Below are 134,460 nucleotides of genomic sequence, written 5' to 3'. Positions count from 1 at the left end.
GATATCCCTAAAGGATTGGGTACTATTGTTGTGACTTTCAAACCTTCTGGTGAAGCTTGTAAAACAGGTAGTGAATGCATCAATCATCTTCATCACATCCCTCACTCCAGGATCACCTTCTTTACTTTTTGATTGCTCAGCAATCCAGTTCCCTTTGCCATTTCTTGGTCCTCCTGATGTTTGAGCACTTGCATTCTTTAATGCTTGAAGCTTATGGCAATTAGGTCTGGTGTGTCCTTGAATTCCACAATAATAGCAGAAATGTTGAGTTCTCAGACCTCTTTATGACTTTGGAAGTGATTTTCCTTTCGCCTTAGATTTGACCACTGATTTGGTAGGAGACTTTGTCAAAAACCATTGATTAGTCACATTTTGCTTCTTCTCAGCCTCCACTTTCTCAGCAGCAATGATTGCTAACATTGGTTCCTTAGCTTTCACAAACTTCATTTCCTTGGACATATTTGCACTCAAACTGCTCTCTCCGGTGTATCCCAATCCGCTTTTGTTGGAGAAAGGTTTTTGATGAGCAAGCACTTCATCAAGCTCCTTGGAGGAAACCCGCTCTACTTTAGCATTAGCTTGAATCACCTCAAGCTCAAGAAATTTGATCTTTGAATAAGCTTCGATTAGCTCTCCATTCAGCATCTTAACTTCACACTTAGTCTCCTTGTACCGCACTAGAAGACTTTTGTAGTCTTGCTCTGCTCTCTTCATTTTCTTAATGCCTGCTTTAGCCACTTTTGTATATTCACCGGTCTTCTCAAGGAGGGAATTGTAGGTTTCTTACAGTCCCACTGTTCTTTCATCTTCCTCATCATTGGATTCCTCTACTATCCCAATCGACTCCACTTTAGTGTGCTCACCAAGCACTTCCATTAACGCACTTAAATCATCCGAAGATTGTACGGGAGCAATGGTCATAAATGCGGAGTAGTTTCCTTCTCTGTCACAGCTTTCTTCCGAGTCTGAATTAGAGGAGTCTGTGTCACTAAGAGAAGTGGCATACACTTTACCCTTCCCTTTCAAATAGTTGGGACACTCCTTCTTGAGATGTCCATGACCGTTGCATTCATAGCATATGATTCCTTGAGAGGATTAAGAATCCTTCCCATCTTTCTTTTTGAAATCCTTTTTCTCCTTCCAGGAATTTGGGAATTTTCCCCTCTCAACAAACTTTCCATTCTTTTTGAACTTCAAGAACTTCTGGAAGTTCTTAACAAGATACGCCACATCTTTTTCGACCTCATCCTCATCTGATGAGTTTTGAGCTTCCACTCTCTCATTGATTATCTTTAGAGCAAGAAATTTGCTCTTCCTTTGTGATGGTAGAGATAGCTCATAGATTTGAAGTGAGCCAATAAGTTCTTGAACTTTGATCTCATCAAGGTCCTTGCTCTCTTCAATGGCAGTAACCTTTGCACAAAAGCTCTCTGGTAATGATCGTAGAATTTTTCTCACAATCTTGGAGTCCTCTGTCTTTTCTCCCAAGTTAAATTTCCCAATTACCACCTCATTCAGCTTCCCATAAAATGAGTCAAATGACTCGTCTTCACTCATCTTCAGCTCTTCAAAGTGTGTGGTAAGCATTTGTAGCTTAGTGTCATTCACCTTTTTGGTCCCCTCATAAGTTGTTTCCAAAATTTGCCACGCCTCCTTGGCAATTGTAACATGAGAAATCCTGTGAAATTCATCATGAGAAACACAATAGAAAATAGCATTTAAAGCCTTTCTATTAGCATTAACTGTCACAAGGGCAGCCTTATCCCATTCGGATTTGGCGGCCTCCGGCCTAGTCCATCCAATATCTACAGCATCCCAAACACTCTCCTCAATAGAACATAGAAATTTCCTCATACAAACTTTCCAAAATGCATAGTTACTTCCATCAAAATATGGAGGAGCATTAAGAGATTAGGATCAATCCACCTCAAAAGGGGTCAAGGATCGCACTCAGGTAATGAAACCACAACAAGTGCACTCACTCTGATACCAATTGAAAGTTCAATTAGTGTGTAAAACACCAATGAACATTTAGACCCCCAAATTAAAATTACCAACACAAGCTTATAAACAAACAATATATGTGCGGAATATGAATATAAGCTAAACCCAAATAGATAAAACTCTCTAATCCATAATTAATCACAAACACAGCAGTGATTAAATGGTAAAGAGTAAGAGAAGAAGGATGCAAACACAAAGATAACACGGCAATGTGTTATCAAAGAGAAAACCGAGGTACTCGGTGAAAAACCTCTTTGCCGCCCTCCAAGCGATCAATAATCCACTAGAGAATAAAGTTGGGATACATGAATAGCAAAAGACCCTCCAAGCCTAATCTACCCAGTGCACCTAAGCCCTCCAAGCTTCTTGCTCCAACAAGGTTACGCCGAACCTTGTCTTCTTTAGCTTACCGGATCCAGCAATCGTCCACTGCATCAACCAAAATGAATTGGTCCCTTCTGAACTGCTTCCTAAGCACCAAAATACTTCCTCACTGATATGGGTAGGGTGAGATAAGGATTTGGCTAAATGTACCTCTGAAGGATATGTCAATGGAGAGTGTGAGAGTAGAGGAATTTGGAGAATCAAAGGATGAAGATTGTGGATGAGTCAATCCTATTTTTCACTAGGGTTTCTCTCTCAAAATTCTCTCTGGAAGCTCACTACATTTCGTGGATATAAGGGTATCTATAGTAGGGTGTATAAGGAATGCAAAAAGTCATGTTTCAACCAAACAGGGCATTCTGGTGACTCTACCTCGCGAATGGAATGAGTCGTGAATTTGAGTCGCGATCTAACTGCCTGGCCAGACTAGAATTTTTGTCCTGTAGTACTCCAGCTGTCGTGACCCTTCAGCTCCCCCGCATGCTTTACACGTGTGCCACCTTTAGTGACTTGCCAGTCGCGAGACTCTTCTTGAGTGCACACATCTTAAGTTTTCTTCACACTTTCTCGTACACTACCCTTACGTGATTCCCACCTAAATACAGGGTATCTAATTGCTAAATTACAAGCAAATTTGGCATGGAATAAAGCCAACACATGATTGAATAAATTCAACCTTACATCTTCAATAGCAAAAGCTCCAAAGCAATAGATATCACATTTCTCAATTATCTTTATTTGTATAAGCAAGCTTTGCAAACAAATAGAATATCATGCCAATATGTTCATATGCTCTATGTTGAACATTAGTTAAAAAATGGAGTATATTACCTGGTGCAACATATCCATATGTGCCAACAAGTGAAGTCCAATTGGACTTTAAAATTGGAATTTCTTCACTACTACTATGTTTCTTGATATTAGACTTGCTTTATAAATGGTTCCATGCCATCCCTTCCCAATGCAAAACATAGAATCAAAACCCTTGGTTGTTTCAAGGATTTCCTTGTACATTGCTCTTCCATCAAAAGTTGATATCAAAAAGACCTTTTAATTATGCATGTTATTTGTTCAGTTTGCATGTTGATTTTTCCTTTTTATTTGTAAAAAGAAGAAGAATATTCCAATGAATGCCAATGCAAGTAGAAGTGTTCCTAAAAGAGGGAAAATGATTAACAAAATGACTTTATGTCCCTCTTTCGGAATATGTTTTTCTTCCACACAAGTTTGCAATCCTTTATTTCCTTCTTAGGCTTCTGTTGTAGTATCTTGAAATGATTTGCTATTGAGAAGAGGACCTTTCAATTCATTGTAGGATATGTTCTTGTTGGGGAGATAAACACCTTGGGGAGACTCCTTGAATAGTTAATATAATATGAGCTCAACTGTGGACATCACTTAACCCAACAGGCCTAAGCCCTATAGGTATGAGCTCAACTATGTTATATTAACCACTTATTTTTCTCATCATTATTCAATGTGAATCTCCACTCACATTTGTACATTCAATATGATATACAACAAGCCATGCATTTCTTCAAAAGCAGTGGGAATTAAACCATAGAGATATTGTGGGAGAAGTTCAGTAAGGTGGTTAGTTGTGGGCACTGACTCCAATTGTGTGAGATTTTACCATAAAATCTATTGTAACTTAGGTCCATGTATCGCAGCTTTCGATAGACACCGAAATCTTCAGATACATTTCCAAAGAGTTGGTTTCTTTCAAGGCGGACTCTAAATAAGCTTGTACAATTTCTCAAGGTTTTGGATATTGGACCTATAAGTTGGTTGTTGAAGGTAGTAATGTTTTGAAGGTTTGTATCTAGTTGTAGCACTACTAATTGAGAAGTCTATGTTAATTGGTTTTATTCAGTGACAAATTTGTATGTATTTATTTTCAATTTTAATGTATCTTTCTAGGACTTAATTATATTTGGGGTAGAAGTACTTGAGCCTCATCTGCTGTTTGGAAAGCTGCATTCGAGGTCATCTCGCGACCTCAGGCAACCTTCTTTGCCAGCGAGTGACATGGGGCAAAGTTTCAAAATTAGAGTGATGACTAAGCAAGTTATGATCATCTCGCAAATAGCCAAGCCGCGTCAAGCGCGCGAGTTGCAAGCAGTCACTGTACTCTGCTCTCTGTACATTTCTGGCCACTGTGATTATGCTAGCACACACCCTTACAACTTCTATGCATGGCTAGGCCTTTCAGATAAGGGTCTTAACAAACCCTAGAACATAAGTTCAATATCCAAGAGGGCAACCCTTGTAAGAAAAGAGAGATCTTTTAGTTTTAAGCAAAAATAACTCTATCATCTTTTTCCTATCTCTTTTAATCATTGATTAAGATTTTGTATTCCTTCATCTCATCCACACACAAACCCTATCAGTTGAGTGAAGGTTCTTAGAAACTTGAGAAGTCACTTTTAAAATCCAATACATATTGGTGGGCTTTCCATTGATGCTTCAATCAAGGTTCTCTGGTAAGGTAGAAAGAGAAAGGACTCGGTGAAGTCTATTGCTAGCTGGAGCTTAGAGGGCTCAAGTATGTTTAGGCTTATAGGCTTGGATAGTTCATAATGATCTATTGTACAACAACTATCTTGTGTAGTGGAGATTTCCGACGAGTGGTCGGGGGGGGGGGGGGGGTTTTCCTCCTCCTAAACAATTTTTGGTGTTTAGTTGTGGTTTGTTTGTAGTTGTTGATGCCCATTTTTGCAAATCCATATCCAAAAGCCCATGAGTAAGAAAGCCCAATGACAAGCAAGGCCCAAAGGCTCACCAAGAAGACCAAAGAGCAAGAGAGGTCCAAAGAAAGAAATGCAAGGGAAAGCGATCTACAGCAGAATGCAAATCTGCCGCAGAATACAGATCTACTACAAAATATAGATCTACCTCAGAATACAGTTCTTTGGCAGAATGGTTTCGGCAGATAAAGACAAATTGGGCCCAAGACCCATTTGATCCAGTCAACATTATTTGGCCCACAAAGGCCCAAATCCTTTTGTATAAAAGATAGGCGTGAAAACTAATATGAAAGAAACTAAAGGAACAACAGGAAGTGTTAGCTGTAGGAAATGCATGAAGGAAGAGTCAAACTAAAGGAAATGACAAAACACAGTAGGAAACGTGTGACGAAATAATACAACCACGCAGCAGAACAAAACAAAGCTAATCTACTATGGCAGAAACGGCATGGGAGACAAACACAGAAGGGTCGGGACACCACTAACCTGTACCAAGCCAATACAAGGGAGGTAGGCCCACGGTCAAGGGGATTCAGAGGGTGTGGTTTGGTGGTGGGGGTAAAAGGGGGTCTATATTTGGTTTCCTGCCGTGACTTCTTTTGGGAATATATCTTGCTGGGATGGTATCTTACACAAAAGAAACAATGAATGGTTGGGACCATCTAATGCATGCCATAGAGCTAGGTAGTGAGGTAGCCCAATCCTTATTGGTTAGTCACCTAGAGGTAGAGGTATACAGCAGGAACAAACAAAATGAAATTTGTCGTGAAATGAGTAGTGATGCAGCAAACATGTACTGAGCAATAGCAGGGGTAACCAATGGGTGGGTGGGTAATCTTGAAGGGATGCCCACAACAAACCAAAAATAGTTGGTGAAGCCCTAGAGGTAAAAGGGAGAAATCTCACTGAATCAGTTTGCTATAAAAGGAAGAGGTAACCATGGCAGAAAAAAAAAAAAAAAAAAAAAAAAAAAAAAGAAAAAACAGGGAAGAGAGAAAACATCGAAAGAGAGAGACCCAACGGGGGGGAAGCACTTAAGAGAGAAACCCATGGTAAAAGAGTAGTAAACACCTAGAGAGAAGGACCCAGGAAAAGGAAAGACCAAAAAGGGGGAACAACCCATGGCAAGAGAGTAGTAAAAAACCAAAAGTAAAAAAAGAAAGGAGAGAAAGAGAAAAAGTGGTAAAACAAAGAGAGAAAATACGGTAGGAATAAGGGCATGCATCAATACACCATCTTTTCCCTCCCTCTTAGCAAACCCACTCTTTGATGTCCCCAAAAGAATAGATAGTAGCCATTTAGGCCTATTCTCCAAAATGCACAACTTGGACGGCAGAAGCCTATGATAAGGTTGTTCAAGTTGGGATTTGGGTTCTTTCTTGGTTTACTTATTCTATGGGAAGATTCAATACTTGATTTTGATTGCAAATATATTTGATTTATCTCATTATAAATTATATCTGCTATATTTTATCATTTTGCAGAAGCACGTTTTTATCACGTTTGCTACATCAGTTGTCCTGCTATGGTATCTTTACTTTTTATAGTAGTTATTCTGCTGTAACACCTTTTCACTATATTTACCGTGTTAGCTATTATACTAGCTAAAACCTTTCTGCTGAAGCTTTCTTCTTTATTTGTTATTACGCGTTTTACTTTTGACACAAACTAATCATTATCCTGCCATAAGTAAATATACATATATCTTGTTTCTCATTTTCTGCAAAATATATTTTATATATGTATATGTGAATACATATAAGTATATATACTCATATATGTATGTATATATTTCAGAATATGCTAACCCATTTAAACTAACATTTGTTTGATGGGTATTTTCTTTGGGTTTTAGATTTGTTTATGTACAGGAAGTAGAAAAGTATTTATGCGGTAAAAACAAAGAGTAGTCATTCACATTGCAAAAGGCTTTACTGCACGGTAGAAGGCTTTAAAGCACAGCAGACAGCTTTAAAGCACATTAGACAGCTTTAATGTACAGCGGACAACTTCAAATGTACAACAGAAAGCTTTAGTACATAGTAGGAAGCTTTATTGCATAGCAAAAAAGTCAGTCCTGCAGCAAGAATTGGAGAAAAGTTCCTTTTACGACAGAAACTGGAGAAAAGTTCCTTCTGCGGCAGAAACAGAGGATAAGCCCACTTCACAGCATCTTTCCCTTGGACTTGGACTCAGCGTTTGTGCAACCCCTGGCAGTGGCAAAATCGTACTTTGAAGCCCAATCTGTGAAGCGCCAGGCCCAACTTCCTTCTTAAAAAAAGAAACATAAAAAAAGAGAACCCTCTACATTTTTGGCAACTTCACTGGGGAGTTGGGATCAAGATGGGGAGAATGAGATATTTCTCCCTTGCAAACATGTTTCCAAGTCCTTGCCAAAGCAAGACATGCAGATGTTCTTAAACCTTCCAAGCTATATTCTCAGGAAAGTATCCAAAACATCATAGCAGTCCTATAGCAGAATTCAATGGCGGAATATCACGGCAACATTACTGCAAAACAATGTTGTGGAATTCTATGGCAGAATATTGCAACAACGTTACAGCAGGACAGTGCCGTAGCAGAATTTTGTGGCAAAATACAGCAATGTTATAGCAGGACAGTACCGTAGCAAAATTCTATAGCAGCACACAGCAACGTTAAAATAGAGCAGTATCATAAGCAAAATATCACTACAACACCATAGAGTTCTAAAACAAAAAAATACCCTGAGAACTCTACAATAGATGGCCTTTACAATATTTGGTCCTATCCTTTAGATGCCACTTGTTCTCCTTATCATGAATGTGAGACATGTGACAAGCCACTTATTCAAACATGCACTCTCCTAAATGCTTTCTAAGCAACTTATCACTTTTTTGCTCTCATTTCTTTTAGGGAAATACTAGAAGCTTTCTAAACTCTCTCCATCTCCACCTTCGGGTTCAGTATTTAGAAGAGAAAAATCCCTTCATTCCCTCACAAGGTTTCAATCATTTTTTTTCATGCTAATGATTCTAGCTCTACTTCCCCTCAAGAACCAAAAGCTAGAAACAAAAAAAATGAAGCTATAGTAGCCAAAGGAAAATTTTTATCATTACTATACTATTGCAAATCACTATTCCCTCCGTGAAGTATCCTTTAGTAGACTTTTCCAAAAGTACAAAATGTCCCTCTGCAGAAATTTTGTAGCAGAAAGTACAATTCCTTTGGCAGACTGTTCACAGCAGAATCTACTAAATTTCAAAAGTGCAGAATGTTTATCCGGAGAATATTTTACAGCAGAAGATTTCAGAAGCCAAAATGTAGATCTCTCTGCAGATTATTTTACAGCAGAATCTGCTGAATTCCAAAATGTTCATTAGCAGAATATTTCATAGTAGAATCCCAGAAATGCAAAATGTTCATTGGCAGAATAGTTCGTAGCAGAATCCCAAGAATGCAAATTGTACATCAGCAGAATATCCAGTGGTTGCTACAATTGTCACAATATGACTTGAAAACGGGAACGCCCAAAGCAGTAAAGAGCCAAGCTATAACAGACTTGCTGGCACAATTCCCAGGAGAAGAAGAATTCCCACTGGATGATGAAGTCCGAGGAGAGGTGGCTATGGCAGAAGAAGTCAGAAAGCAAAAGGTGATGTTTGATGGGTCTTCTACTACCTAATCAGGAGGAGTGGGAGTAGTTTTGTATCATGAAGAAGACAAGGTTGTGGCACTATCATTCAAATTAGAATTCCATTGTTCAAACAATACGGCAGAATATGAGGCCTATCTAACTGGGTTAGCCACAACCCTTGAAATAGGGATCAAGCACTTAAAGGTGATGGTTGATTCAAACCTGGTGACCTACCAGACCAAAGAGAGCTTCTCCCTGAAGGAACGCAACCTAGCCCCGTATAGGACAATGGCCTAGAAGATTGGAGGATTCCTATAAAGGAAGCTTTGATGGAAGAAGAAGACATGATGGAATTAAAGGCGCTGAAGGACTATGCCTTGGTAAAAGGGGAATTGTACTGCAAAATGCCAGGTAAGGTCCTATCGGGATGTGTGGGGTGAGAAGAAGCCCAGAGAAAGTTGAAGGAAGTGCATAATAGGACTTGTGGATCCTGTAGAGAAGTCAATCTTTACCGCAGACTTCAAAAGGCAGGTTTCGATTGGCCAAGTATGGGTAAAGATGCAAATCAAGTCCAAACCCAATATGGAACCTGCTAGCTTGCAGTAAACAAAGAAGAAAGTTACGCTGTGTTCGTCAGTGAAGACTAGAGAAGTCCAATCATGTAGTACTTGACAGAAGGCATTCTGCCATAAAGGCACAGTGAAAGATACAAGCATAGGAGGCTGGCAACACGTTACTTTTTGCATAATGGAGTCCTTTTCAAAAAAAGGTATGATAGGGACCCATTACGATGTTTGGGTCCCGAAGAAGCAAGAGAGATGATAAGAAAAGTACACGCAGTAGAGTGTGGGGAACACCAAGGGGAGAAAAAGTTGTACAGATGCCTACTACAAATGGATTACTACTAACCCACCATTAGCGGGTCTAGCAAACCAATTCAACAACCTTGAAGAGTTGATAAGTTTTCTTTGAAGCAACTCAGAGGATTTATGCCTAGCGTGGCATTAATGATCATGATCTTTATGATATTTCTAAGAAAGAATGTATCAGATCACTTGTACTGTGCAACTCCACCATCACTTTTCAAGTCATGAAGCTCATTAATACCCATGTCTCATCCTAGAGGAACTTTGCAACAGTGACAAACTCAAAACTCCTTCTTTTAGCTTGTGTACAAGAGGGAAATAGCAAGAACAATTGCTAACACACATTCTGCCGTGAATAGAGTTGCTTATCTTATTGCTGCAGAAAACTATTACGTGGTTTTTATTGAAGGCGGTTTGCTGTAAGGGCATTCTGCCACAAGAATAAAGAAGCATGATGTCCCAAAAAGATGTGGGTACGTCATGGGAAAATTCTACATTAGAAGCCGCTGACTCTTGGCTATTACTAGCCAACCATAAAGCAAGAGACGTAGCAAGCTCCATCTAAATATGCCCATACTCAAAGAAAACGAAGAAGAAATCCAAGGAATATGGGTCATAGTAGCAAAAGCCAGCAAAAGGGTCGTGGTTATGAATTCTTGGCTAAAAGCCAACAAAGGAACCATGGTTGTGAGTTCTTGGCAAAAGCCCATAATGGGGGCTACACTTAATCCAACCCGCAAAGGAGCCATGATTGCAAGTCTTTGGAAAGAATTTGCAAAAAAGTTATAGCCACAATCATATATAGCAGAAGATACTTGGGAAGCAATTGTGCTTGTGGTGGAACGAAGCCAAAGCATGCGTGGGAAGTAACTCTTTCCCAAATTCTCTAGCAATGAAGAATTTCTTAATATGGCAACTTGTAGATCCATGGCATCTAATTTTTTTTACTGAAGAATGCATGAACCACATGATAGAGCATCAACACCAAGAGAAAGCGACATCAAACCCATCCAATTGTCTCACATGCTGGGGGCTAAGTCTCATTTTGCAGCAAATCTGGGAAGGCTTTTGCAGAAAGCTAAGGACTTAATGTTGGGGGCTGCATTATTCTGCAACAAATACAAAAAGCCTTCTGCAGAAAGCTAAGGACTCATTCTCACATACTGGGGGCTATCTCATTCTATAGAAAATACGAAAAGCCTTCTGCAAAAAGCTAATGACTCATCTAGTTATCTCATATGTTGGGGGGCTAAGGCCCATTCTGCAGCAGATTTAGAAAGCCTTCTATAAAGCGCTTAGAGTATCAATATGTAGCAGCAACATTACCCATTGTGAAATAAGTATTGATTGTGGCATTTCAGCAAGTATACATTTATCCACCACTTGATCTGCAGCAACTTCAAACTTCATGATATGGCCTAGTGCAACACCCATGCAATTTGTTGTAACCTACCATGGTTAATCTCTGGAGCAATGAATCCATGAGAAGAAATTCTACCACCCTTGCTGTGGCAAATATCAAAGAAGCAAAGAAAGGAAGCAAGAAGAGAAGGCCTACAAGCACTCCAGCAGAAACATATGTAAAGGTGAACCAACAAGCACTACAGCAGAAAATAAATGCTCTTCGTGAGACTTTAAGGCTTCAAGAGTGCTCCACAGAAAAGCTGAGCAACAAAGGAACTCACAGCAAAAACAAAAGGTGGAAATCAATGATGAAGTCCAAACATCTCTCTAGCAATGCATTTAGTGGCAAACCACCTTCCACAAGAATTGAAAAGACACTGCTAAGCTTAGCAACATGAGAAAGAAGAATTGGGAGAAATAAGATCTGCAGAAGACTACAACAAAGTTAAGAGATTTAGTTCATAACATCTATGCCTTTTCATCAAAGAGGCAGTGATATCCTCACCAACAGCGGCTATGGCAGAATGACAAGAAGAATATGTTAAAGAAGAAAAAAGTAAACATGAAGGAATCAATAGTTACTGTGGCAGAATGACAAAGAAAGTGTTTAGAAAGTGAAGATTTCTCATGAAAGCACCCTCATTTCCCCTTGGAAAAATATCTATAGTGGCACCACTTGTAGGCGCCTTAAAATGAGTGGCAGACTCAGTCACTTCTACGAGAAGATCAATTTTGTAGCAAAACCAGAATTTATGGCAGAATTAGAAATAGCCTGCAATGCAAATAGCAAAGGTACAACAGTATTGATGATCTTGGGGGCTAAAAGGTCCTCTACTATTGCAACAATACATTTTCCCATGTTAGTAGTAGCTCTGAATAAGGAGGCCTTCCATAAATACATCATCACTGAAAGAAACTTGCCTTTCTACAAGACCCAACATCCTTCTCTGCAGAAACTTCATCCTGGCAAAGAATACATGTGTTCTTCAACATGGTAGAAAGTATTATCAACAAATGAAAGAGTACTCTACTATGATGAGGGCTTGCAATGTTAGCTCTATGCTTTGTTTTGAGCAAAAGAAATGAAGATATGTGAATGCAAAGAGAAGAAGAAGGCACAAGAAAAGGGAGCGAAGCCACCCTTTGATCTACACACTTAGAGTAAGCTTTCCTCTTGTGAAAGAACTCTATTTGAAAAAAGTAATGTGGCAAAACTATTTTGATGAAACTCTTTTCAGTCATCGGTTTAGATGCGAAGATAGTAGAAGACAACACTTTCTCAATTTTTAGAGAATGAATGAAGCCCGAAGTGAAGCAACCTTAAATGGCTAAAAGAAAAGAAAAATGAAGACCGCAAGAAGGATCCTTGCTTCACAAAAGTGTTGTTCGTGAAGTTGGCAGAAAGAAGAATTAAAGAACTCAAAGCCAATTTTAAGCATTCTATAGAGATGAGAAAATGTAAAACATCATAATGAAGAAGAACCCAACAAGGAAGAAGAACCCAACAAGGAAGGATTCCACGGCATTTGTGTCTTCTGACCATTCTTAAAGAGCAACTACACTTATGGAAGAATGAAGAGATGATACTAAGGAATACGTGGAGAAAGTTAGTTAGCTCAACCAGTCAAGCCTAATTATTTTACCGTAATTATTTTACCGCAGAATCTGCCACAACCTTCACTTCCTACAGTATAGATGCCTAGCAAAAGCAGAGTAAGAGTTGCATTAACGCAGAGAAATAAGTGCATGTATTGCAGCAAAAAGTGTCTACATATTCTGCGGAAGCAGAAAAAATGAGTATTTGTCCCCCAAAAGTGAAGAAATAAGTACGTGCTACTGCAGAAACGTGAAGGAAATAAGTATACAAATTTCCACAGACATAAAGAAATGAGTACCATTGTAGAAGTCCAAGATCACAAGAAATTTCCAAGAAGCAAACCAAGAAACAAGTAAGGGAATGATGAAGAAGAGAAGGATGCACACATCATCATCTTTGACAATCCCTTTGAATGGTAGTATTGATGCCCACTTTGGCAAGTGGGCCCAATAGCAAGAAGAAGCCCAACAACATGGGCAGAAAAGAGTTAGTAAGTGGAAAGAAAAACCATTAAGCCCAAGTGGCGGGAATAATGGATCATAGGCCCATTAAATAAACAAATAGGCCTTGAAGAAGCAAATGGTCATAAAGGAGCTCAGAAAGAGAGAGGTGGTAAACCCATGGGTAGTGTATGATGCAGAAAAGTGAGAATGGGTCACGACAGGCCCGAAGTAATGCAAGCAAAGAAAGTAAGGGGTTGAAGGCAAGCCTATGAGCCCTCAGGATGAGGATAAGGTAATTGGGCCAGGGAAGCCCAATGAAGTTAGTAAAAGCCCATGAGAGTAAAGAATTGGAATGGGCCGAGGATGCCCAAAAGAATAAAATGGGACAAAGGAGCCCGAAAACGATGAAATGGGCCGAGGATGCCCAAAAGAATAAAATGGGACATAGGAGCCCAAAAGTAATGAAATGGGTTGAGGATGCCCAAAAGAATAAAATGGGAAATAATAATATGCAGGCAATCAGCAGAAACAATCGAGCTAAAGAGAGGCAAAGTTTTCAGCAAACTCGCTTTGGAGTGACAGTAACAAAACCACCACCTTCATGAACAGCAACTTTTTGGCTACCCTTGAAGGGTCATAAATTTGCAGAAAGAAAGAGAACGACTTGTCTAAGGAGAGTAAAGATTGAAATAGTAGGCTCGCGAAGAAAAGAAAAGAAGCATTCGCATGTGAGTTGAGAAACAACCCACGAAAGAAAACTGCATGAGTTTTCGCATACGAATTGCAGGAGCAATCCATATGCTCAGGGGGCTGAATGTTGATGCCCATTTTTGCAAATCCATATCCAAAAGCCCATGAGCAAGAAAGCCCAATGAAAAGCAAGGCCCAAAGGCCCACCAAGAAGACCTAAGAGCAAAAAAGGTCCAAAGAAAGAAATGCAAGGGAAAGCGATCTGCAGCAAAACGCAAATCTGTCGCAGAATACAGATCTGCCACAGAATATAGTTCTCTAGCAGAATGGTTTCGGCAGATAAAGACAAATTGGGCCCAAGACCCTTTTGATCCAGTCAACATTATTTGGCCCACAAAGGCCCAAATCCTTTTGTATAAAAGATAGGTGTGAAAACTAATATGAAAAAGCACGGTGAAAGAAACAAGGAACAGCAGGAAGTGTTAACTACAGGAAACGTGTGAAGGAAGAGTCAAACTAAAGGAAATGACAAAACACAGTAGGAAACGCGTGAAGAAATAATACAGCCATGTAGCAGAACAAAACAAAGCTAATCTGCTACGGTAGAAACGGCGTGGGAGACAAACACAAAAGGGTCGGGGCACCACTAACTTGTACCCAACCAATACAAAGGAGGTGGGCCCAAGGTCAAAGGGATTCAGAGGGTGTGGTTTGGTGGTGGGGAGAAAAGGGGGTCTATATTTGGTTTCCTACCGTGACTTCTTTTGGGAATATATCTTGCTGGGATGGTATCTTATCCAAAAGAAGTAATGAATGGTTGGGACCATCTAATGCATGCCATAGAGCTAGGTAGTGAGGTAGCCCAATCCTTATTGGTTAGTCACCTAGAGGTAGAGGTATACAGCAGGAACAAATAAAATGGAATTTTGTCATGAAATCAGTAGTGGTGCAGCAAACATGTATTGAGCAATGGCAGGGGCAACCAATGGTTGGGTGGGTAATCTTGAAGGGATGCCCACAACAAACCAAAAACAGTTGGTGAAACCTTAGGGGTAAAAGGGAGAAATCCCACTGAATCAGTTTGCTATAAAAGGAAGAGGTAACCATGGCAAGAAAAAAAAAAAAGGGAAAACAGGAAAGAGAGAAAAACACCGAAAGAGAGAGACCCAACGGGAGGGAAGCACTTAAGGGGGGAAACCCGTGGTAAGAGAGTAGTAAGTACCTAGAGAGAAGGACCCAGGAAAAGGAAAGACCAACAAGGGGAAACAACCCACGGCAGGAGAGTAGTAAGAAACCAAAAGTAAAAAAAGAACTGAGAGAAAGAAAGAAAGTGGTAAAACAAAGAGAGAAAATACAGCAGGAATAGGGGCATGCATCAATAGACCATCTTTTCCCTCCCTCTTAGCAAACCCACTCTTTGATGTCCCCAAAAGTAATAGTTAGTAGCCATTTAGGCATATTCTCCAAAATGCACAACTTTGACGGCAGAAGCCTATGACAAGGTTTTTCAAGTTAGGGTTTGGGTTCCTTCTTGGTTTACTTATCCTATGGGAAGATTCAATACTTGATTTTGATTCAAAAATATATCTTCTGTATTTAATCATTCTGCCGAAGCACGTTTTTATCGCATTTGCTGCATCAGTTGTCGTGCTGTGGTATCTTTACTTTTTGTACTAGTTATTCTTCTGCAGCACCTTTTCACTATATTTACCGTGTTAGCTATTATACTAGCTAAAACTTTTCTGCTGAAGCTTTCTTCTTTATTTGTTATTATGTGTTTTACTTTTGACACAAACTAATCATTATCCTGCCATAAGTATATATACATATATCTTGTTCCTCATTTTCTGCAAAATATATTTTATATATGTATATGTGAATATGTATAAGTATATATACTCATATATGTATGTATATATTTGAGAATATGCTAACCCATTTAAACTAAAATTTGTTTGATGGGTATTTTCTTTGGGTTTTAGATTTGTTTATGTGCAGGAAGTAGAAAAATATTTCTGTGGTAAAAACGAAGAGTAGTCATTCACATTGCAAAAGGCTTTACTGCACGGTAAAAGGCTTTAAAGCACAGCAGACAGCTTTAAAGCACAGCAGACAGCTTTAAAGCACAGCAGATAGCTTTAATGCACAACAGACAACTTCAAATGCACAGCAGAAAGCTTTACTACACAGCAGGAAGCTTTATTGCACAACAAAAAGTTTTGCTGCATAGCAGAAAAGTCAGTCCTACGGCAGAAATTGGAGAAAAGTTTCTTTTGCAACAGAAACTGGAGAAAAGTTCCTTCTGCGGCAGAAACAGAGGATAAGCCCACTTCGCAGCATTTTTCCCTTGAACTTGGACTCAGCGCTTGCGCACAACCTGGCAGCGGCAAAATGGTACTTTGAAGCCCATTTTGCAGAGCACCAGGCCTGACTTCCTTCTGTAAGGTTGAATTTATTCAACCATCTAATTGGCTTTATTCCGTGCCAAATTTGCTTGTAATTCAGCATTTAGTAACCCTGTATTTAGGTGGGATTGTTGTAAGGGTAGTGAGTGAGATAGTGTGAAGATTGCTCAAGAGTGTGCAAGAAAACAGAGTGTCGCGGCTGGGTCTCGCGGCTGGACTCGCGGCTTCAACCCGCCAGAAGATGCACACGTGCCAAGCATGCTGGAAGATGAACAGTCATGCTAGCTGGAGCACTACAGGACAAAACAGGACAACTGGCCATACGGTTAACTCGCGACTGGAACTCGCGACTTAGTCAAGCCGCGAGGTCAAGCCGCGAGCCACCCCTGTTTTGGAAAAACCTGACGTTTCGCATTCCACTCCACTTCAGTATAAATACCCTTTTAACCCACGATTGAAAGAAAGCTTCCAGAGAGAATTTTGAGAGAGAAACCCTAAAGAAAAACCAGATTGTTTCACCCACAATCTCTACCTTAGAGTCTCATCAAATTCCCTCACTCTCTTCCTCTCCATTGTCAAATCCTTGAGAGGCCATTATACCAAACCTGGTTCTCACCATTATCATCTCTGTGAGACAGACGTTTGGAGTTCTGGGAAGCAGTTAGGAAGGAGCCAATATTCATTGGTTGATGCTACGGTGTAGTAGCGGAATCCGGAAAGCTAGAAAAGAAAAAGGTTCGGCGCAACCTCGTTGGAGCAAGAAGCTTGGAGGGCTTAGGTGCATTGGGTAGATTAGGCTTGGAGGGTCTATTGCTGTCCTTGTATCCCAACTGTATTTTCTAGTGGATTGATTACCGCTTGGAGGGCGGCGGAGAGGTTTTTCGCCGAGGTCTTCGGTTTCCTCTTCGATAACATATCTGGTGTTATCGCTGTGTTTGCATCTTCCTTCCTCTCTATCTCTGCCTTTACATTAATCTGCTGTGGTTTATTTTGATGTGGCTTAGATAGTTGTTTTAATCAATTCCATGTTATAGCATATGTTAAGTTTCCGCACACTAGTTGTTTAACATATTGCATGTGTTGATTAAATTGGTTTTTGGGGGTCTAAACGTTCAAAAGTGTTTTTGTACACGTTTTTGAACTTTCAATTGGTATCAGAGCGGGTACACATCTGTTTGGTTTCATTACCATTGTGTGATCCTTGACTCCCTTTCTTTTGAGATGGATAGGTCTCAATCCCTTAATGCACCTCCATATTTTGATGGAAGTAATTATGCATTTTGGAAGGTTCGTATGAGAGCCTTTTTATGCTCTATTGATGAATCCGTGTGGGATGCTGTTGAGATTGGTTGGGCCAAACCTGAGGCAGCCAAATCCACATGGGATAAGGCAGCACTTGCTGCATCTAATGCTAACAGTAAAGCACTAAATGCTATTTTCTGTGGTGTGTCTCCAGATGAATTTCACAGGATTTCTCACATTACTATTGCCAAAGATGCATGGAAGATTCTGGAAACAACTTATGAAGGCACGAAGAAGGTGAAAGATACCAAGTTGCAAATGCTGACCACTCGGTTTGAGGAGCTCAAGATGAGTGAGGATGAGTCGTTCGACTCGTTCTATGGGAAGTTAAATGAAGTGGTTGTCAGTAAGTTTAACTTGGGGGAGAAGATAGAGGACTCTAAGATTGTCAGGAAGATCCTCCGATCATTGCCGGAAAGCTTCCGTGCCAAAGTGACAGCCATTGAAGAGAGCAAGGATCTTGACGACATCAAGGTACAGGAGCTGGTTGGATCTCTACAGACCTATGAGATGTCACTGCCAAATCAACGGAAGGGTAAATCCCTTGCTCTAAAGACTGTCAATGAGAAAGTGGAAGATCAAGGCTCTTCGGGAGAAGATATGGTGGACAAGGATGTAGCCTATCTTGTTAAAAATTTCAAGAAGTTTTTGAAATTCAAAAACAATGGAAAATTTGATGATAAGAGAAAATTCCAAAATTCTGGAAGGGAGAAGAGGGATTTCCAAAGGAAAGATGGAAAAGAATCCCAATCCACACAAGGTGTTACTTGTTTTGAATGCAACGGGCATGGACACTTCAAGAGGGAATGTCCTAATTATTTGAAATCAAAAGGCAAGGTGTATGCCACGACCTTGAGTGATTCAGACTCATCCGACTCAGAATCTGAAGAGAGCTGTGATGGAGAAGGGAACTATTCAGCTTTCATGACTATTGCTCATGTTGAGTCTTCGGATGAATTGAATTTGCTTGTTCAAGACCTTGGAGAACATAGTGAGGATGACTCACTAGGAATTGTTGAAGAATCGGAAGCTGAAGAAGAAGAAAGCACAGCTACTCTTCAAGAAAATTACAACTCACTTTTGGAGAAATCTGGTGAATACACAAGGGTGGCCAAGGCTGCTGTGAGAAAGATGAAGAAGGCTGAGGAGGACTACAAAAGTCTCCTAATCCGGTATAGGGAGGCCAAATGCGAGATTGAAACTTTGAATGGTGAGCTCTCCAAAGCTTACACTAAAGTTAGATTTCTTGAAAGTGAGGTTGTTCAAGCAAATGCAAAAATAGAGAGGGTCACCACCAAGAAGCTTGACGATGTTATATCTTCTCAAAAGAGCTTCTCAGACAAATCCGGACTGGGATATAGCGGAGGAAGTAGTTCAACTGGAAATGTCACCAAAGAAGTGAAGTTTGTCAAAGCCAAAGATCCAGTTGCAGCTGACCCTATTGATGTGAAGCTCGAGGTGGAGGAGAAGAAGAATGTGGTGGACCAACGGATGCTGAATCATCGTAATCAGTATGTGGGGAGGTCTGAGTCTCGTGCCAAGTCACGTCCTCGACCACAAAGAGGTCCTAGAGGAATGTATGTGTGCCATTATTGTGGACTTCAAGGGCACACTCGACCGAATTGCCAAAAGCTGAGAGCAAAGAACAGTGCTACTCCTCAAAGGTCAGGAGGACCAAGAATTGATAGGAGAACTTGGGCAGGGAATCAACCTAGAGAGCAAAATGGAGATTCCGGAATGATGGACGTGATAAAGATGATTGGTGCATTCACCAACTGCTTGGAAAGCTTCTCACGAAGGTTTGAAAGCCCTAACTCCCGTACCCAATCCTCTAAGGAAATCACCCCAAACGCAAGTGACGTGTGGGTGAAAAGGGGTACTCATGCATAAGCATTACAACATGTCCATGCATTAATATTTCCTATGCTTTGTGACTATGTTAGTTTGGTATGCTTGTTGGTTTTGATTTCGTTTGTTTGTTTGTCTTCTTGTGAATATCTCTTAATTGTGTTTTATCAATCTTTTTGTTTCTTGAGTCAAAAATCCAAAAATTACATAAAAATTTGAAAATCAAAAAGCTTGATTGACTTTGTTGAGTTTTGTCTTAAAACTCGTTTTGCCGTGTACCTTTGTGCTAATGGCTTTGTGCATTTTCGAACATTACTTGTTTTCATGCACTCATTTCACTATGGGAAAAATCTTGAAATCTATGTGATTGTTGTAAATAGATCTTCAAACTTGTCATGAATGATTAGTGAATGGTTATGTTGATCTTGAAACATGCATAGACTTGTGTCTATATCTCTTCCCACTTTTTATTTTGTTTGCTAAAAAGAGCTCACTAAATGTAAATCTCCAAATGAAAAGAGATATTGAGCTGCAAAAGCCTGTCGCACATTCTAGTATTTGACTAGGAAAAAGGGTAAGCGACTTTATATTAAAAGTGAAATTTCTTTCAAAAAGGCCAAAGGCCTTTTCTTCAAAGAAAAGTGTAGTCTATCCCTCTCACAATGAGAGATGATTGCCTCAAAAGATCAATTGTTATGGCTGAAAGTGGAGTCAAATGAAAGGCTCCAAGTTATGTTATCAAGTTGTGTGGGAAGTCATATATTCATATTTCTATAATTGAGATTGGTCACATGATCTAGTGCTAATTGTGTATGCCTTGGTTGAATTGATCATTGAAGCTTCACATTAGACAAAGGACTATTTCATTGTTGATATCCACACACAACACACAAGTTTATGTTCAATAAATGCCATATTCATTTGTGTGATTGTACTTGATAAAATGTGTTTTCACATGCTCAATCTTTGTTAATTCAAGCACAAAAAGATTTTTGAGTGTTTTAGGTGTTTTTGGAAAGTGTTTTGCTGGAAAAATCTGAAAATTTCAAAAATACAGTTTTGCCCTGTTTTGGCGGCTCAGTCGCGGGTATGTCAAGTCGCGAGCCTCAGTCGCATCTTCGCTGGTCAGTTTTGGTGACTTGTTCGCGAGTGGAAGGTCCAGTCGCGAGATTCACTCAGAGATTTTCGCGGCTCAGCTCGCGACTCACTCGCGGGTAGACCTCCCAGTCGCGAAAAACACTTAGAAAAATTTTTCAAAATTTTGTTCTTGAGTGCTTTGGCGGCTTGAGCTGGCGACTGTGTGGCGACTTGAACCAGTCGCGAAAATCGCGTGTTTTGCAGAAACAGGAGCAGTTTTTAAACCTCTTTCAGTTTTCCCTCGAACTTTTGTAACTGTTCATTTTCTCTTAAAACTGATGTTTTCTCCCAAAACTCTTCGTGAATCCATTTTTCAAACCCTTTTGGCGCTTCATTTCTTCTCCAAATCATCAAGAAAAGGTATGGGTTTTGCTTTCTCAATCTCAGTTTCTTTTTCCTGCATATTTCTGTTACTGTTTGGACTGGTATTGTGTTCGTTATTCTTATCTCTATGTGTAATGGGTATGGTGTATCCTGTTTTTGATATTGTTCTCACCCGTTTTCATGCTGAGCAGTCAATGTGTTTTTCATTGTTCTGATTTTTTGCTGACTATTGAATCTGAGAATCTTTTCTGAAATGGGTTTGGTGTTTATGTGACTTACTCATTACGCTTGCCTGAATATTGATGTGTGGATGTTTGGTTTCTTCATGATTGAAATATTTTCCCCATGCTCATGTCTCTGATGGAGTGTTTTATGTTATATGTTCAAAATGATTCAAATGCTGTTTCCTATTGCATATCATGGTCATGTTAACCTGTCTCAATGACAGTTGTAATGTATTTCTTCTTCTTGGTGCACTTTTACCAAATTTGTTGCACGGATTAGTTTGTGTTTCTGTGTATTGTTCGAAGGTTTGGTTGGGTCTGTATTTTTTTCAGTCTGGGTTTCTACATTGAAATATTGGTTTTACTGAATCTTGTTGACAATCTTTTGTGGGGTATTGTTGCTTGGTTCTTTTCTGTTGGTCTGTTCTCTTGCAGATGTCTCGTCGATCTTCCAGGGGTAAAGACATTGTTGCTGACGAATCAGCATCCCCAGTTGCTAAAAGGACTCGTCTATCATCTCAAGCATCTCAAGATCCCAATGAGGATAGATTCAGAGTTCCCCTGAACTCACACGCCTACTCAAATGTGTTTGACAAGTCAACAACTATAGTGGAGCGGGTAGTAGAGTTCAACACCTTAGGGACTACATTCATCCCTCGAATCTTTGAGAAACGAGACTGGGCAAACTTGTTCGGAAACTTTGATGATCCAATGGATGAGCTGGTCAAAGAATGCTTCTCCAATGCCTCTGATCTTGGACCTGTCCTCGTTTTCTGGGTCAGAGGAACAGAGTTTAGTGTTACCCCAGACTCCATCGCAGATCTTCTCAGCATCACCAGACCTCAGAATGTGAATTTAACTCCCTATGATGAACGAAATCCAGAGGTTGGGGAAATTCTACAAATCCTAGGACACGATCATGAGGTGTCTAGTGCAGGAACTTCAATCAGCACCGCAAAGTTTGCACCTGAATTGACCACACTGAAGTTGATCATGTTCACCAACCTCTACCCACTGTCCAACACTACATTCATCAATCTTGGGAGAGCTATATTTCTGTGTGATCTCATTACCGGAGCCCCCATTGATATATGTGCTCACATCTACTACAACTTGAGGAAGACCGCTTGTCGATCTACAGCTCGAGGAATCATTCCATTTTGCAGTCTCGTCATGAAACTCATCCTTAGTGCTGGCATTACTCCTCCTGCAGATGGTAAAATGTTGACTCGTCAACGTCCCATTTCTTTGTTCACTCTTCAAGCGAGCAGAAGTCACTCCTCCAAATCACCAAGAAGTGCTCACATCTCTGCGGTTCCTTCATTTGCTCCTGACTCAGAGACACCTGCACATACCACATCTGCATCTCGTGATGTTCCTGAAGCTTCACCGGCTGGTATTCCGCAAGCACAAACTGCTTCTCATACTGACAGAGTTGGCAGTGTTCTTGAGCATATTCAGAAACGCGTTGATGAGCTTGTGGCACTTCTCTACTCCACAAACAACCATGTCCAAATGCGCCTCGAGACTATGGAGAATCAGCTAGATGAGATTCAACGAAAGTTGGACGAGAGTCTTTAGCTATTCGTGACAAAAAGGGGGAGAGCATTCAGTAAGGGGGAGAAAAGCTCAAAGGGAAGTGTGCATAGTGATAGGGGGAGTACACACACACACATACTTTTGTTTTGTTTTTCGTCTTATCTTCTAAACTTATGGTTCTTTTGGTTTTGTTACACTGTGTTTTGGTGTATAACTGTTTCTAACTCTTTGTACCCATATGCTTATGTAAGCTTTCAGGGTTTATGTTTTATGCATAGTTTGTAGGCCTTGTGGTATGTACCATGCTTAAGTGCAGCCTTTATGCTATGTTGAAATCAGTACTTTAATCTAAATGTTCTGCATTGTGGTTTATGTACTGTCACTCTTGTGCCCTTGTAGGATTGTTCCTAGATGCATATGCCTTGTGTGGTATGCATTGGTTGAGTGTTGAACATACAAGTGTCTTGCCTTGTGCTTGTTAACTTGTATGTCCTTGTGTTCATTCCAAGTGTGAATGAACACTGTGATCACTACCTTGTGGTGTTCACTTGGTTGATCAAGCCATGGTTTGTTTATTAACTCCATCTTTGCTTGATCACATATTGCCTGTTTCATATGCATTTATAATTTTCTGCTTACAATGATCATGGTGTATTGTTGTGTTTCAGGAGTTTATGTTCATATGATTCAAGTGCTTCACAGCTTCTAGAATTAGGTGTGAGTGAGTTTTGATCAACTGTTCCCAACTCACATGTTAAGTCTAGAGTCTGTTTTAGGGTTTTGTCACGGAATAGCCAAAGGGGGAGATTGTAAGGTTGAATTTATTCAACCATCTAATTGGCTTTATTCCGTGCCAAATTTGCTTGTAATTCAGCATTTAGTAACCCTGTATTTAGGTGGGATTGTTGTAAGGGTAGTGAGTGAGATAGTGTGAAGATTGCTCAAGAGTGTGCAAGAAAACAGAGTGTCGCGGCTGGGTCTCGCGGCTGGACTCGCGGCTTCAACCCGCCAGAAGATGCACATGTGCCAAGCATGCTGGAAGATGAACAGTCATGCTAGCTGGAGCACTACAGGACAAAACAGGACAACTAGCCATACGGTTAACTCGCAACTGGAACTCGCGACTTAGTCAAGCCGCGAGGTCAAGCCGCGAGCCACCCCTGTTTTGGAAAAACCTGACGTTTCGCATTCCACTCCACTTCAGTATAAATACCCTTTTAACCCACGATTGAAAGAGAGCTTCCAGAGAGAATTTTGAGAGAGAAACCCTAAAGAAAAACCAGATTGTTTCACCCACAATCTCTACCTTAGAGTCTCATCAAATTCCCTCACTCTCTTCCTCTCCATTGTCAAATCCTTGAGAGGCCATTATACCAAACCTGGTTCTCACCATTATCATCTCTGTGAGACAGACGTTTGGAGTTCTGGGAAGCAGTTAGGAAGGAGCCAATATTCATTGGTTGATGCTACGGTGTAGTAGCGGAATCCGGAAAGCTAGAAAAGAAAAAGGTTCGGCGCAACCTCGTTGGAGCAAGAAGCTTGGAGGGCTTAGGTGCATTGGGTAGATTAGGCTTGGAGGGTCTATTGTTGTCCTTGTATCCCAACTGTATTTTCTAGTGGATTGATTACCGCTTGGAGGGCGGCGGAGAGGTTTTTCGCCGAGGTCTTCGGTTTCCTCTTCGATAACATATCTGGTGTTATCGCTGTGTTTGCATCTTCCTTCCTCTCTATCTCTGCCTTTACATTAATCTGCTGTGGTTTATTTTGATGTGGCTTAGATAGTTGTTTTAATCAATTCCATGTTATAGCATATGTTAAGTTTCCGCACACTAGTTGTTTAACATATTGCATGTGTTGATTAAATTGGTTTTTGGGGGTCTAAACGTTCAAAAGTGTTTTTGTACACGTTTTTGAACTTTCACCTTCTTAAAAAAAAGAAACGTAAAAAAAGAGAACCCTCTATAGTAGTTTACCCTATTTTCGTATTGCTCTATATGACATGCTTTGTGTAGCTTAGTTCTTGGTGTATGGAAATTGGTTATTCAATTATACTCGAACTAATTCATTAGTTTAACTTAAAAGTGATCTAGCCGTAATTGGCATGGTTAGGGTTCTAAATATTTTGCTAGGTTTGCTTTAGAATCTTTCACTAACTTCATCAAATTTCCTATCTCTTGAGGGATGGGACCAGAAAATTGGTTTTTACAGAGGAACAAAACTTCTATGTCCCTCAAAATGCCCAAAGATAATGGAATATTACCAATTAACTAATTGTTGTCTAGTTGAAGACTTATCATGGATTTCAATCTCCTAATGATATGAAAATTGAGCCAGAGAGGTTATTACATTGAAAGCTTAAAGAGAAAAGAGACTCCAGATTCCCTATTTCTAGGGGGATGGAGCTAGAGAGCTGATTTTCATACATATGCAACCATGTAAGCTTTTCTAAGCTTCTAATACTTGAAGGAATGAGACCTATTAGGCTATTGTTGTTCATGTCAAGTTCGACTAACTTGGAGAGGTTTCCTATTTCCCTAGGAGCAAAACCATATATTTGATTATCATATAAGTACAAATAAACTAAGTTACTTAGATTACCTAAAGAAGAAGGAATGGAACATGAAAGGAAATTATCATTGAAAAACAAGTAGACCAGGTTGCTCAAATTGCCTAAGATGCAGGAATGCAGCATGAAGATGGTTGGCATACAAAGAAAGGGCATTGAGAGAGCATTGAGAGACTTTTAACTGATCTATTTCTGGAGTAATTGAGTCATTTAACTGATTTTCAGCTAAATCTAACACCTCAAGATTGGTCAGTAGTCCAATCTATGGTGGGATTTCCCCCAAATAAGTCATTAGATGACAGATCAAGTTGTGTGAGTTTGGACAGCTTACTAATTTCAATAGGGATTGTACCAAAGAGTTCATTCATGCTGAGATCTAAGAATTGCAAGGTTGGCAAGAGATGAGAATGAAAATCCATGAAGCGTACCTTCCAAGCCTGAGTTAGTCATGTTTAAACCAATAACACTTCCTGCTTGGTTGCAAGAAATGCCTAACCAACTGCATGGGATTGAGCTCGTATTTTGATCGTTTGAAGAATTGGTTGCATAATTACGGAGATTCCATGAAGGCAGGGGTGGCTGCGTTTCATTTGGAAGACTAGCTTTCCAATTGAGTAGAGCATCTGCCTCTTCATTCACCTAAAGAGAAGCAACATTGAATGAGGAATGTAACATGGCCAACGTTACTAGAGAAAAGAGGGAAAACACTTTTTTCAAGCTAGTGAATACCATGGGGCTTTGTTTTTTTTCTTTTTTCTTTTTTGGGAAAAGAATTCTATTTAAAATGTCTAAGCCTCCCCACACTATTTATAAGTTTAAGATTTGGTTGTCTCATGCAATCAGTTCTCACTATGAATCGAGAAAGATAAAAAGGATTTGATACAATGGGATCATTGAATTTACAGTTCTTCTAATTTAATCTTGTATCCCATGATACAAGCGTTCCGTTAGGTTTTTTATTTTATTTTATTTGATCTTGTATTTTTGTGTTTTTAGAGGAAAGAGACATAAAAGTGGAACAAAATTACATATTTAATCTTGTTTTTAACAGAGGTGGATTACGAAAATCTAACTGAGCTAATCTCAAGTGGGTAAAGTATCAAATTTCAAACTACAGGTAGGCAACTTAAATTTTGGCCAAAGCACAAGTGGGTAAGTTGTAATTTGCCCTTAATAAAATAAAGGAAAATGTTTGGCTCCAACCACCAACAGGAAGATGACATGTGTCTTGATACGTGCATACGAATAAATGTTATCCTTCTATTAGTGGTTGGGACAAACTTTTATCCTAAAATAAATACTTTATGTAGCAATCTTGACTAACTAATTTCTAAAGAGGCTAAGTATAAGGAGGTTAAAGAAAATATGATATTTTTCACAATTTATAGCAGAGATTTTTTTTTTTTTTTTTTTTTTTGGAGATTTTATTGTAGAGATTAGGTAGATCTTTTCTAATTGAAAAATAATTGCCTTTTGACTTTTGACCCCAATTACGGCTAATTACCAATTTTAAACAATTTCCACAGTTAAGTCCGGTTAATTGATTAGCCAATAGATTAATAGCATGGATATGCACCACAAAATAGCAAATCCAACAAACTCTCACACCCAATTATGTATGTTGAGGTTCGTTTCAATTCCGGTCTAATTCGACACTATAAAGTTCTTTATCCACTGTACATTTGTTAGAAATCTAGCTAAACCAGCAACTAAACCAGTGGATTTAAAGAAGATATGCAGAAGAAGACTTGTGCGACGTGTAGCTTAGGCTCATTGATGTTTTCTACTTCAATTCGTATGAGTGTAATATTTTATACATGTGCAGATCACGTGATTCTTTAAGTCCTTGATACACATTACTACATTAGCGAAAAAACAAAACACACAAAAATAGTCCTGCTGTCAGTCTCTAATTGGAAGTTAGTGGGATTAGTTATTTCCGTTAATACTGTATTTAACGGTAAGAAAGGTTGTTTAATTCGTTTTTCTGTCTTTGCTTAGTCTCTTTTGCTCTGTTTCAAGTGTATATAGAGCACCTTGATGTATTTTATTCCGGCTAATCAATAAAATTACTCAGCAAGTTTCTTGCACAATAGCTCTTTAAACTACAATTTTTGGTCTATCTATCTCTAATGACAATGACATCTTGCAGACAAGAATTGTTACCATCAGTTATTGACAACTGGCTTGCAAACAAAGCGCAAACTATAACTAAAATTTTTCCATCTACCCTTTTATATGCCTCAGTTGGAATATAAATGACTAAAACAAAAAGATCACCATTAATCTCTTTTTTACTACATTTGAACTATTTATGCATATACCAAAATAGCCAATCAAAAATGTACAATCACAATGCCCTTAAATCTGTGTTTCCAGCAGCACATTATTAATACTTGTACGTAATTAAAGATCTGGTCAGCAGCATAAATTTGACAAAATATAGTGTCCCATAAAATTCATATTCTTTCATGTTCTTTCTTGTCCTAGTCAGAGTTGGACTGTGGATGGCTCTAAGAAAGTGCACTTCAGCTTGATAACACCCGAGAGACCATGTGCATAGTTGGTCTAGATTCTGGATTCGCTTGCAAGCATTCAATTGCCAGCTTTATGATGAGTATCAGTTGATTCTCAGCCTGCAGCATGGGAGGTGGAATGCGTAGGTCAAACAAATCTTTCAACAAAATATTCTCCTCCACGGATGAAGCTGATAGAATGGAGGTGATTTCACCAGGATGCCTTCCTTTGATCACTTCAATAGCCAAAACTCCAAAGCTAAACACATCGCATTTCTCAGTTATCTTCATGGTATAAGCAAGCTCTACAAAAAAAGCAGAATATTATGCCAATGTATTGATATAATCTATGTTCTATAATGATTGAAGAAATAAATATATTACCAGGTGCAACATATCCATATGTACTGGCAAATGAAGTCCAATTGGATGAGTCTCAATTAAGAAGCTTAGTTGTGCCAAAGTCTGAAACTTGAGCCTCGTAATTTGAATCCAGCAAAACATTTTTGCTTGATATGTCCTTGTGAACAATTGGTGGTGAGCAATCATGGTGCATGTAAGATAGAGCATGAGCCAAACCTTTGATGATATTCATCCTCTTTTTCCAGTCCCAACTCCTTTGCTCCTCCATCACTGCTCAAAATTGTGGCCAAGCTACCCCTTTCAAAGTACTCATAAATCAAAAACAAGTGTTGTGATTGTGAACAAAAGCCATGCAAGTTTACGATGTTTCGGTGGCTTATTTTTGTTAATGCCTTTATCTCATTGAAGAACTCTTTTTGTTGTACAATCTCACCATCACACAAGGATTGGAGTTTCTTTACTGCCACTGTGTTTCCTAATGTTAGAGTTGCTTTATACACGGTTCCATGTTTTCCCCTCCCAATACAAAACATATCATCAAAAACCCTGTGTTGCTTCAATGATTTCCTTGTACATTGCTTTTCCATCAAAAGTTGATATTGAAAACACTTTTTCATTGTCTGTGTTAGTCGTTTGATCCATATGAGGGTCCTTCCTATTTCTTTGCAAAATGAGGAAAACTCCAAGAAACATCAATACAAGTGATAGTGTTCCAAAAAGAGGGAAAATGATTAACAAAAAGATTTTGGGTACCGTCTTTGAAACTGGTCTTCCTACCACACAGGGTTGCAATCCTGTAACATTTCCACACAACCTTTTATTTCCTCGTAGTACTTCTATGCAAGCATCTTGAAATGCTTTGGTATTGGGAAGAGGGCCCTCCAACTTATTATAGGATATGTCCACATATGACAAACCATGCATCTCTTCGAAAGCAATTGGAATAAAACCAGAGAGGTTATTGTGGGAGAAATTCAACATCTCCAAGCTTTGAAGCCTGCCAATTTGTGAAGGTATCTTTCCTTCGAGCGAGTTATGACTCAAATCTAGCTGGGACAACCGAGCTAAATTACAAATTTCAACTGGAATATCATGGCAAAACTTGTTGCTCATATTCAAATAGTGTAGTTTCAAAAAGTTCCCTATAATTCTGGGGATCGAGTAGTCAAATCTATTACCAGATAGATCCAGATACTCAAGATTTGTCAATGATCCAAGCTCTGGAGATATATCACCAAAAAGTTGGTTTCCATTCAACTTCAATTTCAACAAAGAAGTCAACTTCCCAAATTCCATTGGTAGCTTCCCAACCAACCGATTATAAGAAAGATCAAGTACATGGAGTTGAGTGAAGTTTCCAATTTCAGGTGGTATGCCACCACCAATACCATTCCCAGCAATCAGCAGGGTGCCTAGTTGCGGGCACCTACTCCAACTGTGAGATATTTCACCATAAAATCTATTGTAACTTAGATCCATGTATTGCAGGTTTCTATAAATACCAAAATCTTCAGATAAATTCCCAAAGAGTTGGTTTTGTTCAAGGTGGACTCTAATTAAACTCATGCAAGTCTTCAAGGTTTTTGGTATTGGACCTATGAGAAGGTTGTCATATGCAGAAAAGTGTTGGAGAGATCCACTTTGGCAAAAGTTTTGAGGCAAAAAACCAGTAAAGTTGTTTGTATTCAACACCAGCATAGTCAACTTTGTGAGATTTCCTATCTCTTGAGGAATAGGACCAGAAAATTGGTTATCACGAAGGAATAGAACTTTTAAGGAACTTAAATTACCCAAGGAAATTGGAACAGTACCACTTAATTGATTGTTGCCGAGATCAAGAGTAGTTATGGACTTTAAGTTTCCTAATTCATTAGGAACGATGCCAGAAAGTTGATTGTTGTTCAATTGTAAGACAGTTAGGAAGCTGAGAACTCCTAAAGACATGGGAATTGAGCCAGAAAAATTATTTGTCTGAAGGCTTAAAAATTGGAGATACTTCAAATTTCCAATTTCTGGGGGGATGGAGCCGTTGAGATGATTTTCAAACACTTGCAACGATGTTAGTATTTCAAGGTTTCCAATGCTATAAGGAATGGGACCTGTTAAACTTGCAATGATTTTCAAGGTTTCCAATGATTTTCAAACACTTGCAACGATGAGACTAGCTTTCCAATTGAGTAGAGCATCCATCTCTGCCTCTTCATTCACAGAAAGAGATGCAACATCGAATGAGGAATGTAAGATGGCCAACGCGACCAGAGAAAAGAGGGAAAACACTTTTTTCAAGTTAGTCAATGCCATGGCTCTTTGTTTTGCAAGTTGCAAACTGGTTCAGAATTCTATTTAAAATGTCTAAGCTCCCCCGCACTATTTACAGGTCCAATCAGTTTTGACGATGGTGGGTAAGAGAGAAAGGATTTGATACAGATTTCACACGACAAGTACCATTACACGGAAATTATCTTTACCAATTCGTTTGAAGCTGGTCAAAAAGCTATTCAAAAAGATAAATAAATAAAAACTTATAAAAAAAAAAAGTCATAAAAAGTTAGTGTGAAAAGAAAAAAAAAAGTCATAAAGTTACCGAAAGAACGGAGAAAAACCGGTCTATGAATTTGGATTTGTTCCTCACACTGAAAGCATCATTATACGGAAATTATCTTTATTAATTTGTTTCAAAGCTGGTCAAAAAGTAAATTCATAAAAAATAAGCACTAATTAAAAAGTTATTCCTTTAATAAAAAAAGAAAAAAAGGAAAAAGAAAAACAGCTGGTCAAAAAGTTAGTGAGAAACCTGGTTTAAAAATAAACAGGGTGTTTAGTACATACACTTAAAAATATGTATTTTGTTATTTGAAAACATGTAATATATGTATGGATGAAAAAGTGTATGAAAATACGTATAATATTGTTTAAAAACTGAAAATGTGTGTTTTAGTAGATATTCCAAACATCCCTAAAAGAGGAGAAAAGAAAGATAGTGATATTGTTTGGTGTTGGCTTGTCTCTCACGACAAATTTCTATGTATTTTTGGGTTTGATTTGTATTGTAACAATTTTCTAGATTTGATATTTGTAGAAATCTAGCTTAATTGTATACTAGAGACGACTTTGGAGTATATAACAAGACTTTGGAGTCAAGCTTTGACATTCTACGTTTCTTACACCTTTCTTTTATTTATTTATTTATTTTAATAAAAAAATGTTTTTGATAACTTTTTTTTTTCCTTAAAGTTTCTAATACCTTTTAATCCTTCTGTCATCACCAACTTTTATAAGAGCATTCACAACAGTGGAGTTAAAAATTTAGCTATTTGGCATCACAAAAAATTACTTTATCTATTTTACCTACACACATCTTGCAGCAATGGATCTATTTTAGATTTCAACACAATAAAATAATATAAACATCACAATAAAATAATATATCTATTACGATAAAATAATATATCCTACTACCCAAAAAACATCCCCAGCACCAACTACAACCACCTCTACCATCAGCCACACCCACAACCACCACCACCACCACCAGTCCACAGCACGAAAAAAAAAAAAAAAAAAAAAAAAAAAAAAAAAAAAAAAAAAACCTATCTTTTTCCTCAACCCAGACCAAACAAAATCACCAATCACAAACAAAATAAAAAATTACCAATCACAAACAAAATAAAAAATCACCAATCACAGAGCTGGGCTTTGGTGAGGAGCACAGTGTCGGCATGGGTCTGATCGGCGGCTTGGGATGGTTGGTGGGTCGGTGACGTCAAGCTTCGATGGCAGTGACGTTGAGGATGAGTCAGGTCGGCGGCGGTGAAAGAGTGAGCTTGAGAGAGTGACGTTGAGAGAGTGAGCTTGAGGATAGGGTTTTGAGAGAGAGCTTCAGATAGATGAGAGTGATTGAAGAGAGAGGCATGGTGTGAGAACAAAAGAATTATTTTAATCCCAGGCTGAATAAGTTTTTTTTTTTTTTTTTTAACTCCAAGCTACAATGCACAGCCATAGATAGCTATGCACTGTAGCAATGAAGTTAAAAAATATAGATATAGCTCCACTACTGTGTGGGAGTTTTTTGTGTTTTGGTGGAGCTAAAATAGCTATTTAGCTCCACTGCTACAAGTGTTCTAAGCACTCACACCAATTATTACGCTTTCTATTTTAATATATTTTTTCTTAGTCATCTATCACTTTTGTCACACCAACTCTCGCCTTGACTCTTGTTTCTAGATTTTTCCAATCCAAAAAAGACAAGAGAGAGAGAGTGAATGGGGGTAGTTGAAATTATAATAAAAAATAATTCTTTAAAGAAAATAAATTGTTTAAGAGTTCATTGGTGGATTTTAAGAAAGAAGGAAAAAGGGGAAGGAAAGAAATTTATTATGATGTTTGATTGGGTAGATTGGTGGAAGGAAAATTGATGTGGCCCAAGTGCTTTCTCTTGAGGCCCTCCTAAGTATTTTCTCCCTAAATTGGGAAAGAAAACTAAAGAGGGAAACCAAGTAAAAGAAATAGAACGAAAAACCTATGTTTTGGATCAGGAGGATTTTTTTTCTCACCCACAGTGGTGTTTTGGTAGTTTTTTTTTTCAACAAAACTGTGAGTTTTGGTTTTTCTAACCCATTTATATAAATATTAGTGCATGTTCAAAGAATTCTTTTTTAATTAAAAAATTATTTGTATTTCTAATGTAGAAGATTATTTCAAAGTTTGAACACTAAAAAGGAGCCAAGGAAAATCTTTTTAGAGTTATTAACGGTCAAAAAAATAAAAATAAAAATTTGAAAACATGGGCTTATATTAGTGATTGATTAAGCCTTGAAATTAGACCAGCAGACTATCATCATGCATAATGACGAACTTTGATTCAATATCAAAGTGAACAATAAGTCAAATTTATTTGGATTTTAACAAGACTTTGGACTCATTTTGCACCAGTTTATATAAATATTGGCACGTGTTTAGAGAATTTCTTTCTTAATTAAAAAATTATTTGTATTTCTAATATAGAAGAGTATTTCAAGTTTGAACACTTAAAGGGAGTAAAGGAAAATCTTTTTAAAGTTGTTAAAGTAAAAAAAAAAAAATTGAAAACATGGGCTTGTATTAGTGATTGATTGCCTTGAAATTAGAATAGCAGACCATCATCATGCATAATGATGAACTTTCCTTCAATATCAGAGTGAACAATAAGTCTAATTTATTTGGATTTTAACAAGAGTTTGGACTCATTTTGCAATTTAAAAGTAGTCAAACATTGAGATTTCATGTTTCTGACACCTTTTTTATCAAAAAGTTATTCCTTTAATAAAAAAGAAAAAAAGAAAAACAACTAGTCAAAAATTCAGTGAGAAACATGGTTTAAAAATAAACTGCTAAGGGGGTGTTTGGTACATGCACTTAAAAACATTTGTTTCGTTATTTGAAAACATGTGTGGAAATATGTATGGGTGAAAAAGTGTGTGGAAATATGTATAATGTTGTTTAAAAACTAAAAATGTGTGTTTGAGTGGGTGTACCAAACACCCCCTAAAAGAGGAGAAAAGAAAGATAGTGGTATTCTTTGGTGTTGGTTTATCTCTCACGAAAAATTTCTATGTATCTTTGGGTTTCATTTGTATTGTAACAATTTTCTAGATTTGCTATTTGTAGAAATCTAGCTTAATCGTATACTAGAGACGACTTGCATGGGTCTTGTTGATGAGTTTTTTTAACACAACTCATCGGGGTGGGTTAAAAAAAAATCCAACCCATCACAGGGGTCTAATTCAACTCACGTGGATCGGTTGGGTCAGGTAGACCCATCAGTTGGACAGTTTTTTAATTATTATATGAAAATAACTTAGAGTAAATTTATAATCAAATAATCATGAGCATAATACCAAACAAACACAAACTATATGAGAAGAATTTAGAGTTTGGGTTTTATTTAGGAAGAGGGGAAAAAAAGTAAATAAAAAAATTATATAATTTTTTAATATGTTTTTTGAATTTTAAAAATATATTAATTATAGGTGGGTTGGGTTGAGTTAGGTGAATCTGTAAATCTCATGACCCAAAAACAACCCAACCCCCCACTGTTAAAAAAAAAAAAAAAAATCATGGCCCAACTAACCCACCAACCCTAAAAACCGACCCAATCCATTGGGTTAGGTTGGGTTGCGTCAAGTCAGTTTTGGCTGGTAGGCGGGTTCATTACACACCCCTACCCTTTAGCAATGGAAATTAATTAGACCCTCTAGATTAGGGAAAAGGAGCTCAAAAATACAAATAAATACGACTTTAAAAAAAAATATTTACACACTCTAGCTCCAAATAAACATGTAAGGATATGTTAGGAACCCAGTGGTTCCTAATGGGAATGGATAGGAATTATAGGGGAATCGGTGGGAATTGTAAGGAAATTGACTTAATTCGAGGTAGTTACCCTCCATAGAGAAATATTAAGAGAGAGAGGAAATGCACTAAGCACTCAGTTGGTTTATTCTTTAATAATGGAAATGCGATTACCAGTAGATATTTCTAGAACCATAAAACTATTCTATTGGCTCATATGACCTTATTCTAATGGTTCTATTATTCCCCATGTGCATTATTAATAATTCCAACATGTGTTAAATATATTAACATACTTGAAATTGTAACTAACTAACTAAATGTAACATTACAATAATTATTATTTATATAAGGGTTCCTAACAGGATACCATTTAACCAAAAAACTTAGACTTATGAGTTTGGGACCTTTGGGCCTAACTATGTTATTGTAATCACCTACTTTTATCATTGTTATTCAATATGAGGTTTTACTCACATTAAAGTCATACTCAAATATATGTTTATGCCTTAAAGAGAAACAGAGAGAGGGGAAAAGAAGACATTTATTTATGTTTTATTTTGGTAAACGGGTTGCAATTTAGAAAAAAAAAAGAAGATATATGGTAGATTGGTAGTAACGAAATTTAAAGATGAGAAGTTACAGTAACAATTTTATAGTATAAGTGTATTTTTTTTTTTTTTAAATTCAAAATAGAGAAGAAGAGAATCGAAAAAATAAATACAAAACACAAAAAAATAAAAACAAAAAATGTGAGATTAAGAGTAAGGAAACCAAAAATTCAAAAAAAAAAAAAATAGAAGAAGAAGATGATTAAGACTTGTTAAAGGTAAAAAAATAAAGAAATAAAAAAAATAAAAACATGGGCTTAAATTAGACAAGCAAACCATCATCATGCATAACGAGGAACTTTCCTTCAACATCAGAGCGAACAATGAATCTAATTTATTTGGATTGTAACAAGATGTTAGACTCATATAGCAATTTAAGTAGTCAAGCTTTGAGATTCCATGTTTCTTACACCTTTTCTTTTTATCAAAAAAAGGTTTCTAACAGCTTTATTTTTTTTCTTCCCTAAAGTTTCTAGCACCTTTTAATTCTTCTTTGTCGTCATCAAATTGTAAGCACTCACACCATTTATTTACACACTTTCTATTTTAATATATTTTTCCTCACTTGTTTGTCACTTTTGTCATACCCACTCTCGCCTTGACTCTCTTTTCCAGATTTTTCCAATCCAAAAAAGACGAGAGAGAGAGAGAGAGTATGGTGGTAGTTGAAATAATAATAAACAATAATTATTTAAAGAAAATAAATTGTTTAAGAGTTCGTTAGTGGATTTTAGGAAAGAAGGAAAAAGGAAGACAAAAAAGGAAAGGAAAGAAATTTATTGGGATGTTTGGTTGGGTGAATTGGTCGAAGGAAAATTGGTGTGACCTAAGTTTTTTCTCTTAAGGTCCTCTAAACATTTTCTCCCCAAATTGGGATAGAAAATTGAAATGGGAAACCAAGAAAAAGAAACGGACCAAAAAACCTATGTTTTGGATTAGGAGGAATTTTTCTCACCCACAGTGGTGTCTTGGTAGTTTTTTTTTTTTTTTCAACAAAACCGTGAGTTTTGTTTTTTCTAACCTGTTTATATAAATATTAGCGCATGTTTAGAGAATTTCTTTTTTAATTAAAAAATTATTTGTATTTCTAATATTGAAAAGTATTCCAAGTTTGAACACCTAAAGGGAGTTAAGGAAAATCTTCTTAAATTTGTTAAAGTAAATTTTTTTTTTTTTTTGGAAAACATGGGCTTCTATTAGTGATTGATTAAGCCTTGAAATTAGACCTGCAAACCATCATCATGCATAATGACGAACTTTCCTTCAATATCAGAGTGAACAATAAGTCTAATTTATTTGGATTTTAACAAGACTTTGGACTCATTTTGCAATTTAAAAGTAGTCAAGCACTGAGATTCCGTGTTTTTGATACTTTTTTTTTTTATCAAAAAAAAATGTTTCTAATACCTTTTAATTCTTCTTTGTCATTACCTACCCACAAGTACTCACACCAATTATTTGCACACTTTCTATTATAATATATTTTCCCTCTCCTATACCAATTTTTTACACACTTTTTATTTTAATATATTTAGGGCAAATTATAACTTACCTATATATAGTTTGGACGAAATTTAAGTTGTCTACCTAAAACCTATGGTTTAAGTTGCCTACATGTTGTCACATAGAATTGTAAAACCAATTTTATGAATAAAATTGGTTTTCTGGAAAAACCAATTTTTTGAAAAACAAAGCAATTTTATGCAGAAACTCCTTAAAACGTAGTATTTTATGAATAAAAAGCATAAGTATGAGGTGAAATGCTTTTCAAAAACACTTGTTTTGAACCCAGTTTTCCCAAAATCAAGATTTTCAAACAATTCTCCTTAAATTCTCAAGCTTCAAACACATTTTGCATAAAATTCAAGGAATTTTCAAACTTGGTTGGCCAAACCAAAATCACACACAATAACATGTACAAAATTTAGCAAAGAGTAACTTGTGTAGCGTGTGCAACTAGCAAAAGTTTGAGATACATGTGAGATGATATGTAAATAGAAATCAATCACAATTTCTACAAAATTCATCACATAAATTTGAAAGAGACTATCACCTAAAGAGTTACATTATATAACTCCCACATCTCCTAGAAAACAAGCTTACAATCATGTAAGTTTCTTGATTTGCCTCATAATGTACACACCAATTTTATTTGATTAGAAACTTATTAAAGATAGTTGGGATATTGTACACACCAATTTTATTTGATTGTGAAGTTATTAAAGCCCAATAATGTACACACCAATTTCAGCATTTAAACCGAGGCTACACCTTATGTTCTTTTTGTGCATGTGCTACACTTTCTTGAGTACAAAATCTTACAATATGTACTAAAGTGTTCATGGTTGGCTAGTAAACAGTGGTGAGATGGTTACTTATGCCTTTCTCAATAAGTTCAAGTCCGACAAACAAAAGCATGTGACTTCAAGATCAAGATCATGTGATCAAAAACTATAAACATTTTCCCACACAACATGCACTACAAGGCTTCAACTAGTAAAGTGCAATAAATACACTTATCCAAGCTAAACAAGGTACATAAACAGGTTATGTAATAATAAATTGGCCAACCTTGATTTCAAATCCAAGACAAACAATGCAAAACACATTTTGCTTCCCTTTTCCTCCCCCTTTTTTTTTTTTAAAAAAAAAAAAATTGAAAAGAAATAACAAAAACAACCTAGAACTAAATGCATGAATGTTATGCAATGCAAATTCTAGAAAAACAAAGAAAACAAGAACAACAAAGAAGAATGGTCACAAAGAGTAGAGCGATAAAGCACAAGGACCATGAAAGCCAAAGATGATAAGGGCACAAAATCACACCAATTACTTAACAAAGTGTCTCAAACTTACTTCTATCAAGAGGTTTGGTGAAGATGTCAGCATTCTGACATTCAGTAGGGATATACTCAAGAGACACAATCTTTCTTTCAACAAGATCCCTAATGAAGTGATATCTAATCTCTATGTGTTTAGTCTTAGAGTGTTGAATAGGGTTCTTAGAGATATCGATAGCACTAGAGTTATCACAATAAACAACCATGGTATCTTGTGATATCCCGTAATCATTCAAAAGTTTTTTCATCCAAAGAAGCTATGAGCAACAACTTTCAGCAGCAATATATTCTACCTCTGCAGTAGACAAAGACACAGAATTTTGCTTTTTAGTCATCCAAGCAACAAGATTGGCTCTTACATAAAAATACCCACCAGTGGTGCTTTTTCTATCATCAGCATTACCAACCCAATCAGAATCAAAAAAATCTAGCAAGAGACAGATTAGACTCTTTGCTATAAAAAAATCCATAATCACAAGTTCCACCAACATATTTTATGATTCTTTTAACAGTATTTAAATGTGAAACCTTAGGATTAGATCGAAATCTAGAACAGACACCAACACTAAAGGCAATATCAGGCTGACTTGCAATCAAATATAAAAGATATCCAATCATGCTTCTATATAATGTAACATCAACAGACTCACCTGATGGATCATTGGTTAATTTTGCATTTGCAGCCACTGGTGTTCTAGCATGGGCAGCCTTGTTAAGTCCAAATCTCTTGACTAGATTTCTTGCATACTTTGCTTGGTTGATATAGATTCCTGAGTCCGTTTGCTTCACTTGCAATCCCAAGAAATAAGTTAGTTCATTAACCATACTCATTTCAAACATTGCCTTTATTTCATCTGTAAAAGATTGAGCAAGAGAATCATTAGTAGCACCAAAAAAAAAAAAAATCATCAACATAAATTTGAGCTACAACAAAATAATTCTTATCCTTTCTTATGAAGAGAGTAGTATTTACAAATCCCCTTTTGAATCCATACTCGGTGAGATATGTAGTCAATCTATCATACCAAGCCCTGGAAGCTTGTTTCAAACCATAGAGGGCTCTCTTCAACTTGTAGATATCATCCAGTCTGTAAAGATCAACAAAACCCTTTGGTTGTTCAACATATACCTCTTCTTGCAACATCCCATTCAAGAAAGCACTTTTACATCCATTTGATACAACTTGAAATTCAGATGACTTGCTATGGCCAAAAGTATTCTAATGGATTCCAATCTTGCTACCGGTGCAAAGGACTCATCAAAATCGATTCCTTCCACTTGTGTGTACCCTTGAGCAACAAGTCTTAATTTATTTCTAATAACTATACCATGTTCATCTGACTTGTTCTTAAAAATCCACTTAGTTCCTATCACATTTATTCCTTTTGGTCTAGGAACTAATTCCCACACATCATTCCGAACAAATTGGTGAAGTTCTTCATGCATGGAATTAACTCAATCAGCATCTTGAAGTGCTTCATCCACCTTTTATGGTTCAAATTAGGATAGATAGCATGAGTGAGTAATCACATTCAAGGCTTTTGATCTCAATCTCATGTTATCATTTAGACTACCCAATATATTAGTGGCAAGATGATTCAACTTAACTCTAGAAGATGGATCTTTGACTAGAGATGTGGAGGTACCTTTCTATTCTGATGGAGGACTAAGCTCGCTTTGTTCTTCTTGAGTTTCATGAATCGGTGTGAATGGTTCTGAACTTGATGGTACTGAAACTATATCATTCAACAACAGTAGCTCTTCCTCACTATGCTTCCCCACATAATCAGTAGGAAGTGAATCATCAATTTCCATAATCTTTTCTTGAACTGGAGAACTATTTTCTGAATGACTTTCAGAACTTAATTCATCATTGATCACAACATCGGAAGATTCCATGATTGTTTTGGTTCTCAAATTGTACACTTTATATGCTCTACTAGTGGAAGAGTATCCTAGAAAGTATCCCTTGTCACTCTTTGCATCAAACTTTTCTAGGTTCTCTCTATCACATAGAATGTAACAGTCACTGCCAAATATCCTAAAATATTTGACCACAGGCTTCTTTCCTCTCTAGATTTCATAGGGAGTTTGCTTGGAATTAGGTCTGAAATACGCTCGGTTAAGTGTATGGCAAGCAGTGTTAACTACTTCTCCCCAGAAGGATTTGGGCATCTTTTTACTATGTAGCATGACTCATGCCATCTCTTGAACAACCCTATTCTTCCATTCCACTATTCCATTTTGTTGTGGTGTCTTGGGTGATGAGAACTCTTGATTCATGCCTTGATCATTGCAGAAGGTAGCCAACTTTATGTTTTCAAATTCTCTTCCATGATCACTTCTGATTTTGGCTATCACAGTACCTTTCTCAACTTGCAATTTCTTGCACAAATGTATCATCTTCACAAGAGCCTCAGCTTTATCTCTCAAAAGCACAACCCATGTATATCTAGTAAAATCATCCACAACAACTAGAATATACCTCTTTCCACCTAAACATTGAACTCTGGCAAGACCCATGAGATCAATGTGCAATAGCTCAAGAGGTCTGAAATTTTGAACTTCGGTTACAGATAGATGCTTGGACTTCACTTGTTTACCCATCTAACATGGTCCACATATACACTTTTCTATCTTATCAAACTTGGGCAAACCAATAACGGCATCACACTTGGAAATCTTCTCTAATTGCTTGTGACTAGCATGTCCCAACTGTTGATGCCATAAGTCAACTTGATTGATCTTTGCACTAAAACACTTGTTGCTTATAGTCGGTGTTATATCATAACAGTTATCATCTGTCCTCACTCCAACACACATACAGTCACCTCCTTCATCAAGTATCTCACATTCATATTTAGTGAAGAGAACATTTAGACCATTATCACAAATTTGACTGATACTGAGTAAGTTAGTCTTCAACCCATCTACATACCAGGCATCTTCAAATACCGGCAAACCTGGAATCTCCACAATTCCGATGCCTCTAATCACAGATTTGCTTCCATCTCCAAATGTGACTGTCCCAATCTTTCCTTCAAAGAGTTTCTTGAACAAAGCTTTATTTCCTGTCATATGCCTGGAACAACCACTATCCAAATACCAAAGACAAGAATCACATGCCTTTAAGGCGGTTAAAGCAGTGTAACACACATAATTATCATCACATGTAATTATACCAAGATGCCCAATGAAAGATTTAACAAAAACAACAAGAGACAAAACAACAAGTAAACAAGATGGCATATTAGCAATAAGATCTTCCAAGAATCCATGACAACAGGGGTCAAGGATTAGCTCTTAGATCAAAATATCTACAGCAAGAGAGCAACCCGCTCTGATACCACTTGTTTGTTTTTAGACCCCTTAAAACACAACCAGATTAACCTAGTTAATTAGCCAAGTGGTTACTTAGTCAAATTATCAAGTCTAGGTTAACACAAATATCATATTATTGTAAAGTGCAGAAAATAAAGAACACAACAATATGATAACCCAGGAAAACCAAACTGGTAAAAAACCTGGGGAGGATTTAACCTAGCTATCCTCAAGGTAAAATTGAATCCACTATGAAAGAATTGAAGTTTACACAATAGCGACTTAGACCACTAACATCCTATTGCTACCTCGAGTAGGAAACTTACTATGACCATGTGACAGCTCCGAGTCCACGGACTGCTTCTTTCTTAGATTCCCAGCAAGTACAAGCACTCCCGCTTGTGTATCTTTAAGTTCTTGAACCTGCAACTTAATTGATCACCAAGTTCTTGACATAATCTCGAATCTTGGAAACCCTAAGTATGTGTGAAGGCAACCACCTCTAGATCTCATAGAAGATTCACACACACAGCATAAAGAGCAACCTAAAACATGGCTAGGGTTTTCTATTTTATACTTAAGGCAAAACATAAAACCCTACACGTCAAACAGGTTTGGGCTGAGTTGGAAAATTCTACAGAAAAACAATCTACACGAGCTTCAATCAATCAAGTCTAATTTTCGGTCAATTGAGCCAAGCAGATTTACACTGTAAATCTTGCATAACACTCGATTCCAACTTTACATATAAACACACTTTGAGCAAGTCTAAAACAAAGACTAAACATTTTGATCATGGTTTGCCAACATTACAAATTGAAGTTCTGATATATTTAAACCTAAAGTCTTAGAACCCAACAATTTCTAAGAAACGAGCTTTACCATGGCAAATAACAGTTGTGATGGAAGACATCTGAGACTTCCTGGCTTAGTGTAGACATTTATATTTTGTACATAGAAATTTGTTGGAAAAAGAAAAGTCTTAGGTGCATTTTTTTGGGACAATAACTGCAGTGCTTAGTAGTTTTTCTATCTTCAAGATTTATAGAAAGCTTACAGAAATGTTCAAAGGGGTTAAAAAGGTTTGTAATACCGTATGCAATATATTTGGATCAATGATGATTTAAATGCCAATCAAGTTTTTTTGGTTGGCATGTATGTTATGCATTATAAAATGCATATAAGTTTAGACTTCAATATGAATTTTTTTTTTTTTTTTTTTTTTTTAATTTTGTTAGTTAGTTTGGTTTAGTAGGAGTTGTGAAATTGAATGAACCATCTATTGAATAGATAGACTAAGGAGAATATGTGTCTAAAATTAATGAGGTTGAGAAAATTTATGTCCTAAGGTAGCTTAAACAAAACATAGATTATGATCAAACTTTGTGGTTTATATGCATTTATGATTTTTTTTTTTTTAGTTCCTTATCAAGCTTCTAAGATACATTTACTTTGTGCAGTATATAAATGTTAGAGGCACATTGGAATTCAAGAGAAAAAAAAAGTTAGCTAATGCTGAATCAGCATCTTCAAATGCACTTGGTTGGATTGTTTTAGATTAGATATTTGAGTTAGATTTGGTTTTAATTATGGTATTGGGTTTAAAATAAATTTTGTTTTGAGTATTTGAATTAAATCTGGATTAAATTAGTTTTTGGTATCTGCCTATGGTGTATGTAATTAGATTTATAAATGGAGATATGTGTTGGGTGTTTAGTATGTGGTAAAACTGTAGTACCATATGCAATCATCTCATCTCTTTTATAAACTACTAATCTCTTAGGTGATAAATATCATGGGTATTTTGATTGGATTGGTTTTGTTTTAGGTATTTGGGTTAGATTTATTTGTTTTAAATAATCTAAATTTTTTTGTAATTAAGGTATGTATTTAGGTTAGAAGCAGTTTTGCTATGGGTATTCGTGTAAGATTTGGTTTTGATTTGTAATATATAATTGCTAAACTTCTATTCAGTCATAAGTTAATCTTTGACTTGGGAGGGGAGAATGTTCCACATGGAAGCCTTTCAAAATTGGATATGGAATTTGAGCATATTGGTTTGATGGGCATGTTTCATTTTCTTTGCAAGTATTGATTTTTAAGCTTTTCAATCTGTGAGTCTTTACATTTTCAATTAGTTAACAGATTTGTTTTTCCCAATTTCCTTTGAGGCTTCTTGAATGCTGAAAAAAATGTTAAAAAGACAGAGAATTACCATTTTTTGTTTGCAAGATTTGGGGCAGTGCAAGCTTGAAAATAATATAATTTAGCTTTTTTAAAAAAAAAAAATATTCTTATTTGTTTAGCTTTTGGGAAAATTAACTACTATGAAAGAAAATATCATGGTGATCCTCACAGTGATTCTTTATTTGCAGCTTATAAACCTGTTGAAGATGGAAAATGAGAAGATGATAGCATGCTTATTCAAATGCTTCGCAAATGAAACAATGCTACTAAACAAAATGCATCAAAGAAGAAGAAAAATTGAAGAAGGAAAAATAGCAACTACATAATTCAATTTAATTTTCACTTTTTGTTTTCTCTCATACCTATTCTACTATTTTTAAAGAGGGATTGAAATTGTGAAACTTTGAAATCTGAAAGTGTAATGTTCTTTATACAAAGTTGATTATTTCATAGATTTTAGTCAATATTTCACCCTATCTGCATAATTACCAGGGTTAGCTACTTTAAACTTTTATTTTAATGGTAGACAATTGTAGAAAATGTATTTTGTTGTTGTAATTTTATGGTTGTTGGTGGGTGAATTTTCAATAATAAAACGATGAATGTGATTGCTATTAAGTTGACAGGTTTTTGGTGGTATCATTTTAATATCTTTTGGTTAATTTTTTGTTTATAGTTTGTGAAATTTCTATTGCTATGACAGCCTTGCAGCTATTCTTTGATGATAACTTCATATCATCCAACCAACTGATGTGAATGCTCTTAGGGTGTGTATGTGTTGATCATCCTTATGTTTGGTTTATTGTTTTACCATGAAGCTACAATGAAATAATGTGCCAAGAAAAAGACATATTTTAAAACTTGAAAAAAGCAAAGTCACCATCAATTATTGTTCTTATTATCACAATTTGTTTGTCACTGATGAATAATTATTTGACGATTTACAAATAGTTCAGCCAACCTCAACTAACATACATAGATGGTTACAAATTAAAGAATGACAATATTTACTTCCTTTTCTAATTTTTTTTTTCCCTTACATCTTTCCTTTTCCCCCTTTTATGTACCAACTTTAGGCCCATACTTTCGGGTGACAGAAGTTCTGGCGAAATGCAAGATGGACTCAAGGGACTCCTTGGGCTGACACTTAATTGAGATGGCCAGTACAAGTCATATCCCATGAGGAAGTACTCCAATGGTATTAACATAGCATGGGGCTGCTCCTCTGTCACCATTGACCTACATGCTTGAACCTGTATGTCCCCAAATTCATAACAGTTTAATGTATAGAGTTTTAGGTATTGGACACTATATGCTTAAATATACTACGTTATTAAAGTTTGAATATATGTAGTAGAAGTACGATAAGTTTATGTTAGATAAAAAGTTCATTAATATGTAAAATGATCCCGCGCATTGCGTGGGTTAAACACTAGTATATAATAATAGGTAAAGTAGAGAGAAAATCCAATTAAATTTCAAATTGAAATTCAATTAGAGTCTAATTTTGCGCCATACGTCTCACCTAATCTAAATTTTAGAATTTTGTGCTAAATGAGTTAATTTAGTGTAAAATTAAATTTCAATTAAAGTTTAATTTTGCATCACGTGTCTTATCTAATCTAAAATTTTGAATTTTTGTGCCAAATTAGTTAATTTAGCATAGAAAACGATGAGTCCAATATAATAAACCATAAAAAACATAATCATATAACTGAAAAAAATTCAAATTTATAAGTCATCTATAATAATAATAATAATAATAATAATAATAGGTGAAATTGAGAGAAACTCAAATTAGAATTCCAAATTAGAGTTCCAATTTTGCGCCATGTGTCTTAAATTATTTATTTTAAAAAATTTTTATTTCTTAATTTTAGAATCAAATGTGGGACAACATCATAAATATTCATCCAAATGTGTTATTAAGTACAAAAACCAAAACGTTTAAAATAAATGAATCCTAAAAAAAAAAGTACTTCACAATAATTTTTTAAAAAAATACACATAGAAAATTTACATTTTATACCTAATAATATCCTTAAAAAATTTTCTAAAGAGTTAACAAAATATAAAAATGACTATCAATAACTTTCAAATTATATATATATATAGAGAGAGAGAGAGAGTTACACATTTTCTAAACTATTAGATTTAAGTAGATCAACGGTTTAAAAAATGCACTCATTAATGCTGATATTCTGATAAGGATCTTATTTATTATCCTTATTTATGACATTCCACTACACGTTTCTCTCTCCTCCATTGCTCTTCAACCTCCATTTTCATAAGGTTCCACCTCCACAGCCACGTAGAATCATTTATCAATTTAATAGAAAAAGATGATGAGATTTAAATCTTTCCCAAAAGAAAACATGAAAAATGATATACGTGTCCGATAACTAAATCAAGACTTGTATAATTAATTAAGGATGGTAGGAACCACAATCTTTTTTAAACTTTTAGTTGGATATAATTAATTATAAACATTGACTAAATATTGGATAACACTTATTCCTTTATTATATTGAAAAAAAATACTAATGAAGCGTGTGATGATGTTTGGATGAATACATGTTTGAATTTAATATTCTAATTTCATGCATATATAGGATGTTTCATCACTTTTAAAATCCATTTGACCAGCCTAACTTTGGCTTGGGGTGGTTATCTTTGTTTTTTGCCATCCTTAAGATCAAAGGTTGATGAAGGTTAAAGAAAGAAAAAGAAAACAAGTTCAAAATCCAATTAGAGAAAAAAAAACTCATCACAACACCTATGCCTAATGCCCTACCCTTACGTGTTAATCTTACAATTTTAAGTAGAACTTTATTCAACAAATTCTATGTGGCTGTGGAGGTGGAACCTTATGAAAATAGAGGTGGAAGAGCAATGGAGGAGAGAGAAACGTGTAGTGGATGAGAAAGAGAGAGTAGAGAGAAAAATATACCTATTTTTGGGATTAAAGATAGGTATGGAATGTTATAAATAAGGATAATAAATGAGATCCTTATCAAAATATTAGCATTAATGAGTGCATTTTTTTTACCGTTGGATCTACTTAAATCCAATGGTTTAGAAAATGTGTAACTCTAACCCATCTCATATATATATGAATTATATTATGCATCTTATTGTATATATTTAAGTGTATCCATTCATATGCACGAAGTTACTAGCTAGTAATCATCTATATATATATATATATATATAACCGAAACTTTTGAAGCTCCCACAATTTTTCATGTCAGCACAATATTAAAAAAAAAAAAACATAAGCTGAAAAAATAAAACTTTTCTAAAACTTAAAAATAAAAACATTAACGTAAGAGCTTTTCTAAAACTTGAACCCGATATACTCTGCCTTCTTTTTCTCCAAGATTTCCTTCTACCAGCTCCCTCAACCCAAAGCTCCTCCTCTACCAGCTTGCCCAACGTTCAAACCCATGACAGATCTCCTTCCTTAGACCCACGGCAAAGACACCATACCCACCATACACAGATTCCTCAATCAAAACCCACCATACCCACAAACCAATAGAGATCTCCTTCCTCAGAATAGAGATTTCCTTCCTCAGACCCATGGCAAAGACCACTTCTCCTTACTCCAAAATGCAGACCACCAACCACTGCAAAGATCTCCTTCCTCAGACCCATGACAGAGCATCCAAAGAATCAAAACCTACCATACCCACCATTCCCACAAACCAACATATATCTACCAAAGAGGTATAACTTTGTAAATTTCTGTCTCTATGTATGAGTTAGGGTTTTGTTTGGTTTGGGTTTTTGAATTTTTTAACCATATTTGTTGAGGTAAAAACTCCGATTTGCTCTTCAATTGAAAATCTATCTGACTAGTTATTACTTCCTATATACTGTTCTCTCTCCACTTCAATTGTTCATGGATTTTTTTTTGTGGTTGTGGGTGATCTGCTTTGGTGTTTTGGGTTGCTAGGGCTGAATGGTTGGCCTTTGGTTTGCCGGCATTAAAAGATTTTTTTTTTTTTTTTTTTTTTTAGGTTCTGGCGATTTAAGGTGGAAAATTTATTTTAGGTTTTGAACCAAAATTGGGTTTTGGATAGTTTGGGTTGTTGTCTTTACCAATATAAACTATGCAAATATGCAATAAATTTAGTTTAATGCAGCTTCAAATATTTTGTGGTTTAATTCGATCTTTATCGGGTAAATAACTACTTCAGTAAAAATCCAAGGGCTTACTGGTGATTAGATTAGATGATCTTTAACATGTGATTTTAATTAAACCGCAAACTCATTCCTATACAGAGTATCAATTCCATTCCTTTGTCTTGGGATCTCTTAGGACATATGTGTTTCATATGTTAAGAACATATGTCATGATTTTATGTAATCGGCTTATCCTTTGACAAAACGCACTTTACTTGTATTGAGTAGATTTAGGATATCTTTAAATACTTCAAGAAAACTTGTTTCAAGATCAAGTATTGAAGTCTTCAAGCCTGTTCAAGAAAACAAGTTTAGAGTGCAAAATCATTAAAGCTCGACAGCCGCATCTATTGAGCTTAAGGAAGCTGTTCTACATTCAGTGTTCTCGACACTTGATCGACAGCTGCCCGACACCTGCCCGACACCTGCTATTTGTCGAGGTTTAAGATTTTCAGAATTTCAATATGATTTTCTTGGGATCCGTGAATGTGTCTTTGGGCTTTCTTTTCTCCTAACCCTACAACTGTTTTTGTTGTCTCTTTGGGTTTTTGTTATAATATACAAATATAAGTTTATATATAGATATTTGTATCCCGTGCGTTGCAGGAGAGTATAACTTATCGTCAACAAGTGGAACAAGAGTTTGTTGTTCCACGTAAGTATGTATTCTTTAATATAGCAAAATTACAAATATGATATTTAAGATGTATATGTTGTTATACATTTCTCATCCTATTCTTTTGCTAGGCTTACATTAGTGATACTTCAAATGAATGTAGCATCAACTCATCAACTGAAGAAGATGGTGATTGTACAAAATTTCAAAAAGTTGATGTTCAAAGCAATGTGCAGCTCACACCAACATCTATACTCAATGAAAACAAAAGGACATATTCAGGGACTACTACGAAGCAACAAGGGAAGAAGATACAAAAAACACTTTACAGTTTTCTTTCAATCTCTAAGATTTTCTATGCACAATTTGGTTTTAATGGATTTGTGATTTTGGTACTAAAGACATATTGGAACAAAGGAATTTTTTTTGCTTTTATGCACAATTTGGTTTTAAATTGGAATAGAGAGGAATTAAACTCTTCTATTTAGTTATTTGAGGATACAACTCTACTTCAAAGTTGTTTTTTATAAAGTTCTGGTCTTTCTCGCATGCTAGGAATTTCAGTATTTGAACATATATTGAAGACTGATGGTATCCTTGGCCTCTATAGAGGTTTTGGCACGTCTGCTATTGGATCATTGCCTGGTAGAGTCCTGCATTTGACATCACTTGAAATATCAAAAGATATGATGTTAAAATATATTGAAGGTTTAGATATAGCTGAATCATCATTAATTATTTTATTGTCATGTGAATTACATGTGACTATTAATTTTAATCATCATTCAAAATATGGGGTGCAATTTCCAAGTTTAGGTGCAATTTTGATGGTAATGGAAAGTTATTTATATTTTTGGAGTGCAAAGTGAAAGTATCTTTGTTTATGATGGACTTCTACAATTAACCCTATTTGTTTGTTTGTTTAATGTAAAAATATTTAATGGCCAACTATGTGCCTTTGGATGTGGTAGGTGAACTTATTCTTTCCATTATATACACTCCTTTTGTGTCATTTTTTTATATCTAGAAATATGGGAATGATATTTGGAAGGAGAAAAATGGCTAGGAAAGCCCATAATGTATATTTTGTTATTACTTGATGGCTGTTACAATTCTAATGTCACATCATTTGGAGGTTTATCTTAATGTTCCAGTGATCTATTTTTTTTCATTCACAGTTAAAATGTGGACTAATGTGTTCTCCTCTTTAACATTTCTTATCACTTTAGAAGCTTGAGCTCCAGAGATGATATGGACAAAAAACCATCTCATATATTTAGTTTAATTGTTTGAGTAAGTTGTTTTGCATAAAAATAAAAATTAAAAAAAAAAGAAAAAAAAAAGAAAAGAATAGTGATTGCTGGAATGAATAATACGAGTTAATGTTTCTACTATTGTTGATGCTCATCTTTGGGGACAGTAATGATATTTCATGTCCTTTTATTATGGATATAATTTTTATCTATTTTTAATTTTAAAAATTGGTAGCATTCCCATTCATCTCACGGGTTAACAACTAGTATTATATTATATATAATAAAAGTTAGACTTAAACGCTGTGGTTGTGCCAAGTGGAGTCACCAAATTGCAGAAATTTTCTTAGATTTTTAGATTTTAAGAAAAAATATATATAAGTTTTCTTCAACTATAATTTCTAAGTGGATGTAATTCTTATTTAAATAGTATTATATGATATATATATATATATATATATATATATGTATGTATATGTATATTTAGTATTCTAGATATATCATATATGTAGACCACGGTTTGTGATGAATGAGTTATAGTCACATTGCAATTCTTATTTAAACTGAAATTTCAAATACCACTTCCAAAAACTAAATTATCTAAGACACATAAATAAATGAATAAAAGTAAATAGACAATCCTAAGAAAAATAAATAAATAAAAAGAAGAAGAATTTGATCACAATTGGAATACTAAACCCAGCAGTATTGGAAGACCAGCAGACACATAGTGATAAAAAGAAGGAAGGATTTTGATGAATACTAAACAAGACTTCTTAATGAATATATATATCCACCACCCTTACACATTTTTATTCCGTGATTTCATGGTTTTGAAATTTGAATGGGAAGTGCGACGGTTTGGTTTACGCAAAATGGGAAAGGTGAGGGAAGGGGATGATCTTCCAGTTCCACAATGCTGTTGCTACTGACTGAGAAAGGGTTTAACGAAATGAATTGCTGCGATTGGTGATCGTTTCAGGTAACAAACGCTCAGCAGTCAAATAAATTTGCTTATCAGCACGCTCTTTATTTTGCACAACGGATAAATGTCACATAACGTTATTGTAGGATCTACTCTATACTTTTGGGTTTAGGCATCGATTATAGGCAGTAGGCTGTTTGTTGCAGAAATTTTAATAAATTTTCAGATTTTAAGAATAGATATATACATAATTTTTGGATAAATATGACAAATTAAGTAATGAAAGAAAATAGTATTTGATTTACAACTATAACTATATATCTAAAATGTTATTAACAAAGCCTAAATCAATAGAATAAAATTACCTAAGGATATAATTTAAATAAAAAAGAGAGATAAAAAACGTAAAAGAAAAAAAAAGATTGAATTTGCATTTTTTTTCCTACAGTTTCTTTAAAAAACGTAAAAGGAAAAAAAGAAAAAACTTGCATTTTTTTTCCTACGTTTTTTTTTTTTTTAGTGGATAAATTTGCATCATATGTCATCTTTTTCCTAATAATAAAGTAAAAAAAAAAAAAAAAAGTTATTTTAGTTTCACCTAAACTACTTCTTTTTGTTCATATCATCTTCTTCACAACCTAAAATTTCCACTATGGGTTTGTTTGAATTGAACTTATTTTCGCTGAAACTGAAAACTGAAAACTGAAAACACGGTAGCAAAATAATTTTTAAATATGTGAATAGTATCGTAGAACCCGTGAATAGTGCGTGAACAGTGTTTTTGGGTGAACAGTGTTTTTTGTCCCTGCACAATAAAATCATGTGATATTACTGTTCACGCACAGGGGGATAAAAAAAGTCTGAAAACGCAAAATGTAAACGCCACATTCAGTTGAATCCAAATGGGTACTATATATACACAGTTTTTTGGTGTTTGATTATTTCTACTACATACTTTACAATTATTTGCTATATTCTTCATTTCTCCTCTCTGCCCTACCTACAACCTTGCAGGTAATTTTTTTTTCTTTCATCAAATTGAATAGATTTGGTGTATTTGTTGCCTTTTTATTATATATAATATGATTTTTATCAACAAGTTTTATAGATAGGCTGAAATTCTATGTTTGATTACACATTTTAGTATTTTTTTTTAGAAGTCAATATAGCAAGCAATATATTTTTATTTTTTAATTTCTTATTACATGATTATTTGTTGTTGACATCAATATTTTATAATGGATTTAATTTGTTATGACTTTTGTTTGGTGCTTTGTTCCATATAATCTATATTCTTTAATTAAAAGCAAAATTTGCTATCAAGTATGAAATTGGATATGAGAGAATCCATCCATCCAAAATTTCTATGTAAGTCTATCTTTACTTAACTCCGTTTTTTTTTTTTTTTTTTTTAATTTAAAAATTTTGGATATTTTTTCATTAATGAATTGAGGTTTTGGCTTAATATTGTTTTCAACCATTTCAATTATTGAATTCATTATTTTTTCATGTGTAATATTAATATCTCTGTTTTTTTTTTATGATAAAAAAAAATGTGTTCTTAAAGGCTAAAACACAATACAATTACAAACATTACTTTAAGTTAGGGTGTTATATTTATTTATTAGTAAGTTGGAATGTTACATTAGGTTAGAGTATTATATTTTTATTTATTATTAATTTAGAATGTTTTATATGGATACATATGCTGGTTTAGGGTTGATATAACTTATAATCATTTGAATTAAATCAATACTAAAACAAATTATTTAAATATCAAAATAAGATATAAAAATTATATTTCTTTTAAATGTACAAGTACAATTTATTTTTTAACCTTAAATTTTGAATTAATTCTCCTTTCATTTTATTTGTTATTAAGCCGTGCATCGCATGGGCATAATACTAGTATATAATATGGGTGTTAGGCACACGAAATTTATTTATTTATTTTTTTTTGAGAAGCAAAGAGACAACAACGCACAATTAAACAAACAAAGGCATCTTATCAAAAAAAAAAAAAATCAAAGGCACGGACCTAAAAAAAAAAAAAAAAAAAACCAGAGGCATAGTTATAAGAAAATTCATAAGCAAAAGAGAGTTAAACGTCTGGGTAAAGCAAACGCGAAGAAGAGGAAGAAGGGGCGGCGGAGACGATCGGATATACGGAGGCTACAATGAAAACTTGGAGCCGACGAAGGTGGTGTGCTCTATTTGGTATATTTTTCAGCTGGCTTTCTTTTTATTTTTTTTTATTTTTTATTTTGTACCAGCCGGTTTACTTGTTTCGGCCAAAATCCGAGCTTTTCACGGATATTGCCGGAAGAACCTGATACTACCCGGTATTTAGAGCTGCACGAAACAGCCGTGTTTCTGTACCGACTGTACGGTACGAAATCAACTCCAAAACCAGAACTTTGAATACAATTTTTTCAATGTTCAAACTTTTGAGTACATAGAATTCCTCCCATCAAAAAAAGTTGATAGAATTGCAACTTTTCCAACAATAAAAAACAAAAGGTGCTTAATTTCCTTCCCCGGGTTCTTTTTTCTTTTGGAATTTATGTTCATGGTCTTTTTCTTTTTCTTTCCCTTTCTCTTGACTTGGAAAATGAAACCACCAAAAAAGTATACTACTTTTCCACAGATTTTTCCAAATGTTAGGTATACGTGAAACTGACAACCAACCCGTCTGTTTCGGAAGAGAGCTATGGTAAATGATTGTTTGTGGCCCTAGAAAAGAACCCTTTTCCCACGCGAGAACAGCCTAGTCTAGAGGTGGAGCTATACATAGGTATTGGGTGGGGGCTATGGCCGTTCCAAATTTTGAAAATTTCCTTAATATCTATATATAAAAGAGTTTGTTACCCAACATGTTTAGATCATTTTTTTTTTCAACCCATTATGTATGTAGTAATTAACAAGTTATTAATTTATTAAAAAAATCTTGCACTAATTAACAAGTTATTATTTTATTAAAAAAATCTTATCACAAAAACTACATATGAAATGAAATGTATTTTAATTGTCATACAATGAGTTAAAACTAAAATATTTTCAAATATGTTTGGAGCATAACTTACTTCTCCAAGTTTTGGATAATTCATGCTTTTGAAAATTTTATTAATTTAATTGAAAGATTTTTTTAATTACTTTAGTATTAAATTTGACAATTTGGAATGAAAATGAAACTTTTTAAGAATTTCGCTATGAAAATGATAAAAAATAAATTTTATTTTATGAAATATCCATCAAACATAATTTTGATTAAAAATATTAAGTTCTTTTTTTTTATTTTTTTTATTTGGGGGTATAAGTATATACTCCTATATAACTTATTCAAATTTTTTTAAAAAAATGTATATAATAAAAAAGCGTGCATGTATGTATATACTTGTGTGTAAAATTGTCTTGATAAATATATTAATGTCGAAACTTTGACCTCAAACAAAAATTCTCAACCCTACCCCTTTCAATGTCAATGAACATGTTGAAACCCTTCTCTTCCCATTAGGGACACCACTTGACTTGATTGGTATTTAAAGAAAAAGAATGATGAAAATTGGTAAACAGAGATACTGAATCATATCCTTAATTTTCACTAGCTTCCAAAAAACAATGGCACTCATTAGCTTCAAAAAAGTATTTTCCCCCATTTCTCTACTCGTGTTGGCCCTGTTACATTTGTCCTTTATTTCTGATTCTGTTTGTGCAGATAAAGAAATCGAGACAAATGCTCTTCTCATTTGGAAAGCCAGTCTTCAAAATAAAAACCAGTCACTCCTGCCTTCATGGACTCTCCTTCCTAATAATAATGCAACCAATTCTTCCAACAATCAAAATGCAAGCTCAAATCCACGCAGTTGGTTCGGTGTTTCTTGCAACCATGCAGGAAGTATTATTAGATTAAACCTGACTAACTCAGGCTTGAAAGGTACTCTCCATGAATTTTCATTCTTGTCACTCCCTAACCTTTCATTTGTTGACCTTGGGATGAATGAACTCTTTAATACAGTTCCTATTGATATTAGTTACCTGTCTAAATTCATATATCTTGATCTATATATCCTTTAATAACTTATCGAGGAAAATCCCACCTCAGATTGGCCTACTGATCAACCTTGAGGCTTGCACCTCGCTAAAAATCAGTTAAGTGGCTCAATTCCTCTAGAAATAGGTCATTTAAAGTCTCTTAATGACCTTTCTTTGTATGCCAACAATTTCCATGGATGCATTCCTGCTTCATTAGGTAATTTGAGCTATCTGATTGACTTTTCTCTCAATAGTAATTTCTTTTCATGTTCCATTCCTATATCTTTAGGTAATTTAGGCAACTTGGCTTATATGTACCTCTATGATAATCAACTTTCTAGTTCCATTCCTCCATAAATTGGAAACATTACCAATTTAGTTGAACTTGACATAAGTAACAACAGTTTCAAAGGTCCCATCCCTTACAGTATTGCAAAATTTGAAAAGCTAACATTGTTGCATATGAACCAAAATCAGCTCTCTGGCTCCATCCCTCTAAAAATTGGAAATCTAAAGTCTCTCATATTCTTAAGCCTTGAAACAAATCATCTTTCTGGCTTAATTCCCACATCTTTAGGTTCTCTTAGAAACTTAAATGTTTAACACCTGTACAACAATCAACTTTCTGGTACCATTCCTGAAGAATTAGGAAACTTGACGTCCATAATTGATCTTGAACTGAGTAGACATCAGTTGAATGGTAATATTCCAATTTCCTTTGGTAGGTTGAGTGGCTTAAAAGCTTCATTCCTCCGTGATAACCAACTTTCTGGTCCCATTCCACCAGGGATCGGAAACTTAATGGAGTTGACTGCTCTGCTGCTGGATGCCAACCACTTCACTAGCTTTTTGCCTCAAAACTTATGCCATTGTGGGTCTCTCCAATTACTAAGGGCAGACAGCAACGATCTCATAGGTCCAATACCAAAAACCTTGAGAAACTGTAGAAACTTAATTAGAGTCCACCTTGAAAGAAACCAAATCTTTGGAAATATACCTGAAGATTTTGGTGTCTACAAAAATCTACAGTACATGGACCTGAGTTACAATAGATTTTATGGTGAAATCTCACACAACTGGGGCAAGTGCACACAACTAACCACTCTAAAGATTGTTGGGAACAATATTTTTGGTCGCATACCACTTGAAAAGACTTAGTCCAACTCCAATTACTTGATCTTTCTTCTAACCACTTGGTTGGGGAGGTTCCAAAGGAATTTAGAAAGTTGACTTATTTGTCGAAGCTAATGTTGAATGGCAATAAACTTTATGCTGGTTTACCCTTGGAGCTTGGGTCATTAATAAATCTTGAGTATCTAGATCTATCCACTAATAAGTTTGGTAAGGAAATCCCGAGAAACATAGGGAACCTTTTGAAACTATATTACTTGAATACGAGCAACAACAAGTTTATCCTAAATATTCCAGTCCAAATGTGTGAATTAGCTCATCTGTCCCAGCTAGATTTGAGCCTTAACTCACTCGAAGGAGAGATACCTTCACAAATCAGCAATATGCAGAGCTTGGAGTTGTTGAATGTATCCCACAATAACTTCTCAGGTTTCATTCCAACTACTTTTGAAAAGATGCATGACTTGTCGTCTGTTGATATATCCTACAATGAGTTGGAGGGTCCTCTTCCCAATAGCCAAGCATTTCATGATGCTCACATTGAAGCATTACAAGGTAATAAAGGATTGTGTGGAAACGTTACGGGATTGCAACCCTGTAAGGCAGGACATATCTCAAAGAAGGGAAATAAATCATTTTCCCTCTCTTGGGTACACTTTCACTTGTATTGGTATTCCTGGGAATATTCTTCATTTTAAAAGTAAAAGGGCAAAATCCACAAGAAAATCAAAACACATGCGAGGACAAGGAAGAAGTGTTTACAATATCAACTTTTGATGGAAGAACAATGTACTAGGAAATATTTGATGCAACCTATGGTTTTGATGCTAAGTTTTGCATTGGGGAAGCAGGAGATGGAACTGTCTATAAAGCCCAGCTAATATTTGGAGACACATTTGTAGTTAAGTGTTGGGCTTTGTGGAGCCTAGTTTTTTGTTTGATCCGATTTGACGACCCGACCGGAATAATATTGCGTGGTTTTTAATGGGAGATTTACTAAGGCTTAGTTCATGAAGCAGATGTATATGTAAATTGACTTTGCCGTGATTAGGGTTTTTTTAAGAATGTAGGTTGTTGTTGCCGCATTCTTGAGGGTGAGAGAAAAAGATTGTAGCCGCAATTTTGTACTCTGTATTCTTCCCTGAAAATAGTGAAATCCCAACAACTCCGTGGACGTAGGCAAATTGCCGAACCACGTAAATATTGTCTTGTACATGTGATTGTTTTTCTTTGGCCTGTGTTTTTCTCTATTTTTTGTTTCTCACAGGTTGGGAATTCGGCGTACTTCCTTACATTAAGAAACTCACATCCTTTTGTGATGGTAATATTTCACAACAAAAAGAGTTCTTAAATGAGATAAACGCATTAACAGAAATCTGACATCGAAATATTGTGAAATTGAATGGCTTTTATTCACATTCACGTTTCTCAATTTTCATTTACACTACCTTGAAAAGGGTAACTTGGCCTCAATTTTGAGCAATGATGGAGGAGCTAAAGAATTGGACTGGAATAAGAGGGTGAATATCATCAAAGGTGCGGCACATGCTTTGTCTTACATGCACCATGATTGTTCACCACCAATTGTTCATTGGGACATATCAAGCAAAAATGTTTTGCTGGATTCAGAGTACGAGGCTCATGTTTCAGACTTTGGCACAGCTAAGATTCTTAATCAAAACTCATCCAATTGGACTTCACTTGCTGGCACATATGGATATTTTGCACCAGGTAATGTACTTACTTGTTTAATCAATATAGAACATAGATCATATGAATACATTGGCATAATATTCTACTTTTTTTTAGAGCTTGCTTATACAATGAAGATAACTGAGAAATGCGACATGTTTAGCTTTGGAGTTTTGGCTATTGAAGTGATCAAAGGTAAGCATCCTGGTGAAATCATCTCCATTCTATCTGCTTCAACCGTGGAGGATAATTTCTTGTTGAATGATTTGTTAGACATACGCCTTGAGGTTGAGAATCAACTAATACTCATCAGAAAGTTGGCAATTGCATGTTTGCACGCTGATCCAAAATCTAGACCAACTATGCATATGGTCTCTCAGATTTTATCAAGCTGAAGTGCACTTTCCAAGACCCATCATAGTTTGAGTAGGAAAAGCAAGGATATGAAATAAGACACAATATTCTGTTAAATTTATGTTGTTTAAGGAAATTTTTTGTTTAAGATTATGTAATGCCTAGATAACTACTAGTTGTTTAATTGCAAGCATTAATAATGCACTTCTAGTAACATAGATTTCAAGGCATTGTGATTATACATGTTTGATTAGCTATTGTTAGGATTTTTGTCCCTGATAGTAACAAAGTTAACCAACTCTTGACCAATTAATTAATTAAATTACTTATGCTTTAGATTTGAACTGAATAGCAACACATAAACACGAATTACACAAAGACACCAAAATGATGACCCGAGAAAGCTGATGAAACAAACTATTTCATAGTAAAAACTTGGGGGATTTAATCATCAATACCCAAGTCAACAAATCCACTAGAATATTATAAAATTGTGTAAAAAAAGATTAACCCTAAATCTAATACTACTTCTGGTAGAACTTACTAACGTGACCATACACAGCTTCAAGACTATGGGTTCTTCTATTCTCAACTTGTTGCATGTGAATGTACGCTCAGGACTCTGAGAGCAGCTCTTAAAGATTTGTACCAGTAACTTGAATGTAAACTGGATGCAACAATTTCACTTTGATCATAGGATCTTTTGAATAAGCATAGGTCTTTGACTGATGCTTCAAGAGTGTTTGGAAAATTTCAGATTTGTGTATAAGACACTACTCTCCTGTAGTCTTAGAAAACATGCTTTAAGGCTTGCTTATATAGTGTACATAAGATGCAAGTAGCTTTAGATAAATGGTTGACAAAAAATACTGAGAATCCAATCAGCACAATTCTCGATCAGTTGAGATATGCAATTAATCAGTCGACTTAAGTAACTCTCGACAGGTCAAGTTGGTGACAAAATCCTGTGCCATAATAGTCCAATTTATGTTTCTTGATTTGTTTGAACCTTGGTTTGTCTTGTACTATGAATTACTTTGATATCAATTTAAGAGACAACCTAGATTATAACTATTACAAATGTTCATGACTTGTCATCCTAAAAATATGGACTTAACAATCTCCCCCTTTGACAATTCATGACAAAAAAATTTACATCAAAAGACTCATATTCAATACAACCCAAAGAAAATTTATATCCCTACAAACTACACAATCCTAGGAAGTGGCATGGAGGTTGAATGTCTTGTGTAAAGATTACTTACCTTTTTCTCAAATACTAAAATAAAAGCATAAACGCATATTGATTACAATGATATATAGATAAATACTACCAAAAAATAAATAAATAAATAAAAGCATGTGAGTCAACATAAGCAGCCAAATACCAATTGTTAACCAACAACCAAAAACTAAACATAAAGCATAGTGTATCAAAGATTTTTTTTTTTTTTTTTAAAAGGTGCAAGTCCCAAATAAAAAAGAATAAGAGTTTTAGAAATAAAATAACATAATCAAATAAAAGTCTCCCCCTCAATGCAACATCTCCCCCTTTCTGCCATGATGGACAAATGGGTCACGTGTAACGCCCCAAACTCAGATAAGGTCTAGAGAGCATGAATCCTCACATGTAACACCCCGTTGATAGGGTTGCGCGGTCCCCTCTTTGGAACCTAAGGGTACACTTCCTTGTTAAGGAGCTACCTCTTTGGAACCTAAGGGTGCACTCCCTTGCTAAAGAGCCCCCTCTTTGGAACCAATATTGATAAACTCCCTTGCTAAGGAGCTACTAAATGTGAATTATCCCCTCCTTGGGACCGTCTCTCACAAAGGACTATCTTCGGTATAACCATCCCTTACTAAGGACTAAATATGATACCGTGCTTCTATTCACAACTTGCCATAGGGTTTCAAATCAATTCTAATAATGCTCACACAAAGTAGGTTTAAGAACAAATCAGTTTCAACCAAGACACATGCTTTCAAACCATTGTAAGTACAAATAATTCATATCAAATCATAAAACATTTCATGAATGGGATCCAATAATACTTCCTCAAAGTCAATCATACACAAGTCTAACCATAAGCTTTAGAGATGCATTATCACACAAGTATATGTATACAAAGTGCTCATCCCACAACATTTTCAAAGAAACAAGTATACAAGGTTTTCTCAACATCTACAGAGTGCGCAAATATTTCTTTATTATAAGTTATAAATATAGTTTGATGGTCAAAACCATCTTTATGAAACCCACCAAATTAGTAAATACCACTTTCCTTATGTATCCTGCAAACCAACAACTTTGTGCTCTGAAAAGGTCATTGATTAGAACCTAGCAATTACAAAAATATCAATTCACACGAATCACCGCTGTAAAATCTGGTCTAATGCTTTAATTAATAGTATAAATCTCGAAAATACTAATGTTTCCAAATATTCCATTAATTATTCACCTTCAGAGTGAATATCCAATTGTTCTAACCTATGAAATTCCAAACTCTAACGTTTAACACACACACACACACCTCTCTCTCTCTCTCTCTCTCTCTCTCTCTCTCTCTCTCTCTCTCTCTCTCTCTATATATATATATATATATATTTGCCACAACATGCACATTATTCACCTTCCCTATAGGAACAATTTCACTCTTAAATGATTTTCTAGAAGACTCAGTTTAAAATTCATTATAGTTTTTGAGAAGGGGCAGTGTTTTGCATGTCATCAAAATGTTAAAGAGGGGTAGGTTGTTGCCCCTGTAGACTAGTTTCCGAACTACATTACCTATCAATATGTTGGTTTTGTAGGATTTAGTTATTTCATATTCTTTTCATTTTGAGGCCTGGCTAAGTAGAATTAGCCATAAACGAGGCCTAGCTACCTCGAATTAGCCATAAATTTTCTTCTTGTTCTGGTGTTGTGTTCAGAGAGGGTGATATTGTGTATTTGTTCCAAAAGTGTTCTAATGCTTTTGGAAATTATATTGTCATGACTAAACTTAAGGCTGGGGGTCATAGGAGATTGGTGATCATACTAGAGGGAAAGGTGATGTATGGGTGGAGGGGGTTCGACTTTGAGCTATAGAGTTTAATAACACCCAAAAAACCAATGAAAACCTTAGATGGGAAGAAAAAGCAGTTGTAATCTAATGTGAATGTTTCTCGCTCTTTTGTAGCAATGATTAGAGGAGAGAAGCAGAAGACTGTTGTGGCTTCGGATTCTAGGCCTCTTGCCATTGACAAGTGAAAAAGGTATCATTGGAGATCCTTTGTTAGTTGTAAAAAATCCAGTGAAAGCACTACGTGATGAGAAGGAAAGGAGCCAGAAAATTTTTCCAGAGGGGAAATCGATGAGCAGTGGTGAAAGGCAGGTTTAGAACATTAAAATTCACCTGAAATTAGTGGAAAATTTTCAAACAAGGTCACCATTACGATTTGATTCAAAATCAAAAGGAAAGAAGGTGCAAAAATCATAGGATTCCCAAGTATTAAGGAGGGGATTGACGATTGTGTGCAGTGAAGGAAATAAGAGGCGGGTTCGGTAGGTTTTCCATAAAGGAATAGACAAATTAGTCTATTCAGCTGGTCACTCACAACACAATCCTAGATGGACCAAGGAGTTTTAAAGACAACAAAACAAACAGTGGGTTTAGTTAAGCCCAGTCAAAGTAATAACCTAGGCCTGTCTCAAGCCCAACTAAAGGTTGGATCAGCCACGTCACTCACAACACATACCCAAATGGAACAAGGAGTGTTAAAAACAAAAGAACTAATTAAGGGTTCAGTCAAGCCAGTCACAATAATAACATGGGCCTACCTCAAGATCAACTAAAGGTTAGGGAAGTTATTATGGTCCATGATAATTGTGAAATCTAGTTGGATTTTGGACATTTTGTTATACCGTTTGTTGCCCATAGTAGTAGGGAGCAAGAAGAATCCTCAAAGGCAGTAGCATCACGATCATGCATTAGAGTTTTATCACTTCAGCAATATTCTTCGAGTCAATTGAAGCAATTGAGTAGAGTGATTGTCTCGGATGGGTGTTTGGTGTTTAGGTTGAGATCAGATTTGGTGGGAAGTACCTGGGGTGGTTTTGCCAAATAAAATAAACAAAGTTTTTATTTATTTATTTATTTTTTTAATATTGGGGTTATATTTCCATAAAAGAAATCCACCTACACAATATTGAGGTTATATTTCCCTGACTTTTTTAAAAGAACAATTGCTATACAAAAATTGCAAGAAGTGAGATTTCATAGTGTTTCTATCTTCTTTTTTTTTTTTTTTTTTTTGAGAAATTAGTTTTTCTATCTTTTATTAATAATAATAATTAAAAAAAGTGATATTTCAAAGTGACCCAAAAAAAAAAAAAAAGTGACGTGGTTGTCATAAGCAAAATACCTAATTTAAAAAAAAAGAAAAAAAAATCAGGTTGGTGTATGGTTGTCATAAACAAAATACATAATTTTTTTAAAAAAGGGAAAAAAAGAAAAAGAAAAAGAAATCACGTTGCTGTAAAGTCCTTGTTTAGAAAAGACACACACAATATCATTTTAAGACTAAAAATAAAAAAGAAAAAAGAAAAAAAGAAAAGTCAAAACCCTACCTCCTAGACCCTAGTTCCCTCCCTCTCCCTCTCACTAAAAACAAACGCCCCCCTTTTTTCGTTTTTTGATCCCATGCCTCCCTTTCCCTCTCACTAAAATACAAACACTCTATTTCACTAAAGAAAACTAAGAAGAAAAAAAAAAAAAAGAAAAAGAAAAAAAAGCTCTCACCTCTATACTCTATAGCCCACATATTTTTCAATATCCCTCCACTGTTCACTCTTTCTTTCTCTTTCTGCCAATCACAGTCAAACCCAAAAGGTCAGTTTTCTTAAATCCTTATATTTTGATTTATTTTGTTAATGTATATTGTGGATTAGTAAATGGATTTGTTGGTTTATTTCCTTCATCTAAATTTTGGGATTGGCTTAGATATATCTCTTTCATAATATATAATCTCATATTGTAGCCAAAGTTCTTGACAATTTGGTACTAGTAAATAGTGTAATGTTTGCGTGTATTGGTGGCCCCAGCCAATCTATTGATTAGTCTTAATTATATGCAAACACCTACTACACGTGTTTGTTTTTTTAGAATAATCAACATTAATTTTTTTTTCTATTTTATTGAGGTTTTTGAAATAAGTGACAAATTTGCTCATTATAGTTTTCAATTAATTGCTATTCTTGGTGCATATATAATTTTATGTGACTTGTTGTGGTGATGGATATATTGTTAAGAGTGATGGAGATGTACTATTAATGTGGTTATTGGTGGCAGATGTATTCATGGAAATTCTTACTCACAAGAGAACTACAAGGTTCTTATCAGTAGTAAGGATTTATGATAATTGCAATGTTTGTGTCGGAAGTAAGGATTTATTTTTGATGTTTTGTCATTTATCGTGGTGATTGTGTTAATGTTTTTAAATGAATATATTTTAGTTAATTCTTTATTATTTGTTGTGAATATAAAATTTTGCGTAGTTATAATTTTTGTATATTTATTCAGTTTAATTTGAAATATTGCAGAATAATGTTAGGGAGGAGATCATATTGTGAATAATGACAAAAGATGACTTTAAGGAGGAAGGTGACTCTCAGATTGAGGAAACTAACTCAGATGATAACTGATCTTCCAATACTTATGCTTTCAAGTTTCACGAAGGATATAATTAATATAGCTTTCATGTATTATTGAACATCACGCTATTTTGTAGACCTTTTGATATTTTCATTTTTATTGCATTATTCACTTATTAGTTTTGAACAATTATGGATTTGTACTTGTTATTTGAATGGAGAATTTTTTATGAGATGTATGTTTGTAATTTATATATTATTTATTTACTTTCATGTAATTCATGTGTTTCATTTTCGACAGAATTGTTTTGTCGTAATTAAAGTACTATAAACAGCCTTTTTTTTTCGACAAAGCTATTTTGTTGCAAATAATGTATTAGTGACGTGGTAACTAATTTTTAATTATGGTCAAAGTTCGTCGAAAAAAAGTAAATGGTCACTAAGATTTTACATTTTTGACAAAAAGCTAAGTATTTACGATGGCTTTTAGTCTTTGAAAAAAATACATTAATGATGCCTATAGTTTGTCGCAAAATGTATTTGGTCATTCAACTTCATCGTTTGAAATTGTATTTTTGATGGAAAATCAAGTATTTATGATGACTTTTAGTCATTGAAAAAATACATTAACGATGGCCTTAGTTCGTCACAAAATATATTTGGTCGTCCAACTTCTTCGTATGAAGTTGTATTTTCGACGACAAATCAAGTATTTATGATGACTTTTAGTCATCGAAAAAATACATTAACGACGACCTTAGTTCATCACAAAATGTATTTGGTCGTCCAACTTCCTCATATGAAGAAGTATTTTCGACGGAAAATATCAAGTGCTTACGACGGCTTTTTACGGTCGAAAATGAGTGTTAGCGACGGCCTTGTCGGTAATATAGTATTACCGACAAGGCTTTTACCGACGGAAGTCGACAGTCTTTTGCCGTCGGCACTACTAATCTGCGATGGCCTTTTGTGTTGTTGTGACGAACTCTAGGCGTCGCTTATAGCAATCTTTTTTGTAGTGGTTGATGTTGCTAGATCGGGCGATTCTATGGAGTAATTCAATCTTCTATACTATTAGAGAGTTGATAGGTCGGATGAGAGTGACAGAATCAACAACGGTAGGTGATTGCATGGAGTCACAAGCTTTGGCGTTGGAGGCGTGGACAAAAAGGGGTAATTTAGAGCTGGTGGAGTCATATGCTAAATTTAGGCTCGGATCTACCTCGTACTGAATGGGCTGGGTTGGGGGATGTTAAAGAAAGTGGAGAGGGAAGTCCTATGCTATGTACACCTTTAAACATAGTTGATCCATTTTTGCAGGACAATAATACTAGAATTTTAGAGATTGATGAAGGCAGATTGGAGGCATCCCGATGGGTTTAATATACAATCCATGGATTCAATAAATTGGTTGGGTTATCTGTGGACAGACATGAGCAACTATGTATTACTTTGTTTTTAAAAAATGAGTAGGAATTGGAGGCAGCTAGGGTGATGAAAAGGGGGGTTGTTGGTGTTGTGGGTGCCAACACGCGTCGTCGCTTGGGGAGTATGCCTCGGGGGAGTGGACCGAGGTGGAGAAAAGAAATCGCCACCTAGTTTTTTTTTTTTTTTTTTTTTCAACAAACAAAAATATCCAGACCTTTTTGAGTATCTGACTAATCCCTCGGGCATGTGTAGTCCTCCCATCCCACACATACTAGGTTATTACATGGAGAAATTCCATAAGAGTGGCCCCAAGATGCTGGCAAGAGGTTTTGAACCCAGAATCTCATAGATATGTCATGAGGCCTTAGGAACTACTAAGTTAACCCCTTGAAGTTATAATTTTCATAATAGTTGAATTGACAAAATTTTCACTAGTTATTATATGGCCAACATTGACTAATTTTTTGGCATGCTAATAACAACTTAATATTTTGACGATTCATTAAATTTTTATGATTTTTTTATTCATTAAATTGAAATATCAGGGATAGTTGTTCTAAAAATTGAAATATCAGGGCTAGTTTGGTAAGAGACTTCTAGTAAAGTTGTTTAAGTGTTGTCAAAATAAATTTGGGTTAAAAATACGTGTTGTGATATTTAAACACTGAAACCTATTGTTTGAGTTATATTGTTCGAGTTACGTTACCAAACAGACCCTCAATCTTTTGAAACACATCTTTTCGCAGAGAGGAAATTAGCAACTAATTTTCCATACGAATCCGAGCAGAGAGTAAAGGTGAAGCGGAATTTACATAAAAGTTAAAACTGAATCAATTTCCTATACACGCATGGTAACTTCCAAGTTCCACGTCTTACTTTTCATCACATTCAAATGTCCAATGTCCCACATTCAAAGCTTTTTTCTATATATTTTTTTTGTGAGTACCAACTAAATGTATGGGTAATTTGTGGGCCATTTGGAATAATTGCAAATGCACCAATTTTTCCAGCCAGCCTCTTACCAAATGTTCCACATTCATAGCTTTTCTCTAATTTTTATTGTGTCTAGGAGAAAAGATCACTAAGAGGAAATATAAAAGTCTTTTTTTTGGAAGAAAAACTTCCAATTTTGACTTGACTTTTTGTACACATAGTTAGAAAAATCCAATATTAAAGTAAGTAATTTGATTGGTAATTTGAAAAAGTTTTTTTCCCAAACTAGTTTGGAGATACACTCTTTAAACTCCTCCTATATTTTTTGTTAGATGTGAATTTTCAAAAATTAACGTTAGATTTCATGTTTTTATTATATCTTCTATGCTTGCAAAATTTAAAAAAAAAAAAAAAAAAATTAAGGTGTAAATGCACTTTTAGTCGCTACATTTTGGCTTTTTTCCATTTTGGTCCCTACATTTTAATTTTATCACTTTTAATCCCTAAATCAATTAACACGTGTTATTTTGGTCATTTTCGTCAGTCAGCAGACGGAAATTACATAGGTGGCAAATTGAGTGCACCGCTGGTACATTAAACGTTGACGTGGCCAATTAAAAAATAATAAAAAATTTTAATTAGCATTTAAAAAAAATGCCATGTCAGCTTCTAAATATTAAAAAAAATTTAATAATCAATTTTAACGAAATTAAAAACAATAAAATACATACATTCATATCTAATTCATTTTGAACAAGAACACATAAGAACACAATCACAGTTTTAAACATCATCACAAGATTGATCAAATAGCTACAACATTGATCAAATTTTTTTAATTTCAAATTTTTATGATATAAAATTATGCATAAAAAAAGGACTTATAAATCAAATAGTAAATAATATCCAATTTAAATGAAACTTGATATGTGCATGTTAAGAACATAAAGAAAATGCAATACAATCCAACGGTTAGATTGTCAAAATTCGCATCCAATAAAGAAATATATGAGGAATTTGAAAGATTTCTATTCAAATTATTTTGGAGAGAAACCTTGTCCTTTGTAATTTAGGGTTTAGTTAATGGGTACTCTTAAGGCATTTATTAATAGTTCATTTTAGGAAATTAACAAAGTTTGGCTTCAATCTTGGTTGTAGCCTAAGGCTACAACTTCCATTAAAAAAATTAACATGACTACATATTTTGAAAATCTAACCATTGATAAAATATTCTTTATATTCTTAACACACGTCAAATTTTGTGATAATTGGATATTATTTATTATATGATCCATAAACTTATTTTTAATACATAATTTTAGACTATAAAAATTCACAATTTAAACAATTAATTGATGGCATAATTATTGGTCTTTTGGAAAGTTTGCATGCATGGAGGATATAAGAAGAAAATAGAACCCAATGATGAATTTGTCACATCCAATAAAAAGATATTGAGTGAAATTATAGTTTTAGGTACAACCTAGTTTGTAGTCAAACTTTGTTCTTAGGAAAGATTTAGTATCACTTTTATAGAAAATATTAAAATCTATTAAAAAATCAATTACGTTTTTTCTTTTCTCCAAAAAGGTTTATAAAATTACTTACTAAACTGATTCCTTTAGGGCATTCGTTAACTTTTTCACATTTAAAATAATTGCAATTGCATGAATTCCTCGAGTCAGGCACCTCTTACCAAATTTCCCACATTCAAAGCTTCTCTCTAATTTTTCTCGTAATTACTAACTAATGGTATGTTTGGTTGGGATGATTTTGGAAAAGATGGAAAAAGATGAGAGGAAAATAGGAGAGAAAATAGTTGGAAAATGTGTTTGGTTGGAAGGCGGAGGGAAGGAGAAAACTGGTGGGGATTGACTGTTTTCACTTCGGGCCCACCAAATTACAATCTCTCCAAAATAGAGAAAAAATATTTGTGCATATAAATAGAATATTCGGTCTTTGGTGCTTCACTATTTGCTTCCTTCAATTTCTTTTTCTTTTCTTTTTACTCGCTTTTGCTTTCACTCTTCGCTTCTATCTCTTGTTGTTGTTGTTGCTTTTTTTTTTTTTTTTAATTGAAGGATATGTTTCATCTTTTTGGGATGTGGTTGTAGTTAATTAATATTTGATAGTCATACTTGTCTTTTCATTCATCTTCATTGTGGTTTTTTTTAATTGACATTGTATTTTTTTTTTTAATCCAGAAATTTTATAATAAAGTCTGTGTATCTATTTTATTACATTAAAAAAAATTAATGTTAGCTAAAAAAAAAATGTAATAGGGATATAAGTGTAAATATATCAAACTCGATTTTCTATTCTCATTTTTTTTTCTCAACCAAATAAAAAAGTTTTTCATTTCTCCACTTTTCCACCCCCAACTAAACACAAATAAGGGAAATTAAAATATTTTCTATCCTTCTACTTTTTCATCCTCTCTTCATTTTCTTTGCTCCCACTTTTCCATATTCCAACCAAACAGACCCTAAATGTCTAGGTCATTAGATTGGTCATTTAGAATAATTGCAAATGCACTGATTCCTCAAGTCAAACCTCTCTACTAAATTCTTTACGGACATTTGGTATATTCTTCTATGACCCAATTTTGAAATCATAACTTTTTTCACAATTTTGATACAGCAGTGAGTGATGGATAAAAAATAGTAGATTTATGTGAAAGTAAAAGGCAACTAATCATAGTTTGCTACATCAGATTTATGACAAAAAAAGTTGTTGATAGCAAAATAGTGAATCCTACATAAATTTCATCCCTCCAAATTAGCCCACTTTTTCTTCTCTCATGTCAACCAAACAAAGAAAAAAAGTGTGTCATAAAAACTACATTCATTCCCTCCATCTTTCTTTCAATCCAAACAAAGTGTAAATCATAATTTTTTTTTCTTGACAAATGAAAGCACAACTTCTAGAGTTAGACTGTTTAAAGGTCTTGCTTCCATGGTTTAAAAATGGGATTGGACTGGACCATGAACCAAGCACCAATCTAGTCTGGTTCATATAAAAACCAAAAATATTAAATTAAATTTAAAATAATAAAAAAGGGGGTAAGATTTAACCGGTTTTGAAGAATAGGAGAGGATGATAGGAACATGTTGTTTTTCAACAAATCACTACTTTTTTTAGATTGGACAATAAGGAACAGTGGACTCAGCAATGGCAGTAATGGAGGCACTACACGAAGGGGAGTGGACCAAGTGTTACACCTCTTTGACAACAACAAGAATCAGTGGCTGTAGAGAGGTTCTACGTTAACTACTAGTTCTAATTGATAGTTGAGAGTCTTTCACTAAGACAGTGAACAAACACTTGGTGATTATTTGTGTTTTGGTTTTTGGTGCTTCATGCACCACTTAACATTAGGCTTTGGCCTACCCCCATTACCTCCTTTGATTTACTTAGGCTTTGTCGTTTGGGTCTTTGATCATTGTCTGTTAACGTGTAATAGGTTGTAAGCTTTAGGCCCGCTTTGTTTACTTGTACTACACACATACTTGTATTATACACTCTACCTCTTATATAAAGGCACTCTTGTATATTTTATTACTTGAGAAAGACAATACATTTATTCAAAATTTTTAACATGGTAACAAAGCTGTTGTTCTAATTTTCTTGTGTCTTGCAATCTTATCTTTGTTGGTATTTTCCGCTACTTCAACTTCTTCGGTTAGTAAACCTTTTCGGTGCCCTCTCCTAACTGCTCTACCACCGTCAGAGGTCCTCAAGGTTGAATCTCCACCGCCAAAAGCTCGCTCACCACCACCAAAACTATTAGGACATATGTGAATCATGTTACGAACATATGTCAATATAGAATTGGCTAATCCTTTGACAAAACGCACTTTACTTGTAATTGGGTAGATCTAGGATGTGTTTAATACTTTAAGGAACAAGGTTTCAAGTCCAAGTGTTAAAGCCATACAAATTTGTCCAAGAATCAAGTGAAGAAGTGCTAGATTTTAAAGCTCAATAGCTATCTCAACAAATAGCATCTATCGAGGTTTAAAAGGCAGCCTTTGCCCGATGCTTGACAACTGCTCGATATATACCCTATCTATCAAGATTTATGAAAAACAGATTTTCAATTCTGATTTTCATCCAATCCATTTATACATGTTTGGGCTTTCTTTTCTCATAACCCTAAACATATATAAGAATCATTTTTATTTTTAGGGCCATCATAGCTGATGCAAGTGAGTGCAACTTGATGCAAAGGTTTTTCACAAGCATATTGTGACCAGAGACAATTTGCTCTAGTTCATCTTCCTCTTCAAGAAGCTGCTGCGTTTGTGCACCGTAGGATTTTGTAACCAAGGAGCTTCGTGATCTTCATTGTGTTGATGAACTGATGAACTTTGCAGCCAACATCCTTCTCAAGTTGGTGGTTAGTCACGTACTTGGATCCGTGCACCAATTAGTTAGTCATGTACTGGGAGTCGTGCATTGAAAAAGAGAGATTGTCACTATAGACAAGTCCAATTGGGTATTGAGGTAAGGGTTTAACTATAGGTTGGTATAAGGTACTGGGATTCCTTTACTTGTAACCACTTGTTGTGATAATAGTAGATTCTCAGGAGTGGTGACCTTAAAATCACTAGATGGGGTTTTTGCCTTGGAGGTTTTCCCCATTCGTAAACAAATCACCGTGTCAACTTTATTTTCCGCTGCATATTAACTTAGTTGGTGATTTTTTTGTGCTACCATGAGTATTGCATGTTAATTAACTTAATTAATTCACTTGGTTAATTAATTGGCTAATCTATCACAAGAGGTCAATACATTCTTGGCCTATCAAGTGGTATAAGAGCATGCACACTTTGATTAGAGTTAATCTTTGATATATGATCCATTGACCCCTATTGTCATGGATAAAGGACAATTGTTAATTATACCTCCTTTATTTGATGGCACTAACTATGCATACTGGAAAGTACGCATGAGAGCTTTCTTACAATCATTAGATGAAAAGTGTGGCAAGCTATGGAGATAGGCTGGACCAAGCCTAAGGAAGCGCCGGCCGATTGGGATGATGCTAAGATTAAGGCGGAAAATTTCAATAGCCGGGCATTGAATGCGTTATTCAGTGCGGTCATGAATGAGGAGTTCAAGAAGATATCCTCTACTGAAACTGCAAAGGAAGCGTGGACCATCCTCCAGACAACCTATGGAAGAACTAAGGCTATCAAGGATTCGAAACTTCAGAGGCTTACTACAAGCTTTGAAGATATCAAGATGGAGGAGGATGAGTCATTTGATGAGTTCTATGCCAAGCTCAAGGACATAGTGAACACAGCCTTTAATCTTGGGGAAACCATTCCCGAACCTAAGATTGTTAGAAAGGTGCTTAGATCTCTAATTGAGAAATTTCATGCCAAGATCACCGCAATTGAGGAATCAAAGGATATTGAAAAAATTCCTTTGACAAAGCTGGTTAGCAATTTGCAGACTTATGAGTTGGGTTTGACAAGGATTGGAAAATCTAGTAAGGGCAAGAGCATGGCATTGAAGGCCAAGAACAGTGACATAGATGAGTCTTCAGACGATGAAGATTGTAAAATGAAATCCTACATTACAAGGCAATTTAAAAAGTTTATGAAGAATGCCAATGCCAAATGATTTGACAAAGACCGCAAGCAATCCAGTTCGTCTCAGTTCAAGAACTAAGACAAAGGAAAGAAGGATGCTAGGGATGGTGGTCAATACACTATTCCCTTAGGACCAAAGTGCTTTAGGTGTAAAGGCTTCGGTCACATGAAACAAGAGTGCTCTACGTATCTCAAGACCATTGGGAAGAGAAGGAACTTGCTGCAACTTTAAGCGACACCGAGCCTGAGGATGATTCTGATAATGAGGATGATGGAATCCTAAATGCCTTCACTACCACTGTAGATCCTACTAAGGGGATTGTTAAAAATGTGGGTGATGAAGAGGACTTGGTGGATTCTAAGTTCAAGAAAATGGACGATCAAAATGATATGCATACAACCTATGAAAAGTTGTATAAGGTTTCTGAGAAGCATGAGAAACTATATAGGCTGGCCACCAAGAAGCTGAGTGATGTGGAACTTGATCAAGAAGAGCTTTCCACAAAGTTTGATAAAGCAAATCAGACCATTGGAGCATTGCAATTTGAGAACAACTTTTTGGTTGAGAAGACCAAGAAGCTTAAGGCAGAGCTATTCCAAGTCAAAGCTCAGTTGGAAAGGACTTCAAGTGCAAAGCTTGACGAGATGCTCAGCTTTTAGAAATCTGCTTCTGATCGAACCGATTTAGGGTATGATTTCTCTTCTCCTAATATTGCTTCTACTGGTATTACTGTTTTTGTTTCTCCTGCTAATAATGTTGAATCTGAGAACAATGATGTGAAAACTATTTTAGCTTGTGAAAACTATTTTAGCTAGTGAAAACATGGATAAGGGTAAATCTATCTTAGGAGCACCCCTTGAACTTGATAAGAAAGGGATTAAAATCCTTAGGGCTAAGAAAGGACACTCAAAATCCTAAACAGAAGAAGCAGCATCTCTGTCATCACTGTGGAGTGACTGGACATACTCGACCTAATTGCTATAAGTGGTTAGCCACCCAACAGAGCAATAGTATGATCTCATTGGGAAACCAAAATCAGTTTCCATCCTCCTTTGCTCCTCTTGGCTCCTTTGCTCCTCTTGGAGATCTACTTAAAGCCCTTATTTTCCTTTCGAACTTGAACGGTTTCAATTCTTCCCCCTCATCACCAAATCAAGGGTTTGTAAAACGGAAAGGTTCTTCCAAAGTGTGGAAGGAAAAGGACTCCAAGTGATTTAGTCACTTTTTCTCTCTCTCTCTCCCCTTTCTTGTTTTTGAGTTGCATTACTTGTGTGTTTTTACTATCTTGTTTTGAGTCAGTCTAGTTTTATACTTTGCTTTGTTTAATATGTTTTTGCTTTGTTTATTTTTAGTTTTTTTTTTCATAAAAAATAAAAAAAAAAATTGAAAAATAAAAAAAAATACAAAAACAGTGTGTGTTTGTGTACATTGGTACTTGTGTACCTCGAATGGTCATTGAAACAAAGTTTTCTAAATTTTGTATCTTTTGTAGCTTAGATGAGCATCTCTATGCACAACTAAGCAAGTGAGCTTTGTGGCTCGTGTTTGTGATAAGTAAGATTAAGTAATTTCTTGTACTTAACACTCGCATCACTTTTTTTGGCAGGACGGACTAGAAAATCCTAAGAGAAAGACATAAATAACCATTTCACCACTGTTGCCCGCCAATCATGAAATGACATCTGTATGCTTCGGCATAGCAAAAGTGTAATGTCAAAAGCTTAACATCATTGGGTATTTCTTTTCTCTCTCTTATATGCCCATGCATGATATGCTTAAAAGAAAATATGTAAAGAAAAATAAAAGAAAAAAGAATCAAAATTCTTTAGATAAGATTGCAAGCGTGTCTTCTAGGAGATGTGGGAGTTATAGGATTTATCTCGAAGGCAATAGTCCCCATTAAGCAGTTATGATTGTGTATGAATTAAAGTGATTTTCTCATATCTCAAATCGTCATAACATGTAGACATTCATGCAATCTTGCGATGTTTTTCACATACAACATACAATATTCTTTACTACTCTTGATACATGTGAAGGTACAGTGTGATTTGGCTATCACAAGGAATACATCAAAACTATCTTGACTTTTTTTTGAAATATAAAATTGGTTAGACTTGTTTAGTGTGTGTGTGTGTGTGTGTGTGTGTGTGTGTGTGTGTGGATATAAATGCTTGACATTTTCTTGTTGACAGATGTTTTTGAGAGTTCAAAATGTTGGTTATGCGACAAATGTCAAAGGTTCAGCAACGTCATCAGATAGCCAACAAAAGAGTTCACCCCAATGACAGCCCCATGGCCTTTCGCTCAATAGGGATTGGACATCATGGGCCTATTCCCAATAGCAATGAGACAGTTGAAGTTCCTAATAGTCGGCATAGACTACTTCACCAAATGGGTAGAAACTGAAGCCCTGGTCACCATCACAGAGCAGAACATACGAAGCTTCCTCTAGAGGAACATCAACTGCAGATACGGGATCCCTAGAGTGTTGGTCTCAGATAACGGGAAGCAGTTTGACAACTACTCTTTTAAGGACTTTTGCTTACAATTGGGGATCAAGAACCACTACTCTTCCCCCTCCCACCCTTAGGCCAATAGACAAGTTGAGATCACGAACTGATCCTTACTTAAAATCATCAAGACTTGACTCGAGAGGGCAAAGAGTATATGGCCAGAAGAGTTGCCAAGCATACTATGGGCATACAAGACAACAACCAAAACACTTACAGGGCCGTTTTGACTAGCATACAAAAGCGAAGCAGTTATCCTAGTTGAGGTCGGAGTCACAAGCTACAGGGTGGACAATCATGATGAAGGAAGGAACGACGAGGCCATGCGTCTACAGCTTGACCTAATGGATGAAGTCAGAGCGACAACTGAACAAAAACTAGCACGATACAAGGACCTCATGGCCAAGCACTACAACTCCAGAGTCAGACACAGAGACTTCAAAGTTGGAGACCTCGTCTTGAGGAAGGTGACGGGCGCCACTAAAGATCCCTCCCAAGGAAAGCTCAGTCCTAACTGGGAGGGACTTTACAGAATCACTTCATGGCAGAGGAAAGGCACCTACCACCCGGAGACGCTAGATGGACAGAAGTTGCACCATCCATGGAACATCGAGCATCTTAGGAAATACTACTAGTAGATGACAGTATGAAGGGCGCCACTCCTCATTTCCAGTTTATTCCTTTTAGTCAATTTTTATCTACAGTACTTTCTAAGCGCAAAGGGCAGGTTTTTATTCTTTTTAAGAACAAATTTTTACTTATGCACGTATTTATCACAATAAGAGGAGTTATTCAGATATTACATGTGTATGTGTACGTTTCTACAAAACCACGTCCAAAAGTGGATAGATCGTCCTAAGGGATGCCTACAAAATAATTGAGTCCACAAATGGGCGAATTCACTAAGTCCACAAGTGGAAGACTTCAAAACCAAGTCCACAAGTGGACGGATCATTCCAGGGGATGCCTACAAAATAATTGAGTCCACAAATGGATGAATTCACTAAGTCCACAAGTGGACGAGTTCATTATGAAGTCCACAAGCGAACGAGTCCACAAGTGGACGAGTTTCTTACGAAGTCCACAAGTGGATGAGTTTATTACAAGGTCCTTAAGTGGATGAATTCATTACGAAGTCCACTTAAGTGGACAAAGTCATTACCAAGTCCATAAATGGACGAGTCTGATACTTAGTCCTCAAAAAGGACAAGTTAAGTCCAACAAGTAGACGAATTCATTACGAAGTCCACAAGTGGACGAGTTCATTGCGAGGTCCTCAAATGGACAAATTCATTACGAAGTCCATAAATGGACTAGTCTTATACTAAGTCCTCATAAAGGACAAATCATGTCCAAAGTGGACGGGTTTGCACCTACATGTCGTTAAGTACTAATAGACGAGTTACTAAATACTAAGTGGAAGGGTTCATTCGAAAGATGCATGAAGTCCCTAAAGGACGAGCGCACCCAACAAGATGGGAGCATCCTAACACGTACACCCATCCCAAGATTGACGACATACGCATATATCAAAGTAAGAAATCAATACTTAAAGTGACAAATATAAAATGTTAAACAGACCCCATAATATAAAAAAAGTGCTTACAACCAAAGCCCAAAAGCATAGGGAACTTAATATTGTCTAAAAATAGGACGAAATACATAAGAAATTATTATTAAAAATAAAAAAGCTAAACTAAAGAGTTTTGGACATCCTGAACTGGAGGATTCTCGTCGTCTTTGGAAGGAGGATTCTGGGCGTCCTGAGTAGAAGGATTTTTAGCATCTTGAGGAGGAGGATCTTCGATAGATGGGATCAAGGGAGTGACGGGTCTCTCCACAGCAAGTTGAGCAAGGATCACACTGTCATCTTTTAGATCCCGCTCTAACTGAGTAAAGTCGTCGAGCTCCTCACTAACAGTGCTGCCACCCACAGGGGTCATTGGCAGGGGGTCATCCATGGTGACTTTGGATAGATCCAAGTTTGGGAAGACGGACTTGACCTGCTTCAAGCAATCCTCAAACCCGTCACCATAGTAGACTGCACAGGCATTAATAAAAAGCTGTAAAGCCTTGAAGTCTGTTACGGTATTAGCCCTAGCCATCTCTACCTGCCCACAAAGAGCCATCAGCTCCTTCTCCAAACTTGCCTTGGCCTCTTATGCCTTTTCTTGCTGACTGGTCTCCTCTTTCAGCTTCTCGTTCAAAGCCATCACCTCCTTGTTAAGAGTACGAAAGGCCTCCTTGTATTGATCATGTTCATTGGTCAAGGTCTCATTGCACTTCCTAAGACGGTTAATCAGCCTTTTCTTAGTGACGCACCTATCTTACAGTGCTTTCATACATACCAGTGCCTGAAAATGAGTTACAATCGCCAGCTAATGAATAAACAACAGAATAGAAGAGTCTGGTAAAAGAACATACTCTAGAGAGGTCAAAAAGACCCGACGCCCCCAAATCCTCCGTCTCATGCTCAGCGTAGGGATCCAAGTCCATCTCCTTGATGATTGACTCAACCATCTCGACGGCGTATCCCTTATGCGTAAGGAGATGACGAGTTCCCTAGGTGATGGGGCTTATCACTGTCATTAAGCCTTTGTCAGCTCCATGACTTGGGTTAGGAGGCGACAGCTTTTTGGACTGTTTGTTGCCAGGAGTGACTGTTCCTTTCTTAAAAGGACGATCATCCTTCCCTTTAGCTTTCCATTTAGGCGCCCCCTTCCTGACGATCTTAAGGGTCGGCGAGGACGTTCTGTCCTTCCCCTTCTCCTTCTTCTCCTCTTTTTTACGCATCGCAGCTAACGCCCTCACCAACACTCTCTGTCTGGCTGCCTCCATTTCTGTAAAGGACAAAGGACAGGAGTTAGATACAAAGACGATAAGGAAACGACGGAAAGAAAGAAGTAAGAAAGGAAAGACTTACGTCAACAAGAGTATCTATTCAATCTACGTGCTGTAGGCGTTGGCTCTGGACCACCATAGTAGGTGTGCAGTGTATCAAGAGTGGTCAGGTCCCTGCACTTCCATTCCTCAAATGGAATCTCAAGAACCTGATGGATAAAAGCCTCCTACTCGTCAGTTATATGCGAACGAACACTAGCTGAAAAAGAGGAACGGATGACGTTAAATACTTAACAAATAAATAGAGAAAGAAGTAAAAGAAAAAAACCGACGACGCTAAACCTAAGTCTTTGACAATACCCCAAATATTGTCGAAGCCATGAGGCATTGTAACCCACTCCTCTAGATGGCATACCCAATCCGTCCCCTGAACGAAGAAATATCTGCCCTTCCAATTTCTATTGAAATTAGGCATGTCTGACACGAGTCTAAGCTCTTTTTTTCGCGTCGCAAAATGGTATATCCCTTGAGACGAGACGATGTGCTGGGGTCTATAGCACCAAAAGAACTCGTCCAGTAAAGGTTGACGATTCCCACCATTAAGACGACTCCATAGGATTTCAGCTCCAATGAATATCCTCCAAGCATTGGGACCAATTTGGCTGACGGATAGTCCACCTGACAGTGCAATGCCGTTAGTGGCAACCTCAGTCCTGCTGCGAACATGGCATCATACATGCCAACGTTCGCGATCTTCCCCGAGTAGCACTTTTCAAACTTCTTGGGAAGAAGGATTGGGATATGGTCAGGAATTTGGAAACGGTCCCGTAAATTCTTAAAGATGTTGGTCGTCATCGTCGGCTTGAAGTCATTAACGGTCCACATGTTAGGGAGAATAAAGGGACAAGTGTGGCCATCCTTGGGTCTTCCTGATCTTCCTCCCTCAGAGGCTCTCTCGTCACCCTCACTCTCGTCCCTGTTATCTTCTCCTCCGTATTCTTCGTCCTCTCCTCCCTCATCATCCTCATCCTCACCTTCTTCTCCCTCTTCTTCCTCACCTTCCTCTCCATCATAACTTTCCCCTTCGTCGTTAGGAGAATGGGCAGACATTTCCCTCTCTGATGACCAGGAAAAGCCCTCATCGGGCTCATGACCTGATTGGAAGACTTCGTCATAGCCCGCTCCCTCACGGACTAATGACTATTCACTCGTCACTTTTCTATCACTTGACACCTATTCACCTACAAGCGACAGAGTAATTAATCTAAGAACCTATTTGACGAGTCTCTATAGAAGTGACGACTAACTACAAGAGTTGAAGTAAAAAGAAAATGAGGGGAAAAGAGGACTTATAGGATGAAGTGATGACTCTGGAGATGACGGGATCCACAAGCTAAAGGCGACAAAGTGATGGGATGACAGCTCTCTTTCTTTTAGGGTTTGCAAGGATGAAATAAGGAGAAATATGAGGAAGAGGTGAGATATTTATATGATGAAAATACACAGGAAACGAAGTGACGCTTTTGTTTAGAAACGAGGCCAACCAGCCTATGCCACGTGCCCTAGCATTAAATGATGGCTACTCGAGGAACCATTAATGAACACACCTTTTCCTTAACAAATAAAAAGCTACGAATCAAACTCCATATCCTGTCAGCTAAAGCCGATGGAGCCATGGAGTAGGGGGCAGCTAATAAGGGTAATTTTAAAAAAGGTGTTAAACTCATTCACATGAGATAAAGCCGTTGGTCTCAAAGAACCCATCAGCCATACCATGCATTCAAAGAAGAAAACGACAATATTGTGAGGCCGACAAGTCATTTTCAAAGCCGACGACTCCACCTCAAAGCCAACGGCATTTGGGTGGGACGACCAGAATGCCTGGACGTGGTTGGAAACTGATGGAAGGAAGCTGACGGGGATAAAGAAGCTTTTGACGGATCTAGCATGGCTTTGCTTGGACTCCATGAATGAGTATATAAGGAAACATCTTATGCCCCACGGTTAACCCTAATCAAGAGGATCCCTAAGGAAAGGATCCCGTAAGATACACGCATTAACGAGGATGAATGTCAGCTATACACTACTATAAAAACCCCAAAGCCCTCACAAACCAAGGTACACATAATTTACCCCAACTCGGGCACTAGGCAGATTTGCCTGTTTCTTAATGAAATTCTAAGTCTTCTTTTTCAAAAAAAAAAAAAAAGTAGGAACCAAACCCTAATCACATAGTGGGTTGACGGGCTAAAAGTCTAGATATGCATAATCGTAGTTCAATTTATCGAAAATATAAGTTCTTGATTAGTCAAAATGAATCAAATTTTTGATCTTGCACACTGAAAACCAGAATCGGTGGAGAAAATTAATGTCGTAAAGTAATTTGTGTAATAGCGCGTATTGACTTGCTTTTCTAACTGACTTTGTCTTTTTTGCTTTTAATTGACTGAAAGATTAGACAATGAGTATGTTTGGATACAACTTATTTTGTTGAAAACTAAAAACTGAAAACACTATAGCAAAATAATTTTTAAATGTGTCAATAGTGTCATGGGACCCTTTTTTTTTTTTTTTTTTTTGAATAAAGTGGTTGTCGGTCCTATGAACATTGCATAAACAATGTGTGAAAAGCAACTTTGTCTTCCGCATAGTGTAATCACATGCATAAACAGTATCGGTTACTGTTTATAAGCGTTGAAAAAAAAAAACATAAAATGTGCAAACGCACAAACGTAAACGCAGATCCAAATGGCACCAATATATGGTATGCTTTTCGAAGCGTATATGTCACATAAATAGTATTTGAAGTGTTAATTGGTGCATCTTCCAGCCAAAAAATGGATGCTAAGACAGCTTCCATGAGGAATATCATAATCCCGATGCTTCTCTTGTTGTTTCTCTTATCTAAAACAGTCGTTGCCACACCAAATAACGTCTTCTCAGTCCCACCAGCCAGTGAGTTCCTTAATTCGTGTCCTCTTTTGAGTATATATCATGCGGGTTTCATGTTTTAAATTAGAGGTTTTAGATTTATGCAATTTCTTGTTATGTTTGCAGAGAAGAAGAGAAGCCCGCGAAATATTTTTGTTCAAATCAAACTTGTGTTTCCCCCGCCACATCATAATCACCCTCCCCTTCCCCCCCGCCACCCCCTGCCGTGATTGATTCCCATTTAAAGTCACTGCCAATGATTATAAAGCGTAATTCCCTGGAGTTTGCCACCAACATCGTGGTAACCTTCCCTTTGAAATACGTTAGCAGGTTGATTCCGGTAGAGTATCAATATCATGTGTAGGTATCCCTTTTCATTGTAAAATGTAAACCAGCATTATGTCAGTTACAATTTGCAAACTCTACTAATATCTACAAATGTGTGTCTGTTACTTTCAATTTGCAAGAAATAAAACTATGAAGTTTGTAAGGTTGAATTTATTCAACCATCTAATTGGCTTTATTCCGTGCCAAATTTGCTTGTAATTCAGCATTTAGTAACCCTGTATTTAGGTGGGTTTGTTGTAAGGGTAGTGAGTGAGATAGAGTGAAGTTTGCTCAAGAGTGTGCAAGAAAACAGAGACTCGCGGCTGGGACTCGCGGGTGGACTCGCGGCTGCAAGCCGCCAGAAGCAGCACACGTGCCAAGCATGCTGGAAGATGAACAGTCATTATAGCTGGAGCACTACAGGACAAAACATGACAACTGGCCATACGGTTAACTCGCGACTGGATCTCGCGACTTGGTCAAGCCGCGAGGTCAAGCCGCGAGCCACCCCTGTTTTGTAAAACCTGACGTTTCACATTCCTCTCCCACTCCAATATAAATACCCCTTTTACCCACAATTGAAAGAGAGCTTCCAGAGAGAATTTTGAGAGCGAAACCCTAAAGAAAAACCAGATTGCTTCACCCACAATCTATACCTTAGAGTCTCTTCAAATTCCCCTACTCTCTTCCTTTCCATTGTCAAATCCTTGAGAGGCATTATACCAAACCTGGTTCTCACCATCATCATCACTGTGAGACAGTTGTTTGGATTTCTGGGAAGCAGTTAGGAAGGAGCCAATCTTCATTGGTTGATGCTACGGTCTAGTAGCGGAATCCGGGAAGCTAGAAAAGAAAAAGGTTCGGCGCAACCTTGTTGGAGCAAGAAGCTTGGAGGGCTTAGGTGAACTGGGTAGATTAGGCTTGGAGGGTCTATTGCTGTCCTTGTATCCCAACTGTATTTTCTAGTGGATTGATTACCGCTTGGAGGGCGGCGGAGAGGTTTTTCGCCGAGGTCTTCGGTTTCCTCTTCGATAACACATCGCGTGTTGTCTTTGTGTTTGCATCTTCCTTCCTCTCTATCTTTGCCTTTATATTATCTGCTGTGGTTTTATTTTATTATGGCTTAGATAGTTTTTAACCAATTTCATATTATAGCATGTGTTAAGTTTCCGCACACTAGTTGTTTGACATATTGCTTGTATTGTTTAAGTTGTATTTTGGGGGTCTAAACGTTCAAAGGTGTTTTGTACACGTTTTTGAACTTTCAATTGGTATCAGAGCGGGTACACTGCTATTGGTTTTATTACCATTGTGTGATCCTTGACCCCTTTTGAAATGGATAGGTCTCAATCCCTAAATGCACCTCCATATTTTGATGGTAGTAATTATGCTTTTTGGAAGGTTCGCATGAGAGCTTTTCTGTGTTCTATTGATGAATCCGTTTGGGATGCTGTTGAGATTGGTTGGACCAAACCTGAGGCAGCCAAATCCACATGGGATAAGGCAGCACTTGCTGCATCTAATGCTAACAGTAAAGCACTCAATGCTATTTTCTGTGGTGTGTCTCCAGATGAATTTCACAGGATTTCTCACATTACCATTGCCAAAGAAGCATGGGAGATTCTGGAAACAACTTATGAAGGCACGAAGAAAGTGAAAGACACCAAGTTACAAATGCTGACCACTCGGTTTGAGGAGCTCAAAATGAGTGAGGATGAGTCTTTTGACTCTTTCTATGGAAAGCTGAATGAGGTGGTTGTCAGTAAGTTCAACTTGGGGGAGAAAACGGAGGACTCAAAGATTGTAAGGAAGATCCTTCGATCATTGCCGGAAAGTTTTCGTGCTAAAGTGACAGCAATTGAAGAGAGCAAGGACCTTGATGACATCAAAGTACAGGAGCTGGTTGGTTCTCTGCAGACTTATGAGATGTCGCTGCCCAATCAACGGAAGAGTAAATCCCTTGCTCTAAAGACCATTAATGAGAAGGTGGAAGATCAAGACTCATCGGGAGAAGATGTGGTTGACAAAGATGTAGCCTACCTTGTCAAAAATTTCAGAAAGTTTTTGAAATTCAAAAATAATGGCAAATTTGATGATAAAAGAAAATTCCAAAGTTCTGGAAGGGAGAAGAGGGATTTCAAAAAGAAAGATGGAAAAGAATCCCAACCCACACAAGGTGTCACTTGTTTCGAATGTAACGGGCATGGACACTTTAAGAAGGAATGTCCGAATTATTTGAAATCGAAAGGCAAGGTGTATGCCACGACCTTGAGTGACTCAGATTCGTCTGACTCAGAATCTGAAGAGAGCTGTGATGGAGAAGGGAACTATTCAGCTTTTATGACTATTGCTCATGTTGAGTCTTCGGATGAGTTGAATCTGCTTGTACGAGACCTTGGAGAACATAGTGATGATGAATCACTAGGAATTGTTGAAGAATCAGAAGCTGAAGAAGAAGAAAGCACAGCAAATCTTCAAGAGAATTATAACTCACTCTTAGAGAAGTCGGGTAAGTACACAAGGGTGGCCAAGGCTGCTGTGAGAAAAATGAAGAAGGCTGAGGAGGACTACAAAAGTCTCCTAATTCGATATAGGGAGGCCAAATGTGAGATAGAAACACTGAATGGTGAGTTGTCCGAAATTTACACAAAAGTGAGATTTCTTGAGAATGAGGTTGTGCAAGCGAATGTTAAAATAGAGAGGGTCACCACCAAGAAGCTAGATGATGTTATATCATCTCAAAAGAGCTTTTCAGACAAATCCGGATTGGGATATACCGAAGGAAGTAGTTCATCTGGAAATGTCACTAAAGAAGTGAAGTTTGTAAAGGCCAAAGATCCAGTTGTAGCTGACCTTACTGGTGAGAAGCTCGAGGTGGAGGAGAAGAAGAACGTGGTGAACCAACGGATGCTGAATCCCCGTAATCAGTCTGTGGGCAGGTCTGAATCTTGCGCCAAGTCACGTCCACGACCACAAAGAGGTCCTAGAGGAACTTATGTGTGCCATTATTGCGGACTTCAAGGGCATACTCGACCAAATTGCCAAAAGCTGAGAGCAAAGAACAGTGCAACTCCTCAAAGGTCAGGAGGACCCAGAAATGATAGGAGAATTTGGGCAGGTGATCAATCTAGAGATCAAAATGGAGATCCCGGAATGATGAACGTGATGAAGATGATTGGTGCATTCACCAACTGCTTGGAAAGCTTCTCATGAAGGTTTGAAAGCCCTAACTCCCGTACTCAATCCTATAAGGAAATCACCCCAAACGCAAGTGACGTGTGGGTGAAAAAGGGTACTCATGCATAAGCATTACAACATGTCCATGCATTAATACTTCCTATGCTTTGTGACAATGTTTGTTTGGTTTGCTTGCTGTTTTTGATGTTGGTTGTTTGCTTATCTACTTGTGAATATTTTTAATTTTGATTTATCAATCTTTTTGTTTCTTGTGTCAAAAATCCAAAAATCACATAAAAATTAGAAAATCAAAAAGCTTGATTGACTTTGTTGAGTTTTGTCTCAAAACTTGTTTTGCCTTGTACCTTTGTGCTAATGGCTTTGTGCATTTTCGAGCATTGCTTGTCTTCATGCACTTATACCACTGTGGGAAAAATCTTGAAATCTATGTGATTATTGTAAATAGATCTTCAAACTTGTCATGAATGATTAGTGAATGGTTATGTTGATCTTGAGACATGCATAGACTTGTGTCTATATATCTTCCCACTTTTTATTTTTGTTTTGCTAAAAAGAGCTCACCAAATGTAAATCTCCAAATGAAAAGAGATATTGAGCTGCAAAAGCCTGTCGCACATTCTAGTATTTGACTAGGAAAAAGGGTAAGCGACCTTATATTAAAGTGTTTGTTTATTCAAAAAGCCAAAGGCTTGATCACTAAAGTGAAATGTTATATATCACTCTCACAATGAGAGATGATTGCCTCAAAAGATCAAAAAGATCAAATGTTATGATTGAAAGTGGAGTCAAATGATAAGCTCCAAGTTATGTTATCAAGTTGTGTGGGAGGTCATATATACATATTTCTATAATTGAGATGGGTCACATGATCTAGTGCTAATTGTGTATGCCTTGGTTGAATTGATCATTGAAGCTTCACTTTAGATGAAGGACTATCTCATTGTTGATATTCACACACAACACACAAGTTTATGTTCAATAAATGCCATATTCATTTGTGTGATTGTACTTGATGAAATATGTTTTCACATGCTCAATCTTTGTTAATTCAAGCACAAAAAGATTTTTGAGTATTTTAGGTGTTTTTGGAAAGTATTTTGTTAAAAAATCTGAAAATTTCAAAAATCCAGTTTTGCCCTGTTTTGGCGGCTCAGTCGCGGGTATGTTAAGTCGCGAGACTCAGTCGCATCTTCGCTGGTCATTTTTGGCGACTTGTTCGCGAGTGGAAGGTCTAGTCGCGAGGTTCACTCAGAGATTTTCGCGGCTCAGCTCGCGATTCACTCGTGGGTAGACTTTCCAGTCGCGAAAAACACTTAGAAAAATTTTCAAATTTTTGTTCTTGAGTGCTTTGGCGGCTTGAGCTGGCGACTGTGTGGCGACTTAATCAAGTCGCGAAAATCACGTGTTTTGCAGAAACAGGATCAGTTTTTAAACCTTTTTTCAGTTTTCCCTCGAACTTTTGGAACTGTTCATCTTCTCTCTAAACTATCTTCTTTCCAAACTCTTCGTGAATCCATTATTCAAACCTCTTTGGTGCTTCATTTCTTATCCAAATCATCAAGAAAAGGTATGGGTTTTGCTTTCTCTATCTCATTTTCCTTTTTCTGCATATTTTTGTTACTGTTTGGACTGTTAGTGTGTTCGAAATATTTCTCTCTTTGTGTAATGGGTATGGAGTGTTTTGTTTGATATTGTTCTCACCTGTTTTCATGCTGAGCGGTCAAAATGTGTTTTTCATTGTTCTGAATTTTGCCTATTATTGAGTCTGAAAATCTTTTCTTAAATGGGTTTGGTGTCTATTTGACTTACTCATTTCACTTGCTTAAGTATTGATGTTGGTATTCGGTATTGGTTACTGAGTTTCATTGTTCTAAATTTTCCCCTTGTTCATATCTCTGATGGAGTGTTTTATGTTATCTGTTCTAAATGTTCGAATGCTGTATCTGTTTGCATATCATGGTCATGATAACCTGTCGCATTGACAGTTCTGTCAGTTGTGTTGTCTATCTATGTCTTGGTGCACTATCACCATTTTGCTGCACCTGTTATTTTGTGCTTCTTTGTATTGTTGGAAGTTTGATTGGGTCTGCACTATCCTCAGTTTGTGTTTATATATTGAAATTTTGTTTACACTGAATCTTGTTGACAATTATCTTGTGTGGTATTGTTGTTTGGTTCTTTGCTGTGGGCCTGTTCTCTTGCAGATGTCTCGTCGATCTTCCAGGGGTAAAGACATTGTTGATGACGAACCAGCAACACCAGTTGCTAAAAGGACTCGTCTATCATCTCAGGCATCTCAAGATCCCAATGAGGATAGGTTCAGACTTCCGCTTAACTCACACGCTTACTCAAATGTGTTTGACAAGTCAACCACTATAGTGGAACGGGTGGTAGAGTTCAACACTTTAGGGGCCACTTTCATCCCTCGAATCTTTGAGAAACGAGATTGGGCAAACTTGTTCGGGAACTTTGATGATCCAATGGATGAGCTGGTCAAAGAATGCTTCTCCAATGCAACAGATCTTGGACCTCAACTCATTTTCTGGGTCAGAGGAACAGAGTTTAGTGTTACCCCAGACTCCATCGCAGATCTTCTCAGCATCACCAGACCTCAGAATGTGAATTTAACTCCTTATGATGAACGAAATCCAGAGGTTGGAGAAATTTTACAAATCCTAGGACACGATCATGAAATATCCAGTGCAGGAACATCCATCAGCACCGCAAAGTTTGCACCTGAGCTGACCACACTGAAGTTGATCATGTTCACCAATCTCTACCCACTGTCCAACACTACATTCATCAATCTTGGGAGAGCTCTATTTCTTTGTGACCTTATTACAGGAGCCCCCATTGATATATGTGCTCACATCTACTACACCTTGAGGAAGACCGCGTGCCGATCTGCAGCTCGAGGAATTATTCCATTTTGTAGTCTCATCATGAAGCTCATTCTTCGTGCAGGCATTATTCCTCCTGCAGATGGAAAAATGTTGACTCGTCAACGTCCCATTTCCTTGTTCACTCTTCAAGCTAGCAGAAGTCACTCCTCTAAATCACCAAGAAGTGCTCACATCTCTCCGGTTACCCCATCTGCCCCTGACTCAGAGACACCTGCACATACCACATCTACATCACATGCTGTTCCTGAAGCTTCACCGGCTAGTATTCTGCAAGCACAGACTGCTCCTCATACTGATAGAGTCGGCAGTGTCCTTGAGCATATTCAGAAACGCGTTGATGAGCTTGTGGCACTTCTCTACTCCACAACCAACCATGTCCAAATGCGCCTCGAGACTATGGAGAATCAGCTAGATGAGATTCAACAAAAGTTGGACGAGAGTCTTTAGCTATTCGTGACAAAAAGGGGGAGAGCATTCAGTAAGGGGGAGAAAAGTTCAAAGGGAAGTGTGCATAGTGATAGGGGGAGTACACACATACTTTTGTCATACTTTTGTTTTTAGTCTTATACTCTAAACTTATGGTTTTAGGTTTATGTTTGTTGGGTACTTTTAGTGTTTTTATGGTTTTGATACACTGTGTTTTGGTGTATAGCTGTTCCTAACTCTTTACTTATACTCTTGGTTTAATCTTTAATATATTTTGATGATGTTATTCAGGATGCTTTTGTGTTTGTACCCATGTGCTTTTGTAAGCTTTTAGGGTTAATGTTTTATGCATAGTTTGTAGGCTTTATGGTATGTACCTTGCTTAATGCAGCCTTTATGCTATGTTGAAATCAGTACTTTAATCTAAATGTTCTGCATTTTGGTTTATGTACTGTCACTCTTGTGCCCTTGTAGGATTGTTCCTAGATGCATATGCCTTGTGTGTTATGCATTGGTTGAGTGTTGACCATACAAGTGTCTTGCCTTGTGCTTGTTAACTTGTATGTCCTTGTGTTCATTCCATGTGTGAATGAGCACTGTGATCACTACCTTGTGGTGTTCACTTGGTTGATCAAGCCATGGTTTGTTTATTAACTCCATCTTTGCTTGATCACATATTGCCTGTTTCATATGCATTTATAATTTTCTGCTTACAATGATCATGGTGTATTGTTGTGTTTCAGGAGTATTATGTTCATATGATTCAAGTGCTTCACAGCTTCTAGAGTTAGGTGTGAGTGAGTTTTGTTCAACTGTTCCCAACTCACATGTTAAGTCTAGAGTCTGTTTTAGGGTTTTGTCACGGAATAGCCAAAGGGGGAGATTTTAAGGTTGAATTTATTCAACCATTTAATTGGCTTTATTCCGTGCCAAATTTGCTTGTAATTCAGCATTTAGTAACCCTGTATTTAGGTGGGTTTGTTGTAAGGGTAGTGAGTGAGATAGAGTGAAGTTTGCTCAAGAGTGTGCAAGAAAACAGAGACTCGCGGCTGGGACTCGCGGGTGGACTCGCGGCTGCAAGCCGCCAGAAGCAGCACACGTGCCAAGCATGCTGGAAGATGAACAGTCATGCTAGCTGGAGCACTACAGGACAAAACAGGACAACTGGCCATACGGTTAACTCGCGACTGGATCTTGCGACTTGGTCAAGCCGCGAGCCACCCCTGTTTTGTAAAACCTGACGTTTCACATTCCTCTCCCACTCTAGTATAAATACCCCTTTTACCCACGATTGAAAGAGAGCTTCCAGAGAGAATTTTGAGAGAGAAACCCTAAAGAAAAACCAGATTGCTTCACCCACAATCTATACCTTAGAGTCTCTTCAAATTCCCCTACTCTCTTCCTCTCCATTGTCAAATCCTTGAGAGGCATTATACCAAACCTGGTTCTCACCATCATCATCACTGTGAGACAGTTGTTTGGATTTCTGGGAAGCAGTTAGGAAGGAGCCAATCTTCATTGGTTGATGCTACGGTCTAGTAGCGGAATCCGGGAAGCTAGAAAAGAAAAAGGTTCGGCGCAACCTCGTTGGAGCAAGAAGCTTGGAGGGCTTAGGTGCACTGGGTAGATTAGGCTTGGAGGGTCTATTGCTGTCCTTGTATCCCAACTGTATTTTCTAGTGGATTGATTACCGCTTGGAGGGTGGCGGAGAGGTTTTTCGCCGAGGTCTTCGGTTTCCTCTTCGATAACACATCGCGTGTTGTCTTTGTGTTTGCATCTTCCTTCCTCTCTATCTTTGCCTTTATATTATCTGCTGTGGTTTTATTTTATTATGGCTTAGATAGTTTTTAACCAATTTCATATTATAGCATGTGTTAAGTTTCCGCACACTAGTTGTTTGACATATTGCTTGTATTGGTTAAGTTGTATTTTGGGGGTCTAAACGTTCAAAGGTGTTTTGTACACGTTTTTGAACTTTCAAAGTTGATGGTAGGTTTTGCGATGTTTGGAAATCAGATAACCTTGTGAAATCTGTTGAAAATAGTAATGTCTGAAATCTATAAACGCTTTCTGGGTGTAGAACCAGTCAATAAACTCAAAAGGCTTAATTAAAAAAAAAAAAAAAAAAACTTTTTCTTGGTAGGGCAAATGCCAAACGCACTAATATATTGTATCTAATGTGAATGCGTTCATAGTCCAAAGACTCCAAGTATGTCGGCGTGGAAAGCTTGTAATCACAGTGATGCTACCAATTTGTAATGTTTGACAGAAGTTATTGTTAATTTATTGAATGCATGGTCTTATTTTTTAAAAAAGAAAAAAAAGAAAAAGAAATAGTGAATAATTTTTTAAGATCACTCTAATATCATCTATATATATATATATATAAAACCGAAGCCTTTGAAACTCCCACAATTTTCCACATCACCACTATTTTAATTTTCTTTTTATTTTAGGTTTTATATCTTATATATTTATTATTTTTTCCACGTCACCACTATTTTAATTTTCTTTTTATTTTAGGTTTTATATCTTTTATATTTATTATTTTTTTTAACAAAACTACTCTATATAAAACCCTACTACAAGACCATACGCAGTAAAACCTGTCTACAAGACCATACGCAAGAAACCTAAAAACAGAGCTCTCTTCGTCAAATTCAACGAGAAAGATCTCAGGTAACTATATAAAGTTACACACTCTCTCTCTCTCTCTCTCTCTCTCTCAGTAATAATCCGTGGAACCAAACCCTAAAATTATTATGATTAAATTGTTATTTTGTTTTGGTATGAGAAAGGGACTACGTGACTGGGTTTCACAAGAGGAAGAAGAAAAGGAGAAAGGAAGCTAATAAGTAGCAAGAGGAGGCTCAAAGGCGAAAGCGTATTGAGCTGCGCAAAAAGGTTTTTCTCATTTAGTATTTTTTTTCTCTCTACTTAGTTAGATACTTATCATGTATTTTTGGAAGTGAGATATGTATGAATATTTAAGAATTTGCACAATGAGCCAATGTGTTTGTGTGGGTATGTGAATGAAAGTTTGGGATGTTCGGAAGCAAAGTATATTCATAAAATGTGGAAATTCAATGAAAAGAAGAGGAAGAGTTGCTTGAGATGGTTTGTGCATGTTTAGAGGAGAGTGATTAATGCATTGGTGTGAAAGATTGAGTTAATTCAATTAAGGGAAGGATAAAAGGTAGAGGAAGATGAAAAATAATATTAATAGAAGTAGTAAAGAAGAACATGTTAGTTAAGGAAGTGACATAGGTTATGACTTTGGATATAATAGAATGACGGAAAAGGATATATGTGGCTGGCCATGACTATCTTTACACTTTGCTTCTATAGTCAGTACCATCTGAGACTTGGCTTTAAGTTGCAAATGGTTTGTGTTTGCGTCTAAATTGTGGTTTGTTAAGGCTTGAGTTTAACTTGATCTAATATGTCTTTCATCTTTGAAATTTCAGAATATATCAAAAAATCCAGAAGGGAATCTGACCAGAGTGGAAATTATCTTAGAAAGCCACGTAAGGAAGAGGAAGTCAGTGAGAAGAAAAGGTAAGGCATGGGGCTTCTTTGGGAAGTTTGTTTACTCACAGCCTCCTTTTATTCAACTTATAAGTTATAATCCTACGTTTAGAAAGAGAAAAACAAAACTCTAAACCGAAAAAGCTAAAAAAAATTTCAGCAATTTAATTTGAGATTTTTTGATTTGTAGGTGGTTGCAAACCATTATGGAGTGAGCCAAGCATCTACCTTACTGCAAGGCTGAAGGTGATAAAATTTTTTGACCCTTTTGTTTTTTTTTAATACTTTTTTTAATCGGTTTTCCCTACTCTCTTGCATTTTGGGGAGCTGTAGTTTTATTTTTCCCTTCACCACTAATTTGAAAAGGAAATAAAATCTTTTGAATATTTTTTTGGTTAGTTTATTTGTTTTTCATGATTTCAAATCCTGATGAGAATCACTTTTGCTATGGAATACTAGACATATTTCACCATTAATCTGTTACGAATATATTTGTATTTTAGCGTTCATATACAATGATGCTAGGTGTAATCAAGAAACAATAATAATTTATAATAAAAAAACTAACACATAAAACAATTGTAAACTTTGATTTATAACTTTGTTTTATTTTTTTATTGTTGGTATGTAAAGAAAAGGTCAGCTAGAGTCATGAAATACATCTTTATAGATTTGAATTTGAATTTAAATTATGAAATATGTTATTAGTAGATCATCTTTAGCTTGAATTTAATGTCTCACCCTTTTTTTTTTTTCATATATATGATCAATTTATATTTTTACTCGATTAATGCTTTTTTTTGCCATTCAATTGGTACCTTTTCTTCTTTTTTATATTCATATATTTCAACATCTATTCTTTCCAAATTTTTGTGATGAGGGTTTGTTTTGTTTATTGGCTTACAAGTGTCCAAAGCAATTTTTTTTTTTTTTTAAAAATAGTTCTACTATTTAAGACAGATGACTAAAGCAATCTTTACTCAAAATTTGGTACATTTATTTGTCTTTGCTTCCTAACAATGTCATTTTATTCATTTGAAGGTTGAGACTATACAACATTATTGGTGTTAGAGTTTCACTTTTGGTCTTAGTATTTTATTTTTCCTCTTAAGTTGTAACTTTTATAAGTGAAAATTTACAACTTTTGTTCGACTCTTCCGTGCAATTTATTTCAGCAATTGTGTAAATTGGCATTATGTTTCCTTTTCAATCCCATTGAGGTCTAGCATCTTTGTTTACTGATAATGTTAGAATTTAGATACATCTTGAATATCAAGAATGATTAATGTAATTCATGAAAGATATTTGATTGAATGAGTATGGAATTAACTATATTTTGTGTAATTAATTGTATTGGAGTGTACTTATATTAGTTATATATTTTCTAAATATTATCTCAAGCTCTTGGTTATCACGATATCTCATTGTATGTGATAGATTTTATTACTTTGTAAGTGATAGATTTTATTGGTTTGGTATATAATTTATACCATGATCTTGATTTTTTTTTTTTTTTTTTTCATATTGGGGAAGTTATCAATAGCTTTCCCGTGCATTGCACGGGTTAGCGACTAGTATACTATATAATAAAAGTTGGGCATAAAAGCTGTAGTTGCGCCAAGTGGCTACACTAAATTGCAGAAATTTTTTTAAAATTAAAAAAAAATTAATATAATTTTTTTGTACTTATCTTCTTCTCCTATAATTTCTAAATTGATAAAAATATTAATTTAATTACAATCCAAACTCTTCATCTAATCCTTTTATTATTATAATTTATAAGTTGATAAAAAATTTTAATTTGATTACAATTCAAACTCTTCATCTAATCCTTTTTTTATTTAAATTATATTACTACGTGTAAAAAAAAAAAAATGCTCTTAAAGTGATAGAGAAAACAAACAGGTTTATTCTTTATTGTTTTTCTAAATTTATATCTTAATTTATAATTTGTGTTAATTTCTTAATTTTAAATTATGAATAATTTTGATTATATTCTTTATATTGAATGTAAAGTATCGTTTATAGGTTTTTGGTTGTGTTATATTCTTCAGAAAAAAAAAAGAAATAAAATAAAATAAAAGATTTTATATAAATTTGGCAACGGAGCTAAATAGATAAGGCTAAGAAATGTTTACTAATAACAATTTTATTAGTAACTTTTTTTTAACATTATTTAAAAAAAAAATGAATAGAGAGATAATTTATTAACGTGATTTAAACCCTTCTAAAACTTTTTTAAGGGGTTGGTTTTAAAAAATTGCAAAGTAATTTTCTAATTGAAATACCAAAATCCACAATTGAAATACCAATCCGTATGAGATACCATTTCCAAATATTAATATCTTAGCTATTATATATTAACACTAACTTATATATATATATATATATATATATATATATATATATATAAGAGGGGTTTTCTATCTCCTTGCAAAACAAATGGACTATAATAAGAATTAGCTAGACAGGAATAAGACCACACCACCTCTTTTCTACAATATATGTTAAATTCAAAATCATTTTTCATGCATATTCACACGCTACATGAAGGAATTATAATAAGAATTAGCTAAATAGAGGTAAGACTACACTACCTCTTTTCTACAATATATGTTAAATTCAGATAATTTTTCATGTATATTCACACGTTACACAAAGGAATTATAATAAGAATTAACTAGACAGGGATAAGACTACACCACCTCTTTTCTACAATAAATATTAAATTTAGATCATTTTTCATGCATATACACACACATGTAGCATGCAACGCACAAGACTTAAACTTTAAGTTTAAACTTAAACTTGGTATGGTGAAACTCACTCGAGTTTCAGTGCCTTCTTCCATGCTTTCAATGAAAAAAATTAAATTCTCATGTGAGTCTCTCTCTACTTCAAATTTTTAAATGTTTAATAATTTAGATTGTTCTTAATTATTGAATTGAGGTTTCACTTAAACATTATTTCAATTATTGTTTCGAATAGTTTTTAATTATTAAATTCAAAGGTTTTCCATTTAAATATATGTGATTAATTGAGCTTTAAAGTTCAATGTATTATTGAAAATCATTTTATATATATATATATATATATATATATATAGGTATTTCTACCATCTTCCATTCAATTATATATATATATATATATATGCATATTATGATACCTTAGTTTCACACAACATGCATTCATTATATAACTTAAAAGTAAAATATTCATTTATTTTTATTATTTATTTTTAGTAAATTAATAAAAAATAATTTTTTAGACAGGGATAAGACTACACCACCTCTTTTCTACAATATATGTTAAATTCAGTTCATTTTTCATGCATATTCACAAGCTACACAAAGGAATTATAATAAGAATTAGTTAGATAGAAGTAAGACTACACCACCTCTTTTCTACAATATATGTTAAATTCAGATAATTTTTTATGCATATTCACACGCTACACAAAGGAATTATAATAAGAATTAACTAGACAGGGGTAAGACTACATCACCTCTTTTCTACAATAAATATTAAATTTAGATCATTTTTCATGCATATACACACACATGTAGCATGCAACGCACAAGACTTAAACTTTAAGTTTAAACTTGGTAGGGTGAAACTTACTCGAGTTTCAGTGCCTTCTTCCATACTTTCAAGGACAAAAATTAAATTTTCATATGAGTCTCTCTCTACTTCAAATTTTTAAATGTTTAATAATTTAGATTGTTCTTAATTATTGAATTGAGGTTTCACTTAAACATTATTTCAATTATTTTTTCAAATAGTTTTTAATTATTAAATTCAAGGGTTTTCCATTTAAATATATGTGATTAATTGAGCCTTAAAGTTCAATGTATTATTGAAAATCATTTTATATATATATATATACCTCTACCATCTTCCATTCAATTATATATATATATGTGTGTGTGTGTGTGTGTGTGCATATTATGATACCTTAGTTTCACACAACATGCATTCATTATGTAACTTAAAAGTAAAATATTCATTTATTTTTATTACTTATTTTAAGTAAATTAATAAAAAAAAATAATTTATATATAAATTTTGATTAAACCGTGCATCGCACGGGTATAATGCTAGTATATATATTTGATGAATAAGATCGCTCCAATATTAATTAAGGTAGTAGTTATCTATTAGTTAGACTAAAGTACACATTTAGCCTTAAGTTTAAGGTTTTATTTATTTATTTTATTTATTTTTTTTCCACCACGCACTTTTGATGCAGTGGTCACTCCACAAGTATAAGTACTTGTGGGGGGTGGGGGATAAGAGCCGGAGTTCAAGTCTTCAGAAAGGAGTTTCACAAACATATATACTTAGATTATTCTAAAGTAGATTTTCTATCTTGTATAAAATAAAAAATAAAAAAAAAAGTTTCTATTTTTTTATTTTGACCTTTTATATTTGAAAATATTCATTTTGGCAATTATGTGTGATTCTATTTTCATATTGACCTTGTTGTTGATTTTCATTAGTAATTTGGTGATTATATGAGTGAAGTCTCTTAATGAACAATACTTATTTGGCCCTTAATGGTTAGAACACTAATAGAAATAGACTTATCTTAATATAGAGTACTTATGTGATATTTAATTGTCAGATTACTAGCATAAATGGATTTATACGGATGACGTACGTGTCTTAGGGGATGTCATTTATATGCCGATGGACCAAATTTACTAGATAATAGGGTATATAAACAAAATCAATTTTAAGGGCCAAATTGAAAAAATAAAGAAACAATATGAAAATAACTATATAATAATGCATGATTCCTAGGAGCTCTCTGACCCAGCGTGGCAACCTGCCTTTCAAAATAGGTTCGTAATATGTTTCCCGGGAAATATATATATATATATATATATATATAGAGAGAGAGAGAGAGAGAGAGAGAGAGAGAGAGAGAGAAAAGTATTCCATCTCATTGTTATTTGTTAATGTCAACCACCATGGCTTACTTGTGAATTGTGATCTTCGGAAAGAGTAGTAATTTCTATACTCCATAAATGTTTCTAACCTACTCCGTAATTGAATAGAGAAAATAAGACTACGAAATTTATAGCTAAGTGTCTTTATTAGTCTGTGCTCATTGATGTAATGGAGTTTAGAAACTAGTATTTTCTTTAAAAAAATTTCCAACTTTTTTTGGAAATTAACAAAGTAGTGTAATAGTGTCTGTGTTTCGGTATATCAACGTGATCGAAAAGCTTGTAATAATAGAAATTGTGAAACTTGATGGAGCAATGTCACACTCACCTGTAACAAAATTCTTCACTAATAAAAAGTTTGGGTGCATTTCTTTGTGAATTTCCAAAGTGCATGCTTGAAATTTCGTTTCGCCTTCTTTCTTTCTTTTCATGTTTGTGCGCAAGAAAATTAACCCCAAGAGCAATAAGCCACAAAACTACGGAACTTTTTTCTTCCTATATTATCATTTACATTTATACATATTCCTGATGTGCAGGTCAGATGCCATCTTCTTTTTTCCTCTTTGAATTTGACTGAAAGCTTAGACAGTGGTATGCTTTTTGAAGTGTATATCGCAAAAATAAAGAGCATTTGAAGTGTTAATTGGTGCATCTTCCAGCGAAAAATGGACGCTAAGACAGCTTCCACGAGGAATATCATAATCCCGATGCTTCTCTTGTTGCCGCGCCAAACAGCGTCTTCCCAGTCCCACCAGCCAGTGAGTTCCTTAATTCATGTCCTCTTTAATTAGAGTATATATCAGATTGTAAATTAGAGGTTTTATTTATGTATAGGTTTTAGATTTATACAATTTCTTGTTAAGCCCGCGAAATATTTTTGTTCAAATCAAAACTCCTAGGCATCCCTCGCCAATTCCGCCAAACCCTAGCAGCAAGGGTCATTCGGGGAAAGTGGTGCCGTGTCCTCCCTGCAATGATTGATTCCCATTTAATGTCACTACCAAATACCAATAAATAACCGTAAAGCCTAATGTGTCTCTGTTACTTTCAATTTGAAAAGTCATTTATTTGAATAAAGAAAATAAAACTATGAAGTTGATGGCAGCTTCTTAATTTTGCGATGTTTGGAAATCAAATTTGCCTAGTGATATCTGTTGAAAATAGTAACGTCTGAACTCTATAAACGCTCTTTGGGTGTGGAACTGGAACCAGCCATTAAACTCAAAAGGCTTTAAAAAGGGAAGGAAAAAAAAAAAAGAATTTTTTTTTTTTAAAAATTTTGAAAAAACAAACTTTTTCTTGCTTGGGCAAACGCCAAACGCTCTAATCTAAAGTGTATGTGTTCAAAGTCCAAGTATGTCAGCGTGGAAAGCTTGTAATCGCAGTGATGTTATTAATCTTGTAATGTTTGACAGAAGTTTATGTTGACTTATTGAATGCATGGTCTTATTTCTCAAAAAAAAAAAAAATAGTGAATAATTTTCTAAGATCACTCCAATATTAATTAAGGTAGTAGTTATCTATTAGTTAGACTAAAGTACACATTTGGGCTTAAGTTTAAGGTCTTTTATTTATTAGCACACACCTTTAGTGCAGTGATCATTCTACTAATATAGCTTGTGGAGTATGGAGAGTAAGGGCTAAAGTTTAAGTTTTTAGAAGGAAGTTTCACACACATATACACTTAAATTATGATAAAATATAATTTCTATCTTGTATAAAAAAATAATTTTTATTTTGAACTTTTATATTTCAAAATATTCATTTTGGCCATTTATGTTGATTCTATTTTCATATTGACCTTGTCATTGATTTTCATAAGTAATTTGGTGATTATATGGGTGACGTCTCTTTTTTTTTTTTACAAGATAGAAATTCTACTCTAGCCTAATTTAAGTATATATGTGTGTGTAAAACTTCCCACTAGAAACTTGAACCTCAGGCCTTGCCCCTCACACTCCATAATCACTTATATTTATAGAGTGACTATTGTGCCAAGGGTGCGCAGTAATATAAGAGACGTCTCTTAATGAACAATACTTATTTGGCCCTTAGCGGTCAAAATATTAATAGAAAGTTTGGGTGCATTTCTTTGTCAATTTATAAAGTGCATGCTTGAAATTTCATTTCGCCTTCTTTCTTTCTTTTCATGTCTGTGCGCAAGAAAACCCCAAGAGCATTAAGCCACAAAACTACGGAATTTTTTTCTTCCTATATTGTCATTTACATTTATACATATTCCTGATGTGCAGGTCAGATTCCATCTTCTTTTTTCCTCTTTGAGTTTGTATGCTAAGGTTCATTTTTATTTTAGATGACAGATCAAGGTGTGTGAGTTTGGATAGTTTACTAATTTGAATAGGGGTTGCACCAAAGAGTTCATTCATGCTGAGATCTAAGAATTGCAAGGTTGGGAAGAAGGGATTTGATACAATGGGATCATTGAATTTACAATTCTTCTAATTTGATCTTGTATCTCATGATACAAGTGTTCCATTGGATTCTTTTTGATCTTATTTGACCTTGTATTTTTATATTTTTTGTGTTTTTAGAGGAGAGAGACATAAAAGTGAAATAAAATTACATATTTAATCTTGTTTTTAACAAAGGTGGGTTACGAAAATCTAACTGGGCTAATCTCAGGTAGGTAAAATATTAAATTTTAAATCATAGGTAGACAACTTAAATTTTAACCAAACCACAAGTGAGTAAGTTGTAATTTTCCCTTAATAAAATAAAGGAAAATGTTCGGCTCCAACCACCAACGGGAAGATGGCATGTGTCTTGGTAAGTGCATAAGAATAAATGTTAATCTTTCTATTGGTGGTTGGGACAAATTTTATCCTAAAATAAATACTTTATGTAGCAATCTTGACTAAACTAATTTCTAAAGAGGCTAAGTATAAGGAGGTTAAAAAAAATTATATTTTTCACAATTTATTATAGAGAATTTTTTTATTTTTTTTTATTTTTTTTTATTTTTTATTGGAGATGTTATTGTAGAGATTAGGTAGATCTTTTCTGATTGAAAAATAATTCCCTTTTGAGTTTTGACCCCAATTACGGCTAATTACCAATTTTAAACAATTTCCACAGTTAAGTCCAGTTAATTGATTAGCCAATAGATTAATAGCACGGATATGCACCACAAAATAGCAAATTCAACAAACTCACACACCCAATTGTGTATGTTGAGGTTCGTTTCAATTTTGGTCTAATTCGACACTATAAGGTTCTTTATCCACTGTACATTTGTTAGAAATCTAGCTAAACCAGCAACTAAACCAGTGGATTTAAAGAAGATGTGCAGAAGATGACTTGTGCGACGTGTAGCTTAGGCTCATTGATGTTTTCTACTTCAGTTCGTATAAGTGTAATATTTTATACATGTGCAGATCACGTGATTCTTTAAGTCCTTGATACACATTGGCGAAAAAACAAAACACACAAAAATAGTCCTTCTGTCAGTCTCTAATTGGAAGTTAGTGGGGTTAGTTATTTCCGTTAATACTGTATTTAACGGTAAGGAAGGTTGTTAGATTCGTTTTTCTGTCTTTGCTTAGTCTCTTTTGCTCTGTTTCAAGTGTATATAGAGCACCTTGATGTATTTTATTCCGGCTAATCAATAAAATTACTCAGCAAGTTTCTTGCACAATAGCTCTTTAAACTACAATTTTTGGTCTATCTATCTCTAATGACAATGACATCTTGCAGACAAGAATGGTTACCATCAGTTATTGACAATTGGCTTGCAAACAAAGCGCAAACTATAACTAAAATTTTTCCATCTACCCTTTTATATGCCTCAGTTGGAATATAAATGACTAAAACAAAAAGATCACCATTAATCTCTTTTTTACTACATTTGAATTATTTATGCATATACCAAAATAGCCAATCAAAAATGTACAATCACAATGCCCTTAAATCTATGTTTCCAGCAGCACATTATTAATACTTGTACGTAATTAAAGATCTGGTCAGCAGCATAAATTTGACAAAATATAGTGCCCCATAAAATTCATATTCTTTCATGTTCTTTCTTGTCCTAGTCAGAGTCGGACGGTGGATGGCTCTAAGAAAGTGTACTTTAGCTTGATAACACCCGAGAAACCATGTGCATAGTTGGTCTAGATTCTGGATTCGCTCGCAAGCATTCAATTGCCAGCTTTATGATGAGTATTAGTTGATTCTCAGCCTGCAGCATGGGAGGTGGAATGCGTAGGTCAAACAAATCTTTCAACAAAATATTCTCCTCCACGGAAGAAGCTGATAGAATGGAGGTGATTTCACCAGGATGCCTTCCTTTGATCACTTCAATAGCCAAAACTCCAAAGCTAAACACATCGCATTTCTCAGTTATCTTCATGGTATAAGCAAGCTCTACAAAAAAAGCAGAATATTATGCCAATGTATTGATATAATCTATGTTCTATAATGATTGAAGAAATAAGTATATTACCTGGTGCAACATATCCATATGTACCGGCAAATGAAGTCCAATTGGATGAGTCTCGATTAAGAAGCTTAGCTGTGCCAAAGTCTGAAACATGAGCCTCGTAATCTGAATCCAGCAAAACATTTTTGCTTGATATGTCCCTGTGAACAATTGGTGGTGAGCAATCATGGTGCATGTAAGATAGAGCATGAGCCAAACCTTTGATGATATTCATCCTCTTATTCCAGTCCAACTCCTTTGCTCCTCCATCACTGCTCAAAATTGTGGCCAAGCTACCCCTTTCAAAGTACTTATAAATCAAAAATGAGTGTTGTGATTGTGAACAAAAGCCATGCAATTTTACGATGTTTCGGTGGCGTATTTCTGTTAATGCCTTTATCTCATTGAAGAACTCTTTTTGTTGTACAATCTCACCATCACACAAGGATTGGAGTTTCTTTACTGCCACCGTGTTTCCTGATGTTAGAGTTGCTTTATACACAGTTCCATGTTTTCCCCTCCCAATACAAAACATATCATCAAAACAATGTGTTGCTTCAATGATTTCCTTGTACATTGCTTTTCCATCAAAAGTTGATATTGAAAACACTTTCTCATTGTCTGTGTTAGTCGTTTGATCTATATGAGGGTCCTTCCTATTTCTTTGCAAAATGAGGAAAACTCCAAGAAACATCAATACAAGTGATAGTGTTCCAAAAAGAGGGAAAATGATTAACAAAACGATTTTGGGTCCCGTCTTTGAAACTGTTCTTCCTACCACACAGGGTTGCAATCCTGTAACATTTCCACACAGCCTTTTATTTCCTTCTAGTGCTTCTATGCAAGCATCTTGAAATGCTTTCGTATTCGGAAGAGGGCCCTCCAACTTATTATAGGATATGTCCACATATGACAAACCATGCATCTCTTCAAAAGCAATTGGAATAAAACCAGAGAGGTTATTGTGGGAGAAATTCAACATCTCCAAGCTGTGAAGCTTGCCAATTTGTGAAGGTATCTTTCCTTCGAGCGAGTTATGACTCAAATCTAGCTGGGACAACTGAGCTAAATTACAAATTTCAACTGGAATATCATGGCAAAACTTGTTGTTGCTCATATTCAAATAGTGTAGTTTCAAAAAGTTCCCTATAATTCTGGGGATCGAGTTGTCAAATCTATTACTGGATAGATCCAGAATCTCAAGATTTGTCAATGATCCAAGCTCTGGAGATATATCACCAGAAAGTTGGTTTCCATTCAACTTCAATTTCAACAAAGAAGTCAACTTCCCAAATTCCTTTGGTAGCTTCCCAACCAACCGATTATAAGAAAGATCAAGTACATGGACTTGAGTGAAGTTTCCAATTTCAGGTAGTATGCCACCACCAATACCATTCCCAGCAATCAGCAGGGTGCCTAGTTGCGGGCACCTACTCCAACTGTGAGAGATTTCACCATAAAATCTATTGTAACTTAGATCCATGTATTGCAGGTTTCTATAAACACCAAAATCTTCAGATAAATTCCCAAAGAGTCGGTTTTGTTGAAGGCGGACTCTAATTAAACTCATGCAAGTCTTCAAGGTTTTTGGTATTGGACCTATGAGATGGTTGTCATATGCAAAAAAGCCTTGGAGAGATCCACTTTGGCATAAGTTTTGAGGCAAAAAACCAGTAAAGTGGTTTGTATTCAACACCAGCGTAGTCAACTTTGTGAGATTTCCTATCTCTTGAGGAATAGGACCAGAAAATTGGTTTTCACGAAGATATAGAACTTCTAAGGAACTTAAATTACCCAAGGAAATTGGAACAGTACCACTTAATTGATTGTTGCAGAGATCAAGAGTAGTTATGGACTTTAAATTTCCAATTTCTGGGGGGATGGAGCCGTTGAGGTGATTTTCAAACACTTGCAACAATGTAAGCTTTTCAAGGTTTCCAATACTATAAGGAATGGGGCCTGTTAAACTATTGTTACATATATTAAGTTCAAGTAAATTGCTAAGGTTTCCAATTTCTGGTGGAATGGAGGCAGAGAGTAGATTATTATGAAGGGTAAAATAAGCCAAGTTGCTTAAATCGCCCAAAGATGCTGGAATGGAATTCAAAAGCACATTATCATTGAGATACAACTCAATCAGGTTGCTCAAATTACCTAAAGAAGCAGGAATGGAGCCACGGAGATTGTTGGCATACAAAGAAAGGGCATTGAGAGACTTCAACTGGCCTATTTCTGGAGGAATCGAGCTGTTTAACTGATTTTCAGCTAGGGACAGGATCTCAAGATTGATCAGTAGGCCAATCTGCCGTGGGATTGCCCCCGAAAAGTAATTGAAGGACAGATCAAGACATATGAGTTTGGAGAGGTGACTAATTTCAAGAGGGATTGTACCAAATAGCTCATTCATGCTGAGATCAAGGTAAGCAAGACTAGGGAGAGATGAGAATGGAAAATCATGAAGCGTACCTTTCAAGCGAGAGTTCGTCAAGTTTAATGCAGTAACACTTCCTGCTTGGGTGCAAGAAATACCGAACCAACTGCATGGGCTTGAGCTTGAGCTTGTATTTTGATTGCTCAAAGAATTGGTTGCATTATTAGGAAGGAGAATCCATGAAGGCAGGGGTGACTGTGTCTCATTTTGAAGACTAGCTTTCCAATTGAGTAGAGCATCCATCTCTGCCTCTTCATTCACAGAAAGAGAGGCAACATCGAATGAGGAATGTAAGATGGCCAACGCGGCCAGAGAAAAGAGGGAAAACACTTTTTTCAAGTTAGTCAATGCCATGGCTCTTTGTTTTACAAGTTGCAAACTGGTTCAGAATTCTATTTAAAATGTCTACGTTCCCCCGCACTATTTACAGGTCCAATCAGTTTTGACGATGGTGCGTAAGAGAGAAAGGGTTTGATACAGATTTCACACGGCAAGTACCATTACATGGAAATTATCTTTACCAATTCGTTTGAAACTCGTCAAAAAGCTATTCAAAAAGATAAATAAAAAAAACTTATATAAAAAAAATGTAATAAAGTTAGGGTTCGTTTGGATACAGCTTATTTTGCTGAAAAATGAAAACACTATAGCAAACTAATTTTTAAATGTGTGAATAGTACCGTGGTACCCATTTTTAATATTTTTTTTCTAAATAAAGTGGTTGTGGGTCCCGTGAACAGTGCACTCTATCTCCTAAAAGCTGAAACGCGTGCATCAAAAAAAGAAAAGAAAGGAAAACGCGTTTATTTCGTTTTACTGTAGCATGGGTCCCAGCGTTAATAAAACGCAAACGCTGAACGTGAGGAGAAAATGCAAATCCAAACGCTCACTTAGTGTGAAAAGAAAAAAAAAGTCATTAAGTTTCCAAAAGAATGCGGAAAAACCGGTCTATGAATTTGGATTTGTTCTTCTTCTTCACACTGAGTGTTTGGATTTGCGTTTTCTCCTCACGTTCAGTTTTATTTTGCTGAAAATTGAAAACACTATAGCAAAATAATTTTTAAACGTGTGAATAGTGCCGTGTGACCCATTTTTAATATTTTTTTCTAAATAAAGTGGTTATGGGTCCCGTGAACAGTACATGAATAGTGCACTTTGTCTCCTAAAAGTTGAAACGCGTACATCAAAAAAGAAAAAAGAAAAAGGAAAACGCGTTTATTTTGTTTTACTGTAGCGTGGGTCCCAACGTTAATAAAACGCAAACGCTGAACGTGAGGAGAAAACGCAAATCCAAACGCTCACTTAGTGTGAAAAGAAAAAAAAAAGTCATTAAGTTACCAAAAGAATGCGGAAAAACCGGTCTATGAATTTGGATTTGTTCTTCTTCTTCTCATAGGACCCATAACCACTTTATTTAGAAAAAAATATAAAAAACGGGTTCCACAGCACTATTCACATATTTAAAAATTATTTTGTTACAGTGTTTTTAGTTTTCAACAAAATAAATTGTATCCAAACGGACCCTGAAAGTCAAAAAGTTATTCCTTTAATAAAAAAAAGAAAAAAGAAAAATAGCTAGTTAAAAAGTCAGTGAGAAACATGGTTTAAAAATAAACTGTTAAGAGGGTGTTTGGTACATGCACTTAAAAATATGTGTATTGTTATTTATAAACATGTGTGGAAATACGTGTGAGTGAAAATGTGTGTGAAAATATGTATAATGTTGTTTAAAAACTGAAAATGTGTATTTGAGTGGGTGTATGAAACACCTCCTAAAAGAGAAGAAAAGAAAGATAGTGGTATTGTTTGGTGTTCACTTATCTCTCATGACAAATTTCTATGTATTTTTGGGTTTCATTTGTATTGTAACAATTTTCTAGATTTGCTATTTGTAGAAATCTAGCTTAATTGTATGCTGGAGACAACTTTAATGGGTCCCGTTGATGAGTTTTTTCAACCCAACTCATTATGGTGGGTTAAAAAAAAAATCCAACCCATCACAGGGGTCCAATTCAACTCACGTGATCGGTTAGGTCAGGTAGACCCATGAGTTGGACAGTTTTTTAATTACTATATGAAAATAACTTAGAGCAAATTTATAATCAAATAATCACGAGCATAATACCAAACAAACACAAACTATATGAGAAAAATTTAGAGTTTGGGTTTTATTTAGGAAGAGGGGCAAAAAAGTAAATAACAAAATTATATAATTTTTTAATATGTTTTTTAAATTTTAAGAATATATTAATTATAGGTGGGTTGGGTCGAGTTAGGTGGATCTGTAAATCTCATGACCTAAACCCAACCCAATCCCCCACTGTTAAAAATAAATAAATAAATAAAAAAATCACGACCCAACTAACCCACCAACCCTAAAAACCAACCCAATCCATTGGGTTAGGTTTGGTTGAGTCAAGTCGGTTTTGACTAGTTGGCGGGTTCGTTACACACCCTTACCCTTTAGCAATGGTAATTAATTAGACCCTCTAGATTAGGGAAAAGGAGCTCAAAAATATAAATAAATGTGACTTTAAACAAAAATATTTACACACACTAGCTCCAAATAAACATGTAAGGATATGTTAGGAACCCGGTGGTTCCTAATGGGGATGGATAGGAATTACGGGGGAATCGATGGTAATTGTAAGGAAATTGACTTAATTTGAGATAGTCACCCTCCATAGAGAAATATTAAGAGAGAGAGGAAATGCACTAAGTACTGAGTTGGTTTATTCTTCAATGATGGAAATGCGATTACTAATAGATATTTATAGAACTATAAAACTGTTCTATTGGCTCATATGACCTTATTCTAATGGTTCTATTATTCCCCATGTGCATTATTAATAATTCCAACATGTGTTAAATATATTAACCTACTTGGAATTGTAACTAACTAACTAAATGCAACATTACAATAATTATTATTTATATAAGGGTTCCTAACAGGATACCATTTAACCAAAAAACCTTAGACTTGTGAATTTGGGACCTTTGGGCCTAACTATGTTATTGTAGTCACCTACTTTTGTCATTGTTATTCAATATGAGATTTCACTCACATTGAAGTCATACTCAAATATATGTTAATGCCTCAAAGAGAAACAAAGGGAGGGGAAAAGAAGACATTTATTTATGTTTTATTTTGGTAAACGGGTTGCAATTTAGGGAAAAAAAAGATATATGGTAGAAGTTATAGTAACAATTTTATAGTACAAGTGTATTTTTTGTTTTTTAAATTCAAAATAGAGAAGAAGAGAATCGGAAAAAATAAAAACAAAACACAAAAAAATAAAAACAAAAAATGTGAGATTAAGAGTAAGGAAACCACAAATTCAAAAATAAATAAATAAATAGAAGAAGATGATGATTAAGACTTGTTACAGGTAATAAATAAGTAAATAAATAAAAATAAAAACATGGGCTTAAATTAGATAAGCAGACCATCATCATGCATAACGAGGAACTTTCCTTCAACATCAAAGTGAACAATGAATCTAATTTATTTGGATTTTAACAAGACTTTGGACTCATATAGCAATTTAAGTAGTCAAGCTTTGAGATTCCATGTTTCTTACACCTTTTCTTTTTATCAAAAAAAAGTTTCTAACAACTCTTTTTTTTTTTCCTTAAAGTTTCTAACACCTTTTAATTCTTCTTTGTCATCATCAACCTGTAAGCACTCATACCAATTATTTACACACTTTCTATTTTAATATATTTTTCCTCACTTGTTTGTCACTTTTGTCATACCCACTCTTGCCTTGACTCTCTTTTCTAGATTTTTCCAATCCGAGAGAGAGAGAGAGAGAGAGAGAGAGAGAGAGAGAGAGAGAGAGAGAGAGAGAGAGAGAGAGAGAGAGTATGGTGGTAGTTGAAATAATAATAATAAATAATTATTTAAAGAAAATAAATTGTTTAAGAGTTTGTTAGTGGATTTTAGGAAAGAAGGAAAAAGGAAGATAAAAAAGGAAAGGGAAGAAATTTATTGGGATGTTTGGTTGGGTGAATTGGTCGAAGGAAAACTGGTGAGACCTAAGTTTTTTCTCTTGAGGTCCTCCTAAACATTTTCTCCCCAAATTGGGATAGAAAATTAAAATGGGAAACCAAGAAAAAGAAACGGACCAAAAAACCTATGTTCTGGATTAGGAGGATTTTTTCTCACCCACAGTGGTGTTTTGGTAGTTTTTTTTTTTCAACAAAACCATGAGTTTTGGTTTTTCTAACCTGTTTATATAAATATTAGCGCGTGTTTAGAGAATTTCTTTTTAATTAAAAAATTATTTGTATTTCTAATATAGAAGAGTATTTCAAGTTTGAACACCTAAGGAAAATCCTTTTAAAGTTGTTAAAGTAAAAACTTTTTTTTTTTTTGTGTGTGTGTGTGTGGAAAACATGGGATTGTATTAGTGATTGATTAAGCCTTGAAATTAGACCAGCAGACCATCATCATGCATAATGACTAACTTTCCTTCAATATCAGAGTGAACAATAAGTCTAATTTATTTGGATTTTAACAAGATTTTGGACTCATTTTGCAATTTAAAAGTAGTCAAGCACTAAGATTCTGTGTTTTTGACACCTTTTTTTTATCCAAAAAAAAAATGTTTCTAATACCTTTTAATTCTTCTTTGTCATTACCTACCCATAAGCACTCACACCAATTATTTACACACTTTCTATTATGATATATTTTCCCTCTCCTATACCAATTTTTTACACACTTTTTATTTTAATATATTTAGGGCAAATTATAATTTACCTATATATGGTTTGGCCGAAATTTAAGTTGTCTACCTAATACCTATGGTTTAAGTTGCCTACATGTTGTCACATAGAATTGTAAAGAACCAAGCTTTGTCTAGTAGCGAGTATTTGAGTTTGGTTTAACAACGAAAGTAAAAAGTTCAAACTTGGCTCAGGTTCTAACCAAGCCTATAAATTATGTTTGAGCTTGAGCTCATCAAAAACTCTAAAAGCTTGATCTCGGCTTGACTTAGTTTGTTCCATTAATCATGCGAATCTAGATCTTAGGATCATAGAGTAGTTTTTATTGTTGGTAGATTGTAATTTACATATAAACATTGAGGGAATTTAGGTTTTTTCCTCAACAATATCAAACTTATTACCAAACCCACAAACAAGCCTAGACTTATCTTATTTTGTATCAAGCCCTAATGTTCACGAGCTTGTTCATGAATAATTTTTTTTGCTTGGGCCTAACTTGTTTATTAAAGAAGTTAAAAACTAAGACTTAAGCTTGGCTTGTTTATACACAAACATGAACAAACTTTTTCTCTAGCTAATCTCGAGCTTAGTTCATTTACAACTCATTGTGTTGATAACTTATACACAGGGATGGACACAGGTGGGGGCCTGGGCCCCCCTAGGTCCAATTTTATTTTATTTTATAATCATCCTATATTTCATTTTTATAGTTGGGCCCTCCTTCTCCCCAATCAATTTAACTAGCCTAACCCAAATAGCAACTATCCAATCCAAAAACTTAACAAAAATAATAAAAATATTCAAAATGGTGATTGTATTTAAAAAAAAAAAAAAAAAAAAAAAATTATTTTACCACCAAAGAACAAAAAATTCATGTGTTATTGAAGAAGCTGAAGCTAAATTTTTTGCAATTACATTAATTGGTATAAATACCAGTTGACTGTAGCAAGTTGTTAAAAATAAAATACAATATTTTATTAAGATTATATCTCTTCCTTCAATTAAAAAACTCAAATTCTCTCTCTTCCTTATTATTTTAATGAATTTTTTATATTATTTTAAATGAAGTGATAAAAAAATAGAATATTTGATATTGGGTGTATTGTAAAGTGTGGTGGTAAAATAGATAAAGTAGCTTTTGGATGTACTAAAAGCTAAAAGTTTTAGCACCATCACTGTAAATGCTCTAATTTCAACCAAAAAAAAATAAAAATTCTAGCCAACTTAGTACTAAAAAAAACATTATTTTGTTTTTGTTTTTGTCTTTGTTGGTAGATGATTGCATTTTAATGTATTTAGAAATAACGATTTTGTATATTAATAATTTTACAATACTACATGGATTTTTTTTTTTTTTTTCCAACCTCCGCTAGCTTAAAATCCTAGATCTGTCCCTACTCATACAGCTATAGGCATGCTATTGGTAAGTGTAACGAATGGGTTACTAAGCCCAACTGTCATGGTAAGGTTCCTCTAGCTAAGTTCGCTATACACTGTACATTTGTTAGAAATCTAGCTAAACCAGCAACTAAACCAGTGGATTGAAAGAAGACATGAAGAAGATGACTTGTACAGCAACATGTAGCTTAGACTCAATGATGCTTTATACTACAAGTTGTATAATTGTAGTATTTTGATACATGTGCAGATCACGTGATTCTTCTAAGTCCTTCATACACATTTTTGTCAGTGCCTAATTGGAAGTCAGTCCCTACTGTATAACAGTTAAGAAGGTCGTTGGATTTGGATTTCTGTTTTTGCTTAATTCCTCTTGCTCTGTTTCTAAATGCGTATATAATAACAGCACCTAGATGTATTTTATTTCGGCTAATTAATAAAATTACGCAGCAATTGTTTTGCACAATAGCTCTTAAAACAACACTTTTTGGTTTCTCTAATGACATCTTGCAGACAAGAATTGTTACTATTTGTTAGGTTCTAAAAATTTAAAACAACTAGCAAATTGTGAGCATAAATTTATTTAAATATAGATTTCTAAGTCTATTGTTATGACTAGACAATACTCCAGGTACTGCAAGTCAGGATATAAGAATAAGGAAGATGCAAGTTCAGAAATTCGAAACATGCCAAGTTCAACTAATCGAGAAGAAGGCTCAACCAATCGAGACATGGATCTGCATAATTTAATTAAAGCCCAACAGCCCATTAAGTTATTAAGGTATCAAATCTAATTTTTCTAGTATCAAATCTAATTTTTCTAGTATCTAAAGGAAACCATAAGACACGTTTTTGTTAAGAGAGAGGAGAGTTATGACTAAACAACGCTCAAGGTTCTGCAAGTCAAAATATAAGAATAAGGAAGATGCAAGTTCAGAAATTTGAAACATGCCAAGTTCGACTAATCGAGAAGAAGGCTCGAACGATCAAGATATGGATCTACAGAATTTAATTAAAGCCCAACAGCCCATTAAGCCCATTAAGTTATTAAGGTTTCAAATCTAATTCTTCTAGTATTTAAGGGAAACCATAAGACAAGTTTTTGTTCAAAGAGAGAAGAGTGCATATTGTGCCTCCTAATGTTGTAGAAATTGCTGCCATCTCTAGATAGCTTAGGTGATGATCTAAATCTTTGAGTGGAACTCTCAGAGTCATAAACTAGAGTGTTTGTGTGCAATAAATTTATAATATAAGAGTCCGTACATTCGGAGCTGCGTGTGACTGAATCCAATAGTATTCTACCATTCTATTAGTGAATTGTTGCCTTATGAATTGTTTAGGTTAAATCATTCTCAAGTTTTTTACCTTGAAACTGGTCTGTTTCATTGGTTTTCCTAGGTCATCATATCGATTGTGTTCTTTACTTTTCTGCTATTTATAATATTATTGGTACTTGTTTAACCTAGACCTGTTTAATTGAACTAAGTAACAACTTGGCTATAAATTAGATTAAACAATTTGTGTTTTCCAAGGGTCTAAAATCTAACACTATCATTTATATCTATATAATATGTTATTGGTTTAACAAATAAGTATAGCATTGATTGTTTGAAGAATTGGCTGCATTATTAGGAAGGAGAGTCCATGAAGGCAGGGGTGACTGTTTTTCATTTTGAAGACTAGCTTTCCAATTAAGTAGAACATCTATCTTTGCCTCTTCATTCACAGAAAGAGAGGCAACATTGAATGAGGAATGTAAGATGGCCAACGCAACCAGAGAAAAGAGGGAAAACACTTTTTTCAAGTCAGTTTTGATGATGATGGGAAAAAGAGAAAGGATTTGATACAGGTTTCACACAGAAAGTACCATTACACGAAAATTATCTTTACCAATTCGTTTGAAGCTGGTCAAAAAGCTATTCAAAAAGATAAATATAAAAAATTATATAAAAAATAGTCATAAAGTTAGTGTGAAACATGGTTTTAAAAACTAAGCCCGTTTGGTAATGTTGTTCTAGTAATGTTGTTTGTATTTTTTGAAAATACGTGTGAGTGAAAAATAATAAACAATTGTTCACAGGTTGCAAAATAATTTGGAAACCCACACCCAGATGGAGAAAGCTTTTTGAGGTTTTGCTTGTAAAATAGCAATTAGGGCGTGTTTACACCCCCCCAATGCTAGTGCTCTAAGGTAGGGGAACACCTTGACTTGCAAAGAATATATATATATATATATATATATATATGTTTTGTCTATTTTTTTTTTTTTTTTAAAAATTGAGTGCCAAACTTGAGAATTAATAACTTAGTTGTTGTGTCCTTAACACAATTCTAAAATTTAGCCCAAATATTAGCAAACATAGTCCAAACAACAACAAGATTTGGCTAAACAATAGCAAATGAGAAAAATATTCAACAAAAAGCCCATTAAAAAATAAAATAAAAACCCTAATTATTTAGATTCGTACTCGTTCAACTCATTCCATAAAAATAATATTTAATTTCCTTTTTCTTAAAAAACAGTACGAAGGGAAATATTGTAGCCTTATAAGTTTTTCTCAGTGGCTCAGCTCGTAGTCGCAACAGGTATCATCCATTGCTCTCTCTCTCTCTCCATTTTTCTCTTCTTAATTTATCATTATTTTAGACTCTCTCATTTTATTACTCTCATTTCAGCATTCTCTATTTTCATCACTTTATCTTTCATACATACTTTTTTGTTTTCTCATTTTTTTTTAATAAAAAAAAATTATAAAACATCATGTAACTGTGTATTTTATTTGATAATATCAATATATTTAAGTTCTTTTTTATATTAAATTCTCCATAATTAAATTTCTTAATGACTATTCTAAGAAAAATTCTTAAAGTTGGCATTGCTCCATGGTCCATAAACACATGAGTAAAGGTACACTAACCCCACAATATTATTCCGAAATCATTCTTGTTCTCAAATTTGAATTTCTTCCTTTTCTAATAAATGAGGTTCACCACGACATCGTTTGTTGTGCACTTAGAGAGAAATAGTTCATTGCTTGCCTTTCATTTTTTTGGTGTGACCTACCCAGGTTTTTTACGCTGCTAGCCCCACAAAAAGCTTGGACCCCACACCATCTCTCCACTCATATATAGCCAAGTAAACTAATAATTATCGTTTATAATATTCACCAACACAACCACATAGCGAGACAATGATCAAAGACCCAAACGGCAAAGCCTAAGGAGATCAAAGGAGGTAATGGGGGTAGGCCAAAGCCTAATGTTAAGTGGTGCAAGAAGCACCAAAAATCAAAACACAAATAATCACCAGGTGTTTGTTCAGTTTGTCTTAGTGAAAGACTCTCTCAACTATCAACTAGAACTAGTAGTTAACGTAGAACCTCTCTATAGCCGCTGGTTCTTGTTGTTGTCAAAGAGGTGTAACACTTGGTCCACGCTCCTTGGTGTAGTGCCTCCATTACTGCCATTGCTGAGTCCACGGTCCCTTATTGCCCGATCTAAAAAAGGCAGTGATTTGTTGAAAAAAAGCATGTTCCTATCATCCTCACCTATTCTTCAAAATTGGTTAAATCTTACCCCCTTCTTTATTATTTTAAATTAATTTAATATTTTGGTTTTTATATGAACCAGACTAGATTGGTGATTGGTTCATGGTCCAATCGAGTCCCATTTTTAAAAAGATAAGTTGACTATTAAATATCAATTAACTACAACCATATTCCAAAAAGCTGAAACATATCCTTCAATTCAAAAAAAGAAAAAAAAAAATGAGGCATCCATATTAAAAAAAAAAGAAAAAAAAAATACAAGAGATAGTGATGAGAATCACAAAGCATTCAAGGATCCATTACATGTTCTAGTTGGACCTATTACTAAAGCAGGATCCAAGAAGATCAAAGAAGCACTTAATGGGCTGATTCAAGAAATTTGGGCTGATTCTAACGCAGGACATTCCAAGCTTGACCCAAAGGAAGATGAAGGTGTAATAAATTTAATCCAAGCTATTGAGGGCTGATCTACTTTGATTGGGCGTGATTTATGGCGTGGATTAATGGCTGATTGACTTTCCAGCCCCATATTAGTTAATAGCCATTTTTTCTATTCTGGAACTTATTATTTTAGACCAAATCTACCTTAATTTTAGGCTTTTATTATTTAGAACATTTTTTAGCTATTTTCCTATTTTGGATATGCTAATTTCAGACCAAATCAACTTTTATTTAGGGTTTTATTATTTACTACATTTTTCATATTTTCTATTTTTCAGTCATGCCTTATAAGTAGCATGCACTCATTGTAATAGAGAATTATTGAATAAAAATCAGAAAAGGTGAGGCTTTGCTCTTCTTTCGGTTCTTCAAGAACTGTGAACTTATCAGGGATTCTTCCTTGTGGCATTCAAACTTTATACCTTTGGTTCGTGATTCAATTATAATTATTGGGTCAAGGTGTTACTTATACCTTTGGTTCACGTTTCACTTATAAACGTTGGGTTAGGGTTTTTTATCAAAATCTGAATTTTAGCTTTCTTGGGCAAGTATTCCAATATTTTTGTTGGGTCTCAAAGCGTGTCTATTGAGGTTCGCATCAGATAAAAGCGAAGAGAGGAAGCAAAATCGAGTAAATAAAAAAAAAAAAAAAAAGGAAGCGAGGAAAAAAGGGAAGAAGATAGAAGCGTAGAAAGGAAAGCAAGAGCTAACTAAAATCTAAGGAATAAAAGAAGAAGAAAAAGAAGTGCAAAGAGAATAAAAGAAGTAGGTGGAGCGGAGAAGGAAAAAAAAAAAAAAAAGGAAGAACGAGTAGCAAAGCACCAAAGACCAAATATTCTTTTCACATGCACAAAAGTTGGTGGACATGAAGAGAAAATAGTCAGTCCCCACCGGTTTTTTCTTTCCCTCCGCCTTCCAACCAAACACATTTCTCAACTATTTTCTCTCTTATTTTCTTCTCATCTTTTTCCATCTTTCCCAAAATCATCCCAACCAAACATACCATTAGTGAGTAATCACGAGAAAATTAGAGAAAAGCTTTGAATGTGGGACATTTGGTAAGAGGTGCTTGACTCGAGGAATTAGTGCAATTGCAATTATTCTAAATGAGAAAAGTTAATGAATGCCCTAAAGGAATTGGTTTAGTAAGTAATTTTATAAACTTTTTAGGAGAAAAGAAAAACGTAATTGATTTTTTAATAGATTTTTATATTTTCTACAAAAGTGATATTAAAACTTTCCTAAGAATAAAGTTTAGCTACAAACTACGTTGTACCCTAAGACTACAACTTCACTCAATATCTTTTTATTGGATGTGACAACTCCATCATTAGGTTCCATTTTCTTCTTATATCCTCCATGCTTGAAACTTTCCAAAAGATCAATAATTATGCCATCAATTAATTGTTTAAATAGCAAGTTTTTGTAGTTTAAAATTATGTATTAAAAATAAGTTTATGTATTATATAGTAAATAATATCCGATTATCACAAAATTTGACAAGTGTGTTAAGAATATATGAAGCCAAACTTTGTTAATTTCCTAAAATGAACTATTAATAAATGTCTTAAGAGTACCCATTAACCGAACCCTAAATTCCTCGTATATCTCTTTATTGGATGCGAATTTTTGAAAATCTAACCGTTGGATTGTATTGCATTTTCTTTATGTTCTTAATATACACATATCGAATTTCGTTTAAATTGAATATTATTTACTATTCGATTAATAAATCTACTTTTTATTTATAATTTTATATCACAAAAATTTGAAATTAAAAAATTTGATTGATGATATAGCTATTGATCTTTAATTATTTTGAAATTTTGCAAGTATAAAAGATATAATAAAAACATGATATCTAACATTAATTTTTGAAAATTCACATCTAATAAAAAGATATAGGAGGATTTTGAAGAGTGTATCACCAAACTAGTTTGGAGAAAAACCTTTTCAAATTACCAATCAAATTACTTACTTTAAGATTGGATTTTTCTAACTATATGTACAAAACGTCAAGTCAAACTTGGAAGTTTTTCTTCCAAAAAAAAGACTTTTATGTTTCCTCTTAGTGATCTTTTCTCCTAGACACAACAAAAATTAGAGAAAAGCTTTGAATGTGGAACATTTGGTAAGAGGTTGGCTGGAAAAATTGGTGCATTTGCAATTATTCCAAATGGCCCACAAATTACCAAGACATTTAGTTGGTATACTTACAAAAAAACAAAAAAAAAAAAACAAAAAAAGAAAAAGAAAAAAGCTTTGAATGTGGGACATTGGACATTTGAACGTGATGAAAAGTAAGACTTGGAACTTGAAGTTACCATGCATGTACAAGAAATTGATTCAGTTTTAACTTTTATGTAAATTCCACTTCACCTTGACTCTTTGCTCGGATTCGCATGGAAAATTGGTAGCTAATTTCCTCTCTGCAAAAACACTTGTTTCAAAAGATTTAGGGTCTGTTTGGTAATGTAACTCAAATAACAGTTTTCAGTGTTTAAATACCACAACACGTATTTTCAACCCACATATATTTTCACAACACTTAAACAACGTTATTAGAAATCTCTTATCAAATGGGCCTTGATATTTCAATTTCTGGAGCAACTATCAACCAGTAATCTTCAAATAAAAAAAAAATCATCAAAATTTAATGAATCATCAAAATATTAAGTTGTAATAAAAAAAAATCATCAAAATTTAATGAATCATCAAAATATTAAGTTGTTATTAGCATGCAAAAAAATTGGTCAGTGTTGGCCATATAATAACTTGTGAAAATTTTGTCAATTCAACTTTTATGAAAATTATAACTTCAAGGGGTTACCATAGTAGTTCCTAAGGCCTCATGATATATATCTATGAGATTCTGGGTTTGAAATCTCTTGCCAACATCTTGGGGCCACTCCCATGGGATTCTTTCCTATAATAACCCAGTATATATGGGACGGGGGGACTGCACATACCCAAGGGATTAGTTAGATACTCAAAGAGGTCTACATATTCTTGTTTGTTAAAAAAAAAAAAAAAAAAAAAAAAAAAAAAAAAAAAGGTGGCAATTCCTTTTCTCTGCCCCGGTCCACTCGCCCGAGGCGTACTCCCCAAGCAACCATGTGCGTTGGCGCCCACAACACCAACAACCCCCCTTTTCATCACCCTAGCTGCCTCCAATTCCTGCTCATTTTTTACTAACAAAGTAATACATAGTTGCTCATGTCTATCCACAGATAACTCAACCGATTTACTGAACCCACGGATTCTATATTTAACCTATCGAGATGCCTCCAATCTACCTTCATCAATCTCCAAAATTCTAGTAGCATTGTCTCGCAAAAATGGATCGACTATGTTTAAAGGTGTACACAGCATAGGACTTCCCTTTCCACTTTCCTCAACTTCCCCTAGTCTAGCCCATTCAACACAAGGCAAATTCGAGCCCAAATTTAGTATTGGTGATGACTCCACCAACTCTAAATTACCCTTTTTTGTCTGCACCTCCAACCCCAAAGCCTGTGACTCCATGTATCACCTACCACTGTTGATTGCATCACACTCATCTGACCTATCAACTCTGTAACAGTATAGAAGATTGAATCAGTCCATAGAATCGCCCGATCCAGCAACATCAACAAGTAAGTAAACTCCCAGGTACTTCCCACCAAATCCGATCTCAACCCAAACACCAAACACCTAGTCGAGACAATCACTCTACTCAATTGCTTCGATTGACTCGAAGAACATTGCTAAAGTGATAAAACTCTAGTGCGTGACTATGATGCTGCTGCCTTTGAGGATTCTCCTCGCTCCCAACTACTATGGGCAACAAATGATATAACTAAATGTCCCAAATCCATCTGGATTTCACAGTTATCATGGGCCATAATAACTTCCCCAACCTTTAGTTGATCTTGAGGTAGGCCTATGTTATTATCGTGACTGGGCTTCGCTGAACCCTCAATTAGTTCTTTTGTTTTTAACACTCCTTGTTCCATTTGGTATGTGTTGTGAGTGATGTGGCTGATCCAGCCTTTAGTTGGGCTTGAGATAGGCCCAGGTTATTGCATTGACTGGGCTTAACTGAACCCACTACTTGTTCTATTTTTTTTAAACTCTTTGATCCATCTGGGTATGTGTTGTGAGTGACCGGCTGAATTACTAATTTGTCTATTCCTTTATGGAAACCCCACCGAACCCGCCTCTTATTTCCTTCACTACACACAATCATTAATCCCCTCCTAAATACTTGGGATTCCCATGATTTTTGCATTTTCTTTCCTTTTGATTTTAATCAAATCATAATGGTGATCTTGTTTGAAAATTTTCCACTAATTTCGGGTGAATTTTAATGCTCTGAACCTGCCCCTCACCACTGCTTATCGGTTTCTCCTCTGGAAAAATTTCCTAGTTCATTTCCTTCTCGTCACGTAGTGCTTCATTGGATTTTGTACAACTAATGAAGGATCTCTAATGATACTTTTTCCCTTGTCAATGGCAAGAGGCCTAGAATCCGAAGCCACAATAGTCTTTTGCTTCTCTCCTCTAACCACTGCCACAAAAGAATGAGAAACATTCACATCAGATTACAGCTGCTTGTGCATCCCATCTAAGATTTTCATTGGCTTTTTGGGTGTTATTAAACTCTGTAGCTCAAAGTTGAACCCCCTCCACCCACGCATCACCTTTCCTTTTGGTATGACCACCCATTTTCTATGACCCTCAGCCTTAAGTTTAATCACGACAATATAATTTCCAAAAGCATTAGAACACTTTTGGAACATATACACAATATCACTCTCTCTGAATGTAAAGAAATGTCTAGAATTATGATCTAACACCGTTTGCTCCAATTTTGACAGCAACCAATGACAAGCTTTTTTTCCCATACAAACTGATCTTGAATAATATTGACCCCTCTCAAAAATATGTAACTCATATACTTTGTGTGAAGCTACTGCATTTGTACGCCTTAGGGTTTTGTAACGAAGTGTTTCTTGATCTTCATCATTTATACAATGAAGAACTTTGCAGCCAAACAACAATCATTTAAGTTGCTGGAGTTAGTCACATACTAGGATTCATGCAAAGGAGTTAGTCACAAATTGGAGATTTATGCAACAAAGGAAAAAAGGCTACTACAATATCAAGTCCAATTGGATATTGGAGCGAAGGTTCAACTGTAGATTGGTGTTTTGGGATAGGCCAGGCTAGTGGTAAGATTTCTTATACTTGTAACCGCTTGATTATTGATTAGTGAATTCTTGGGAATGGTGACCTTAAATTCACCTGATAGGGTTTTTGCCTTGCGAGATGTTTTTCCCATTTGTCAACAAATCACTGTGTCAATTTAATTTTTGCTGCATTTAGTTTATTTGGTGATTTGTTGCTACCTCCATGATTTGCATGTAATTTGACCTAATTAACCAACTTGGGTAATTGAACTAATTAACCGAGGTCAATCTCTCTTAACCCAACAAAAACTAAGTGGCGACTCCACAATATTTGTTGTATCTAAATTTTATTGTGAACTCAAGTTTGGAATAAACTTGAGAGTTATAATATCTATTTTCATAGTGGATATTTTTTGGATTTTCCCTTGTGGTTTTTCCCTCTACACCGGTGGGGTTTTATAAGTAAGATTTAGTGTTCTTGTGTGGTTGAATTTCTATTGATGCTTGCTGAATTTTTGATTCCATATATATTGCTATTGCTTAGTAGTCAATTATTTTAATTTACACAGACATTGAGGGAATTTAGGTTTTTTCCTCAACAATATCAAACTTATTACCAAAACCATAAACAAGCCAAGACTTATCTTATTTTGTATCAAGCCCTAATGTTCATGAGCTTGTTCATGAATAATTTTTTTTTTCTTGGGCTAACTTGTTTATTAAATAAGTCTAAAACTAAGGCTTAAGCTTGGCTTGTTTATACATAAACATGAACAAACTTTTTCTCTAGCTAATCCCGAGCTTAGTTCATTTACAGCTCATTGTGCTGATAACTCATACAGCTATAGGCATGTTGTTGGTAAGTGTAATGAATGGGTAACTAATCCCAACTATCATGGTAAGGTTCATCTAGCTAATCATGGTAAGGTTCATCTAGCTAATTTCGTTATCCACAGTACATTTGTTAGAAATCTAGCTAAACCTGGAGAGGATTTAACTCAGCTATCCTCAAGGTAAAACAAACCCACTATAAGTGAATTGAAGTTTTTACAATAAGATTTAACCCTAAATCTATTACTACCTCCAGTAGTAACTTATTGACATGACTAAATGCAAGTTTCGAATCCATAGACTCCTTTTCTTCTTGGATTTTCACCAATGCAAGCTGCCTTGCTTGTGACTTTGAGATCTCACTCAAAGGTTTAGCAACACAAATTCTGTAGTTTGTGACTCCAAGACCACCCTTAAAGGTTTAAATTATCAGCTATTGTTGATCTTGTTGTAGCAACTTCAGATCTACTGATTCTAATGGTATGAGAATGATTTCCGATAGTGACTTTGATAGAAGAAGGCATAATACCTTTTAGATCTCACAAGAGCACCTCCAAAGTCTTTCAAAAGCCTAAAAAACATAGATAGGGTTTTCCTCTATATACTAGAAGTGTTTCACTTGAAATCCAAAATGTTTAGGAAGAGTTTGGGTTGAAATAAAATTCTACAGAAATTTCATGTCTGCAATTTTCGATCAATCGAATTTCACTGGATTTGAACTCTTCTTTCTGTAGCTTATACTTTCTTGTGTTTTGACTTGTAATACCTTGACCATTGTCTAATAAACTATATAGACTCTAAGATTTATACCTAGACAAGTTTGTACTCATGGTTTGTCAATTGTTCTAAACTTTTAGAACTTAACAATCTCCCCCTTTGGCTATCTGTGACAAAACTCACATACAAAATGAAATGCTCAAATACTAGAATAGCCCTATTACAATAAAATGCCCAATTACATCACAAATCCCAATCTAAGACTTTAAACCTAAAAGTTGCTAGAAGAGGCAGAAGATCTTGATCAGAATGTACTTGTCTTTCCTAAAACACTCAAAAGAGCACATCACCACATATGTGGAAATAAAGACAGATAAACAACAAATAACAAATATGCAATAACAGCAAATAGCAAACATGTAAACTAACTCTCCCCCAAAGTGAGATACATAAAAAGATAAAAATAAAACCTTTTTATTTTCTCCCCCTTTCAAAGACAATTTCATCTCCCCCTAAATAAAACAGTTATAAACCTTTCCCAAATTTCATCTATTTCTCTCCCTTTTGGTCACGTATTGACAAAGACAACCCAATCAATAGGAAACCTGACCAAAAAAAAGTTGAGGATACACATGAAGAAAAATATTCTCTCTTTCAATATATGCAAACTTGACACTATGTGACCCATAAACAAATCTCAATAGTAGAGAAAATATTTGCACATTTATTATCCACCATATCTAAAAAAAATATATTTCCAATTTTTACCAGTTCACACATCAAGAAAGACAGCATATACTAACATGTATAGAACTCAAAAATTAATCAATCAATTTTTAGATCAAGTTGAGTACCCAGTTTAGCAAAGTGTATGCATGATGTGCGTGAAAACAATGAGAGATATGACTGTAAAAATGCAAGATGGATAAAGAAAACAATGCAATGCATTTCCTAATCTATATGTGCAATGCATGAAAAGATTGATCGGTTAAAAACTTAAAAATTGAAAATTTTCTAGTTTCGATTGATCGAACATCAATCGAGTATCGATCGAGAGAGGTAGAGAGTTTTGAACACAAAAGCTCACATTTTCGATCAACTGAGGGAGATCTTCAATTGGTTGAAACGGTTAAAAATTTTAAAACTTTGAAATCTGAAAATTTTATGCATAAAAACAACTTGAAAGGATGTTTTTAAGACTCAATGTATATGAACATGATCCAGAAAAGTTTTAAAAGCATGATGCCTCTTAAATGCAAATATCAAAACCAATTAAGAAGTTAAAAATAAAGATTTTAAACTTCTAAACACATTTTTCTTCAAATTCCCAACCAAAAACAAAATTTTGTCTTTGCATATCAGTTCATATGCAATTAAAGATGGCTAGATTAGTTGACACACAATCATATGTACAGAGTTTAGCAAAGATTTGTGTGTGGTGTGTGCAACTAGTATGTGTATGAGATACATAAGAGGTGATATGTAGATAGAAATTAAACATAATATCTACATTATCCATCACATAAGTTTGAAAGTGACTATCACCAAAAGAGTTACATCTTATAACTCTCACATCTCTTAGAAAACACGCTTGCAACCATGCATTTTATTTTATTTTTTTAAATTTTGCCTTTTCTTTTTCTTTTGAAGCATATTTTTCTTTGTTTTTCATTTTGCTTTTTGCTTCTTTTATCTATTGTATAGTAACACCTTAAATATTTTGCTGTGCAAGTGCTACACCTTACCGAGCATAGCTTTTATGATTTGCACACAAGTGTTCATGAACAGTGGTGAGATGGTTATTTATGTCTTTCTCCTAGAATTTTTTAGTCCATACAATCAAAAGAATGTGACTTCAAAATCAAGAGCATGTGATTAAAAACTATAAACAACTCACACAATATAAGAACTACATAGCACAAATTAGCAAAGTGCAAAAAAATAAAGCTTATCAAAGCTAAACAATGGGGACCTGCATTTTAAGCTTTAAATCTTCATAGTAAAAATTATTATATATATTCAATCAAATATAGGAAGCCACCTACTAGCCTTACTATCAATCTAGTTGCCTATTGTCCCTTTAATGCCGCTGGAGTAGTTTTAGACAATAATAAAAGGTGATGGTTAATCGGTCAACAATTGAGGCTATATGTGAATGCATATTAACCACAAGCACTTTTTTCCCTTTAACATGGTGACAAAGTCCAAGCCTGTTACTCTATTTGGTTCAATTTCAAAGTCTGTGGCCCTTCCTGACATATTGACCATTCCTTATCTAATATAATAAAATTATAGGAGCCCTTTTCTATTAGTATAATGATAGTCTAGGTTCAAAACAATTGCTAGCTATTGACTATTCAAACTTTTTAAATCTAGAGCATGAGAAAATCATACCTGTAGACTCCAACTCAACGCCACAGTGAAGAAAGGCAAAGTTCAATAGTTGGTTGAAGCAAAAAGGAAGCCCCCATCAGTAAAATACACGTGTGACTAAAGAGGTTTAAAGCCTGTGTTGTGTATCCAAGAGTTAGGCTTTTTTGGATATACACCACTGTAAGTTTCTTTAAAAAACCTTCTCCCCTCTCCTTGTGTGTGTGTGTTAAAAATACTTAGTATTCTCAAAAGAAAAAACAGTGGGTTAATCCCACATTGGAAAATGAGTGTGAGTTAAAGAGGTTTAAAGCATGTGCTGTGTATCCAAGAGTTAGGCCTTTTTGGATATACACCACTGTAAGTTTCTTTAAAAAACCTTCTCCCCTCTCCTTGTGTGTGTGTGTGTTAAAAATATTTAGTATTCTCAAAAAAAAAAAAAAAAATTGGACTTATGGTAGGAGAAATATCATCACATATCCTAGACAAAAACACAAAATGCTTAAATTTCAATTTATGACAGTTAGGACGAATGTGACTAGACAGACCACAAAAGTGACACACATGAACAAATTTAGAAACATCAATATTCCTAACAACAGATCTAGTTTTAGATTTTGGGTTTTGCCTCAATAAAGAACAATTTGGTCTAATATGACCAACAACACCACAAAGGTGACAGGTAGGCACAAAAACAGATTTCTTATGCACTCTAACAGAAAGTTTAGACATAGGTTTAGAAACTTCAATGTCTACATCAGAACTTTTATCTTTGTGTAACCGAGCAAAATAAGCCTTTTCCTTATGATTCCTCTTGAAGGGAGGGATATAAATTTTGTCTTTAGGCTTAACAGGAATAGAAACAAAAACAGATTTGTTTTCAATAGCAAGTTTGGTATAAGACAAATTTTCAATTTTAGCTTCAGCCTTAGCTAACTTTTGTTCCAAACTTTTCATCTTGAGAGGAAAATTGATTTCTCAAAAATTCATTCTTTTTATTAGATTCATCTAATCTCACAATCAATTCTTCTTTTTCAAGATTAGCCAATTTTAACACTTCCTTGAATTTCTTAGCAATTTTCATAGATTTAGTTAATTTCCTATGGAGAGTTTCACAGGCATTAACAAGATCAACAGAAACAATAGTGGATTTTTTTTATTCAAATTTTCACATGTATGAGCAGACAGACACATAAAATTATCCATGACAGTAGGGATCAAGGATCTCACTTAGGATGTTAATCCAAATCAGAGTGAACCCACTCTAATACCATTTGTTTGTTCGTTTAGACCCCTTAAACAGATTGTTTAACCTAATATATTAACTAAGTGATTACTTAGATTAATTATTCATGTTAGGTTCTAAAAGTTTAGAAAAATTAGCAAATCGTGAATACAAACTTGTCTAGATATAGATCCTAGAGTCTATAGGTATTATTAGACAATGCTCAAGGTGATACAAGTCAAGATTCAAGAACATACAATGCTGTAGAAAGAAGAATTCGAAATCTGCCTGGTTCGATCGATCAAAAGACAGGCTAGACCGATCGAAATATGGGTCTGCAGAATTTTAAGTTCAGCCCAACAGTAGTTCAAGCCCAAAAAGGATTAGGGTTTCAAATCTACTTCTCCTAGTATATAAAGAAAACCCAAAACATGTTTTTATAAGGCCTTTAAGAGAGAGAAGAGTGTGCCTCTTTTGTATCTAGGTTTTGTACCCAAAAAGCTTTCTCATATCTTCTACTAGTGTTATTCCTTGAAAAATCTCTAGATCCGGTGTTGTAGAAGTTGCTACCTTCTCTAGTTATCAAAGGTGCTGATGATCTAAACCTTCAAGGGTGGTCTTGGAGTCACAAACATGAGAGTTTGTATTGCTAAACCTTTGAGTGGAGTCTTAAAGTCACAAGTGTGGGTGCTTGTGTTGCAAAGGCCTAATAAAGAAGGAGTCCGTGGATTCGGAGCTTGCATATGGTCGTGTTAGTAAGTTCTATATGTGGTAGCAATAGGATGTTAGTGGTCTAAGTCTTATTGTAATCTTCGATTCTATATAGTGGATTTTCTTTTTACCTTGAGGATAGTTAGGTTAAATCCTCCCCAGGTTTTTTACTGGTTTAGTTTTCCTGGGTGATCATATCTTTGTGTTCTTTATATTTTTCGCTGTTTTGCATGATATGATTTTTTTGTTGTAATCTAGATCTAAATCATAAACCTAAGTATTCACTTGGTTAATTAATTAAGTTAAACAATCTAGTTTACAGGGATCTAAAACCTAACAATTCAAATCTAGGTTAACAAAAATATATTATTTCATGCAAAACAACGGAAAAGTAAATAACACCGCGATATGATGGCCCAAGAAAACCGATGAAACGAACCATTTGAAGGTAAAAACCTAGAGAGGATTTAACCTAGCTATCCTTAAGGTAAAATAAATCCACTATAAGAGAATTGAAGTTTTTACAATCAGATTTGACCCTAAATCTATTGCTACCTCTAATAGTAACTTATTGACACGACCAAGTGCAAGCTCCGAATCATAGACTCCTTTTCTTCTTGCATTTACACCAACACAAGCCATCTTGCTTTTGACTTTGAGATCCCACTCAAAGGTTTAGCAACAAAAACTCTTCAGTTTGTGACTCCAAGACCACGCTTGAAGGTTTAAATCATCAGCTATTGTTGATCTTGTTGTAGCAACTTCAGATCTACTGGTTCTAATGGTATGAGAATGATTTCCAACAGTGACTTTGATAGAGGATGGCACAATACCTTTTAGATCTCACAAGAGCACCTCCAAAGTCTTTCAAAAGCCTGAAAAACATAGTTAGGGCTTTCCTTTATATACTATAAGTGTTTCACTTGAAACCCAAAACGTTTAGGCAGAGTTTGGGCTGAAGTAAATTTTGTAGAAATTTCATGTTTGCAATTTTTGATCGGTCGGATCTAAATTTCGATCGGTTGGATTTCACTGAATTTGAACTCTTCTTTCTGCAGCTTGTATTTTTTTGTGTTCTGACTTGTAATACCTTGAGCATTATCTATTAAACTCTATACTCTAAGATCTATACCTAAACAAGTTTGTGCTCACGGTTTGCTAATTTTTCTAAACTTTTAGAACCTAATAGAGTCCATGAAGGCAGGGGTGACTATGTTTCATTTTGAAGACTAGCTTTCCAATTGAGTAGAACATCTATCTCTATCTCTTCATTCACAGAAAGAGAGGCAACATCGAATGAGGAATGTAAGATGGCCTATGCGACTAGAGAGAAGATGGAAAACACTTTTTTCCAAGCTAGTTGATGCCACTAATTTCGAGGACTATGGTGACGGTTTAATTAAGTCTTATAAGAGGGTTTTTTTTTTTTCAAAAATATCATTAAATATTAATTAAATAATATTTATTTAACTTTTGATATCATTTTTTTTTCATTTAAAATTTGGCTTTCTCGCTTTTTAAAATTCAAAATTATTAATTAAGTCTTTGTATTTAAATTCTGCTAACGTTTCTCTTTCAATTTATAATATCGCTAATCCACTTAATCTTTGGTGTAACATATTTGATCTTCTAATGGAATTTTATCAATTTTAATTTTGAAAAAGACTTATTTTTATAGACACGCTAGCCTTATCACACGTACTTTACGCGTACGATAAGGCTTTTTTTTTTTTTTTTTTGGTGCTCTAGTGTCATAATTATAAAAAAAAAAATGGATAAGTTTGTTTTGAATATATGGACTAGTAGGAGAGTGTCCTATTTTGTAGGCATTTAAAGTGGAGTTGGAGATATATTTTTACCTAGTTGTCTTCAAGTTTTTGCTTTGTTAAATATAAAGTTTAGGGGTATTTTTGAATCACAGAAAAGTCCAGTCCAAAGAAGGAAATTCTCTTATAGATAGTATAGATTTGTAAAGTGTGTTGTTTTCAATATTTTTTAAAGTGTAGAACAGTAACGCATAAAATATAGCAAATAAAGAAAATTATTTACATTAAATATGACTTTTGACAAATATGATTTTTGATGATAAGTTTAGGGGTAAAAGGGACAAATAGTGGTTTTGTCAATGAATGCTTCTAACTAGAAAGAGCAAAAAAAAGAGCTGATTCGGGCTGGTGGAATTTGTATTTGTTGGAAAGAGCTTTTCTACCGTTTAAGGCACAAAAAATAAAATCCATCCCTCTTTGTCTCATCCCACAAGAAGACATTTTGATTTGGCCAAAAACTAAGGATGGCCAGTATTCGGTGAGGCTTGGGTACCAACTGTTGTGTGCCAAGGAGCTCTCTGGTTCAGCGTTAGGATCATCAAATGAGGTGAACCGGAGGTTGTGGTCTGGTTTATGGAGAATGAAGGTGCCCAGCAAAGTCAAGACTTTTGCTTGGCGGGCTTGTTCGGAGTCCCTTCCCACGATGGTGAATTTGGCTAGGCGAAGGGTGGTTCTCTCAAGCAGCTGCACGGGGTGTAACAGGGGGCCTGAGACAGTGTTTCATGCTCTATGGGGGTGTGAGAAGGTGAAGGGGGCATGGGGTACTAACTTTGATGAGTTGCGGAGTGCAACGAATCAAAATTTATTTTTCGTTGATCTTTTCAGGTTGGCGCTACAGAATCCACGTGGAGCTGAAGGTTTCATCATGATATGTTGGTCTATCTGGAATCGGCGCAACAAAATCAGAGTTAATGAGGTCGTTGCTCCCCTTGAGAAGATCCCGGAGTTGGCACAGAAGCAGCTGATGGATTTCCAGTAACTGTGTGCAAAACCAGAATAAAAAACGGTGGCGCGGAAAGTCATCTGGAAGCCTCCTGATGCAGCTCTGCTGAAAACTAATTTCGACGGAGCGGTTTTTGACGATCTGGGAGCTGCCGGAATTGGTGTGGTGGTGCGTAATTCTCTGGGTGAGGTCTTGGCGGCACTGTCTGAAATTATCCCTCTGCCTTCATCCATCGTTGCTCTGGAAACAATGGCAGCAAGGCGGGCTGCCCTGTTTGTCCGTGAGCTTGGTTTCAATGGTGCTATTTTTGAAGGGGATTCAGAAGAGTCTATTTCAGCTATTAAGAAGAAAAATTTTCAGCACCCAGTTGTGGGTCATTTAGTTCAAGACATTATGTCTTCAGTCAGTATGTTCCAATACTATTCTTTCTCTCATATGCGTCGGCATGGCAATGTTTTAGCACATGCGTTGGCTAGACGAGCGAGATTGTCTTTTCCTACTATAGTTTGGAAGAATTCCGTTCCAGCGGATATTTATCGTTTTTTTGTATCTGACATTCCAGTAATAAAATAATTTTTTTCGGCCTGGTCGGGCAGGCCTGATTCTCAAAAAAAAAAAAAGAAAGAGCAAAAAAAAAAAAAAAAAAAAAAAGGAAGAAAAAGAAAAAGAAATGGGTAAAACTTAGATGCATCAACTTATGTGCAATACATTAAGTTTTTCAATTGAATTCAAACCCTTGGTTACATTAACCAATAAGATAAGAATATGGTTAGCATAGTGCATCAGGCGCAACACTTACAAAACCATTTTACAATAAAGCCTAGGTGGCAAGTTGTTACTGGTTTTCATTTGGACTTACCACTGACATCATTTTTTTTTTTTTTTTAACTTCCATTAATAGCTTGTCACTTAGGCTTTGTTGTAAAAATGTTGTGTCATTCGCTTTATTGATGTTGTGTTTAGATCCCTGTCATATCTTGTTATTAACCAGTTTTAAGGCCAAGTTGATTATTAGATTTATTATGAGAAGCCTTAGGTTAATCAGATAAACACCAATACCATGCAAGTGCGAAAAATTTAAAAACACACAATATGATGACCTAGGAAACCAGTGAAACAAACTAGTTCCACAGAAAAAATTTGGGAGGACTTAAGTTATTAATCCCTAGGTAAACAGATCCACTAGGGACGAAATTTGGATTTCATGCTAGGGGGCTGGAGTATAAGAAAAAAAATAATTATTAAAAAACTCCAAATAAGAATCTATATAGTATTACCCACTACCAACACTATGAATTTATAATGCACTACTAACACACTTACACACACTTTTCCTAATTTACAATTTTTTCCCCTCCATCTATTGCCTCATCCCTATTGTTGCCCCACTACCAAAAAACGTTCAAAGTGTCAAACGCCAAACATTATTATATATTATCTACAACTCTACTCTCTCTGACTCTCTCTATATAGTATAACTTTATTCACAAATCACAACTCATTGGCTCACACTCTCAACAGCTACAAAAACAATTAACAGTCTCAGAGATTGAGATTTCCAAATACAATCACGAATCACATATTCAAATTAAATTCACAATCACCCTAAAAAAAAAAAAAAAAAAAAAAAAACTACCATCATAGATTCACAAACATTATAAACATATCGATTGGAGAGAGAGAAAATTCATATCAATGTTAGGTTTTGAAGTTGAAGGAGAGAAAAAAAAAATTGAAATAGGAAAATTAGGATTCAGGATGGATGCCGGGAGTTGTAGCAATTGGCGTCACTGGTGGGGTGGCAGGTCAAGTGGCTACCGACAAGTGGAGGTATGTGTGTTGCATGGTGCGTAGGTCTATGGGACTAGGCTGATTGACTAGGTTGCATGTGGTGTGGGTCAGTGACAGGGATGTGAGCCTTGTGTGGGTTAGTGTGGATGGTGTGGTGGTGACGTGAGTCTCACTCTCTTAATCTCTCTCATATCTACCAACTTGTGACTCTCTCTCTCTCTCTCTTTTGGTTTTATTTTTGGATTGTGAGGCTACTAGTTGGGCTAGGCTAATTGGAGGGGAGTGGGACCTAAGGTTTTGGAAGAGGGAGCCAAAACTATAAAAATGAAAAAAATATGCCTAATAATTTTTTTTTCTTAAGGTCAGGGGGGGCTTGGGCTCCCTCGAGCCCTCCTGTGTCTGCCCATAATATCCACTATCAAATAAAAGTTCATTAACTGAATAAAACTATTTTTCGTAAACTTAACTACACTTACCAAACTGAGGTTTGAGATCCACAAACTTCTTTGATAGCGACTTGGTGCAACATGAACATCCAATCTATGACTTCAATATCCCCTTGAAGATTTAGATCCAACACCTTTGATAATCTGAGTGCAATAACTTTAGATCCACCGATTTAGAATGTAAAAGAATGAACATTGGTAGTATATAAGGATGAACAATTCCAAAGAGATTTGTTTGATTCTTAAACACTTTGATTTGCCAAAATGGTTGTTTAAAGGATCACCTCTTGTTCATTAAAAAAATATATATATATATTTAAAAAAAAAAAGAAGAAGAAAGAAAGAGAAATCTCATTTCGACAGGAAAAAAAAAATCCTTCTTTTTCAAAATCCAGTTCTCTTGAACTACGTCTTGACCTGATCCTCTATGAGAGAGGTACATAGGCAGCCTTGCAGAGGCCTGGTCCCATTCATCCAAACAACCTTGGAGAACAAAGTCAAAACAATGTGACAAAATTGTTTTGGTGCATGTTAGGTTAAGCCCATTTGTTTGCAATAAGCATGTTTAAACTTTGAGCATTAGCCTATTTATATTGTGTGCAAGTTTTCACGATAATTGGTTTTTAACAAGCTAGAGAAAGAAAGCTATTTTATAGGAACCAATGATCACGGACCGTGATCTTCTTTCATGTTCCTTAATGGTTGCAACATCAAATGAACTCAAGTTCAATCTAAGCATGGGATATGCCCCAAACTAGGGGCATTGGGTAAGTACTTCCAATTCATTTCAATGAAAAAATTCATTGCTAATTGAAATGATCTTTTTATAGGAACTAAGCAAGTACTTATCCAGCAATCTGCATCAACTTCCGGCCAAAGTTATTCTCATTCAAAGTCTAGGTTTTTTGAAAAAAAAAATCATCATCATTCCTAGTTCATCTTTGAAAGTTCAAATAGTGTATAAAACACCCTTGAACGTTTAGACCCCCAAAAACAAATTAACCAATTCAAGATTTATGACAAACAACTAGTATGCGGAAAATGAACATAAGCTATAAAACAGAATTGGAAAACAATCTAAGCCAATTATAAATCACATCCACAGCAGAAAATAAAAGGCAAAGATAAAGGGAAGGAAGATGAAAACACAAGGATAACACCCGATATGTTATCGAAGAGGAAACCGAAGCCTTCGGCGTAAAACCTCTCCGCCGCCCTCTAAGCGGTAAGTAATCCACTAGAAAATGTAGTTGGGATACATGAACAGCAATAGACCCTCCAAGCCAAATCTACCCAGTGTACCTAAGCCCTCCAACCTTCTTGCTCCAATGAGGTTGCGTTGAACCTATTTCTTTTCTAGCTTCCCGGATTCCGCTACTTGACCATAGCATCAACCAATGTAGATTGGTTCCTTCCTAACTGCTTCCCAGAACACCAAACAGCCCTCTCACAGTAATGGATATGGTGAGAAAAAGGTTTTGGTAAAATGCCTCTCAAGGGTTTAACAATGGAGAGGAAGAGAGTTGAGGAATTTGAAGAGACTCTTATGTAAAGATTGTAGATGAATCAATCTTGTTTTACTCTAGGGTTTCTCTCTCAAAATTCTCTCTTTCTTTTGTGGGTATAAGGGGTATTTATACTGGGGTGAGAATGGAATGTGAAGAGTTAGGTTTTTCAAAACAGGGGTGGCTCACGGCTTGACTGAGTCACGAGATCCAGCCGCGCGATAATAGAACGGCCAGTTGTCCTATTTTGTCCTGTAGTGCTCCAGCTAGCATGACGCTTGAACTTTTGGCATGCTTGGCACGTGTGCTGCTTCTGGCGGCTTGCAGCCGCGAGTCACCCGCAAGATCCAGCCGCGAGACTCTGTTTTCTTGCACACTCTCGAGCATTCAACACTCTATCTCACTCACTACCCTTACAACAAACCCATCTAAATACAGGGTTACTAATTGCTGAAATACAAGCAAATTTGGCACGAAATAAAGCCAACAAGATGGTTGAATAAATTTGACCTTACAATCTTCATCTTCTTCACTTTGTGATCATTAAAAAAAAAAAAAAAAAAAAAATCTTCATTTTCAAAGGGAAAAATCTCCATGAACAAATCTTCATCAAAAAATTTTCAAAAGTTCAATCTCCAGAATAAATCTTCAAGAAAAAATCTCCATGAACAAATCTTCATTAAAATTTTTCAAAAGTTTAATCTCTACAATAAATCTTCAAGGAAAAATCCCCATGAACAAATCTTCAAAAGGAAAAATCTCCATTTTTCAAAGGAAAAATCTCCAATGAACAAATCTTCAATAAAAATTTCCAATACTTCAATGGAAAAATCTCTAAGAATAAATCTTCAAGGAAAAATCTCCATGAACAAATCTTCATTAAATTTTTTCCAAAAGTTCAATCTCCAAAATAAATCTTCAAGGAAAAATCTCCATGAACAAATCTTCAAAAGGAAAAATCTCCATTTTTCAAAGGAAAAATCTCCAAAACCATATACCAAAGGAAAAATCTCCATTAACAAATCTTCTTAAAAATTTTCAAAAATTCAAGAGAAAAATCTCCAGAATAAATCTTCAAGGAAAAATCTCCATGAACAAATCTTCAAAAGGAAAAATCTCTAGGAAAAATCTCCATAAATCTTCATTAAAAATATTCAAATCATCAAAGGAAAAATCTCCAAAACTATTTTTCAAGGAAAAATCTCCTATGAACAAATTTTCAGTAAAGTTTTTCAAAATTGCAATGGAAAAATCTCCATAATGAATCTTCAAGGAAAAATCTCCATATTTCAAAGGAAAAATCTCCATGAATAAATCTTCTTTAAAATTTTTTCAAATGTTCAAAGGATAAATCTTCAAGATAACTCTTCAAGGAAAAAAATCTCAATTTTTCAAGGAAAAACCTCCAATGAATAAATCTTCATAAGAAAAATCTCCAATGAACAAATCTTCATTAAGAATTTTGAAAAGTTCGATGGAAAAATCTCCAAAATCAAAGTTTCAAAGGATAAATCTCCAAGACAAAAATTCAATGGAAAAATCTCTAGAATAAATCTTCAAGGAAAAATCTCCATGAACAAATCTTCTTAAAAATTTTTCAAAAATCCAATGGAAAAATCTACAGAATAAATCTTCAAGGAAAAATCTTCAGGAACAAATCTTCAAAAGGAAAAATCTCAAGAAAAAATCTCCAATGAATAAATCTTCATTAAAAATTTTCAAATCATCAAAGGAAAAATCTTCAAAACTATTTTTCAAGGAAAAATCTCCTATGACTTCATTAAAGTTTTTCAAAATTGCAATAGAAAAATCTCCAGAATGAATCTTCAAGGAAAAATCTCCATGAATAATTTTTTTTTTTTTTTTTTTAATTTCAAATGGTTAAAGGATAAATCTTCAAGATAACTCTTCAAAAAAAATCTCAATTTTTCAAGGAAGAATCTCCAATGAATAAATCTTCATAGGAAAAATCTCCAATAAACAAATCTTCATTAAAAATTTTGAAAACTTCAATGGAAAAATCTCCAGAGTCAAAGCTTCAAAGGATAAATCTCTTGAGCATAGCTTCAAATGAAAGATCTCCAAAATAAATGGCAGATTGTGATCTCCTTCCATGTTCTCCAGTGGTCGCAATAGCAAGTTAGCTATCCACACTCAGCATTCATCAAAACATGCTAGATGTCCCAAACTAGGGGCATTGACTTGGTATGTCCAATTTCTTTCAATGAATAACTCCGTTACTAATTGAAAATATTTATTTTGCAGGTACTAGGATAAAAGGCCCGCAAACATCGGCATGAATAATGCCTCTCAAATCCATCGGACCTTTGGGAAGCACGTCCAAAATTCAAATCCTTAAACCTCTGGGAAGCATGTCCAAACTTCAATCCATTGGACCTCTGGGAAGCACGTCCAAAATTCAAATCCACTGGACATCTAGGATGCACGTCCAAACTTCAAACCATCAGACCTCTGGGAAGCACATCCAAATTCAAAACCATTAGACCTTTGGGAAGCACGTCCAAACTTCAAACTATCGGACCTCTAGGAAGCACGTCCAAAATTCAAATCCATCGAACCTCTGGGAAGCATGTCCAAACTTTAAACCATCGAACCTCTGGGAAGCACGTCCAAAATTTAATTTCAACGGACCTTCGGGAAGCACGTCCAAAATCAAACCATTGGACCTCTAGGAAGCACGTCCAAATTCAAATCCATCGGACCTCTGAGAAGCACGTCCAAACTTCAAACCATCGAACCTCTGGGAAGCATGTCCAAATTCAAATCCATTGGACCTCTGGGAAGCATGTCCAAACTTTAAACCATCGGACCTCTGGGAAGCATGTCCAAATTTCAAAACCATCGGACCTCTAGGAAGCATGTCCAAAATTCAAGATCACCACTGAAATCCTCATTTTGTCGTGACCACTAGTTAGCATGTCCTGTACTCATTTTTTTTTTTCCACAAAAAAGAAAAAAGAAAAAAAAGGCTACATGCATGAACTACGTTTACACCTAATCCTCCCACTAAGTGGTACATAGGCAATCTCCCTAGAGATTCAGTCCACATTTTGATTCACAATATGACCATCTGCATTTTTATCTACATACATCATACATTCACCATAGTTAAATACTGATTGCAAAGTTAGGTGTCTCTTTCATACATTGACATTCGCTTTTCAAGCTTTGCCAATGAGGGGCATTCTGTTGACACCCTATTTTGCAACCCGCATTTAACCTCACATGGAGGGTAAATGGGTAATTTCACCTTGAAAATATGCATCTTGATTCTGGTCATTAGATCCTTAATCTCATTTCACCAAAATGATTTTGATGTTGTAACAATCAAATCGACTGGTCATAAGCCCGAATCGGGCCACCAGATTGAAAGTTATCATCAAATCAAATTTTAATGGCTGAAATACACCATCACAAATTGAGTCCGACTTTATGTGATTATGAACAATTGATTTTAATTGATTATAAGTATAATCAATTTGAGATCGATGATGTGTCATAATTTTATTGGTTAGGACTACATTTTATGGTAGGGTTGCACACTCCTAATTAATTAGATAGTTAAACATTAATTATTCAATGAGTAATTTGTGTAACTATCTTTTAATTAGAGTAAATTTGGAACCAATGAAGTCTGAAATGGGAGTGATCGGAGCCATTTAATGTTAATTGGGAGCAAATTTGGGACCTATTAATGTTAATTGTGCTGGAACCATTTTCTAACAAATGACCTCTACTCACCATTTCATTGATATCTCTCAAAATATTTTGAATCTGTGAATGAGGTTAATTTTACCGGAAACTAGACATCCGGGGCTTCAATTTGAGCATAAGAACAAGACAGTTCCGATCAAAATTGAATCAGATATAATTTTTCGAAATTGGCTCTACAGGCTGTTACAGCAGCTACGGGAAAACCGAATTTTGGCTTGCTCCTCACTCCCATCAATCTCTCCATTTAATGCACAAGATTTTCCCCAAGGCTAAAATGAGGTCTAAGTTCATGATTCTTTGTCAACCCTCATTAAATGACCTTCCATTCATATTTTCTCCATCACTACTATATAAACCTTCACTCTCCTTCATTCCAAGACAGAAAAACCCCCCTCTCTTCTCTTCTCTTGAGTTCTAGTGAAGTTGAGTAGTCTTATCATATCTTGGTCTTCATGAGACTCAAGGTATTGAGTGAGACTTGTTCTCCCTCTCCTAGCTCTTCTTTTCCTCCACTCTTTGGATCTCCATCAAGAGTCCTCTCCTCCACCATATGGATCTTGCATGAAAGTATAATCTCCTTCCCTAAATATTTGTTTATGTTGTCATGATGAGAATTTAAGATTAAAGCATGATAGTGATTATTTAAATTCCCTTGGATATGTTTGAATGTTCTTAATTGTTCTTATGTGTTCTTCACATGTTCTTGGTTGTTCATCACATGTTCATGCATATCACTAGATTTAATCTGAAATCCACATCAAAAATATGAAAAACATGTTTGTTTAATAATTCTTTCAAATCCTTGAATTTAGGATATCACCATCCACACACATTCATTAGAGTTTATTTTTCAATCCAAATGTAATGCTTAATAAATTGAATTATGGTTTATCACATCCATACACATTAAATTCAACATGTAAATTGATTGACATATTGGATGATATGCTATGAATGTTGGTCACCATAGTCTAGAAAACCAGTTTCACAGGGCAAGATGGGTGCCTAAAACCTTCCCACCTTGTAACATAACCTCCGAGTTTAGATCAAGGGTTAGTAGATCAAATGCTTATCTATGTAATTTTCGATTTTTAGATTGTAACTAGGAAACAAAGTCATGTACTTTATCTTAGAGTGTATCTAGGACCAAAGCCATGTAATTTTCCTATGATCAATGTAAATTCAATTACAAATTAATAAAATGAGGTATTTTTCAATTTCGGTTTTCTTATTTATTCCAATAATCAAATAAGTGGCAACTCCATTGTAAAACCCTTAATCTAAATGAGAAAATATAACTAGTTGAAACTCCATTTTGAGAGGCAATAACACGACTCCACCTTTTCACGTGGGTTTGGCCCAACATTCCTATAAAGCGGGCCAGGGGCATGGTCTCTCACATTATGAGAAGCCTTAGGTTAATCAGATAAACACCAATATCATGCAAGTGCGAAAAATTAAAAAACACACAATATGATGACCCAGGAAACCAGTGAAACAAACTAGTTCCACAGGAAAAACTTTGGAGGACTTG

The 134,460-nt window shown here is 35.3% G+C and overlaps 2 protein-coding genes across 3 annotated transcripts; one reads left to right on the top strand and one right to left on the bottom strand.

The window, feature by feature from the left end:
- Positions 1 to 27,452: 27,452 nt before the first annotated feature.
- On the bottom strand, positions 27,453 to 101,934 carry LOC126699774 (MDIS1-interacting receptor like kinase 2-like). 2 transcript variants are annotated; one of them, XM_050397745.1, is made up of 2 exons: positions 99,131 to 101,934; positions 27,453 to 27,917 (listed from the first exon to the last, which is right to left on the bottom strand). In XM_050397745.1, the coding sequence occupies exons 1-2, from the start codon at positions 101,889 to 101,891 to the stop codon at positions 27,625 to 27,627; spliced, it is 3,054 nt and encodes a 1,017-aa protein (XP_050253702.1). In that variant the 5' UTR covers positions 101,892 to 101,934; the 3' UTR covers positions 27,453 to 27,624. The 2 variants fall into 2 exon arrangements, with proteins under 2 accessions (XP_050253702.1, XP_050253701.1); XM_050397744.1 differs by lacking the exon at positions 27,453 to 27,917 and adding an exon at positions 98,272 to 99,051.
- Positions 53,772 to 57,613, top strand: LOC126699775 (MDIS1-interacting receptor like kinase 2-like). The gene is made up of 2 exons (XM_050397746.1): positions 53,772 to 57,140; positions 57,219 to 57,613. The coding sequence occupies exons 1-2, from the start codon at positions 56,969 to 56,971 to the stop codon at positions 57,494 to 57,496; spliced, it is 450 nt and encodes a 149-aa protein (XP_050253703.1). The 5' UTR covers positions 53,772 to 56,968; the 3' UTR covers positions 57,497 to 57,613.
- Positions 101,935 to 134,460: the final 32,526 nt, after the last annotated feature.

This window comes from Quercus robur, chromosome 9 (assembly GCF_932294415.1).
Source record: "Quercus robur chromosome 9, dhQueRobu3.1, whole genome shotgun sequence".
Taxonomy (NCBI): Eukaryota; Viridiplantae; Streptophyta; class Magnoliopsida; order Fagales; family Fagaceae; genus Quercus; species Quercus robur.
This window is presented reverse-complemented; position numbering and strand designations above follow the sequence as displayed.

Coding starts and splice junctions, on each gene's coding strand:
- LOC126699775 (XM_050397746.1), top strand. CDS start 56,969: ATGCACCATGATTGTTCACCACCAATTGTTCATTGGGACATATCAAGC. Junction 57,141..57,218: donor ATATGGATATTTTGCACCAG/GTAATGTACTTA, acceptor ACTTTTTTTTAG/AGCTTGCTTATACAATGAAG.
- LOC126699774 (XM_050397745.1), bottom strand. CDS start 101,891: ATGGCATTGACTAACTTGAAAAAAGTGTTTTCCCTCTTTTCTCTGGCC. Junction 27,918..99,130: donor ATATGGATATGTTGCACCAG/GTAATATACTTA, acceptor CTTTTTTTGTAG/AGCTTGCTTATACCATGAAG.